Source organism: Jaculus jaculus, chromosome 11, assembly GCF_020740685.1.
Source record: "Jaculus jaculus isolate mJacJac1 chromosome 11, mJacJac1.mat.Y.cur, whole genome shotgun sequence".
In the NCBI taxonomy this organism is placed as follows: Eukaryota; Metazoa; Chordata; class Mammalia; order Rodentia; family Dipodidae; genus Jaculus; species Jaculus jaculus.
This window is the reverse complement of record NC_059112.1, coordinates 25,640,157-25,759,010: the sequence shown is the minus strand read 5'-3', so window position 1 is coordinate 25,759,010 and position 118,854 is coordinate 25,640,157. Positions and strand designations below refer to the sequence as shown.

At 44.2% G+C, this 118,854-nt stretch overlaps 1 protein-coding gene across 3 annotated transcripts; it reads left to right on the top strand.

Moving 5' to 3' along the window:
• Nucleotides 1-25,205: 25,205 nt before the first annotated feature.
• Wdr19 (WD repeat domain 19) lies at nt 25,206-117,403 on the top strand. Of its 3 annotated transcripts, none has more exons than XM_045161675.1 (38): nt 25,206-25,257; nt 27,852-27,943; nt 29,132-29,197; nt 32,894-33,019; nt 34,132-34,247; nt 35,917-36,032; nt 39,289-39,309; nt 40,446-40,529; nt 42,124-42,236; nt 43,002-43,175; nt 48,986-49,056; nt 49,494-49,666; nt 49,765-49,879; nt 52,497-52,603; nt 53,436-53,558; nt 56,123-56,272; nt 58,821-58,968; nt 59,101-59,305; nt 63,858-64,017; nt 64,665-64,775; nt 65,995-66,104; nt 71,034-71,091; nt 76,192-76,332; nt 76,580-76,662; nt 77,284-77,367; nt 78,868-79,014; nt 80,932-81,056; nt 85,591-85,703; nt 87,599-87,667; nt 89,032-89,109; nt 91,186-91,282; nt 94,145-94,269; nt 96,818-96,899; nt 102,444-102,594; nt 104,019-104,142; nt 105,590-105,666; nt 109,365-109,489; nt 117,093-117,403. In XM_045161675.1, the coding sequence occupies exons 1-37, from the start codon at nt 25,252-25,254 to the stop codon at nt 109,474-109,476; spliced, it is 4,053 nt and encodes a 1,350-aa protein (XP_045017610.1). In that variant the 5' UTR covers nt 25,206-25,251; the 3' UTR covers nt 109,477-109,489; nt 117,093-117,403. The 3 variants fall into 3 exon arrangements, with proteins under 3 accessions (XP_045017610.1, XP_045017611.1, XP_045017612.1); XM_045161676.1 differs by lacking the exon at nt 117,093-117,403 and adding an exon at nt 110,557-110,835; XM_045161677.1 differs by lacking the exon at nt 39,289-39,309.
• The last annotated feature ends 1,451 nt before the right edge of the window (nt 117,404-118,854 follow it).

The following is a 118,854-nucleotide window of genomic DNA, read 5'->3' as shown; positions in this document are numbered from 1 at the left end:
CTCCTTGGAAAATACTTAGTAGCAGAGGCCAGTAAGTTAAAAAGGAGATGTAAAGGGAAGAGAAAGGAAGGGATTAGGGTACTTAATAGGTTGATATTGTATATATGTAAGTACAATGATTGAGATGGGAAGGTAATATGATAGAGAATGGAATTTCAAGGGGGAAAGCTGGGGGGGGAGAGGGAAGGAATTACCATGGGATTTTTTTTTATAATCATGGCAAATGTTAATAAAAATTAAAAAAATATGACCTTCTTCAATGGTCAGTGCACCCTAAATAATGTGTTAAAATTTCTGGACTGCACATTACACTGGTTATAACAGTAAGCATTTTCAGATATTAGTTCAGTTAGGTTTCTAAACATTTATTGAATATGTTGGTGGTGTGTGGTGGTTTGAATAGATGGCCCCCAATATATTCAGTTCTTATTGTTTGTAGTTTGCATCTGCTGGCTACCTGGCTGGAGGCAATGTCACTGGGTAGATCTTAAGGTGTAGTGGTGGGTTTCAGATTTCAATCTAAAGATATGCAAAGTGTGCCTAGCTGGAGTTCCTGAAGTGTGCCGTGGCTTTTGACCTTTCGGCTTGTGCTTCTCTCTGTCTGCTTGGGCCTGTGAAGGCAGGCCAGCTTCTTCTGCCATTATGGAACTTCCCCTCGGTCTGTAAACTTCAATAAATCCCTTCCTCCATAACTGTGCCTGGTCTGGAAGTTTATCTCAGCAAACCTGAATCTGTCTGCTACATGGTGCCAATTTAAAAATGCAGTAAGGCTGGGCATGGTAGCAGTCAGGTTTGCATTGCTGGTAGAAATTACCCAACCAAGAGCAGCTCCTGGGAAAAAGAGGCTTATTTTGGCTTAAAGGCTCAAGGGGAAGCTCCATGATGGCAGGGGAAAATGATGGCACGAGCAGAGGGTGGACACACTGCCCATGGCCATTTCCAAAACACAAGACCGTGTTGCAAACTCAATGACCCTCTCTTTCTTGCATTTCTTATACTCCACGATACCAGGTAGGATGCCAATTTGTTAATCCAGAGAGAAATAGAGCAGACTTTGAAGAACAGGACACTCCTTGAGCACTCAGGTCTCTCCAAAAGAGTCTACATTCTTCATGTTGCTTTAGTGCAGGTCAGCTGGCCCAGTCTCAAGGGTTGTAATCTCTCAGTTGCAGCTGAACAGACAGCAGTTCACCCAAAGATTTTTCTTTCTGTGCCATATCCCTCTGCTCACACCAGTTCATTTTTACACAAAGCAACCCTGCACAACTTCTCAGGACATGAGCATAAGAGCAAGCTTCCCACACAAACTGTTAGCCCAGCCCAGGCAAAGCTGTTTCTCACCCTCATAAGCCAAACCTCACAGTCCATAGTTCTTACTGCATTCAGGCCTTTCAACTCTGACCAGAATAGTCCATCAAGCTATACTTACTGAACTGCAAGGCATCCCTTAGGCCAAAGTTTCAAATCTACATTCCTCTTGAAAATCAGCTCCAAAAGGTCAAAGCCACATAGTCAAGGGTCTAGCAGCAACCCCACTCCTGGTACCCCTTTACTATTGCAGTCAGGTTTGCATTACTGGTATAAATCACCCAACCAAGAGCAGCTCCTGGGAAAAAGAGGTTTATTTTGGCTTAAAGGCTCAAGGGGAAACTCCATGATGGCAGGGGAAAATGATGGCATGAGCAAAGGGTGGACATCATCCCCTGGCCAACATCAGGTGAACAACAGGAACAGGAGAGTGCACCAAACACTGGCAAGAGGAAACTAGCCATAACACCCATAAGACACTCTCTCATGGAGGCATAATTCCCAAATCTCCATCAGCTGGGAACCTAGCATTCAGAACACCTAAGTTTATGGAGGACACCTGAATCAAACCACCACAGTGCCCACCAACAGAAAATAACAAACTATGTCACGTTGGTACAATGATCTACCAATCATCCTTAAAAAAGAAACAACTGGGGCTAGAAAGATGGCTTAGCAGTTAAGGTATTTGCCTATGAAGCCTAAGGACCCAGCTTCAATTCCCCAGAACCCATGTAAGCCAGATGCACAAGGTGGTCCATGCCTCTGGAGATGGTTTGCAGTGGCTGGAGGCCTTGGCATGCTCATTCATCCTTTCTTTCTCTCTCAAATAAATAAGTAATCATAATTTTAAAAAATTTTTTTATTTATTTTGGGCTGGAGAGATGGCTTAGTGGTTAAGCGCTTGCCTGTGAAGCCTAAGGACCCCAGTTCGAGGCTCGGTTCCCCAGGTCCCACGTTAGCCAGATGCACAAGGGGGCGCACGTGTCTGGAGTTCATTTGCAGAGGCTGGAAGCCCTGGCGCGCCCGTTCTCTCTCTCTCCCTCTATCTGTCTTTCTCTCTGTGTCTGTCGCTCTCAAATAAATAAATAATGACCAAAAAAAATTTTTTTAATTTTTTTTTATTTATTTGTTAATTTATTTGAGAGTGACAGAGAGAGAAAGAGGCAGAGAGAGAGAGAATAGACATGCCAGGGCTTCCAGCCACTGCAAATAAACTCCAGATGCATGCGCCCCCTTGTGCATCTGGCTAACGTGGGTCCTGGGGAATCAAACCTTGAACTGGGGTCCTTAGGCTCCTCAGGAAAGTGCTTAACTGCTAAGCCATCTCTCCAGCCCAATAATCATAAATTTTATTAAAAATAAGAAGATCCCAGCACTTGGGAGGCAGAGGTAGGTGGATAGCCATGAGTTCAAGGCCACCCTGAGATTATAGTGAATTCCAGGTCAGCCTGGGCTAGAGTGAAACCCTACCTCAGAAAAAGAAGAAGGAGGAGGAGAAGGAGAAACAACTGGGCTCGAAACATGGCTCAACAGTTAAAGGCTCTTTCTTGAAAAACCTGCTGCCCAGGTTTGAGTCCCAAGTACCCATGTAAAGCCAGATGCCACGAAGAAAGACATGGGTCTAAAATTCGTCTGCAGTGGCAAGATGCCCTGGCCCACTGACTCTCTCTCTTTCAAATAAACATTAAAAACAAGAAGAAACAACTACTGATTTGCACAATAGAAATAATGAGTGGATGAAATAAAACCCAAATGAGAACATGCTCTGTATGTATATTTCTGAGTGTGTCTATTGTTCTGAAATTCAAGACCCATCAAGAGCTGGGTGTGGTGGTGCCTGAGTAGTCTGCACAACTTGGGAGGCACGGGAGGGAAGATCACCTGAGCCCACAAGCTTGAGGCTAGCCTGGGCAACATACTGAGACCCCCCCCATACTGAAACAGAACAAAAGAAAAGATCAAGCCGAGCGTGGTGGCGCACGCCTTGAATCCCAGCATTTGGGAGGCAGAGGTAGGAGGAGTGCCATAAATTTGAGGCCACCCTGAGACTACATAGTTAATTCCAGGTCAGCCTGAGCCAGAGTGAGACCCTACCTTGAAAAAACAAAAAACTCATTAATTTTAAAAAGAGACCAAGGGCTGGAGAGATGGCTTAGCGGTTAAGCTCTTGCCTGTGAAGTCTAAGGACCACGGTTCAAGGCTTGATTCTCCATGACCCATGTTAACCAGGGGGCGCATGCATCTGGAGTTCGTTTGCAGTGGCTGGAGGCCCTGGTGCGCCCATTCTCTCTATTTCTCGTTATCTGCCTCTTTCTCTGTCACTGTCAAATAAATAAATAAAAATAAAAACAAAATATTATTTTTAAAAAAGAGAGATAAAGCCAGGTGTGGTGGTGCATGCCTTTAATCCCAGCACTCGGGAGGCAGAAGTAGGAGGATCACTGTGAGTTCAAGGCCACCCTGAGACTAAATAATGAATTCCAGGTTAGCCTGGGCTAGAGCAAGACCCTACCTCAAAGAACCAAAAACAAACAAACAAAAAAAAGATAGAGACAGAGAGATCAAATGAATCTATGGTGCCAGATGTCAAAATGATCATTAGCTTTGAAAGCCAGGCGTGGTGTCGCACGCCTTAAATCCCAGTACTCAGGAGGCAGAGGTAGGAGGATCGCCGTAAGTTCGAGGCCACCCTGAGACTCCATAGTGAATTCCAGATCAGCCTGGGCTAGAGTGAGACCCTACTTCATTAAAAAAAAAAAAAAAAAAAAAAAAAATCATTAGCTTTGAAAGGATAAGAACCATAGCAGGCAAGGAAGTACTTTTTGTTGTTGTTGTTGTTTCCAGGTAGGGTCTTGCTGTAGCCCAGACTGATCTGGAATTCGCTATGTAGTCTCAGGGTAGCCTCAAACTCACAGCGATCCTCCTACTTCTGCCTCCCCAGAGCTGGGATTAAAGGCGTGCGTCACCACGCCCGGCAGTGGAAGTACTTTTTGAGTTGATGGAATAATGTCTGTATCTTCACTGGTCATGTTTAGATGCATGTGTAAGTATGTAAAAACTAATCTTTGGAGCTGGTTGTGGTGGTACATGCCTTTAATCCCAGAACTCGGGAGGCAGGAATAGAAGGATTACTGTGAGTTGGAGGCCAGCCTGAGACTACATAGTGAATTTCAGGTTAGCCTGGACTAAAGAGCAAAACCTTACCTCAGAAAACAAACAGAAATAAATAATAAGGGCTGGAGAGCTGGCTTAGGAGTTAAAGGACGTCCCTGGGAAACCTGAGGACCCATGTTCCATCTCTCCAGGTCCCACTAAGCCAAACACACAAAGGTAAGGCAAACACAAGGTCGCACATGCCCACTAGGTGGCACAAGAGTCTGGATTTCGATTGCAGTGGCTGAGCAACCGCCCCCCCTTCTCATTTTCTCTAAAATAATAATAATAATAATTACCCTTAGGGTAGAACACAGGACTTCATTCAAGCTAGGCAAGTGGACTACCTCTGGGCTACATGCACAGCCATACAGGTAATTTCTTGCCTTTTTTCAGGTGCATAGAAAAACATGAGTGGAATTGATTGTTGAAAATGGCCTATACAATCTTAGAAGTACCCATGATAGCCTCTCCCCACATCTCCCCATCAAATCCTTTAGCCTATAAATGCAAGCTAAGCATTTATGGAAACAATCATATTTGCTACCACACAAATGAAGCAGACAAAAAAAATTTCTTTCCATTTCTTCCCTTGGGGAAATTCTCAGCCACAAACTTACAACATCCCCTGTGGGAAAGATAAGCCAAGGTGAGTAGAGGGAGTTTTTCAAGTGGCATTTACGATGGACTCCCTTGCTAGTGGTGACAGAAATGATGGAGGAGATCATTTCTCAAATAACTGTGGTTTCCAGGGCAGAGAAACCCGTTAAAAGGAGACGGGGGGTCAAAGGAGGTGAGACACATTAATATTTTATTTTTTATTTTTTATTTTTTGGTTTTTCAAGGTAGAGTCTCACTCTGGCTCAGGCTGACCTGGAATTCACTATGTATTCTCAGGGTGGCCTCGAACTCACGGTGATCCTCCTACCTCTGCCTCCCAAGTGCTGGGATTAAAGGCGTGCGCCACCACGGCTGGCGAGTCCACATTAATATTTTAAGTAACACGTGAAGACAAATGGAGGGGCCAGGAAGAGATTAGCCCACAGAACACCATGGCAGGAACATCTGAATCATCATAAACTTTACAGTATATTCAAGCTCCACACCTTACGCAGTCTCTTTCCCTTAAAAATTCTACTTGTGGGCTGGAGAGATGGCGTAGCGGTTAAGCGCTGGTCTGTGAAGCCTAAGGATCCCGGTTCGAGGCTCAATTCCCCAGGACCCACGTTAGCCAGATGCACAAGGGGGTGCACGTGTCTGGAGTTTGTTTGCAGAGGCTGGAAGCCCTGGCGTGCCCATTCTCTCTCTCTCCCTCTATCTGCCTCTTTCTCTCTCTGTCACTCTCAAATAAATAAATAAAAGTCTTTAAAAGAAAAAATTCTATGTGTTTGGGGAACTATGCAGGTTCTGGAAAGTGGCTGGATAGTTCCTTCCAAAGCTAAAAATAAATAAATAAATAAAAATAAAAAATTTAAAAACAAAACGGAGCTGCTAGGTAATATAGTAATGACATTCTTTGTGTCATTCATGGTGCACCAGAAAGTAAAGGGATTTTCACCCAGGAATGTGCTTGTGGTGGTCATGGCAGCCTGATGCGTAATTATTCAACATTGGAAACTACCCAGGTATTTTCAATTGATGAATGGTTAAACTATGATGTATCCATACCATGGAATACTTCCCAACAATAAGGAAGATGAACTCTTTGACGTATCAACTTGGCTGGACATCAACCGAATTATGCTGGGTAAAATAACTAAATAAATAAATCAGCAAACAAACAAACCATTCCAGAACCCTAGGATCCACTGCCCTGGAGCGTACTCATCAAGAGCGAGTAGGCCAGAGCTCCCAGTTCCTTCCCCACCTCCCAGTTCCCCCTGGTCCTTGTACCCCCGCTTCTGGCTTGCGGCTGCCTGGACCCTGTGGGCTTGCTGTCGAAACAGGCCTGTTGTTCCAGCTTCCTGACTGAGCTGCCGCTGGGTCCCCACCTCTTGGATCCCGGGCTCCAGAAGGTGTGTGCAAGAAGTGAGCTGCCCGTTTCTTTCCCACCTCCCTGTTCCCTGGTCCCAGTAACTCTGCTGCTGCCTTGGGGTGGCCTGGTCCCTGCCTGTGCTGTGGCAGCAGACACGATGCAAAATAACACAACAGAAAACAAAACTCAAATAGCGCTTTTCAAAAACCTCTACAGAACCCCTCACTAGCAGGGTCATTCATGTGGAAGACGGAACCTCTGAGCTAGAGGACAAGACAGAAGCAATTCATAGGGAGTCCAGAAGCTTTGCTGAGTTAAAAAAGAAAAAAAGCATGCAGAGTATGAGGAAACTGTGGGATACCCTAAAATGATCAAATATCTGGATCATGGGTATACCAGAAGGGGAAGAGATCCAGACCAGAGGCATAGAGAACATATTCAACAAAATTATTGGAGAAAATTTTCTTAGTCTCACAAAACAGAGGCCCATCCAGATACAAGAAGGCCACAGAACACCATGGCAGGATCAAAGAAGAAACTCTCTGAGGCACATCATAGTTAAAACTCTTAACAATGAAAACACAACTAAACCCAAAATGAACTGGTACCATAGGAACCTTTCTTCTTGAAGGTAGACTAAAAGCTTTAACTCTCAACAGGAATATAGGGAGAGTGCTAGAAAAGAAAAGCCCTGGATAGGGTGGGATAAAGCCTAACCCTAAAAAACTTTGGCTCTTTGGGCTGGAGAGGTGGCTTGGAGGTTAAGCGCTTGCCTGTGAAGCTGAAGGACCCCGGTTCAAGGCTCAATTTCCCAGGACCCACATTAGCCAGATGCACAAGGGGGTGCACATGTCTGGAGTTCGTTTGCAGTGGCTGGAAGCCCTGGCATGCCCATTGTCTCTCTCTCGCTCGCTCGCTCTCGCTCTCGCTGTCTGTCTCTTTCTCTCTCTGTCTGACACTCTCAAATAAATAAATAAATAAAAATGAGCAAAATCTTAAAAAAAAGACATGCTAAAAAAAAAAAATGTTGGCTCTGATCTGTAACATGCAGTACCAGAAATAGGTGCTAAAACACACTGTGCTGTCTCTCAGAGAGACCTTCGAGGTCCCCAAAACAAGACAGGCTTCTGTCAAAGCACTTGATCACCTACCTGAGGTGAAAGGAAAGACCCTATTTCTGAAGACACAATATCCTGCTGGTATATAACATGGAGAGACCTTCCTGGAATCCAGAAGAGACCCAGTCCCCAGACAGCCCATCTAGTTCTGGAAAGTACTGCATGAGCTACTGGTAGAAAGTGGCCAACAAACACTGTGAGCAATCAGGGGTCTGAGCTACTCAGAAGCAGTCTGACAAGAAGCACACACCAGTGCAATGGTGGCTCACAGCCTCTGTGGGTAACCAATGGCTTTCTGATTGGCTAAGAGATCTGCTCAGTGGAAAGGAACCTGTATCTGGAACTGGGAACCAGGTTTGAATCCTATGGAGACAAAGATCATACTCTCTGATGTCAAGGTCCCACTAGTCTTTGACTAACAGAGGGGCTGCACCCATCTATCTCTCCAAAAATTAATAATGCTTACCCAATTTAATCTATGCTGACTTTACTCTCCGTTGGAGAATCTGTTTTTCTTTTTCTGAAGGTAGAAAGACCTAAGGAGATAAACCACCCCTCATATCTCAGCCAAGGCCCAGGTGAAACCCCAGAGGAAGTGGGGAGATGAGCAAACGTGCTGCTTCCATGGTGAGCCTGACAAGCAGGAACAGGGGGAAGAAGACAGATGCTGAGGATACTCAGCACATTCCAAAGCAGAGAGCCAGAGGATTCTAAGAGCTCATCAGTGAAGTAGACTCAAAGCAACCCGTCCAGGCTTGGGGAATTTTGTGGAAGAGGGAGCAGCAAGATTGTGAGCCACAAGTTGGGACATCATGTCCAGAGGCACTGCCCCCCCCTCCCAGTAACTGACTACTGTTCCCACAATGCATCACCCACAACCCCAGAGGGGATACCAGCAACCCCACTGAGAAGGGCCCCCTGTGGAATGGGGGCAAGGGGGAGGGAAAAGATGGTACCAACACGTGATGTATCTATACAAAATATGGTTTGTTTTTTTTTTTTTTGGTTTTTCGAGGTAGGGTCTCACTCTAGCTCAGGCTGACCTGGAAATCACTCTGTAGTCTCAGGGTGACCTCAAACTCATGGCAATCCTCCTACCTCTGCCTCCCGAGTGCTGGGATTAAGGGCGTGTGCCACCACACCCAGCCAAAATATGTTCTTGATAATAAAAATGTCAATCCAAAAGCATACATATGACATGGTTCTACTAATGTAACAGCTCCAAATAATGATGTAATGATGATTAAGAACAGGATTGGAGAGACGGCTTAGCAGTTAAGGCGCTTGCCTATGAGGCCAAAGGACCCGTGATCTACTCTCCAGATCCCACATAAGCCAGACACACAAAGGTGAGACAAATGCAAAGTCATACATGCCCACTAGGTGGTATAAGCGTCTGGAGTTCAATTGTAGTGGCTGAGGCCTTGGTGCACCAATTCTCTGCTGTGGGCAGAATAAACCCTTAGGATGTCAGGCTGGACTTTAGGATTAACAGAACAAGGCTGGAAAGTAAGCGATTGGAAACTGTTAACAAAATTGGGCAAGATGGGCTGGAAAGATGGCTTAGCAGTTAAGGTATTGCCTGTGAAGCCTAAGGACCCATGTTCAACTCCCCATCCCATGTAAGCCAGATGTACAAGGTGATGCACAAGGTCACACATGCATCTGGGGTTCAGTTACAGTGGCTGGAGGCCTTGGCATGCCAATCCTCCCTCCCTCTCTCGAGCTCTCTCATAAAAAAAAAAAAAAAAAAGGCCAGTATGTTGGGCTTGCCTCAAAAAAAAAAAAAAAGGGCTGGAGAGATGGCTTAGCGGTTAAGTGCTTGCCTGTGAAGCCTAAAGACCCCGGTTCGAGGCTCGGTTCCCCAGGTCCCACGTTAGCCAGATGCACAAGGGGGTGCACGCGTCTGGAGTTCATTTGCAAAGGCTGGAAGCCCTGGCGCGCCCAATCTCTCTCTCCCTCTATCTGTCTTTGTTTCTGTGTCTGTCGCTCTCAAATAAATAAATAAAAAATTAAAAAAAAAAAAGATGGGGCAGGGCTGGGTATGGTGGCACACACCTTTAATGCCAGCCCTTGGGAGGCAGAGGTAGGTGGATAGCTGTGAGTTTGATGCCACCCTGAGAATATATAGTGAATTCCAGGTCAGTGTGAGCTAGAGAAAAACTCTACCATGAAAAAAAACATTTTATATATATATATATATATATATATATGTATATATATATATATATGTATATATATATATATAGTATATAAATATATAGTATATATAGTATATGAATATTATAATATATATATATATTTGTAAATATATATATACGGCAGGAAGTAGATACTGACCATCACTGTCCACTTACCATCAGAAAAGTGCTTGGTAATGTCTGCTGCTGTCTGGCTAAATGTACATACTATGTTCACCAAACTGCCCAGTAAGCACTTCTCTTAATGTTCATACCCATATATTAATGCTACTCTCACTTTTGGTTTGAGAGCCTTCTCTTTTCAGATGGCAGTGACTTTGGGATGACCATGGTGCTGAGAAGAAGTGACAGAGGAGTGCTCAGCACTGAAATATCTATCACACCTTCCAAGGCTCAGGGTCCATTGCTGAAGAGGTGGCGGAAAGAACGTAAGAGCCAAAGGAAGGGTAGGACTCCTTACAATGTGCCCCTCCAGACACAAAATGGCCTGGATATCCATGGCCTCACAGTGCCTGACACTACCTACCCAAGACCCTCATAATAGGAGGAACAGATCATGACATCAAAATAAAAGACATTGACTGAGAGAGGGAGGAAATATGATGGAGAGTGGAGTTTCAAAGGGGAAAGTGGGGAAAGGGAAGGAATTATCATGGGATATTGTTTACAATTATGGAAGTTGTCAATAAAAAAATTTTTTAAAAAACAGAAAGAAAAGTACTTGGAATGCACTGTGTCCTGCAGTCAGAGTGTTAGCCAGCCAGGGCTTCGGGCATGTGGGTCCGAGAGGCCCAGTTGTACATCTTGGATCGGGAAAGGAAGCAATATGGATAAGTTCTGCATCAGAAATGCAAAGGAAGGGCTGGAGGGATGGCTTGGCCGGTAAGGCATTTGCCTACAAAGCCAAAGGACCCAGGTTTGATTCCCCAGGACCCACATTATCCAGATGCGCAAGGGGGCGCACCCATCTGGAGTTCGTTTGCAGTGGCTGGAGGCCCTGGTGAGCTCATTCTCTCTCTCTCTCTGTCTCCCTCTTCCTCTGTCAAATAAATAAATAAAAATAAAATATTAAATAAGAAATGCAAAAGAAGCAACTGCCTATGCTGTAGCTTTAGCACGAATGGGTAGAGAAGGAAGGGCACTGGCTCCCTCTGGTCAGTCTAACTGGAAGACAGCAAGCTCCAGGTTTCTCGAGAGTCCCTGTCTTGAGGAAATAAGGTAGAAGAGCCATAGAGGAGAACACATGCCATCCTGCTCCAGCCTCCACAAGGCGCAGACATGTGCATATACCACACACATGTCACATACTACACCCACTCATAATAATGAAATCATCATAATAACAATAACTCTGCTTCGTCAATGAACTTTTCATAAAATTTTATTCATTTATTTATTTGAGAGAACGAGAGAGGTAAAGATGAAGACAGAGAGAGAGAATGGGCATGCCAGGGCCTCCAGTCACTGCAAATGAACTCCAGATGTATGTGCCACCTTGTGCATCTGGCTAACGTGAGTCCTGGGGAATCAAACCTGGGTCCTTTGGCTTTGTAGGCAAACACCTTAACCACTAAGCCACCTCTCCAGCCCATTTGTTTTGTTTTGTTTTTCGAGGTAGCATTTCACTCTAGCTCAGGCTGACCTGGAATTCACTATATAGTCTCAGGGTGACCTCAAACTCATGGTGATCCTCCTACCTCTGTCTCCCAAGTGCTTGGATTAAAGACATACCCAAGTCAATGAACTTAAAAAAAGAAAAAAAGAAAGAAAAGAGCTGAAACTCTTAGTCAACACCCTCTGTATGAGTCCTAACTTTTTTAGAAAATGATGCCTTAAACAAAATGCTGATTTATTTTTATAAAGTAAGCCCATACAAATAAGCGGTTTTGGAAACTGCTGTAACAAGAATGCAATTACCAAAAGCAGTGCTGGGAAGACTCAAACTCCCAGTGCTGCAACAAGCAAGGGGAACCATGCAGTCAGCGACACACCAGGACTAAGTTCTCAGCCCTGAAATGTTCTTTCTTGTCACCCTAATGAGTCTTGCTGTGAACATCAGGTTCCAGTTGGGGTCTGGGGGAAGCCATGCCTCCCACCCCCGTCTCCAGCCTGTTAGATGAGATCTGCCTGGAAGAACAAGTTCAATCTTCAAGTCATAGATATTTAGGTCAAAAATCAACATTCACAATTTTTCCCTTTAGATTCAGAATCAAAGATAAAACTCGTTTCCAAAAAGAGAGCGCTAATAAGAGAGGTGACTTTGATTGCTGGAGAGAGTAAAGAAGCAGGGTGCAGCGGAAGAGGGGAGCCTCTGGTTGACAGTCTAGGCTTTGAAATTACAAATTGAACATAGGCGATCAAAGATATGTCCCGAGAGGCCTCTTCCTCCTTGTCTAATGTGTGGGTGGAATTGATTCTGTCTTTGCTAGTCTAGAGCTGACGTGCAGTCAGCCTCACTGGGAATACATCCTGCCATGTCAGCATACACTCTCTGTCCCACCAAAACTATAGATGGGAAATTGCTCTAAGATCCAGGAACTGTTTATAAAATCATAGTCACAGGACTGGAGACATGTCTTAAAGATTAAGGCACTTGCCTGCAAAGCCTAAAGACCCAGGTTCTATTCCCCAGGACCTGCGTAAAGCCGGATGCACAAGACGGCGTGTGCATCTGGAGTTCGTTTGCAGTGGCTGGAGACCCTGGCGTGCCTATTCTCAACTAGCTTTCTCTCTCTCAAATAAGTAAAATTGTTTTAAAATCATTATTAAGTAGACTTAGCTGGTCACACAAAACAGATGGATCCCAGGACATTAAATATGAATCGTGGATTTGCTAGACATGATATCTATATTAGATCTTTCTACAATACTCCTTGAATACTATGCCATGATTAATCTTACTGACAATTTTTTTTCAATGCCACAAAATTTCAGCGATGATAGTCAAGACAGAGCCTGCAATTGACTTTCATTGTCTTGCTGTGATGACATCTTAACTTAAAAAAAAAAAAACAAAACCCTTTTTTTGAGGCAGGCCCAACAGACCAGGTTTTTGTTTGTTTGTTTGTTTGTGTTTTATGCAGGAGGCAGAGGTAGGATGATCACCTTGAGTTCAAGGCCATCCTGAGACTACATAGTTAATTCCAGGTCAGCCTGGACCAGAGTGAGAGCCTGCCTCAGGAAAAAACAAACAAACAAACAAAAAACATGAGTCCTTAGGCTTCTCAGGCAAGAGCCTTAACTGCTAAGCCATCTCTCCAGCCTACGTGACATCTTAAGTCTTAAATGTGGGCCCAAATATGATAGGCAGACCTTAAGTAAGTTGAAGTCATATGTTTCATTGATGACAAGCTTGAGGATGATTCAGAAACCATCATACTAGGGACTGGAGAGATGGCTTAGCTGTTAAGGCCTTTTCCTGAAAACCTAAGGACCTCGGTTCAATTCCCCAGGACCCACATACCCAGTCTACATAGTAAGTTCCAGGCCAGCCCAAACTGCACAAAAAGATCCTATCTTAAAACAAATAAACAAACATAAATACTCATTGTAAAGCTGGGTGTGGTGGCACACACCTTTAATCCCAGCACTTGGGAGGCAGAGGTAGGAGGATGCCATGAGTTCAAGGCCACCCTGAGACTACATAGTGAATTCCAGGTCAGCCTGGGCTAGAGCGAGACCCTACCTCGAAAGACAAAACAAAAAAACTTACTGTAACATTAATTGTAGCTAACAAAGAATATATGAGTAAATTGTAATATAATCACACTATTTAACCAGTTATGTCACAACATAAATAAGTCCCCAAAATATAATATGGATGGCAAAAAGCAAATTTTATTTATTTGTTTATTTCACAGAGAGTGCTAGACAAAGAAAAAAGGGCAAAGAGAGAGAGAAAGAGAGAGTACAGATATACCAAGGCCTCCTGCCCCTGCAAATGAACTGCAGATGCATGAGCCACTTTGTGCATCTGGATTTACATGGGTTCTGGGGAATCAAACCCAGGCCGTCAGGCTTTGCAATCAAGTACCTTTAACTGCTGAGCTATCTTTCCAGGCCAAAAGAGTAAAAATAAATAAACAAAAAGCAAGCTTTAGGGCTGGAGAGATGGCTTAGTAGTTAAGGTGTTTGCCTGCAAAGCCTAAGGACCCAGGTTCGATTCCCCAGTACCCACATAAGCCAGATGCTCAAGGTGGCACATGTGTATGGAGTTCCTTTGCAGTGGCAGGAGACCCTGGCTCACCCATTCTGTCCCTCTCCTCCCACAACTCTATCTCTCTCAAATAAATAAATAAGATTAAAAAATTTAAAAAAATATTTTTTAGGGCTGGAGAGATGGCTTAGCAGTTAAGCACTTGCCTGTGAAGCCTAAGGACCTGGTTCCAGGCTCAATTCCCCAGGACCCACGTTAGCCAGATGTACAAGGGGGCGCATGCATCTGGAGTTTATTTGCAGGGCTGAAAGCCCTGGCACACCCATTCTCTCTCTCTCTGCCTTTCTCACTCTGTCTGTCACTCTCAAATAAATAAATAAAAGTAATAAAAAAAACTTTTTAAATATTTTTTAGAAAAGCAAGTTTTAAAACCATAATTCAGGGCTGGAGAGATGAATTAGCAGTTAAGCACTTGCCTGTGAAGCCTAAGGACCCCAGTTCGAGGTTCATTTCTCCAGCACCCATGTAAGCCAGATGCATAAGGTAGCATGTGTGTCTGGAGCTCATTTACAGTGGCTAAGGCCCTGGTGTGCCCACTCTCTATCTATATGCCTCTTTCTCTGTCTGTCACGCTGAAATTAAAAAAAAAAAACAAAAAAACATAATTCTAGAGCTGGGAATGGTGGTGCACGCCTTTAATCCCAGGACTTGGGAGGCAGAGGTAGGAGGATCGCCATGAGTTTGAGGCCACCCTGAGACTACATAGTGAATTCCAGGTCAGCCTGAGTCAGAGTGAGACCCTACCTTGAAAAACTAAAACCAAAACCAAAATCAAAACCAAATCCAAAAAGAAGCCGGGCATGGTGGCGCACACCTTTAATCCCAGCACTCGGGAGGCAGAGGTAGGAGAATCACCATGAGTTTGAGGCCACCCTGAAACTACATAGCGAATTCCAGGTCAGCATGGACTAGAGTAAAGCCCTACCTCAAAAAAATGAGAAAAAAAAAAAAAGTCTGGGCTGGGAAGAGGCTTAGTGGTTAAGGCACTTGCCTGCGAAGCTTAAGGACCCCGGATCGATTCCCCAGGACCCATGTAACCCAGATGCACAACGGGGTGCACGCATCTGGAATTCCTTTGCAGTAGCTGGAGGCCCTGGCATGCCCATTCTTTCTCTCTTTCTTTCCTTCTCTAGCTCTCTCAAATAAATAGACAAATAAATTTTAAAATTAGAACTTCTTATACTATGTTCTGCTCCTGAGTTCTCTTGGCACATGGGCTAGATAAAAGATGAACATAAGGGGGCTGGGAAGATGACTCAGCAGTCGTTAAAGTCACTTGCTTGGGAAGCTCGTCAGCCAGGGCTCAATTCTCCAGCACCCACATCAAAGCCAGATGGACCAGATGGTGTGAGTGTCTGGAGTTCATTACCAAGGGCAAGTAGACTTGTCATCCCAAGCATACACCCCCCCCCTTCAAATAAATAAATAAAAATACATTTTAAAAGATGAATAAAAGGGATTGAGAAGAAAGGGTTTTGTAGAGGGGGATGAGACAAGGGGCCAAGAGAAGGTAATGGAAGGGAATTATGATCAGAATATATTATATACAGGTAGAAAAATGCCAATTAAAAACAGATGGCTTCGCAGTTAAGGCGCCTGCCTACAAAGCCTAAGGACTCTTGTTCAACTCTCCAGTTCCCGTGAAAGCCAGATGCACAGTGATGGAAGCAGACAATGTCATCCATGCACACAAGGGGGCGTGCGTCTGGAGTTTGATTGCACTGGATGGAGGTCCTGGTGCACCAGTTACCTTTCTCTCTCTCTTTTTCTCCTCTCTCTCATAAAAAAAAAAAAAAAAACAGGCCAGTCTGTTGGGCACACCTCCCCAAATTTTTTTTTTTTAAATGGGGGGAAAAATGAACATAAATTATGTGGCACTCTCCCCATTAAGAGCTGAAGGGTATTTACCCTCCTCTTCGGTCTGCAGGACCTGTGGATTGTTTGATCAGCAGAGCATGGTGGACGTGGCCTCATACTATTGACAGCTTCTGCGCCCATCTCTCGGGACTCACTCAAGGGATAGGCTGTCTTAGAATCCAGCCGCTATGCTCTGAGACATCCAAGCCACATGAAGAGGCCATTCAAACCGGCCATGTGTGAGGAAGTGATGGCCAATGGCTCCAGGTGGCCTGCGGTCTAACAGCCGTGTGGGAGAGCCCTGCTGAACCCAAACACTGAGCCCAGAGTCGTGCATGCTGACAACAGAGGGGGAAATAACACAGAGAGCCCAGTCAACCACAGCACTGTGAAAGATCAAGATGCTTCCTGAAGGCCAACAACAGACTTTGAGACCACTATAATCTGTTTGCATGCTAATAGACCCGATTGGACACTACTGTTAAGGTCCGAAAATTGTTGTTCCAAGGTTGTGCAAATAAAATTTTTTTTTTAATTTTTTTAATTTATTTATTTGAGAGCGACAGACACAGAGAGAAAGACAGATAGAAGGAGAGAGAGAGAATGGGCGCGCCAGGGCTTCCAGCCTCTGCAAACGAACTCCAGACGCGTGCGCCCCCTTGTGCATCTGGCTAACGTGGGACCTAGGAACCAAGCCTCGAACCGGGGTACTTAGGCTTTACAGGCAAGTGCTTAACTGCTAAGCCATCTCTCCAGCCCTACTTTATTTCTTAAATGTACTATTTTAATTTCCATAATGGTACGTATATCATCCGAGACAATCCTGCTACACTTCTTTAATGATCGATATGATCATCACACACACACAGATTGGATTGTTCTTTTGTTTTTTTGAGGTAGGGTCTCACTCTAGCCCAGTATAACTCACTTTCTAGTCCCAGGCTGACCTCAAACTCACAGTGATCCTCTTACCTCAGCCTTCTTAATGCTGGGATTAAAGGCATGCATCACCATACCTAGAATGATCATATTTGTTTTGTCTTGTTTCTAATATTTTTATTTATTTATTTGAGAGAGGCAGAAAGAGGGAGATGGAGGGACATAGAGAGAGAGAATGGATGCACCAGGGCCTCCAGCTACTGCAAAGGAACTCCAGATGCATGTACCACCTTGTGCAGCTGGCTTACGTGAGCCCTGGGGAATTGAACCTGGGTCCTTTGGCTTGGCAGGTAAGTGCCTTAACTGCTAAGACATCTCTTCAGACCTGCATTTGTGTGGCCTTATGCAACATGACTACATTCTTTCATACAAAATAAAGAAAACTGAAGTCAGGCAGATTGACAAATCACCTATCGTCCCAGTGATCATTTCAGCCCAAGAATTTAAGGCCAGCCTGGGTAACAGAAACCACTCTCAAAAAAAAGCTTGTCACATGGGCACTCAGTTTCCCACTACGGAGCTTTGTGTTTTCTGCCCTCTCCTAATTATGTGTGCTTTCCTGTAGTACATTGCTGATACACTTATTAGCCAATTAGTAAGATTTGACACATGAGAGGGACAAATTGTCAATAAACATTCGTTTTTCAAGCTGGGCGTGGTGGCGCATGCCTTTAATCCCAGCACTCGGGAGGCAGAGGTAGGAGGATCGCCGAGAGCTCAAGGCCACCCTGAGACTCCATAGTGAATTCCAGGTCAGCCTGGGCTAGAGTGAGACCCTACATCGAAGAAAAAAAATGTTTTTCAGGGCTGAGGAAATGGTTCAGTGTGTGTGGTAGTTTGAATCTATGTCCCCCAATAGACTTATTAAAATTGAGTTTGCAGCATCTGCCGCTAGCAGGCAGGCTGCTGATGCAGCGGGGGGGGGGGGGGGGGGGGGGGAACACAGGGGATGTGTCTGAATTCCAGCCCTTAGGTAGGCAGAGTGAGCTCTGCTGGGGTCCCTGTGGTTTGGTGCCTGCTAGTGGCTCTGGTGGTGGTTTTTCTCTCTGCAGGGACCTGTGAAAGGGGGGCCAGCTTCTTCAGCCATTAGGGAATTTCCCCTGGATCTATAAGCCTGAAATAAATCATTCCTCCCGTGCTCTGTTCTGGTTTGGAAGTTCATCCCAGTATGGTGGAGCTAACTATGACACAGGGTAAGAGTGCTTTGGGCTGGAGAGGTGGCTTAGTGGTTAAGGCACTTGCCGGCAAAGCCGAAGGACCCAGGTTTGATTCCCCAGGATCCACGTAAGCCAGATGCACACGGGGGTGCACGCATCTGGAGTTCGTTTGCAGCATCTGGAGGCCCTGGTGCACCCATTCTCTTTCTCTCTCTCTCAAATATATAAATAAAAATAACCAGAAAAGAGTGCTTCTCATGCAAACACGAGGACCTGATTTTGACCCCGAGCACGCTCATAAAAAGCGAGGCTTGGCGTTACTCACTTGTAACCCTGGTCCTGAGCAGGGCAGAAACAAGAGAAGCACTGGGGCTTTCTGGTCAGCCAGACTGACAGGAAAACAGCAGCATTAGGTTCAGTAAGAGACTCCATCTCAACATGGAAGAGTGATCATGCAGGACACCCTATGTTCCCCTCTGGTCTCTACATGTGTGTGTGTCAGGCATACACAGGTGCACACACACATGCATACACTAGACATATGCATCACACACACACAACATTGTAAAAACCATGAAACTTTTTTTTTTAAGTTTAAATTTTATTTATTTATTTATTCGAGAGCGACAAACACAGAGAGAAAGACAGATAGAGGGAGAGAGAGAATGGGCGCGCCAGGGCTTCCAGCCTCTGCAAACGAACTCCAGATGCGTGCGCCCCCTTGTGCATCTGGCTAACGTGGGACCTGGGGAACCGAGCCTCGAACCGGGGTCCTTAGGCTTCACAGGCAAGCGCTTAACCGCTAAGCCATCTCTCCAGCCCCCATGAAAGTTTTGAAACTGCTTGTCATTGATATTTTTATGTAATGGAAGCCAGGAACCATATCTAGCATGATATCACAACTTTGATAATTATAGTTTATTTATTTATTTCTTTGAGAGAGAGAAAGAGGGGGATATTGAGTGTGCCAGGGCCTCCAGCCACTGCAAATGAACTCCAGATGCATGCATCACCTTGTGCATCTGGCTTATGTGGGTCACGGAGAATCGAACTGGGATCCTTTGGCTTTGCAGGCAAATGCCTTAACCTCTAAGCCATCCCTCCAGCCCCTGGTGATTATGGTTTTGCTATGCAAGGGTGCTATGAAATTTAGCCAGTTTATTTTTGAACATAAAAAAATGCAAGCTTAAGCTGGGTGTGGTGGTGCACGTCTTTAATCCCAGCACTTGGGGAGGCAGAGGTAGGAAGATTGCCATGAGTTCGAGGCCACCCTGAGACTCCATAGTGAATTCCAGGTCAGCCTGAGCTACAGGGAGACCCTACCTTGAAAAACCAAAAATTAAAAAAAAAAAAGCAAGTTTGGGCTGGAGAGATGGCTTAGCTGTTAAGGCGCATACCTGGGCAGCCTAAGGACCCAGGTTCAGTTCTCCAGGTCCCATATTTGCCAGATGCATGTGGTGACACATGCATCTAGAGTTCGTTTACAGTGGCTAGAAGCCCTGGCACATCCATTCTTACTCTCTCTGTCTCTCTCTCTCTCCTTCTCTCTCTGTCTCTAATAAATAAATAAAAATAAAATATTTTAAAAATGCAAGCTTGCTTAGAAAATACTGTCTCCCTTACTGGCCACAATACTAAGTTTTATGAATTTCACCTGTCAGCTTTTTACAGCTTACTTAAAATAAAGGCCACAAAATTCACCACTTTGAAAAGTCTAATTCAATATACAATATTCAGAGAATTGCACAATTATGACCATGTAATTTTAGAAGATTTTCATCAATGCCAAAAATTAAAAAAAAAAAAAAACTCCCACGTAACACTTTTTTTCTCTCTCTCTGGAGAAATATATACAATATGTAATGTAAATGCATCTCTTCTCCTCACAGACTTCTTTCTGGTTGAATAATTTCAAGGTTCAACTTTGTCATAACATGTCTAATTCCTGATTACTGAGAGATACAGGACCCAAGCTCAATTCCCCTGGACCCACGTAACATTACCCACGTAATACACAAAGCGGCAGATGCATCTGGAGTTCGTTTGCAGGTACTGGAGGCCCTGACGTGCCCATTCTCTCCCCCACCCTTCTTTATCTGTCTATATCTATAAACATTACAGTTTGTCTATCGTTCATTAGTTGGTGAACATTTGAGCTTCATCTTCTGAGCGTTTATGAATAATGTTGCCATGAACACTGGTGTTCACGCTCTAATGTGGGCTACTTCCATTTAATTATTACATATTTTGTGCAGTTAGGAGTCCAACTTATTTTTTAGATACATCCCCAAGATCCCGACATCATTTGTCGAAAACACAATTCTGTTAACCACTGAGTTGTCTTGACATTCATTGAAAATCATTTGGCCATGGACTGTTAATTCTAGTCCATTGAGCTGTATATCTTATGCCAATACCAAGCTGTTTTAGTTGTTGAAGTTGAAAGCTGTTCTTTTCGAGATTGTTGCTGGATACTCTGGCCCTTTGAAATTGCATTTGAACCACAGCCATACACCGAGCAGCATTAGCGAATCTACACTGAAACATTTTACCTCCCATGGCTGAGGGCCTACGTTGGGCTTCATTCTCTTTTTGTTGTTGTTTGTTTGTTTTGTTTTGTTTTTCTGAGGCAGGGTCTCATTCTAGCCCAGGTTGACCTGAAATTCACTAGGTAGTCTCAGGGTGGCCTTGAACTCACGGTGATCCTCCTACCTCTGCCTCCCATGCAGGAATTACAGGTGTGCGCCACCACGCCCGGCATTTTTTAATTTTATTTTTTTTTGTAGGGGGGGCTTCATTCTTGATGTACCTTCAATGGGTTCTGACAGCTCAAGAAGGGATTGATGGGCTGGAGAGATGGCTTAGCGGTTAAGCACTTGCCTGTGAAGCCTGGGACCCCGGTTCGAGGCTCGACTCCCCAGGACCCACGTTAGCCAGATGCACAATGGGGTGCAAGCATCTGGAGTTCATTTGCAGTGGCTGGAAGCCCTGGCGCGCCCATTCTCTCCCTCTCTCTCTCTCTCTCTGTCGGTCTCAAACAAATCTATTGGGGAATACACAGTCAAAACTACCACAGAGATCGTCAATAAAAAGTTTAAAAGGGGCCGGGCATGGAGGCAGAGGTAGGAGGATTGCATGAGTTCCAGTTAATTCCAGGTCAGCCTGAGCTGGAGCAAGACCCTACCTCGGAAAACCCAGGAAAAAAAGAAAGAAAGAAAGAAAAGTTTAAAAGAGGGCTGGGGGCTTGGAGAGATGGCTTAGTGGTTAAGACATTTGCCTGCAAAGCCAAAGGACCTTGGTTTGATTCCCCAATGACCCACGTAAACCAGATGCAAGGTGGAGCAGATGAGTCTGGAGTTCCTTTGCAGTGGCTGGAGGCCCTGGCATGCCCATTTTCTCTTTTTCTCTCTCTAATACATAAACAAAAGTAAAAAATTTTAAAAGGGGCTGGGGAGATGGCTCAGAGGTTAAAGGTGCTTGTTTGCAAAGCTTGTCGGTCCAGGTTCAATTCTTCATTATTCAGGTAAAGCCAGATGCACCAAGTAGTGCAAGTGTCCGGAGTTCATTTGCAGTGGCAAGATCTTCTCTTCTCTCTCTAATAAATAAACACAAAATTAACTTTGAAAAAGGTTTTAAAGCCAGGCGTAGTGGCGCTGCCTTTAATTCCAGCGCTTGAGAGGCAGAGGTAAAAGGATCGCCATGAGTTTGAGACTACATAGTGAATTCCAGGTCAGCCTGGTCTAGTGTGAAACCCTACCTTGGGGGAAAAAAATTGTGTGGGGGCTGGAGAGATAGCTTAGCGGTTAAGTGCTTGCCTGTGAAGCATAAGGACCCCGGTTCGAGGCTCGGTTCCCCAGGTCCCACGTTAGCCAGATGCACAAGGGGGCGCACGTGTCTGGAGTTCGTTTGCAGAGGCTGGAAGCCCTGGTGCGCCCATTCTCTCTCTCTCCCTCTATCTGTCTTTCTCTCTGTGTCTGTCACTCTCAAATAAATAAATAAATAAATTTGAAAAAAAAAAGTGTGTGGTCTTCTTATAATGCTTTTTAAGGTTTGACACTAATGTAATTCTGGCCTCATGAAATAAGTTGACACATATTGCCTTGGTTCCTAATTTCTGAAAGGGACTAGAAAATTGGCAAAATTGCTTCCTTAAATGTTTGATAGAATTCACCAGAGTTCTCTTTGGAAGGTTATAGTCCATTGACTCAATTTCTTTTTTTTTTTTTAATTACATATATACAATATCAACCTATTAAGTATCCTCCTCCCTTCCTTTCCTTTCCCTTCAATTTCCTTAATACATGGTTTCTTTCTTTTCTTTTCTTCTTTTGCTTTCCTTTCTTTCTCTTTCTTTTCTTCTTTGAGGCAGTATCTCACTGTTGTCCAGGTAACTTGGAACACACTCTGCAGCCCAAGCTGGCCTCAAAACTCAGCCTCCCCAGTGCTTAAGGCATGAGCTACCACACCCGACCTGATTCAAATTTTTGTTGTTGTTTTGTTTTTCGAGGTAGGGTCTTACCCTACTAGCCCAGGCTGACCTGGAATTCACTATGTAGTCTCAGGGTGGCCTCAAACTCATGGCCATCCTCCTACTTCTGCCTCCTGAGCGCTGGGATTAAAGGCGTGCACCACCACACCTGGCTCTAGATTGCTATTTGTAATGTGTGCCTTTTCTCTCTTTTTTTCCTTAGTCACTGTTAGAGGCTTACTGATTTTCTTCATCTTTGGGGCTGGTGAGATGACTCTGCAGTTAAAGGTGCTTGCTTGCAGCATCTTCTAGTCTGGGTACAATTCCCCAGTGTCCATGTAAAGTCAGATGCACAAAGTGCTGCATGTGTCTGGAGTTTGTTTGCAGGGGCAGGGGATCTTGGCATGCCCACACTTTCCCTTTCTCTCTCTCTCTCTTTCTCTCTGTCCTTATAAATAAAATTATATCTGCTAACTTTAAAAAAAAATTATTTAGTGTGTATGTATTTGAAAGAAAAGAATGGAGTGGCCAGAGACATCTCCTGCCACTGCAAATGAAATCCAGATGCACGTGCCTCTTTGTGCATCTGGCTTTATGTGGGAACTGAGGAATTGAACTCAGGTCATCAGGCTTTACAAGCAAGCAGCTTTCACTGCTGAGCCATCTCTTTCCATCCCAATTTTATGTATCTTTGAAAATATTTTATTTATTTATTTATTTTCAAGCAGAGAGAGCGAGGTGGAGAAAGTGGGCACATCAGAGCCTCTAGCCACTGTAAATGAACTCCAGATGCGTGCACCACTTTGCGTATCTTGTCTTACATGGATACTGGGAAATCAAACCTGGGTCCTTAGGCCTTGCAGGCAATCAATGAGCCATCTCTCTAGCTCTACCCATCTTTTTTTTTTTTTTTTTTTGGTTTTTCGAGGTAGGGTCTCACTCTAGCCCAGGCTGACCTGGAATTCACTATGGAGTCTCAGGGTGGCCTCGAACTCACGGCGATCCTCCTACCTCTGCCTCCCGAGTGCTGGGATTAAAGGCGTGCGCCACCATGCCCGGCTTCCATCTTTTTTTTTTTTTTTAATCAGTGTTTGGTTTTGTTAATCCTTTTCTAATTTCCTGCTTTCAGTTTCAGGAATTTCTGTTGAAATACCACATTTTTCTTCTGGCCACTTTGGATTTAATTGCTTTCTTTGTCTAGTTTCCTAAAGTAGGTACTTATTTTCTACCTTCATATTAAAAAAATATACATTCAGCAATATAAATTTCCCTCTAAGGAAGGCTTTTACTGCATGCTATAAAATTGAATATATTGCACTTTGTTTAACTTAGTCTTTAAATTCTCTTGAGATTTCTTCTTTGATCTATGTATTACTTAGAAATACGTTAATTGCCAAGATCTGAGAATTCTCTAGCTTTCTTTCTGTTATTAATTTCAAGAGATATTGGGATTTGAATCATTTTTGAAACCAAGGATTAATCCAACTAAAAACCCCAGCAAAGCCCAACAACCTGGGTTTGACCCCCAGTACCAACATAAAGCCAGATACACAAGGTGGCTCATGCATATGGAGTTCTTTTGCAGTGGCTGGAGGCTCTAGCACACCCATTCTCTCTTTCTGCTTGCAAACAAATATATAAAATAAAATTTAAAACCCAGCACAAAAAGTAGTATCCTACTTAAAAATTCACAAACACTTGCCATTACCTATTTTTAATCACTATTTTTCTGAAGGCTAAATTCCCGATGTTGGAAAAAAGCAAAATGGCGTGGATCTTTTCAAATTTTTCATTCAAGCAAATGATTCACTTTCGCAGGTAAATAATGAAGTCAAAATACCACGAGGCATAATAAGGAAAAGCCGCAGGCTCTAATTCTGCAGGGGAGCTCATCTTTTCCTGCCTCTCACAGCACATCTTCTTTAAGCCAGAAAACTTCAGAGAAAAATGAGAGATGATGAATACGTGAGCTCTTCTTAATCCTTTCCATACTGACTGTTAGCCTTGTGAGCCATTTTCCCGTCTACTAGACAACATGACCGTGCCTGTCACTTTTAGAATTTTTTTTTAATAACAAATTGGGTGTGGTGGGGGGGAGCCGGCTGTGGTGGCCCACGCATTTAATCCCAGTACTCGGGAGGCAGAGGTAGGATGATCATTGTGAGTTCGAGGCCAACCTGAGACTACATAGTGAATTCCAGGTCAGCTTGAGCTACAGTGAAACCCGACCTGTAACTGGAACTCACTAGTCTCAGGGTGGCCTCGAACTCCAGGCAATCCTGTAACCTCTGCCTCCCAAGTGCTGGGATTAAAGGCTTGCGCCACCACGACCAGCTTTTTAAAATATTGTATTTATGGGTGCACAGGGGCCTGTATCCGCTGCAAACGAAGCCCAGATGTATGCGCCCCTTTGTGCATCTGGCTTTACCTGGGTCCTGGGGAATCGAACCTGGATTATCAAGCTTCGCTGGCAAGCGCCTTAAGCAGTGAGAAATCCCCTACCACTCTCCATATACCACCAGGTTAAAGTCAACATTTGCGCAGGCGCCTTTCCAGGCTCCCAGAGCCCGCCTTCCCGGAACAGTCTCACCCAATCACAGCTCAGGCAGGAAGTCGATACGCAGCATGACGTCGCGACGCTCAACTTCCCCGGGCTCTAGCTCCGCCTCTGTCACGTGATCACGCATATCCACCCGCCTTCCTTGATTGAAGGGCTTCGGCGAGGCCCCGCCCCCGCGTCCGTTGATTGGTCGCCGCTCGCTCGGTCTCCTGGGTGACGGGAACGCGGTCGCCTTCTCCGAGGAGCCGCGGTGCGCCTGCGCACTTCCGAGGTCGCGGTGCTGCGGGAGTCTTGAGATGAAGGTAAATTAAGTTAGGCATCTTGGCGCGACGTCTCGCGGGTCCCTGGGCGACCTCAGAGGAGGGCGTCGGGGCCTCTTCCCGCCGCCCGCCGGAGTGCGCAGGAGCCGGGGGAGAGGCATGGGCTGCTCGGGGATCGGGAGGACGGGCGAAGAGGAAAGGATGCGCGGAGGGCCGAGCCGAGGGGGAGGCCTCACTTGTGGGAGCCCCTTCCACGGGCCCCGGTGGATCCGATGACACCCCAGCTTCCCAGAGGAAAGATCGCGTCCCATCACGCCTGCCCAGCGGTGCAAGGGACCCAGCGCCCTCAAGAGAATGACAAGTTTCCGAAACAGTAATCTAGAATTACGCCGCCTAGGAGTGGTCCAACTCATGACCGAAGCCCCGTGTCCCCGGGGAAGTCCGCACCCGCGGGCCCAGGGTCGTGCAGTGCCCCCTGCACTCGGGTTTTGGAGGCGTGGGACACCCCCCCACACACACACACACACTGCCCGGTCACTGGTGATATAGCTCAGCAATTATCCTCCTCCTGCCCTGCTCTGGCAAACACGTGGAAAGCTCAGTTTAAAAATTGTTTTAGGTTTCCTCATGCTTTGTGGCTCTTGGTGTGGAAAATGCAATTGACAGGTCACATAATTCACAAGGACGGATGTCCTGAAAGTGAGGGACCACTGTTCTCATTTCAGTTGAGAATTCTATGCTTGAAACAGTTCCAACGACTTGCTTTAAGTCCTGCAGCTGATGAGAAGCAAAATTTCAACTTTGGTTTTCTGGTTTAAGTACATTCTAGTTGTACGATATACTTCTGCATTGTGCCACTAGAGCCTCTATGTAGACCTCCACGAAGGAAAGATACTCTGCATCCAGCCCAAGACAGGTCTGCCACGGAGGTAATAAGATCAGTGTTGTCACGAAATTGCGTAGGATGCTCTTAACAGACAACTCGTTCTCCTCCCTCCCCCAGTGATACAGTCTAGAAAACCTGAGTACTTCTGAGATCATATCACACCTCTGCTTTGTGACTCTGCAATACTGTTTACAAGAGCTGCTTTTCATCTGTAGCATATGAAATGCCCATTGTTTCTTTTTCTTTTTTTAAATTGTTTTCCAAGGTAGAGTCTCACTCTGGCCCAGGCTGACCTGGAATTTACTGTCATCTCAGGGTGGCCTGGAACTCACAGTGATCCTCCTACCTCTGCCTCCAGAGTACTTGGATTAAAGGCATGCACATTAGCACTCCCAGCTATGGTTTTTGTTGCTTTTTGAGATAGGGTCTCACTGTAGCCCAGGCTGACCTGGAATTCACAATGTAGTTTCAGGCTGGTCTTGAACTCACAGAGCTCCTCCTACCTCAGCCTCCCAGATGCGGGAATTTAAAGGTGTGTGCCACCACGGCTGATGGTGCGCCCAGTGGTATTTATTGAACGCATTGGAAGCATTTTGTATTGTCACTCATGTATCTAAACTTCATATACCTAGATATGGGCATCCTTGTTTAATCTACAATTTAATATTTAAATCTCATTTCCCCCCTCATTTTACTAGATGCGAGCTAATGTGTATAATATGAGCCAGTGTAATCTCAAAGGTTTAACAAACAGCCACATTAAAATTGTTAAACAGGTAAAATTAATTTTGATCCTCTATTTGGTATGTACAAAATTTATTTCAACATGTAGTCAGTATAACAGTTATCCATGATATTTTGCATTTTTGAAATCTGATGGTATTTTATATTACAGTACATATAAATTTGGGTTGTTCATATTTCATGACCCTGTAGGCTACATGTAGATTGGATAAATGTTAATATTTCTTAAATGATATATCATTCACCCAATATCCAAGTTATATATTTAATGCTGAAATAAATAAACTGATAGGTAAAGAAAGAAAAACTTAAACTATAGGCATTATATTTCTCTCTTTGAAATCATTTAAGATTTTAAAATAAGCCAGGCATGATAGTGTACACCTTTAATCCTAGCCCTCAGGAGGCTGAGGTAGGAGGAGTGCATGAGTTTGAGACCAGCCTGGGCCTACAAAGTGAAATCCAGGTCATCCTAGAGCTAGAATGAGACCCTACCAGAAAAAAAAAAAAAAAAATTTTGACATAGCAATTTTGTGAAATGTAGTGCCTCCAAATATATACTACAGTACTAAGCTTATTTTCATTTTTAAAATTATGTACTTTTTTTTGTTTGTTTTTTTGAGGTAGGGTCTCACTCTAGCCCAGGCTGACCTGGAACTCACTATGTAGTCTCAGGGTGGCCTCGAACTCAAAGCAATCCTCCTACCTCTGCCTCCTGAGTGCTGAGATTAAAGGTGTGCCCCACCATGCCTGGTGAAAATTATGTACTTTTTTTAAGTTAAAAAATTGAAAACAGTCAGAAGCAACAAGGTTTTATGATAAAACTCTCCTCCCTTCAGGTCCATCCTGCCCCAGCTACTGTGTTTGGCTGATTGATTTTGTTTCTTCATTTTATTGTTAATTTTTAAATAGGTACTGGCTAACATCATTCTTCATCATCCTGAATACTTGCTATTTTCAAGATTGTTGTGTTTGAGAATGTTAAACTTACGTATTTTTTTTTTAGCGTGTTTTCTCACTGTTAGAAAAGACCTGTACTGGCGCCCCAATACAATTTGCCTGGCAAAAAACATCAGGAAACTACCTTGCAGTAACAGGGTAAGAAACCATTGAGCGTTTTACATAACAGTTGTATGTGTATATAACCATCCATCTCTTCAGTAGTTCTCATTTAATGGTTGTATGATGAAAAATATATTTACCTTCAGTAACATCAAAGTTCTGGGAGCTGGGGTGATGGCTCAGTTAACACGCATGAGGACGTAAGGTCCATCCTCTGAACCCAGGCATGCCAGGCATAATAGGGGTATGGTGCTTGCAATGCCAGCGCTGAGGAGGCAGAGACAGGTGGTTCCCCAGACTCCACATGGCCAGCTAGTGTAGCCTTCTTGGCTCGTTCTAGACCAGTGAGAGACTATCTTGTGAAAGGTAGATGGTACCTCTAAGGAATGATGCTCAGGGTATCCTCTAGCCTCCACATGCACACGCATACATGCGCACGTGCACATACACATGTTCCACATAAAACAGCGACAACAAAATCACAGTTCAGTTGGACACAGTGGCACATGCCTTCAATTCCAGCCCTCAGGAGGCAGAGGTAGGAGGATCACTGTGAGCTCTGGGACTACGGAGTGAATTCCGGGTCAGCCTGTATTAGACTGAGACCCAATCTCAACAAAACACCACCACCAACAAAAAAAATCACAGTCCATAGACCTTTACCTAGACCTAACTTTAAAAAAATTTTATTTATTTATTTGAGAGAGAGACAGAGGAAGAGGTAGAGAGAAAGAGAGAATGGGCGTGCCAGGACCTGTAGCCATTATAAAGAAACTCGAGCTGCATGGGCCCCCTTGTGTATCTGGCTTACATGGGTTCTGGGGAATCCAACTGGGGCCCTTAGGCTTCACAGGCAAACACTTTAACCACTAAGCCATTTCCCTAGCCCTAGACTTAACTTTTTAGATATAAATTATGAAGCTACCATGAGAGAATGATGAAATAATTTGGATGACAGCTTAATTTTTTTTTAAATTTCACTTATTTATTTGAGGAAAAAAGAGTATGGACACACCAGGGTCTCTTGTCACTACAGACAAACTCCAGACACATTTGCCACTTGGTGTGCCTGGCTTTATGTAGGTTCTGAGATATCAAACTCTGGCTGTCAGCTTTAGAAAAAAAAAATGACTTTAACTTCTGAGCCATCTCCCCAGCCACTTAATTTTTATATATAGATAAAGAAACATTTAAATTGTGTGTTTCTGTGTCATTTGCTTCCAGAGCTGATTATATTGTAAAAATCTTTGATCGCCATGGCCACAAAAGAAGTGAAATCAGCTTACCTGGGTAAGTGGAGGAAAACCAAAACCTTTTCCAGCTTTGTTGCCGAAAAGATTTTCATGGAAGTACTCTCTTAACATCAGTTAACTTTTATTATTATTCTTTTTTTAAAGATTTTTTAAAAAAATTACTCTTTCTTTATTTGAGAGAAAGAGACAGATAGAGAATGGGCACACCAGGGCAAACGAACTGGAGACACAGATGCCACCTTGTGCATCTGGCTTATGTGGGTCCTGGGGAATTGAGCCTGGGTTCTTTGGCTCTGCAGCCTTAACTGCTAAGCCATCTCTCCAGCCCTTATTATTCCTTATTTATTTATTTAAGAGAGGATATTGAGAAAGAGAGGCCTGTAGAATGGATGCTCCAGGGTCCCCTGCCATGGCAAACAAACTCCAGACACACGCACCACTTTGTACATCTGGCTTTACATGAGCACTGGGGTATCAAACCTGGGCCATCAGGCTTTACAAGCAAGTACCTTTAACCTCTGAGCCATCTCTTAAGCCCAAAATCAATGAAATTTTATGACAGAAGTAACTCTGTGTTCTCTTTGGCTTTCTCCATTTACAAAGGAGTAGTTATTCTTAATGCCATGAGTAATTAACAGAATGTGTGTGTGTATGTATAGCATATAAGTTAAAGTTTATATCTATACACATACATATTCATAGGGAAGCCTATAACAGTATCATAAATGAGTCCAAAATGAGGAACTTCTAATTAGAAATGTATCTACCTTAACATTTCTTCTCCAATAAATTCTTGGAAAATAGTTACTTGCACATACTTTGTAAAGAATGAAGACAGGCCGGGCGTGGTGTCACACGCCTTTAATCCCAGCACTCGGGAGGCAGAGGTAGGAGGGTCTCCGTGAGTTCGAGGCCACCCTGAGACTCCATAGTGAATTCCAGGTCAGCCTGGGCTAGAGTGAGACCCTATCTCAGAAAACCAATAAGAAAGAATGAAGACAATTCACTTTGAGGATGTCATTCTAAAATACACTGAGCGTAAGTTGGGCATGTATAATGACTCATTGTAATCATAACCTCGTATTGGTTATTCTGCTAACCAGCCCAGTTGTTACTGCTGTGTAGACTCTCTCACCTACATGGACCTATACTGCTGTGCCTTTTACTTCGCATCTGCTTTCTGTGCCTTATTGATCACTTGAAAATCGGGTTTTTTGCTTCTAGTCCAGCCTTTCCTCCTCTCCTCTGCCTACCCACCTAAGGCTATTATTTTGGCCTTTTCCTGTCCTCCTAATTATTACTTCTGATTTCTGTGTTCTGGGAAACAAGACCAAAGTAGTTATTCAGTCATGATGTCAAAAATGAGGAACTCAAAACAAAATAAGGCACTCAGTTTAAAAAAAAAAAAATGAGGGCTGGAGAGATGGCTTAGCGGTTAAGCGCTTGCCTGTGAAGCCTAAGGACCCCAGTTCGAGGCTCGGTTCCCCAGGTCCCACGTTAGCCAGATGCACAAGGGGGCACATGCGTCTGGAGTTCGTTTGCAGAGGCTAGAAGCCCTGGCACGCCCATTCTCTCTCTCTCCCTCTATCTGTCTTTCTCTCTGTGTCTGTCGCTCTCAAATAAATAAATAAAAATTAAAAAAAAAAAAAAGACAAGACCCATTTGAATTTGTTCAAGATAAGATACTTGCATTCTCACTGAGGGTCTAAGACCAAATAATTGGTCTTTAAAAGAAGAAAAAAAAAATGATAGTCAGTTGTGGTGCCTTTAATCCCAGCACTCGGGAGGCAGAGGTAGGAGGATTGCCGTGAGTTCGAGGCCACTCTGAGACTATATAATGAAGACCAGGTCAGGCTGGGCTAAAGTGAGAGACAACCTTGAACAACCAAAAAAAAAAAAAAACCCGAGAAACTTCTTTGAGTACATTGTGCTTGATTACCTAATCTCTGTGATACCTATTTTGGGTATATAATGACCTCATCTCAGTTGTTTTCCTCTATTAATAACGTTTGAATCTGACCTAAAAGGATCTCCACATAAAGTGCTTTGTCTTTAATTGATTGGTGATTTTATCAACAATTCCAAAGCTTCCTATACCCATACTCACAAAATTTCTGAAATTATTACAGGAAACTAAGATGTCAAAACATATCTAACAGAGCTGTAGAGATGGTTTAGTAACTAAGGCACTTGCCTACAAAGCCAAAGAACCCAGGTTTGATTCCTCAGGACCCACATAAGCCAGATGCACGAGATGGCGCATTTGTCTGGAGTTCGTTTGCAGTGGCTGGAGTCCCTGGCGTGACCATTCTCTCTTCTCTCTCTCTCTCTCTCTCTCTCTCTCAAATAAATAAAAATAAAATATTGAAAATAAAACATACCTAACAATTTTAAAAAATAAAATAGTCAAGGATTATTAATTAGGAGCTGGGAAGACGGCTCAACTGTTGAAGGCTCTTACTTGCAAAGCTTCCAGCCTGGGTGTAGTTCCCCAGTACCCACATCAAATGCAAGATGGGGCACAAGCTCCTGTGCAGCAGCCAGAGGCTATGGCATGCCAATAAACACACACGTACAAATAAGTCAATACATTTTTAAAAATATTAAAGAATTAGCAACTAAATTAACTTGATAATTTTAAAGGAATCAAATAATTGTTGGCCAGGGGTGGTGGCGCACACCTTTAATTCCAGCACTCAGGAAGGGATCACAGTGAGTTTGAGGCCAGCCTGGAGCTACAGAGTGAGTTCCAAGTCAGCCTGAGTAAGAGTGAGACCCTGCCTTGAAAAAGACCAAAACAAACAAACACAAAAAAGGAATAAAATAACTCAACTCAAATGTAAATAAAGTACGGCTTAGCCAAACCCAAAGGCAAAGACTATCAAAAGGAAAAATAGCATTCTACACAGGTCTGTTTTTTAAGGATTTGTGACATTCTGAAGTTTTAAAATTATATATGTACATATACACACACATCTCTCATACACATACACATATATATAAATATACATATGTATTTTTTTGAACTTGTTATGTAGGTGAGGATAACTTCAGGTCCTCCTGCCTTAGTTTCCCAAATGCTAGTTTTATAGGCTGCGTGCACTACATACTGGCTTTAAATTATGTTTGAGAATAATTTTTAAATATTTCATTTATTTATTTGAGAGAAAGAGAGAGGAAGAGGCAGATGAAAGAGAGGATGGATGTGCCAGGGCCTCTAGCCACTGCAAGTGAACTCCAGATACATGTGCCCTCTTGTGCATTTGGCTTACATAGGTCCTGGGGAATTGAACCGGGGTCCTTAGGCTTCCCAGGCAAATGCCTTAACTGCTAAACCATTTCCACAGCCCTGAGAATAATTTTAAACAGTAAGAAACATGTTAGTCTTTCCTAGCATATAACTGTGACCTTGGGCAAATCACTGTTCTTATTCCATCAATGTTTATGTTGAGGGCTGGAGAGATGGCTTAGTGGTTGAGGTGCTTGCCTGAGAAGCCAGAGGCATAAAGGTGAGGCAAGTGCAAGGTTACACATGCCCACTAGGTGGTGCAAGCATCTGGAGTTTAAGTGGCTGAGGCCCAATTCTCTCTCTCTCTTTCTCTCGAAAATTAAAAAATAAAATAAAAATATGTTAAATGATCTTGTTACAGAGAAAAGTTATATAACCAGATGGGTATTTATTCTTTTACTTTTGGAAACTGTAAGAATAATGTTTTGCTCTCTCTTATAAAAGAAACTGTGTCTCCATGGATTGGGATAAAGATGGTGACATTTTAGCAGTAATTGCTGAGAAGTCTAGTTGCATTTATCTGTGGGATGCCAACACAAATAAGACCAGCCAGTTAGACAATGGCATAAGGTAAGGATAAACTTGTTTTTGTTATTCTAGTGGTAGTCACAGACTTCCTCTTGGTCCTTAGATAATTTCTGTGAGCATAATTCTTTGGATATGGTACTAGGGTGTAATATGGTGTGTTTACACATGAGTAAAGTGTGTGCTGATCAGGGCAATTAGAAAATTACCATTTTCCAATTTTTTAAATTCTTTTAAGTTTTCACTTAGCAACATGATTGGTTATTTGTAGGCTTGATGCTAACAGTGTCTTAGTACTATGACTTTAAAGATGCAGTGGTGAGGACTGGAGAGATGGCTTAGCAACTAAGGTGCTTGCCTGCAAAGCCAGACCCAGGTTCAATTCCCCAGGATCCACATAAGCCAGAAGCACAAGATGGCTAGAGTTTGTTTGCAGTAGCTAGAGGCCCTGGCATGCCCAGTCTCTCTCTCTCTACCTATTTCTCTCAATCCATAAAAATAAAATTGTTCGAAAAGGTGCAGTGATCTCTTCAGCCCTGCAGAAGATAATTTTTTGCCCAATGTAGTCTTACTAGGGCTCAGAACTTTCATTGTTTGCTGTCTTTTTCAATTTTAGTACACAAATTAATATCATGAGTTATCCCATACAATAGATTATATTGTAACTGTTGAAATCAGCATGCATTATGTATTTTTTTTTTGTTTTGTTTTATGAGGTAGGGTCTCACTCTAGTCCAGGCTGACATGGAATTCACTATGTAGTCTCAGGGTGGTCTTGAACTCATGGTGATCCTCCTGTCTCTGCCTCCCGAGTGCTGAAATTAAAGGTGTGCGCTACCACACCTGGCTTTTTTTTTTAACTTTATTTTTATTTATTTATTTATTTATTTGAGAGAGAAAGAGGCACAAAGAGGGGGAGAGAGAATGGGCACGCCAGGGTCTTCAGACACTGCAAACGAACTCCAGACTCATGCACCCCCCCCTTGTGCATCTGGCTTACGTGGGTCCTGGGGAATCAAACCAGGGTCCTTTGGTTTTGCAGGTAAATGCCTTAACTGCTAAGCCATCTCTCCAGCCCCTCATTTGGTACTTTTTAAAATGCTTACTGAAAGGTCATGAATGTGAATTGTATAGTAACCCATATTTTAATGTTATAGGGATCAAATGTCTTTCCTTCTTTGGTCAAAAATCGGAAGTTTCCTGGCTATTGGAACAGTTAAAGGAAATTTGCTAATTTATAATCATCAGACATCTCGAAAGATTCCTGTCCTTGGTAGGTTGTAGCTGGGAAAACTACTAAATATTTGAGATGCTTTATCTAAATGTAAATTCCACTGCCTCAGATTTCCCTAGCATTGGGAGGGAGGTTTTTCAGTATGAAGGCCCTCTCTGGCTTATGTGTGTAATCAGAGCAATCCCTTTACTTCCTTTTAAGAATCTCCCTTGAGCTAAGGTCAGAGTATGCAGGGAAGCACCTTAACCACTGAGCCATCTCTCCAGCCTTTACATGTGATCTTCGATTTTCATATTGATTCTTGTCACATTCTTGTGGTAACCTTTATAAAATGGGCCTGAAAATATATGAGTTAATTATCTGTCTTAGCCTCTCTCACAGTTGGTTGAAATCATAGAGATCCTCTACCTCAGCTTCTCCCATGCTGGAATCATAAGCATGAGCTATCACATCCTTATTAATTTTATGACTCTTAAGGATTTACCTATCCCTGGACCCTCACAATGCCCACAGTACAAATTGCATGTGGTTTCCTCCAACAAATGCAGTCTTTGCATTGCCTGGAATCCTTAGTGAAAAAGTATACTGATTGCTCAGTGGTTATGTCATGTTTTTCACTAGATAAGAGACTCACTTCTCAGCACACAGCTCACTTAGTGTGTCTAAATTTTTATCTCTTTATTATTGGAAATTAAATGTGTTGATTCCCCCCCCCCTTCTATCAACCATTTTATTAAGAAACTTGAAGGTGAGGAGGGGCTGAAGAGATCAGTAGGATCATGGGTCCTTTGCAAGGCTGGTATCTCACTTCCACAGCCACCTTATCGCTGAAAGCTCATGTGTCTTTCAGTTATCCATGAGCAGTTCAGTCTGTTAAAGCATGTTAAATCTGCTTGGACCACAGGTTTGTCAGACCGTGGAGCTGAATATCAGTGAAGATACTTGTACATTTTGGAAATGTATTTGTCTTCAGATATTACCATTACAGTTTGGTTATGTGGTAGACAAAATTTGTGCAAAAACAAAATATTTTGTGCTAGAGTCTGTGCTCATGTCCACATTAAAAAAATTGGAAAACTGGCCAGGCTTGGTGGCACATGCCTTTAATCTCAGCACTCGGGAGGGAGAGGTAGAGGATCACTGTGAGTTTGAGGCCACTCTGAGGCTACCTAGGGAATTCCAGGTCAGCCTGAGCTAGAGTGAACCCCTACCTCCAAAAACAAAAACAAAACAAACAAAAAAACTGGGCATGGTGGTCAGCCTGGACTAGCGTGAGGCCCTACTTTGAAAAACAAAAACAAACATCTCTTGGGCTGGAGAGATGGATCAGTGGTTAAGGCACTTGCCTGTAAAGCCTAACAACCCAGGTTTATTATTTTTGTTTGTTTTTTTCAAGGTAGAGTCTTGCTTTAGCTGAGGCTGACCTGGAACTCACTGTGTAGTCTCAGGGTGGCCTCAAACTCATGGCGATTCTCCTCTCCCTCCCTCCCAAGTGCTGGGAGTAAAGGCGTGAGCCACTACACCTAGCTTAACAACTGGGGTTCGATTCCCTTGTACCCTAGTAGAGCCGGATGCACAAGGAGGCACATACATTTGGAGTTAATTTGCATAGCTGGAGGCCCTGGTGCACCCATTCTCTCAGCCTGTGACTCTTTATCTCGGCGTGCAAATAAATAAATAATTTTCTAAAAAATCATCTCTTTTTCAGGAAAACATACTAAGAAAATCACATGTGGATGTTGGAATGCAGAAAATCTTCTTGCCTTAGGTGGAGAAGATAAAATGATTACAGTTAGTAATCAGGAAGGCGACACGATAAGACAGGTAATGCACTATTGTTTCTATGGTCTGATGTGTTAAGAAATTTACCACAATTAGCAGCTGTTTATCAGACAGTTACCTAAAATTTGACTGATATAAAAATAATCATGCTCTGGGAGGCTGGAGAGATGGCTTAGCAGTTAAGGCATTTGCCTGCAAAGCCAAAGGATCCCGTTTTGACTCTCTTGACCCATGTAAGCTGGATGCACAAGGGGGCGCATGTGTCTGGAGTTTGTTTGCAGTAGCTGGAGGCCCTGGAGCACCCATTCTCTCTCTCTCTCTCTCTCTGCCTCTTTCTCTCTCTCAAGTAAGTAAATAAAAATGAAATTTTAAAACTTTATTTAAAAAAAAAATCATGCTTTGGGCTGAAGAGATGGCTTAGCGGTTAAGGCACTTGTCTATAAAGCTCAAGGGCCCACGGTCAACTCTCCAGGTCTCATGTAAGCCAGATGCACGAGGTGACACATCGGTACAAGGGAGCACACACATCTGGAATTCGATTGCAGTGGCTGAGGCCCTGGCATGCCAGTCCTCTCCTCTCTTTCTCTCTCCCTGTCATAAAAAAAGGAGGCAGAAGCCGTGCGTGGTGGCACATGCCTTTAATACCAGCACTCGGGAGGCAGAGGTAGGAGGATCACTGAGTTCAAGGCCACCCTGAGACTCCATAGTGAATTCCAGGTCAGCCTGGGCTAGAGTGAGACCCTACCTCGAAAAACCAAAAAAAAAGGAGGCAGTATGTTAGGCTTGCCTCAAAAAAATAAAAATCATTCTCTGATCAATTATTTTTTCATACTTCCAAGTGTCAAAATGTGTGGGGCTAATAAATTATCTGGTAGGTATACCAGCAGATAAATTGGCAAACTAAAGTCAGGTAGAAAAAGTTGATTTTAGTAACTTAAACATTTTAATTGAATCTTTCAAATAAATCAGTGATGTCACTATTTGATTGTAACATAAACAATAAAATTAAGGGCTGGAGAGATGGCCCCGACCACAAAATGTAAAAGTCTTTTAATGGATATGTATATATTTCATATTTTTTTCTTTCTTTTTTTTTAAATTTTTTTTTTATTATTTATTTATTTATTTATTTGAGAGCGACAGACACAGAGAGAAAGACAGATAGAGGGAGAGAGAGAGAATGGGCGCGCCAGGGCTTCCAGCCTCTGCAAACGAGCTCCAGACGCGTGCGCCCCCTTGTGCATCTGGCTAACGTGGGTCCTGGGGAACCAAGCCTCGAACCGGGGTCCTTAGGCTTCACAGGCAAGCTCTTAACCACTAAGCCATCTCTCCAGCCCTCTTTCTTTTGTCTTTGTGAGCCTTTAACTGCTGAGTCATTTTCCCAGCACCTATCTTTAGTCATTTTAAAAGTATTTATGGGGCTGGAGAGATGGCTTAGCGGTTAAGCGCTTGCCTGTGAAGCCTGAGGACCCTGGTTCGAGGCTCGATTCCCCAGGTCCCACATTAGCCAGATGCACAAGGGGGTGCACGCGTCTGGAGTTTGTTTGCAGTGGCTAGATGCCCTGGCGTGCCCATTCTCAATCTCTCTCTAGCTGTCTCTTTCTCTCTCTGTCACTCTCATATAAATAAATAAAAATGAACAAAAAAAATTAAAAAAAAAAAGTATTTATGAAGCTGGGTGTGGTGGCGCACGCCTTTAATCCCAGCACTTGGGAGGCAGAGGTAGGAGGATTGCCATGAGTTTGAGGGCACCATGAGACTCTATAGTGAATTCCAGGTCAGCCTGGGCTAGAGTGAGACCCTACCTCGAAAAACCAAAAAAAGTATTTATGATTTATCTCTTTCATTTGTACTTGATGCCCTGTTCCTCTGTGAATTTTGTAATTTTTAACTTTTTTTTTAAATTTTTTTTTAAATTTATTTATTTGAGAGCGACAGACACAGAGAGAAAGACAGATAGAGGGAGAGAGAGAGAATGGGCGCGCCAGGGCTTCCAGCCTCTGCAAACGAACTCCAGACGCGTGCGCCCCCTTGTGCATCTGGCTAATGTGGGACCTGGGGAACCGAGCCTCGAACCGGGGTCCTTAGGCTTCACAGGCAAGCGCTTAACCGCTACGCCATCTCTCCAGCCCTTTTTTGGTTTATTTTTATTTATTTATTTGAGAGCGACAGACAGAGAAAGAGGCAGAGGAGAAAGTGGGTGCGCCAGGGCCTCCAGCCACTGCAAACAAACTCCAGATGCGTGCACCCTCTTTTGTGCATCTGGCTAACGTGGGTCCTGGGGAGTCAAGCCTTGAACCAGGGTCCTTAGGCTTCACAGGCAAGTGCTTAACTACTAAGTCATCTCTCCAGCCCAATTTTTAACCTTTTTAAAAAAATATTTTACTTATTTATTTGAGAGTGAGAAAGAGGCAGATTGAGAGAGGGAGAATGGGCATGCCAGGGCCTCCTGCCGCTGCTGCTGAACTCCAGACACACGTGCCACCTTGTGCACCTTAACTGCCAAGCCATCTCTCCAGCCCTGTAATTTTGAACTCCAAGCTCATCTTTAGTGTGGTTTGTCTGTGGAAAAGCTTTCATTTTATTTATTAATTTTGTTTATTTATTTATATGAGAGAGATCGAGAGTGAAAGAGGCAGAGAGAGAGACTGAGAGAGTGAGAGAGAGAGAGAATGGGCACGCCAGGGCTTCCAGCCACTGCAAACGAACTCCAGATGCGTTCGCCCCTTGTGCATCTGGCTAACGTGGGTCCTGGGGAATCGAGCCTTGAACCGGGGTCCTTAGGCTTCACAGGCAAGCGCTTAACCGCTAAGCCATCTCTCCAGCCCTTATTTATTTATTTTTGAGGCCGGGTCTCATTCTAACCCCACCTGACATGGAACTCACTCCGGTAGCCAGGCTGGCCTCAAACTCACAGCAATCCGCCTCCCTCAGTCTTCTGCGTGCTGGGGCTATAGGTATGAGCCACCACGAAGACTTGTGGGAAAGCTTCTGCTGTCCTGGAAGCAGCTCTGGATTTGTTCTCCTGGAATCCGACGAGCCTGGAGCCTTCCTTCTACTTTCTCTATCGTGCTTTCCCTCAGGCGCTCCCAGACCACTCAGTGTATAAATTTGAATCGCAGACCATAATGAGGAGAGGAAAACATGTTTTATATTACAAATTCTTAAATGAATTTTGTTTTTCTGACCCAGGCTTCAAGCCAAGACAAATAGAAGCAGTGTGAATTTCTGTACATATGACTTTGATTTTAGTTTGATCTTGGCTGATGATCCCTGTAAACCTTTGCTTTCTTTCAAGCTAATCTGTGCATTTGATAAGGTACGGTTCTGTTCCTTTTTTTTTTTCTTCATTATTTATTTATTTATTTTTCTTTTATTTTTTATTCTCAATTTTTATTAACATTTTCCATGATTATAAAAAGTATCCCATGGTAATACACTCCCCCCACACTTTCCCCTTTGAAATTCCATTCTCCATCATATCCCCTTCCCATCTCAATCAGTCTCTCTTTTATTTTGATGTCATGGTCTTTTCCGCCTATTATGATGGTCTTGTGTAGGTAGTGTCAGGCACTGTGAGGTCATGGATATCCAGGCCATTTTGTGTCTGGAGGGAGCACGTTGTAAGGAGTCCTACCCTTCCTTTGGCTCTTACATTCTTTCCGCCACCTCTTCTGCATTAGACCCTGAGCCTTGGAAGGTGTGATCAAGATGTTACTCAGTACTCCAGTCACTTCTTTCCAGCACTGTGATACCTTCTGAGTTACCCCAAAGTCACTGCCATCTGAAAAGAGAAGATTCTCTACCCAAAGTGAGAGTAGCATTAATATAAGGGTATAAAAATTAAAAGAACTGCTTACTGGGCAGTTTGATAAGCATAGTATATACATTTTTCCAGACATCAGCCGATGTTACACCCCTAGGGCTTATGACTACCTCTGTTTTAAGTTTTCAGTATCAGGGATGTATTTCCCCCCATGGAGTGGGCCTCAAGTCCAATTGGAGGACAGTTGGTTTCCACCATGACAGACGTGCCACTATTGCAGCTGTTGGCTCATTTGGCCTGGCTGGCCAATTATAGGGCTTGCGGTATCCACTGTTGAGTATCTTCACTGGTGGTGTATCTTGCTGTCATTGAACTGCATGTAGAATGGCTTCTTCAAGCTTTCTGTCAGCCTGTTCTGTTTCATCTAGAATTCCAGATATTTGTTGCAGTAGAAATTTCAGGTTCTCAGTCTAAAATTAGCCATAGATAAAAGCAAGTTACATGTTTTATCAATATCAAGAATAAATTTGTATATGTGTCTTTGGGGTTTTTGGAGGAGGAAGGAATTAAGAATTGAACCCAGGGCCTCATATATACATAGCATGTGCTCTACCACTGAGCTACACCCTGGGCCCCCCTGAATGAATTTGAATCTTTGTTGTTAGTGATGATATTTCTTACCCCCATAGACACCAGTGAAATCAGAGCCAAGTGCCATCAAATGGTATTCCTCAAATAAGACTGATGACCGAAGTTCTACGGCTGAAAACACAGTAAGAATTCTAATCCAATCCATGTTCAAATCATTTCAGTAGTCTTATAGAATATTTAATTTCCTTTTCTCAGATGGCTCAGATTTCTATCAGTAAATTACAACTATTATTTATTAAACCAAGGTAAGGCTTAATTATTGAGACCTAACAATATGTTTTGCTTTGGCTGACTACCTTGTGGCCTAGCAGATGAGATCAGTTTGCTATTGCAGTTGGTGTTGCTGTATTTATTCCTGGCAGCAGAAACCATACAGGCCCTCCTAAGAACATTTCTTTTAAGAAATATGAGCTTCTATGTAATTTTAAATTTTTTGTATCAGCTATGAAGAGATCTCTGAAAATTACAGGTTTTGTTCCTTGCATAGGTACTTTTTCCTCATACTTTATAACATTCCAAAAACCTGATAATTTTTAAAACCAACATGAATATATTTAAGAAAGCAGTATTTCTTTATTATATATTGCTTTTTAGGAAATCAGTACACACACACACACACATATATATTTGGTTTTTTTGAGATAGGTTTTCACTCTAGCCCAGGTTGACCTGGAATTCACTCTGTAGTCTCACAGTGACCTCACACTCATGGTGATCCTCCTATCTATGACTCTCAAGTACTTGGATTAAAGGCATGAGCCACCATACCCAGCCCTAAAAAGCTCTTTTTAAATTCATAGCCTTGTACAGTTGATAGCTTCTTGTCAAGAAAATACACAAAGTATTACTCTCAATTTAAGTAATATACGTTTTCTCTCTCAATACAAATACAGCCTCCAGTGAAAATTAAAGTTAACTCTTAACTCATATGAATAACAGATATACTAGCTACTGCACCCAGACCTATAGGTAATGGAAACAGGGATATTAGCTCCACCATACTGACCTGAAGGTGATGAAAAGTCATGGCGTAACATAGCAGCTAATAAATCCATAGTGGCGTAGACCTGTAATCCCAGGTAGCTCAAAAGTTAAGTAACCTCTTAGAGTGGAAAAAAATTTTTTTTTATATTCTAAATACGAATTGAATTACACCAGACTCGCTTTCCTAAATAGCACAGTGGTATTCTAATGAGAACTACAGAGTGTTTAAAAGTCTGTTTCACAAAGCTACTTAAAAAAATTTTTTTGTTGTTCATTTTTAGTTATTTGAGAGTGACAGAGAGAAAAAGAGGCAGATAGATAGAGAATGGGTGTGCCAGGGCCTCCAGCCACTGCAAATGAGCTCTAGATGTATGCACCCCCTTGTGCATCTGGCTTATGTGGGTCCTGGGGAATTGAGCCTTGAACCAGGGTCCTTAGGCTTCACAGGCAAGCGCTCAATCACTAAACCATCTCTCCAGCCCACAAAGCTACTTTAATATGTTTAAAAAGATACACTGAAGATATGTAAAGCCAACTATCCTTACCAAAACATGTACATGTATCAGTAAGTGGGGTTTTTTGTTAATCACACTTCATACTAATTATAGCATCTAGCACATCTAACTTCGGCTTATTGTTTTCACAAATTGGGCTGAGCTGTCTGGATTTGCTTGTTGGTCTTTATGAAACTCTGAGTAACTCATTTCATAATCTCTTAATCTCTTCGGGCAGATAAGTGCTATAGTTGGCAAGAAAACATTGTTTCTTTTTAATCTGAATGAACCGGACAGCCCAATAGACCTGGAGTTTCAGCAGGCCTACGGCAACATTGTCTGCTACAGCTGGTATGTACAAGAAGCTGCTTTTTTTTTTTTTTTTTTTGAGGTAGGGTCTCACTGTAGTCCAGGCTGACCTGTAATTCACTATGTAGTCTCAGGGTGGCCTCGAACTCATGGTGATCCTCCTACCTCTGCCTCCTGAGTGCTGGGATTAAAGGCGTATGCCACCATGCCTGGCTTATTTTTGGATTTGTTTTTGGTCTTGGTTTTTCAAGGTATGGTCTCACTTTGACTCAGGCTGAGCTGGAATTCACTATGTAGTCTCAGGGTGGCCTCAAACTCTCAGCGATCCTCCTACCTCTGCCTCCCGAGTGCTGGGATTAAAGGTATATGCCACCATGCCCGGCTTCTTTTTGGATTTGTTTGGTTTTGCTTTTGGTTTTTCAAGGTAGGGTCTCACTCTGACTCAGGCTGACCTGGAATTCACTATGTAGTCTCAGGGTGGCCTCGAACTCACAGTGATCCACCTACCTCCGCCTCCCCGGGGCTGGGATTAAAGATGTGCACCACCACACCCAGCTCACAAAAAGCTTCTTAATGAAAAACAACCATGTGATTTATATTGACATTTTCTGGAACATTAAATTCTATATATAGCATTTTCTATGTTCCATTCTGTGACTTTATATGTAACACTATCTAGCATATTGTCTGATAGGGCCTTGATAAATTGCATTCTGTAATTCCTGATTTTAAGCTTTTTAGTGCCTTACCATAGTGCCCATGGTAGTGATTGCTCACTGTCTCTCTCCCCGGCCTGTGCCGCTGTAGGTATGGTGACAGCTACATCATGGTTGGCTTTTCACGTGGAACCTTTCTGGTCATTTCCACTTACATTCCAGAAATTGGGCAAGAGATATTTAAGGCTCGTGACCATAAGGACAATTTAACCAGTGTGGCAATTTCACAGGCTCTGAACAAAGCTGCTACATGTGGGGACAGCTGGTAAGTGACAATCACATGGGAGCATGTACACGGGGGAGGACTTAAGAGAATCAGCAGAACTTTGGTGGTCAAGGTGAATCTGACATTCATACATGCTTGTACTTTTTTAAAATTTTTTTTTGTTCATTTTAATTTATTTATTTGAGAGTGACAGAGAGAGAAAGAGGCAGAGAGAGAGAGAGAGAGAGAGAGATAGAGAATGGGCACACCAGGGCCTCCAGCCACTGCAAACGAACTCTAGATGTGTGTGCCCCCTTGTACATCTGGCTAACATGGGTCCTGGGGAATCGAGCCTTGAACCGGGGTCCTTAGGCTTCACAGGCAAGCGCTTAACCACTAAGCCATCTCTCCAGCCCTTTGCTTGTACTTTAAAAAAAAAAATTATTTATTTTCAAGCAGAGTGAGATAGAGACAGACAGAGAGAGAATGGGCACGCCAGGGCCTGTAGCCACTGCAAATGAACTCCAGATGCATGTGCCCCTTGTGCATCTGACTTATATGGGATCTGGGGAGTCAAACGTGGGTCCTTTGGCTGTACAGGCAAATGCCTTAACCACTAAGCCATCTCTCCAGCCCCCATGCTTGTACTTTTTAAAAAAATATTTTATTTATATATTTGAGAGAAGGAGAGAGCAGGGGCGTGCTAGGGGCCTCTGGCCACTACATACAGACTCCAGATGCACGCACCACTTTGTGCATCCAGCTTCACGTGCATACTGGAGAGTTGAATCCAGGTCGTTAGGCTTTGCAGGCTAGTGCTGTGACTGCTGAGCCATCTCTCCAGCCCCATGCTTGTACTTTTAGAACATATTTGTAGTGAAAAATTCTCTCTTCCTCCCTGTTTGACACTCACATATAATAAAGTTTGCTTACGAAGTCGATCTTAGGACTGGAGAGCTGGCTTAGCAGTTAAGGCACTTATCTATAATGCCTAATGACCCAGGTTCGGTTCCCCAGTGCCCACATAAAGCCAATGCACGAAGTGGTGCATGCATCTGGAGTTCATCTGCAGTTCCTGGAGGCCCTGGTGTACCCATTCTCCTCTCTCTCTCTTCACTTTCTCTCTCTTTCTCTCTATTTTCTCTCTCTCTCCTCTCTCTCATTGCAGATAAATAAAATTTTAAATTAAAAAGAAAGTCAATCTTTTTCTTCTTTGGTTTATTTTTATTGATGTATTTGAGAGTGACAGGGAGAGAAAGAGGCAGATAGAAAGAGAGAGGGAGAGAATGGGCACGCCAGGACTTCCAGCCACTGCAGACGAACTCCAGATGCGTGCGCCTCTTTGTGCATCTGGCTAGCATGGATCCTGGGGAATTGAGCCTTGAATGGGGGTCCTTAGACTTCACAGGCAAGGGCTTACCCACTAAAGCCACCTCTCCAGCCCAGAAAGTCAATCTTAAATACAATAGGCAGCCTGGTGTGGTGACACACACCTTTAATTTCAGTACTCTAGAGGCAGAAGATTGCTATGAGTTCCTGGTCATCCTGGATCCTCCTTCAACAAAACAAAATAATAGTAATAATAAATGATAATATAATGGGCAGTCTGGGCTGCATGAAATAAGTACCCCCCATCTCTCCCACTGAATCCAGCTGGATAGATGTGTAGATTGAAGATCTTTGAAAATGAAGGAACAGCAGATAAACTAAAGACCAGAATTCGCTGTGCCATCAAACCAGCAGGGAGTCTCTATGTGTTTGCCAGTTTCTCGTGACTCTTGCAGCAGCCCAGGTAGAGAGCGTCAAAACAAGCACTCAGAGAAAACCCTCCACCCTCCTTTATGTCGTTCTTTGTCCTCTCTTGCCACCCAGCCACTAAGCTGCCTCACCAGTGGAACTAGAATGACATTGAGGGCCCACCAGCACCTAAATCTGTGGTGGAGGGTGAGCTTTCTTTGCAGCTAGAGGAGCTGGGGTCCCAAGAAACTAGAAAATAAGCCCCTTTTGTTTACTGATATCTCTGCTCTTCCACAGGCAGTTGTGGAAGCCACCAGGTGGATCTGGGTAATTAGACACCCAATCCAAATGAGATCCCTAAGGAACCAGAAAGGGGAGCGTGAGACATGGTTCAGCAGTTGAAGGTGCTTGCAAACCCTGACAATCTGGGTTGGATTCCCCATTACACATGTAAATCCCGATGCACTAAGTGGCACATGTAACTGGAGTTCATAGGCAGTGACAGGAAGCCCTGGCATGCCCATACTCACTTTCTCTGTCTGCCTCTTTTTCCCTGTCTCTCTCTCTTTCACAAATAAATCAATAAATAAGTAGAACCAGAAAGGACTAGGTTAATCATAGAGAAAAGGAATTCAGGAAAGTGACCTTGTAAAGATATCTTTGAACTTACTCCTGTGTTTCCCCTTGAGCTTGCAAGAACAGATCTTATTTTGTACTTGTGCAAAGACTTTGAGCATCGAACTAAGGGGTAGATCATAGCCCAAGGCCTCAAGTGGCCACTGAGCCATGAAGGGACACATGAATACAACTAAAAGGCTTTGAACATGGAGCTGACATTGAAGCCTGCAGAGGACTGGCTGAAGCCCACGGTCTCACTCCAGTCGTACTGACGGTCCTCCAAAGCCAGGACCCTTTCTCCATGGGAAGTAGACTAGGAAAAAATGTTCAAAATGTTCAGAATGTAGCCCAAAACTACCTGACTGACACAAGAATCAGGAAAATCCCACTCTTTTTGGAAATAGCGATTTATACAGCAGTGTCAGAATGATGCAGAGAACCGCTGTCCTTCATGTACACCTAAAAGATAAGGGCTACTGCTAACTCTGTGTGTATTGAAAAGCAGAGTCTCAAAAGATAGGAAGAAAAGAGTGGCAGGATTGGAAGTACTAATAGACAGTTTAGCAATAATAGTTGGAGACTTAAGAACCCGCTTTCAGTAATATACGGAACCATCTAGGCACAAGAGCAACAAGGAAATAAAAGACTCAACACTTTAAACCAGCTGGACCTAACAGACATCTATAAACACACTAGCCAATGACAACACAATAGTTCCCACCCACCCCCCCAAGGTAGGGTCTCTCTAGCCTAGGCTGACCTGGAATCCACTATGTAGTCTCAGGGTGGCCTTGAACTCACCGCAATCCTCCTACCTCTGCCTCCCAAGTGCTAAAATTAAAGGCATGCGTTAGCACACTGGATAGGATACTTAGTTTTTTCAAATGCCCAAGAAATATTTATCAAGGTAGGCCATATCCTGGGCCATGAGACAACCCTTAACAGTCTTGAATTGAATCATACAAGATATGTTCTCTGACCATAGTCTAATGATACTCAAAAAACTAGTTTGTCAGGCTGGAGAGATGGCTTAGCAGTTAAGGTGCTTGCCTGCAAAGCTAAAGGACACAGGTTCAATTCCCCAGGACCCACATAAGCCAGATGTACAAGGTGGCACATGCGTCTGAGGTTTGTTTGCAGTGGCTGAAGGCCCTGGTGCACCCATTCTCTCCTTCCCTCCTTCTTTCAAATAAGTAAATAAAAGTTTTTAAAACAAACTAGTTTCTCACATTGGAAACCAGTAGCAGAAGGAACAGGAACATCTCCAAACATTTGGAAATTAAACAACATATTTAAATGGGCCATGGCTCACAGAATCCCAAGGCAACTTTTAAATATTTTTTATTTATTTATTTATTTAATAGAGAGAGAGAGAATGGGCGCGCCAGGGCCTCCAGCCACTGCGAACGAACCCCAGACGTATGCACGCCCTTGTGCATTTGGCTAATATGGGTCCTAGGGAATCAAACCTGGGTCCTTTGGCTTTTCATGCAAACACCTTAACCGCTAAGCCATCCCTCCAGCCCCTCAAAGCAACTTTTTAAGTAAGTAGAACAGTGGAGACAGGGGAATGAATTAGCCAGGGTCTCTAACCACTGCAAACGAACTCCAGACACATATTTTGATACATTGTATTTTCATTTTCATTGTTCTATTTAATTTTATGTTTGTGCCTGTGTACATGCATGTTCAAATGTATGTGGGAATATGTATGTGTGGTATGCATACATGTTGTACACATGAATATGGAGGTTGGAAGTTGGTATTGGAGAGTTGGAGAGATGGCTCGGTGGTTAACGTATTTGCTTGCAAAGCCTGAAGTGCAGGTTTGATTCCCTGGTATCCATGTAAAGCCAGATGCACAAAGTGACACATGCATCTGTAGTTTGTTTGCAGTGGCAAGGAGGCCTTGCCATGCCCAGTCTTCTCTCTCTGTGCTTGAAAATAAATCATAAGAGGCCTTGCCGTACCTATCTTCTCTCTGTCTCTTTCTGCTTGAAAATAAGTAAATAAATATTTTTTTAAGAAGTTGATGTTGGGAGCTGGATGTGGTAGCTCACACTTTTAGTCACAGCACTCAGGAGGCAGACATAGGAGTATCGCAGTGAGTTTGAGGCCACCCTGAGAATACAGAGTGAATTCCAGGTCAGCCTGGGCTAGAGTGAGACCCTACTTCGAAAAACCAAAAAGAGAAAAGAAAGGCGATGTTGGGTGTCTTTCTGGTCTTATTTTATTTTGTGTGTGTGTGTGGTGTGTGTGTTGTTGGGTGTCTTTCTGATCTTATATTATTTTGTGTGTGTGTGGTGTGTGGGTTGCCATGTTGCACCCTGCAGGTGTTAGAGCAGAGTTAGAAGCCACCCTGTTTGTTTGTTGTTTTTTTAGTCTTAGTGTGGATTCAATTTCACAGCAATCCTTCTACCTCTGCCTCCCGAGTGCTGAGATTAAAGGCATGTGCCACCATGCCTGGCTAAAATTGGTATTCTGTTTTGTATTCTGGAAGAGATTTTGTAAGACAAAAAAAAAATGTATTGGCACTAATTCTTTTAAAATGTTTTTTTAAAAATATTTTCTTTTTACTTATTTTTTTGAGAGAGAGATATAGAAATGGGGAGAGAGAGAGAGAATGTGCATGCCAGGGCCTTCAGCCACTGCAAACGAACTCCAGATGCATGTACCCCCTTGTGCATCTAGCTTACATGGGTCCTGGAGAATCGAACCTGGGTCCTTTGGCTTTGCAGACAAGCTCTTTAACTGCTAAGCTATCTCTCCAGCCCTTAAAAATGTTTGATAGAAGCTAGGTATGCTAGCTCACACCTATAAACAGGGCTGGAGAAATGGCTTAGCAGTTAAGGTGCTTGCCTACAAAGCCTAAGGACCCAGGTTTGGTTCTCCAAGTCCCATATAAGCCAGATGCATATGGTGGCACATGCATCCGGAGTTGTGTGCAGTGGCCTAAGGCCCTGGTACACCCATTCTCTCTCTGTCTCTCTTTCTCTAATAAATGAAAGTAAAAAGAAAAAGAAAAAAGAGTGGGACTCTGCCACATTAAAAAAAAATTAAAAATCTTCAACAAATTTTAGCAAAGCTAAACCAACAACGTTTAAAAGGAATTACACATTAAGACCAAGTGTGATTTATTACAGGTATGTAATGTTAATTCAGAATTTGAAAATTAAGGTAGTCACTTTATCAAAAGCTATGAAATGTTGGATGTGGTGGCATATGCCTATAATACTAGAGCTCAGAGGGTTCTCTCTCTCTCTCTTAAATAAATATAAAATATAACTTAAAGAGAGAGAGACCTTAAAGAGGGATTGAGGAAAAAGGTAATAGAATACATGTGACATGAATGTCACTGGGCATAGGTAGGGGACCAGCAGAAGGGAGGCAGGGAAGAGGAGCGGGAGAGGAATATCAGCAAAAACAAAGGATGTGTGAAAATGTCATAATGGAACACGTTACTTTGTGTGCTAATCAAAAAAACTAACAGTATGTACACTTTTTAAATCTTTCAGCATAAAAATCCATGATTTGGCAGAATTAAGAGACATGTATGCTATAATCAATCTGGATGACGAAAATAAAGGTATTGATCTTGCTGAAGCCATTGCTGTTTTGTCATTTCAGTTACAGAGAGCCATATTGTGTGATGTGCATTCTTACTGAGGAGTAAAATTTACATCTTCCCTGACCTCCCAGAATAGTCTCCTTATTTTAGTGGTATGTTAAGCCATACAACTTGACTAAAAGGTTGTAAGTACACTTTGAGAGGTTTAAAAGTGAGTTTTATACTGATCCCATTTATAAGGTGAATATATATATGCTTTCCTGCTGGGCCATATCTCATAAGTCAGCACTCACTCTTCTGACAATCTATGGTGAATTTCCTAATCTTTCGCACAGACTATTCAAGCCAGCAAAGAAAACATCTGAAAATGTCTAATCCTATAGTAACTTACATCAAAATATTTGCTTTGTAAAGATTTGTTTTTAAACGATCGTTTATTCTGTGAATTATTTCAGGGTTGGGTACCTTGTCCTGGACAGATGATGGTCAGTTGCTGGCACTGTCCACCCAAAGGGGCTCACTCCATGTTTTCCTGACCAAGCTGCCCATACTCGGGGATGCCTGCAACACAAAGATTGCGTACCTCACCTCCCTCCTTGAGGTCACCGTGGCCAACCTCATTGAAGGAGTATGAAAACTGCATTGCTTTTCTTTTTGGGTTGTTAGTTTTGCTAATCTAAACAGTTTTAGCAGCTGATTCATGACTGTTGCATTTCTGTGCTATAGGAGCCGCCCATCACAGTTGCTGTTGACGTGGAGCCCAACTTCATTGCAGTGGGGTTCTATCATCTGGCTGTAGGAATGAATAATCGAGCTTGGTTTTACATCCTCGGAGAGAATGGCAAGTCTTGGTCCATTTGTTTTGTTATCTACCATGTAATTTCTGTGTTCGTTGGGAAGCACTGAAGGTTGCTTTCAAGATCAGGCCTTCTACTTACTTTTGTTCCACCATCTTTGTTTTTTGTGTTGTTTTTTTTAAATGGCTCTGTGACTCTTCTAAAACTTTTTAGTAATTTTAAAAAATATTTTATCTTGGCTGGAGAGATGGCTTAGCAGTCAAGGCGCTTGCAGGCAAAGCCAAAGGACCCAACTTTGATTCCCCAGTACCTGCATAAGCCAGGTGCACAAAGTGGTACACACATCTGGAGTTCATTTGCAGTGGCTAGAGGCCCTGGCATGCCCATTCTCCCTGCTTCTATCTGCCTCTCTCACTCTCAAATAAATAAGTTTTTGGTTTTTTTTAAGAAAAGTTTTATTCTTGTTGGTCATGGTGGCACATGCCTTTAATATCAGCACTGAGGAGCCAGAGTTAGGAGGATCAGTATGAATTCAAGGCCAGCCTGAATAGTAAATTCCAGGTCAGCCTGGGTTAGAGCAAGCAAGACCCTACCTCAAAAAAAAAAAAAAAAAAAGAGTTATTCTTTTAAAAAAGATATTACTTATTTATTTATTTATTTGAGAGTGAGAAAGAGACAGAGGGAGGGGGGAGAGAGAGAGAGAGAGAATGGGTACGCCAGGCCCTCTAGCCACTGCAAACAAACTCCAGATGGTTGCATCCCCTGTGCATCTGGCTTATGTGGGTCCTGGAGAATTGAACGAGATCCTTTGGCTTTGCAGGCAGACGCCTTAACCTCTAAGCCATCTCTCTAGCCCCAATTTTATTCTTGATGGTGAAGAAAATACAATATAGGAAGTAGAGAATGAGAATGAGCAACAGAAAGGCCCTGGGTTCAGTTTGTGTTTCTGTCTCTGTGCCAAGCAACTGTAGCTTACCCCATGAGCTCGACTTACTCATCTGGAAACTAAGGATAGTTTTAAGGGATCATGGAACAGACAAGTGAACTTCAGAGTGACACCTTGGGGTTAGGGAGATGGCTCAGCAGTTAAAAGTACTTGCTTGCAAAGCCTGCTGGCCTGGGTTCAATTCTCCAGTACCCACATAAAGCCAGTTGCACAAAGTGGTGTTTGTATCTGGAGTTTGTTAGCAGTGGCTGAGGTCCTTAGCTCACCCATTCTGTCCACCCCTTGCAAATAAATAAATAGAATATTAATTTTTTTATTTGAGATTGACAGACAGAGAAAGAAAGAGGCAGAGAGAGAGAGAGAATAGCCATGCCAGGGCCTCTAGCCACTGGAAACGAACTCCAGATGCATGCGCCCCCTTGCACATCTGGACAACATAGGTCCAGGGGAATCAAGCCTCGAACTGGGGTCCTTAGGCTTCACAGGCAAGCTCTCAACCACTAAGCCATCTCTCCAGCCCTTAAATTTTTTTTTAAGTGTGATCTCATTTGGCACAATGGCTTTGCCCAGGCCACCTAAGCCTGGAAAGTATTTACAGTGTGTTTCCCTTTGGATTCATTGAATCCATTTGCATGTAAATAAAACTTTGCATTTCTTCCTCTCCTTTCTCTTCACTCCTTTCCCTAACTCTGTGTCAGATAGACCTTCAGGAAAAGAATCCCCCCTCGCCCAAGAAATAACCAGCTCAGTAGAAGAGACTTTTCAAGGGCTGGAGAGATGGCTTAGTGGTTAAGGTGTTTGCCTACAAAACCAAAAAACCCAGGTTCTATTCCCTAGGACCCACGTAAGCCAGATACACAAGGTGGTGAATACATCTGGAGTTGCTATTTGTGGCAGCTGGAGTCCCTAGAGTGCCCTTTGTCTCTCTCTCCCTCTCGCTGTCTCTAAAATTAAAAAAAATATATACACACACATGTATTTGGGTGTGTATATACACTCACACATACATACATAAAGAAAAGTACGTTAAGGGCTGGAGAAATGGCTTACTGGTTAAGTGGTTGCCTGTGAAGCTTAAGGATCCCAGTTTGAGGCTCAATTCCCCAGTATCCATGTAAGCCAGATACACAAGGTGGCACATGCATCTGGAGTTCATTTGCAGTGGTTGGAGGCCCTGGTGTGCCCATTCTCTTTCTTGCTTGCTTTCTTTCTCTTTCTCTCTCTCTCTCTCTTTGCCTCTTTCTCTGTTTGTTGCTCTCAAGTAAATAAACAAAAAATTTGAAAAAGTAAAAAGCACATTGTCTCTTCACTTCAGGTGTAATTTATTTTAGATGAAATTTTATTTCTTATTACTTGGTTTCATGTGAACTTTTTTTTTTTCCCTGCCAATGAAAACAAGTTCCAGATGCATGTGCCACTTTGTGCATCTGTTTTTTTTTTGTTTTTAAATTTTTATTAGCATTTTCCATGATTATAAAAAAATATCCCGTGGTAATTCCCTCCCTCACCCCCGACACTTTCCCCTTCATGTGAACTTGTGGAGTCCCTCAAGATACACTTAAATGGCAACTGAGAGTTTCTTTAAAATAGCTAAAATAAAAATTTAAATTCAAAAGGTCCTTGCAAGGTGCACATCTAACAATTACTTGCAGATATTTATGTGAGATAATTTTACCTGTAATCTGATGTGTTTAAATTTTCTAAAATTGTTGCAGCTGTAAGAAAACTAAAAGATGTGGAGTATCTGGGAACGGTGGTGAGCATTTGCCTCTACTCTGAATACGCCGCTGCGCTCTTTGAAGGCAAAGTCCAGTTACATTTGGTGGGTAAAATCCTGCTACATTTAGAGATGATCAAGAAAAGGCAGATGTCTCATTGTTACCAACCTGGCCAGGAAGCCAGTATGCACAGACCAGCTAGAAAGCCAGGACCCCTCCTGCTTGAGACGTTCACTTGACTTTTTAGCCTCATTCTTCAGAAACCCAATAAATAGCAACAGTGCCACTGTCAACATTAATTACAATGAACCCTCCCACCACCCCCCAGTGGATGATAAGCATTCTAGAAGGAGCTACAGATGAACCATGAGGGCCTGGGGCCACGGCATGTCTCTGGGAGCCCTGGATGCGCCAAGTCTTGTATCTGGGCACCCTGCATATGGGGATTCTAGATGATGCCTGATAAGTTGTTCAAGAGGTATTGGCTGAGCCAGGCTTGGGGGCACACGCCTTTTAATACCAGCACTTGAGAGGCAGAGGTAGGGTTGCCATGAGTTCCAGGCCACCCTGAGATGACATAGTGAATCCAGGTCAGCCTGGGCTAGAGTGAGACCCTACCTCAAAAAGAGAAAGGGAGACTGGCTTCTCAGCTAGGGATCTCCCACATCTATTTCTGGATTCTTCACATGTGGGCAGCCACAGAGCCTGCTGGAAAGACTGCCCACCAAGGATGCCCAGTGCTGCCTCACTGGCCAGCGGTCACTCCTGTCATAGTCTCCTGACTAAGCTAGCCTAAGGTAGTCTTGAGAGTCTGAATATGTAGTTGAACTTGGGGGTGGGGGAAGACACTTCCCCCAGGTATACATGATGTGAGTGATACATCTCTGAGCCCCATTTTTTTTTTTTTTTTTTTTTTTTTTTTTTTTTACGTTTTAGATAGAAAATGAACTCTTGGATGCTCAGGAAGAACGGGAGACTCGGCTTTTCCCAGGCGTGGATGATAAGTTTCGTATTTTATGTCATGCCCTGACCAGTGATTTCCTCATCTACGGAACTGATGTACGTATTAACTTAGAGTGCAGAGAAAGTCGAACTTTTTCTTTGTGATCTTGGTCAACTTCTTTTTCCTACTGATTTTTTACCCTTACATTGACTCAATATAAGTAAGGAAGTTTTCTGATTAGATATATACTTACATAGTACAGAAGTGGCATGGATTGTTAGTGTCAGTGTTTTGTGGTTTCTTTTTCAATTTAAAACATTTTTTTTCGAGGTATGGTCTCACTCTAGCCCAGGCTGACTTGGAACTTACTGTAGATCCAGACTGGCCTTGAATTCACAGCACTCTTCCTACCTCTGCCTTCCAAGTGCTGGGATTAAAGACATATGCCACCACGCCTGGCTTTAAAAAAATTTCTTTTAGAGCTGGAGAGATGGCTTAGTGGTTAAGGCACTTGCCTGCAAAGCCAAAGGACCCATGTTAGTCATTTGACTTTTTAGCCTTGTTCTCTAGAAACCCACATAAGCCAGATGCACAAGATGGTGCATGTGTCTGGAGTACATTTGCAGTGGCTAGATGTCCTAGCATGTCCATTCTTTCCTTCTCTCTCTCTCTACCTCTACTCCTCCCTGCCTGTTTGTCTCTCAAATAAATAAATAAATAAATAATATTTTTAAAACATTTATTTATTTGCAAGAGTGGTAGAGAGAAAGCCCAGATGTGCCAGGAGCTCTTGCCACTGCAAGCAAACTTCAGACGTACTATTTTGTGCATCTGGCTTTACATGGGTACTGGAGAATTAAAGCTGAGGTAGCAGGCTTTGCAAGCGATTGTCTTTAACCACTGAGGCATCTTCCCAGCCCCAGTTTTGTAATTTGAAGCACTTTTTTCTTTTTAAAATTTATTTTAACAATTGTATATATGCATGCAATGTATTTTCATCATAATTACAGCCTTTATCTTCTCTTATTCCCCTGTACCTCCCACTGAGTCCTACTTCCTAGCTAGTCCCTCTTGTACCTTGACGGCATGTGTGTAGCAGAGGTGGGACTTTAACTTGTTTCTCGGTGACAGCCCCTTCTTTCCATGGAGCCACAAGCACTCTTGGAAGAAAAAAATAAACAGAGTAGTCTACAAAAGAATCTGTTTATTGGCCAGGCATGGTGGCGCACACCTTTAATCACAGCACTCAGGAGGCAGAGGTAGGATGATTGCCGTGAGTTCGAGGCCACCCTGAGACTATGTAGTGAATTCCAGATTCCAGGTCAGCCTGGGCTAGAGTGAGACCCTACTTCAAAAAAACAAAACAACAAAAAATTTTCTTCTTTTAGTGGTTCTGTGATACACTTTCACATCTCATTGAAGTATAAATGACACACAATAATCGCACTGTTTAACATGTATGATTTAATAAGTTTTGAAGATGTATACACCCGTGAATATACTCGTCACCCCAGGTTTCTTATGACCCCTCCCTCCCCCGTCTCTTCCCACTCAGCACTTTCTGCCACCATGAACGTAATAAATGTTTGGATTTTTCTTGAGCTTTACATAAGTGGAATTATACAGTACATAGTCCTGTTGCTGGCCTCCTTTTTAAAAATGTTATTTTTTTTATTTGAGAGAAAGAAGCACATAGAATGGCTGTGCCATAGCCTCTAGCCACTGCAAATGAATTCCAGATGCATGCACCCCTTTGTGCATCTGGCTTATGTGGGTCCTGGGGAATTCTTTTATTCAACATAACCCCCCCCTTTTTTTTTAACAAGAAGGGTTTCTTTCTTTTATTTATTTGAGAGAGAAAAAGAGGCAGAGACAGAGAGAGAATGGGTGCACCAGGGCCTTCAGCTGCTACAAGCCAACTCCAGAGGCATGTGCCCCTGTCGCACATATGTAACATTGTGCGTCCCTGTGTGTCTGGCTTTGTGGGACCTGGAAATTCGAACATGAGTTCTTAGGTTTCACAGGCAAGTGCCTAACCATAAGCCATCTCTGCAGCTCTCAACGTAACTTAATACATGACCTAGTCAGTCTTTTTTTTTGTTTGTTATTTTTGTTTATTTATTTGAGAGAGACAGAGAGGGACAGAAAGAGGCAGATAGAGAGAGGGAGAGAGAATGGGCGCGCCAGGGCCTCCAGCCACTGCAAATGAACTCCAGACACATGCGCCCCCTCGTGCATCTGGCTAACGTGGGTCCTGGGGAGCCAAGCCTCGAACCGGGGTCCTTAGGCTTCACAGGCAAGCGCTTAACTGCTAAGCCATCTCTCCAGCCCCCCCCTTTTTTTTAAGACAGGGTCTCACTATGTCTTTACATTTTACATATACTAAATACCACACTCTTCCTTTATTTCTCTTAAAATTAGTTTAACTTGTACAGTACCTTTTTTGTTTTGTTGAGGTAGGATTTTGCTGTAGCTCATGCTGACCTGGAATTTACTACATAGTCTCAAGCTGGCCTTGAACTCACAGCAGTCCTCTCACTTCTGCTTCCTGGGTGCTGGGATTAAAGGTGTGTGCCACCATACCCGGATAAAATTAGTTTAACTTCAGTGCTGAAAGTTAATATTTTCTTGACCATCTATTACATTTCCATGATCTAACTTGATTTTTTTTTTCTTTTAGACTGGTGTCATTCAGTATTTCTACATCGAAGACTGGCAGTTTGTTAATGATTATCGGCATCCTGTCGGTGTGAAAAAGATTTTTCCTGATCCAAATGGGACCAGATTAGTTTTCATTGATGAAAAAAGTGATGGATTTGTCTACTGTCCAGTAAGTCTAGAAAATTCAAAATGTGGGGTAGGTTAGAGTTCAATGGTAAAATACATGTTTAGCAAGTTTGATGCCCAGTATTCTGCAATAAAGTTTTCTCTTACAGTGCCAAGGATTATAATTTTGCTGTTGTCTTTGAAATACCATGTTCATGAGAAATGTCAAGAAAATGTTTTTCAGGGTTGGGAAGATGGCTCAGCAGTTAAAGGCACTTGCTTGCAAAACCTGCTGGCCTCAGTATAATCCCCCAATACTCATGTAAAGCCGGATGTACAAAGTAGTGCGTGCATCTGGAGTTCATTTGCAGTGGCAAGAGGTCCTAAGCACCCATTCTCACTTATAAATAAATAAGTAAATAAATAAGATAGTGCTTTTATGTTTGCTGGAATTTATTATAGATAAGTTTCTTGAGCCAGGAGTAGTAACATATGACTATAATTTCAGCACTCAGAAAGTAGGGATAGATGGATAATGAGTTTAAGGGCAGCCTGGGCTACATAGCAAAACCTGTCTCAAAAAGAAAGGGGGCACTAGAGAGATGGCTCAGTAGTTAAGGCGCTTGCCTGTAAAGGCTAACAACCCGTTTGATTCCCCAGTGCCTGCATAAAGCCAGATGCAAAGTGACACATGTGTCTGGAGTTTGTTTGCAGTGGCTAGAGGCCCTGATACACCCATATTCATTCATATTCTCTCTCTCTCTCTCTGCCTGGTAGCACATGCCTTTAATCCCAGAACTCGGGAGGCTGAGATAGGAGGATTGCTGTGAGTTCAAGGACAGACTAGATTGCTTGATGAATTCCAGGCCAGCTGAAACTATGCAGTGAATTCCAGGTCAGCCTGGGCTAGAGTAAGACCCTACCTCAAAAACAAAAAAAAACAAAAAATTTTTTAAAAGAAGAAAGAAAGAAAGGAAGGAAGGAAGGAAGGAAGGAAGGAAGGAAGGAAGGAAGGAAAGATAAGCAAAGAAAAGAAAGGTAGGGCTAGGGAGATAGCAGTTAAGGTGCTTGCTTGCAAAGCCTGACAGCCCGGGTTCAAATCCCTGGCACACCCATAGTCTGTCTTTCTTGTCTCTTTCTCTCTCTAATAAATTTTAAAAAATAATTTTTTAAGAATAGCTAGATTCAGGTGGCAGTGACCTTAGGATGACTCAGAAGGCATCATGATACAGGAAAGAAGTGACAGGAGTGCTCAGCACTGCAATATCGATCATAGCTTCCAAGGCTCAGGGTCTATTGAGGAAGAGGTGACGGAAAGAATGTAAGAGCCAAAGGAAGGGTAGGACTCCTTACAACGTGCTCCCCCAGACATTAAATGGCCTGGATATCCATGACCTCACAGTACCTGACACTACCTACGTAATACCATCATTAGAGGAGGAAAATATCATGACATCAAAATAAAAGAGAGACTGATTGAGAGGGGGAGGGGATGTGATGTAGAATGGAGTTTCAAAGGGGAAAGTGGGGTTGGGAGGGCATTACCATGGTATATTATTGTTTATAATCATGGAACTTGTTAATAAAAATAACTGAAAAGAAAACAAAAGAATAGCTAGAGAGATTACTTGGTGGTGAAGGCACTTGCCTGCAAAGCTAAAAGGACCCACATTCAATTCCCATGTAAAGTCAGATGCACAAAGTGCCTTATGCATCTGGAGTTCATTTGCAGTGGCTGGGTGCCCTCATGTGCCCATTGTTTCTCTCTATCCTCTTTCTTTTTGTTTTTCTCTCAAATAAATATAATTTTTTTTTAATGAAAGAAAAGGAGGGCTGGAGAGATTGCTTAGTGGTTAAGGCACTTGCCTGAAAAGCCTAACAACCAAGATTCGATTCCCTAGTACCTATGTAAGGCGAGATGCAGAGTAGCGCATGCATGTGGAGTTCATTCACAGTGGCTGGAGGCCCTGATGTGCACGCCAGGGCCTCCAGCCACTGCAAATGAACTCCAGACACATGCACCCCTTGTGCGTCTGGCTACATGGGTCCTGGGGAATCACACCTGGGTCCTTTGGCTTTGCAGGCAAACATTTTAACCACTAAGCCATCCCACCAGCCCTAAAATATATTTTAGAAACAAAACATAGAAGAGGGGATGGGCATGCCAGGGCCTCTAGCCTCTGCAAACGAACTATAGATACATGTGCCACTGTGTATCTGGTTTTACATTGGTAATGGGAAATTGAACCTGGGTCATTAGGCTTTGCAGGCAAAGGCCTTAGTGGTTGAGCCATCTCTCCAGCCCAGTCTCTGCCATCTTTGGCAGCTTTCTCTGTTCAGTAATGTAAAGCCACTGTGTATAGACTTAGTTTTTCCTATGTTAACCAAATTTTATACCAAAGCCTTGATTTGCTAAATAGCTGCCATTTTTCCCAAGCCAGATACATACAGCACAGAAGCAAGAAGAGAGCCTCTCCTGTGGAGGAGGGCTCCTGGGCTTGGGTGATGCTGGGTTAGGAAACTGTGACGCCTAAGCTACAGAGGGCTGCTGACAAGGGGAATGAATGGTAGTGGCAGACATGTGAGGCAAATCTGTATACCTTATTTTGTAGGCTAATGATGCTACCTATGAGATTCCAGATTTCTCACCAACCATTAAAGGTGTTCTTTGGGAAAATTGGCCGTTGGATAGCAGTGTATTTATTGCTTATGATGATGATAAGGTATACACTTACGCCTTTCACAAGGATACGATTCAAGGTACTGAATCACATTTTTTTGTGTGCAGATTTTCATCAGTGAATTTCCATTGCAGTAAAATGTAAACCTTCCTTTCTGATGTTTTGGCTAAGTATTAACTTTCAGTATCAAGAGGTTTGTCTTATAATTCAGGATCCAAGGTTATTTTGGCTGGTGGCACCAAACTTCCCTTCTCCCACAAACCCTTGCTGTTGTACAATGGAGAATTGACCTGCCAGACCCAGAGTGGAAAAATAAATGCCATCTACCTGAGTACCCACAGCTTCCTCGACAGCATCAAAGACGCCACAATCGCTGACCTGAGACACATGCTGACAAAGGCTCTGCTGCTCAAGAGGTAGGGAGGAGACCCCAGCTGCTTCCCTTTGTCCGTGTGACTGTCGAAGTCACGTCCCAGTCAACTGGGATGATGGATGGCGTCACAGGGCTGTCAGGAAGCTCAGATGTGATTGTAGATGGGAAGCATGTGATCGTGTAGAGGAAGTGTGATTGTGACGAGCTGTAATAATAGAAAATCACTCAGATCTAAAAGGCTTCTAAGCACACAGCCCAGTTAACTGAGAAAGTCTAATAAGTTTAATTATCCAATAGTATGATTTCCTTATAATGAAAGTTGATTTGGGCCTTTCTTTTGTTTTTTTTTAATTTTTATTTATTTATTTATTTGAGAGTGACAGACACAGAGAGAAAGACAGATGGAGAGAGAGAGAATGGGTGTGCCAGGGCTTCCAGCCTCTGCAAACAAACTCTAGACATGTGCACCCCCTTGTGCATCTGGCTAATGTGGGTCCTGGGGAACCGAGCCTCGAACCGGGGTCCTTAGGCTTCACAGGCAAGCGCTTAACCGCTAAGCCATCTCTCCAGCCCTGATTTGGGCCTTTCTTGAGAGTTCCTTTTCCTATTTGTTTGTTTGTTTTCCTCTTTGCCCATAGGAGCACTGCAGAATTCCTGTGGCTCTTAAGCCAGTCTCTTCACATACATGGTGTAAAATGCAATGCATTCATCTAACTTTAAATGTCCCATAGTTTTTATCAATTCCAATGATGTTCATACATCCCTATAGTCCAAGATCTTTTAATTGAGCCATAATACCTAAAAATAACCTCAAAAAACCTATAGTGATACAGAATAAATATTTACACTGCAAAAGATGGCATTGGGCATAGCAAAGAATAGTCAGTAAATACAAGATTTTAAACAACCAGAGTAAACATCAAACTCTGTAGCTTCAAGTCCAACAACTCCAGCCAGTGACAAATATCCAGGTCCGATAACTATAACCAGAAGCAAGTTTCTGGACTTCCAATTCTGCCCCTCCAGCTACGCTATTCACAGTCCTGGAAAACTTAATCAGGGCCAGCAGCCATCTCATGGTCCCGGCATCTCCACTGGTCTCCACTGCAATCCACAGTTCATCCTCATGGCCCATGGGGTCTCTGTGCAGGCAACCAGCAAACCTACTTCACACTACTACCTATGGCCATTTCCAAAACACAAGAATGTGTTGCAAGCTCAATGACCCTCTCTTTCCTGCATTTCTTATACCTCACAATACCAGGTAGGGTGCCAATTTGTTAATCCAGGGGGGAATAAAGTAGACTTTGAAGAACAGGACACTCCTTGAACACTCAGGCCCCTTCAAAAGAGTCTACATTCTTCCTGGTGCCCCAGAGTAGGTCAGCCAGCCCAGTCTCAAAGGTTGTAATCTCTCACTTGCAGCTGAACGGGCAATAATTCACCCAAAGATTTTTCTTTCTGTGCCATATCCCTCTGCTCACACCAGTTCACTTCTACGCAAAGCAACCCTGCACAACTTCTCAGGACATGGGCATAAGAGCAAGCTTCTCACACAAACTGCTAGCCCAGTCCAAGCAAAGCTCTTTCTTACTCTCATAAACTAAACCTCACAGTCCATAGTTCTTACTGCATTCAGGTCTTGCAACTCAGACCAGAATAGTCCATCAAGCTGTACTTACAGCACTGCAAGGCATCTCTTAGGCCAAGGTTTCAAATCCTCCCACATTCCTCTTGAAAATTAGCTCCAAAAGGCCAAAGCCACACAGTCAGGTGTCCAGCAGCAAACCCCACTCCTGGTACCACTTTACTGTCGCAGTTAGGTTCAGCATTGCTGGTAGAAATCACCCAACCAAGAGCAGCTTCTGGGAAAAAGATTTATTTTGGCTTACAGGCTCGAAGGGAAGCTCCACGATGGCAGGGGAAAACGATGGCATGAGCAGAGGGTGGACATCACCCCCTAGCCAACATAAGGTGGACAATAGCAACAGGAGAGTGTACCAAACACTGGCAAGGGTAAACAGGCTATTACACCCATAAGCCCGCTCCCAACAATACACTCCCTCTAGGAGGCACTAATTCCCAAATATCCATCAGCTGAGCACTTAAGTTTGTGGGGGACACCTGAATTAAACCACCACACATAGCTTCAGTGCCACCCATATTGGCTAACTCCAAAACCTGTTTTCAGGAGTAGGGTTTTCACTCAGTGGTCGAGTATTGGCCAGTCATCCACACAGCTCTGGGATCTACCTCTGGCACCATAAAACAAACAAAAATATGAAAGTAAAATAAATAAATGGTCTTCAGTAGCTAAGTGTGGTGGTGCACAGCTGTAGTCCCAGCACTGGGGAGGCTAGTGCAAGATGATTGTGAGTTTGAGGCAAGCCTGGGCTACCTAGCAAGACCCTGGGGTTCAGCAAAAGTAGGAGATAAGAGAATGTAATGGGGTGGGGAGTAGGATCAAAATATATCATATGGATGTATGAAATTGTCAAAACACAAATTAAAATTTTTTTTAAAAAAATCTGTTTTTAAGTTGAGCATGGTGGCGCACGCCTTTAATCCCAGCACTTGGGAGGCAGAGGTTGGAGGATCGCCGTGAGTTCAAGGCCATCCTGAGACTTCATAGTGAATTCCAGGGCAGCCTGGGCTAGAGCAAGCCCCTACCTTGAAAATCAAAACAATAAATAAAAATAAAACTGTCTTCAACTTAAACTTGGATTTTACAGCTTGCCAGTCATCTATACTTGGAAATGCATAAGCTCGTCAAACTTTCCCTGCTCAGGTGTCTTCGGAGACCAGTGTCGTTCCTCTTTCCCCGTCCAGTACATGTTTACCTGCCCTAACACATGTGCACGCAAACACACATGCACCCCCCCCCACACACACCTCTAAGATCCTTGTCTCCTGCTTTCCTTCGTGTTAAGACATTCCCTCACTCGGACATTGTTGAATTAACCACTCCTGACTGCACTCTGTTAAAAGCCTCCTGATAGTCTACCCAGGGCTTTATAGTTAACCCGTTTTTGAAATGTGGCTCTGACCTTGTCATTCCTCTGCTCAAGACCTTCTGGTGACTTCCCATTCCCTTTAGGAAACTGCAAACTCCTCAGGACCGTATACTCAGCACTCAGTGGCTCAGTCCTAGCACCCCATTGTTCACCCAGCCTCCCTTCCCTACCCACCACTGGCAATCCCTGACGTGATGAGTACGTCACTACTAAACCTTGGTGTGGCTTGGGCCGGTATTTCAAGGTGTCTAAGCCTTGCTTCCTCATCTGTAAGCGAAATAGCGGTAATACTTAGCGGACAGATTGTTAGGGTTAGAGAATGTATACTGAATGCTTACCGTAGAGGTCACCCGGCATGAGCCCTCCCTCCCTCACTGTGCCAAGTGCAGTTGCCATCCCACCTCCCTGTCTCTCCCACTTGTCTAGTTAGAACTGCCCCAAGGACAGTGACCGGGTGTGATCTGCAGCCACAAAGCACATAGGTGCTCAGTAAGTGTTGGAGGGAAAGGTGGGTGGGTGAGTAGATGATGGGTGGTGATGAGTGGATGCGCTGGGGTCCCCACTGCAAAAGGTCTGTGAAGAGTGGGGCTGGAGAGATGGCTTAGCGGTTAAGCGCTTGCCTGTGAAGCCTAAGGACCCTGGTTCGAGGCTCGGTTCCCCAGGTCCCACGTTAGCCAGATGCACAAGGGGGCGCACGCGTCTGGAGTTCGTTTGCAGAGGCTGGAAGCCCTGGCGCGCCCATTCTCTCTCTCTCTCCCTCTCTCTGTCTTTCTCTGTGTGTCTGTCGCTCTCAAATAAATAAATAAAAAATGAACAAAAAATATTTAAAAAAAAAGTGTCATTGACATTTAGACTCATGTTTGGAAACCAGAGTTCGACTTGCTTGAACCAAATGGTGAATGCTTTCTGGCTTTATGAGCCATGGAGTCTCTTTCACAACTCCACAGCCTGTTGTGGGACAGAAGTATCCAGAAACAGTCTGTATATAAGCAGGCTGCAGGTTAGCTGTGGTCCTCACTCAGACCATCCCAGAAAGCCAGCAGTAAGCCAGGCCTGGGGCACAGGCCTGGAATCCCAGCTAATTGGGAGGCTGAACAGGGGAATCATAGGTTCAAGACCTACCTGAGCTACAGAGAGTTCAAGGGCAGCCTGGGGACTTTGGGAGACCTTGTGGATTTTATCCCATGGTTGTCCATAGTTAGCTGACCTGTTTTAAACTTCTAATCTTGTAAGACAAGAATACTGGTCTTACATGAGACTTAAGTAAGAATAAATAGAATTTTTATCTATAATGAAATTTTAAAAAATAGAATTAGTTGCCTGGATAATTAATGGTAGGAGGGTGTTGATTATAGAGAATAGATTGAGAATTTATTAGTGAGAAAAATCATCTATTACCCCCCCCCCAGAATTTATACCTTTTCTTATCACTTACAAGTGGCTATTGTAAGTTAGGAAATGTTTTGAAGGATGTCTCTGGCACACAACACTAGAAGGTATGTAGTCTCCAGAGCCTAACAGGCAAGCAGGTGCTTGAGCCTGTGTACTGAGGCCCAGCCTGTGCCCCCCGCCCAATGCCAGGTTTCCGGATGCTTGGGAAATATGCAAGATTCTCAATGACCGGGAAGCCTGGAATGAATTAGCCAAATCTTGTCTGCATCACATGGAAGTGGAGTTCGCGATCCGCACTTATCGGACAATTGGAGAGGTTGGCATAGTGATGTCCTTGGAACAAATAAAGGTATGTGGCATTTTGTGAGAGTTATCAGATCAAGATTTATTTAGTTTTCTCTCTCTCTCTATCTGTTTATAAGCAGAAATCGAAAGGGAGAGGTGTGTTCCAGGGCCTCTTGTCACTGCAAACTCTATATACATGCACCGATTTATGCATCTGGCTTTATGTGGATACTAGGGAATTGAACCTGGACTGTCAGCCTTTGAAAACAGTGCTTTTAACTGCTGAGCCATTTCTCCTGTATCAGATGAAGATTTAAAAGCTGCTTATTCAGATTTTTCAGTGTCCTCAGTTAATCTTGTCCTAACTCATAAGCAACTGAATCAATAGAATATTACTGTTTTCTATGGAGTGAGGCCTTCAAAACTGAAGTTAAGGGCTGGAGAGATGGCTTAGCGGTTAAGCGCTTGCCTGTGAAGCCTAAGGACCCCGGTTCGAGGCTCCGTTCCCCAGGTCCCACGTTAGCCAGATGCACAAGGTGGCACACACGTCTGGAGTTCATTTGCAGAGGCTGGAAGCCCTGGCGCGCCCATTCTTTCTCTCTCCCTCTGTCTGTCTTTCTCTCTGTGTCTGCTGCTCTCAAATAAATAAATAAAATTTTTTTTTAAAAATGAAGTTAAACCCTTCCATTTCTTCTCATCCTCTTACTGCAGGGGATTGAGGACTGCAGTCTTTTGGCCGGGCATCTTGCCATGTTTACCAATGACTTCAACCTGGCTCAGGACCTGTACCTGGCATCCAACTGTCCTATGGCTGCCCTGGAGGTAGGGCAGTTAAGGGGGAAGAAAAGAGCAGTCGCCACAACTTCTCAGCACCAGACGCACATGCCTTCCCCCACCTAAAATGTAAACATTGCTGCTTTCAGAGCTCCTCAGTGCTCATTAACTTCCAGATAGGTTCTTTCTGCAGTCAGTAAAGGTAAAAACACATAGATTTGTAACCTTACTAAATAATGGAGTTTAAATGTGCCCAAAGAGAGCAGCTTGTGGAACTTGTAAAACTGTGTACAAAGACAAGGAGCTTCTGTTTATTAGTGTTCACATTGCCAGCTCCCCTCGAAGCCCTTGACGTGTATTAACTCAGTTAGTTCTCACCCTCGGAGAGGTTCGCACTGTTCCTTTCCACACGGGAATACTGAAGCACGTGCGGCTTGTACTTATTGTAGGAAATTCTTTTCTGTGGTGAGATTGAACATTGCAGAAGAGGGATTCAGACAGCGTGGGGGAGTAAGTTCAAGGGTAGAGGAAAGGCGACAAGGCAGTGCAGAATACAACATTGTCAACTAGTGGCCGTGGTGGAACTTGCCTATAATTCTAGCACCCAGAAGTAAGGCCAGGATTAATGCAAATTCAAAGGTAGCCTGGTCTATGTAGTGAGTTCCTGGCCAGCCAGGGATACATAGCAATACCCTTTCTAAAGAAGAAAACAAGCCGACTGTGGTGGTGCACGCCTTTAATCCCAGTACTTAGGAGGCAGGGGTAGGAGGATTGCTGTGAGTTCAAGGCCACCCTGAGACTACATAGTAAATTCCAGGTCAGCCTGAGCTAGAGAGAGAACCTACCTCCAAAAAACCAAAAAATAAAAAATAAAAAGAAACAGCTGGGCTTTGTGGCGCACGCCTTTAATCCCAGTGCTCGCGAGACAGAGGTGAGGATCACCGTGAGTTCAAGGCCATCCTGAGACTACATAGTGAATTCCAGGTCAGCCTGAGCTAGAGTGAGACCCTACCTCAAAAACAAAATAATTAGAAACAACAGAGCACAGACCAACCAATGTGCAGTAGGATGTCTCTGTCATCCTAGAAGCTGAGGAAAGAGGATTTGGTGAGTGTTCAAGGCCTGCCTACATTACATAGCAAGACTATCTAAGAGAGGGAGGGAGGCCGGGAGGACAGGGAGGGTCCAGAAGAGAGAAGAAAACAGAAGAGGAGAAAAGAAAAATCACGCTGCTCTTATATAATGAAGGTCTTTGTTTTCCTCATAGATGAGGAGGGATTTGCAACATTGGGACAGTGCTCTACAGCTGGCAAAACGCCTGGCCCCAGATCAGATTCCATTTATATCAAAAGAATATGCTATCCAGCTTGAATTCACGTAAGCCCTTATCATTGTGCGTTGTAATCAGTAGCTAATGGATGCATATCTTCAATCCTAAACTGTTGTTCATTATAAGGCCCTTCTTTAATAATTGTTTTTAGGGAGGAAAAAAAATCTGAATTAATTATACATCCAGATAATGTGTTATCTAGCTAATGATATACATTTGTCCACTTTAATTTTTTTTTTAATTTTTATTAACATTTTCCATGACACTTTAATTTTTAGCATCAAAATCCCATTACATTTCTATAACAGCAGAAAACTCTTTTTTTTTTTTTTTTTGAGGTAGGGTCTCACTCTGGTCCAGGCTGGCCTGGAATTGGCTATGTAGTCTCAGGGTGGCCTTGAACTCTTGGTGATCCTCTTACCTCTGTCTCCTGAGTGCTGGGATTAAAGGCATGCGCCACCATGCCTGGCTTTTTTTTTTTTTTAATGGGAGAGAGAACTGGTGTGTCAGGGCCTCCAGACACGTGTCTCCTTGTGCTCATGTGTCCTTGTGCATCTGGCTTATGTGGGATCTGGGGAGTCGAACCTGTGTCCTTAACTTTGCAGGCAAGTGCCTTAACCACTAAGCCATCTCTCTAGCCCAAGTAGAGCAGAAAGCCTTTCATGTGTGGTAAAAGCACTGCAGTTCATAACTTGCAGTAGTCTCGAATCTGAGCTGAGGTGTTTCAGGAAGCGTTTTAGGTGGTACGTGGCATGAAGTCATGCACGGTAGAAACTGCTCCTGTTACATGTTCAGAACCCAAGCTTCAGTGAAGTCACGTGGTGTGACACAGAAGAGCTCTTCCAGAAGCACCTCAGATTCAGCACACATTTGATTTTGAGTTGATTTGTGATTTTCTGTTGCAACCTGTTGCAGTCAGGTTCTCATTGCTGACAGAAAATACCCAATCAAAGCCGGGTGTGGTGGTGCATGCCTTTAATCCCAGCCTGTGGGAGGCTGAGGTAGGAGGATCACCATGAGTTCTAGGCTACGCTGAGACTGCATAGCAAATTCCAGGTCAGCCTGGGCTAGAGTGAGATGTTACCTTGAAACCCCCCGCCAAAAAAAAAAACCCAACCAAAAACAGCTTATGGGGAAAAACAGGGGTCGTTTTGGTTGGGAAAAACAATGACATGAGCAGAGGGTAGACATCACCTTTTTTTTTTAAATTTTTATTTATTTATTTATTTATTTATTAGAGAGAGACAGACAGAAAGAGGCAGAGAGAAAGAGAGAGAGAATGGGTGCGACAGGGCCTCCATTCAGTGCAAACGAACTCCAGATGCATGCGCCGCCTTGTGCATCTGGCTAACGTGGGTCCTGGGGAATCGAGCCTCGAACCGGGGTCCTTAGGCTTCACAGGCCAAGCGCTTAACTGCTAAGCCACCTCTCCAGCCCTAGACGTCACCTTTTGACCAACATCAGATTGATAGCAACAGGAGAGTGTGCCAAACACTGGCAAGAGGACACTGGCTATAACACCCATAAGCCCGCCCCCAACCATCCACTGCCTCCAGGAGGTGTTAATTCCCAAATCTCCATCAGCTGGGAACCTAGCATTCAGAGCACCTAAGTTTATGGGGGTCACCTGAATCAAACCACCACACCACCTTTTCCTGTTGCCAGATTTTTTGTGACTTACACATGGAGTGAAAACCCAGTTGAAAAAGGTAGGTTCTGGGCTGGAGAGATGGCTTAGCGGTTAAGCGCTTGCCTGTGAAGCCTAAGGACCCCGGTTCGAGGCTCGGTTCCCCAGGTCCCACGTTAGCCAGATGCACAAGGGGGCGCACGCATCTGGAGTTCATTTGCAGAGGCTGGAAGCCCTGGTGCACCCATTCTTTCTCTCTCCCTCTATCTGTCTTTCTCTCTGTGTCTGTCGCTCTCAAATAAAATAAATTAAATAAAAAACTTAAAAAAAAAAAAAAAGGTAGGTTCTGGGCTGGAGGGATGGTTTAGCGACTACGGTGCTTGCCTGAAAAATCCAAAGGACCTCGGTTTGATTCCCCAGACCCCATGTAAGCCAGGTGCCCAAGGTGGTCCATGCATCTGGAGTTCGTTTGAATGCCCATTCTCTCTCTCTCCAATAAATAAAAATAAACCAGGCATGTTGTCACAAACCTTTAATCCCAGCACTCTGGAGGTGAATTCAAGGCCACTCTGAGACTACATAGTGAATTCCAGATCAGCCTGGGCTAGAGCGAAACCCTACCTCAAAAAAATAAAGAAAAATCAAATAAAGTTTAAATTTTTTTTTAAAAAAAAGCTAGATTCTAGATAATTTTCAATCATGGATAGGGTATATATTATATCTTATGATGTCCTGGATCTTTTTTGTTTTGTTTTGTTTTTTGAGGTAGGATTAAAGGCATGTGCCACCACACCCGGCTTCTATGTCCTGGATCTTAAAGGGACTCCAATACTATGCGATAGATGCATTCTGCAGCCTGGGGCATGACTGGGAGATGGTGGAACTTTTAGTAGGTGACTCCTGCCAGGAGGAAGTTGGGTCATTGATGTTATGCTCTGAGAGGGTTGTTGGGCCCCTGGACCTCTCCTCTCCTCTGCCGCTTGGCCAGCACGAAGTGAGCAGCTTTGCTCCACCATCTACACCCTGTCGTGAGGCTCTGCTTCACCACAGGCCCCAAGTGATGGGGCCGCGTGGCCCTGGACTGAGAACTACAACCCACGACCCAAAATAAAACTGTCCCTCCTTGAACTGTGTTGTCTCAGGCAGCTGAGTGCACTCACACAGCCACGGCACGGGTGATCCCCTTGGTGAGAGAAAGAGCTGGGGATCTGGGAGGGCTCAGCAGTTAAGGTGCTTGCCTACAGACTAAGAGTCAGAGCCCTCCACATTGTAATAGCCCACATGTTCTTCCACATCTGCCCTAAGTCAACGTTCATGCTTAGAAACATTGGACATTTGGGGAGAGGAATAAGTTTTTATAGTCATGTGATTATCATTTTTTTTTAAATTTTTATTTATTTATTTGAGAGCGACAGATACAGAGAGAAAGACAGATAGAGAGAGAGAGAGAATGGGCGCGCCAGGGCTTCCAGCCACTGCAAACGAACTCCAGACGCATGCGCCCCCTTGTGCATCTGGCTAACGTGGGACCTGGGGAACCAAGCCTCGAACCGGGGTCCTTAGGCTTCACAGGCAAGCACTTAACCGCTAAGCCATCTCTCCAGCCCATGTGATTATCATTTTATGCCCTACTAGAAAAACTGAACTAGAGGTAGCTGATAAAATTGACTGTAGTTCTCTGCAAATACCTGGCCTATCACACTGTAAGTAATTTAGGATGCAGCATAGTCCAGCTTAATATTTTTAAATTTTGTTTTTTTGCACATGTGTACGTTTGTTGCATGCACACAACTGTGCCAGGGCCTCGTACCACTGCAAATGAATGCCAAATACTTGTGATGACCTTTTATTTATTTTTAAAATATATTTTATTTATTTATTTATTTGAGAGAAAGAAAGAGGGAGAGAGAGAATAGGTGTGCCAGGACATCTAGCTACTGCAAACAGACTCCAGACTCATGGGCCTCCTTGTGCATCTGGCTTACGTGGGTCCTGGAGAGTCTAACCGGGATCCTTTGGCTGCAGGCAAACGCCTTTAACTGCTAAGCCACCTCTCCAGCCCCCACCCCCTTTTTATTTTTAATTGAGGTAGGGTCTCACTCTAGCCCAGGCTGACCTGGAATCCACAATGTAGTCTCAGGGTGGCTTGAACTCACATTGCTCCTCCTACCTCTGCCTCCGGAGTGCTGGGATTAAAGATGTGTTCCACCATGCCAGTAAAAACTTTTTATGTCCAGTTTAAGTGGGTGGCTGGGGAATTGAATCCCTGCCAACAGGCTTTACAAGTGAATGTCTTTAACCACTGAGTCATTCCTAGCCCCATGGTTCAACTTTTTTTTTTTTTTTTTTTTTTTTTTTGCTTTTTGCTTTTTTCCCAAGTAGGGTCTCACTCTAGCCAGGCTGACCTGGAATTCACTCTGTAGTCCCAGGCTGGCCTCAAACTCACAGTGATCCTCCTACCACTGCCCCCTGAGTGCTGAGATTAAAGGCGTGCACCACCATGCCCGGCTAATTTTACTTTTTTTTTTTTTTTTTTTTTTTGGTTTTTTTTGAGGTAGGGTTTCATTCTAGCCCAGGCTGACCTGGAATTAACTATGTAGTCTCAGGGTAGCCTCAAACTCCTGACGATCCTCCTACCTTTGCCTCCCGAGTGCTGGGATTAAAGGTGTGTGCCGGGCTGGAGAGATGACTTAGCGGTTAAGCACTTGCCTGTGAAGCCTAAGAACCCCGGTTCGAGGCTCACTTCCCCAGGTCCCACATTAGCCAGATGCACAAGGGGGTGCATGCGTCTGGAGTTCGTTTGCAGAGGCTGGAAGCCCTGGCGCACCCATTCTCTCTCTTCCTCTGTCTTTCTCTCTGTGTCTGTCGCTCTCAAATAAATAAATAAAAAAATTTTAAAAACAAATGTTAAAATTGCTGGGCGTGGTGGCACACGCCTTTAATATATATTTAAAAAAATTTTTAATTTATTTATTTGAGAGCGATAGACACAGAGAGAAAGACAGATAGAGGGAGAGAGAGAGAGAGGATGGGCGCGCCAGGGCTTCCAGCCTCTGCAAACGAACTCCAGACGCGTGTGCCTCCTTGTGCATCTGGCTAACGTGGGACCTGGGGAACCGAGCCTCGAACCGGGGTCCTTAGGTTTCACAGGCAAGCGCTTAACCGCTAAGCCATCTCTCCAGCCCAATTTTAACATTTTTAAGTAGCAGAGTTACAAGGCATGCTTGCTCTGGTGCAGCGCATTCCATTTTCATAAGCAACAGTGGCAGAGACGATCTTTCAAGTGTTGTGTATGTAACTAAAATACCTAAGTATGAAGAATCAAAATTCACTGTGATTTTTCTTTCAGGGGTGATTATGTGAATGCCCTGGCTCATTATGAGAAAGGAATAACTGGTACCAATAAGGTAACCATACATAAATATGCCTTTCCCTACTCCTCCATAGGTTTCTTTTCAGTTTCATTTTTAAAACCGTGATCTTATTTGCATTGTATTATTCAATATCTAGTAGGTGAAGCTTAGTTTTCATTTTATTAACAACTTTTTAAGAATAATCTTAGACCGCTTAAAATATTTTATTTTATTTTATTTTTGGTTTTTCGAGGTAGGGTCTCACTCTGGCCCAGGCTGACCTGGAATTCACTATGTAGTCTAAAGGGGGCCTCAAACTCATGGTGATCCTCCTACCTCTGCCTCCTGAGTGCTGGGATTAAAGGCATGCGCCACCACACCTGGCTTCGCTTAAAATATTTTAAACTTTGAAAACTGAAGATGATAATATGTTATCCACCTGAAAAAAGTTTTTGATTGCATCTTAAATATGCATCTAATTAAGATTGAAAGTAAAATTTAAGAAAATTATTTGTTTGAGAGAGAGAGAGAGAAAGAGGCTAAGATAGAGAGAATGGATGTGCCAAGGTGTCTAACCACTGCAAATGAACTCCAGATGCCTGCACCACATTGTACATCTGGTTTTATGTGGGTACTGGGGAATTGAACATGGGTCCTTTGGCTTTTCAGGCAAGCACCTTAGCCACAAGGCCTTCTTTTCAGCCCCTGAAAGTGGGAAGAAAAGAAAAAAGTTTATGAGAGAGAGAGCCAGGCATGGTAGTGCATGACTCTAATCCCAGCACTTAGGAGGCACCCTGAGACTACATGGTGAATTTCAGATCAGCCTGGGCTAGAATGAAACCCTATCTCAAAAAAACAGAAAAAACAAAAAAAAAAAGCAGGAGAGAGAATTGGCATGCCAGGGCCTCTAGCCATTGCAGTCGAACTCCAGACACATGCATCACCTTGTGTCCATGTGTTACCTTGTACGTGTGGCTTACATGGGTTCTAGGGAGTCAAACCTGGGTCCTTAGGCTTTGCAGGCAAGTGCTTTAACCAACTCTGAAAGTGAAATTGTTTAACTCTTTCAGTTTATAATCCATACACTTTAGTAGAAGTATGAATGGGAAAATTATGGTATATCCAGACAGTGTTCTGTTAAAATATTATAACAAAAAAAGTCCCATTAAAATACAACTGGGAAGGGCTAGAAGGATTGCTCAGTGGTTAAAGATGCTTGCTTAAAAGGCCTGGTGGCCCAAGTTCAAATCCCCAGTACCCACATAGAGCCAGATGGACAAAATGGCACATACATCTGGAGTTTGTTTACAGTGGCAAGAGACCCTGGCATGCCCATACTTACACTCTCTCTGTCTGCCTCTTTCTCTGTTTGTCTGTCTTGCTCAAATAAATAAATACAAACTTTTTTTTTTAATTTATTTATTTGAGAGCGACAGACACAGAGAGAAAGGCAGATAGAGAGAGAGAGAGAATGGGCGCGCCAGGGCTTCCAGCCTCTGCAAACAAACTCCAGACGCGTGCGCCCCCTTGTGCATCTGGCTAACGTGGGACCTGGGGAACCGAGCCTCGAACCGGGGTCCTTAGGCTTCACAGGCAAGCGCTTAACCGCTAAGCCATCTCTCCAGCCCAATACAAACTTTTTAAAATAGGGCTAAAGGGCTGGAGAGATGGCCTAGCAGTTAAGCACTTGCCTGTGAAGCTTAAGGACCCCAGTTCGAGGCTCCCCAGGACCCACATTAGCCAGATGCACAAAGGAGCACACGTGTCTGGAGTTCGTTTGCAGTGGCTGGAGGTCCTGTGGCGCATCCATTCTCTCTGCCTCTTTCTCTCTCTATGGCTCTCAAATAAATAAAAATAAACACAAAAGTAAAAAAAAAAATTTTTTTTTAATAATAAAAATAGGGTTAAGGAGATGGCTTAGTGGATGAGAGCACTTCCTACACAAGCATGGGGACCTAAGTTCAATCCCCAGCACTGACGTGAGCAGAAATGGGAGCATTGCTGGGGCTCCCTAGTGAGCCAGGCTCACCAGAAATAAATGAAAAGGGGAAACTCCAGGTTCAGTGAGAGACTCCCTCAGGAAACTAAGGCACAAGATTGATAAGCAGGACACCTGAAGTCTTTCTCTGGCCTCCATATCATGCGCACGGGGCATGCACATGTGCATACACAAGTGCATACACTGCATCAACACACACCACACATACTACACACATACCACACATACTACACACCCACCACACATACTACACACACACCAAAGCAGTAATAAAATTAAAAATGAAATGATTAAAATAGACTCAATATGTATTGACTTGGAAAGGCCATAAGCCTGGACTACATACTGAGTTCAAGGTTAGCCAGAGCTACATAGATAGACTCTGTCTTGAAAGGAAGGAAAGAGAGAGAGAGAAAGAAGAAAAGGACGTATTACAGTAAGCTTCACATTGTTCTCAGAAAGGACCCAACCGAAAGCATCCTGTGGGAGGAAAGGATTTATTTTGGCTTACAGACTCGAGGGTAAGCTCCATGATGGCAGGAAAAAACTATGGCATGAGCAGAGGGTAGACATCACCTCTGCCACAACAGGTGGACAACAGCATCAGGAGAGTGTGCCAGACCCTGGCAGGGGGAAACTGGCTATAATACCCATAAGCCTGCCCCCAACAGTACACTGCCTCCAGGAAGTTTAATTCCCAAATTGCCATCAGCTAGAGACCTAACATTCAGAACACCCAAGTTTATGGGGAACACCTGAATCAAACCACCACATTCTGTCCCCGACCGCACAAACTGATAACTATCCATGATGTCAAATGCAATTGTATTCATTCCCATGTTAAAAATCCCCATAGTTGGGGCTGGAGAGATGGCTTAGCAATTAAGGCACTTCCCTGCAAAGCCAAAGGACCCAGGTTTGATTCCCCAGGACCCACATAAAGCCAGATGCACAAAGTGGCTCATGTGTTTGGAGTTCATTTGTAGTTGCTGAAGGCCCAGGCATGCCCATTCTCTCTATCTGCCTTTCTCCCTCTCTCTCTCAAACAATTCAAATAAAGTTTAAAAAATTGTTTAAAAAAAAATCCCCATTTGGGGCTGGAGAGATGGCTTAGTGGTTAAGCACTTGCCTGTGAAGCCTAAGGACCCCGGTTCGAGGCTCGGTTCCCCAGGTCCCACGTTAGCCAGATGCACAAGGGGGCGCACGCGTCTGGAGTTCGTTTGCAGAGGCTGGAGGCCCTGGCGCGCCCATTCTCTCTCTCTCCCTCTATCTGTCTTTCTCTCTGTGTCTGTCGCTCTCAAATAAATAAATAAAAACTTTAAAAAAAAATCCCCATAGTTTTTATCAATCCCAATAATGTTTAAACATCCCCATAGTCCAAGGTCTTTTAACTGAGCCATAATGCCAGTAATAATAATAATCACAGAGAACAAACATTTATACTGCAAAAGATGGCATTGGGCATAACAAGGAAAAATTGAACCAATACAGTATATATTTATTGTTTTCTTTTTTGAGAGACAGAGGCAGATAGAGAGGAAATGGGCATGCCAGGACCTGTAGCCACTGCAGTCTCCAAACACATATGCCCTCATGTGCATCTGGCTTTATGTAGCCACTGAGAAACTGAACGTGGGTCCTTGGGCTTCACAGGCAAGCACCTTAACTAGTAAGCCATCTCTAGCCCCTTTTCTGTATTTCTTATACTCCATAGTACTAGGTGGGCTTCCAGTTTTTTAATCCAGTAAGCCAGTGGGGAATAAAGCAGACTTTGAAGAACAGAACATGCCTTCAGCACTCAGGCCCCTTCAAAAGTCTACATGCTTCCTGTTGCCCCAATGCAGGTTAGCTTGCCCAGTCTCAATGGTCATAATCTCTCATATAATTGCAGCTGAATGGGCAGCAGTTTCGGCTCTAAGATTTCATTTTTTTCTGTGCCATATCCCTCTATTCACACCAGTCCATTCCTACGCAAAGCAACCCTGCACAAGTTCTCAGGACATGGGCATAATAGCAAGGCTCTCACACAAACTGCTTCTAGCCCAGTCTAGGCAAAGTTCTTTCTCATACTCACAAGCCAAACCTCACAGTCCATAGTTCTTACTGCATTCAGGTCTTTCAACTCTGACCAAAATAGTACATCAAGCTGTACTTACAGCACTGCAAGGCATCTCGTAGGTCAAGGTTTCATATCCTTCTACATTCCTCCTTCAAGTCAGTCCCAAAGGCCAGAAGCCACACAGTCAGGTGTCTAGCAGCCATGACAACACTTCTCAGTCCCAATTTTACTGTTGCGGTTAGCTTTGCATTACTGGCAGAAAACACCCAACCAAGAGTAGCTTTTGGGAGGATAGGGTTTATTTTGGCTTACAGACTTGAGGGGAAGCTTCATGATGACAGGGAAAAATGGTGGAATGATCAGAGCATAGACATCACCTCCTGACCAACATCAGGTGGACAACAGCACCAGGAGAGTGTGCCAAGGGGACTGGCACATACACTGGCAAGGGGAAGCTGGCTATAACACCCATAAACCCACCCCCAATGATACACCGCCTCCAAGCAGCGTTAATTCCCAAATCTCCACCAGCTGGGAACCTAGCATTCAGAACACTAAGGTTATGGGGAACATCTAAATCAAACCAGCACGGGAAGGGAGGGAGGAAGGGAAGAAGAAAGGGAGAGGCGAGGTGGAGGGTCTTTAGTTGTCTTTCTTTAATAAATAAAGCAATTCTAAGTAAAATTGTATTTAATCATACCTAGTATAGAAATCTTCAGTTTAATAAATACATTCCCCAGGTGTGGTGACGCATGCCTTTAATCCCAGCACTCAGGAGGCAGAGGTGGGAGGATCGCCATGAGTTTGAGGCCACCATGGGCCTGGGACTACATAGTGAGCTCCAGGTCAGCCTGATCTAGAGTGATATCCTACCTTGTAAATGATCTCCCCTCAATTTGTTAAAGATCTAAACCTTTGAAGAAAAATAACAATTGGAACTTTATATTTGCTGGTTTAATATACATATGTGTGTCATTTCCAAATTGTGAGGCTTGCTTGAAAAGGTAAACAAAGGTAATCCCTAACCTGTGGCCTGGCTGAAGGCCATGTGTCTAGTTGGGGTCCCATGTGTTAGCATTGCCTTGTGTCATTGCAGGAGCATGATGAGGTGTGCCTGGCTGGAGTGGCCCAGATGTCCATCAGAATGGGAGACATACGCAGGGGAGCTAACCAAGCCCTCAAGCACCCCAGTAGGGTGCTTAAAAGAGATTGTGGAGCCATATTGGAAAATATGAAGGTACTCTTTTCTCCTCACAAATATTCATATTAGCCGAGTATGGTGGTGCACACCTTTAATCCCGGCACTTGGGAGGCAGAGGTAGGAGGATCGCCATTGAGTTCGATGCCACCCTGAGACTACATACTGAATTCCAGGTCAGTCTGGGCTAGAGAGTGAGACCCTACCTCAAAAAACGACAACAATAACAAAAATGCACGTGGTCTTACCTCAGATTTAATATTTTCATAATCCCATGTTGTTTTAGCAATTTTCAGAAGCAGCCCAACTGTATGAAAAAGGCCTGTACTACGACAAAGCCGCATCTGTGTACATCCGCTGTAAGAATTGGTAAGGGCCGCCCAGTGTTTGTTTCCAAGCAGTTTTCCAAAGCAGCACGTCTGCGCCTCCTTGCCCCTCTTCCTCTCTGTCCCGCCTGTTCCCCCACCTGGGCCTGCTGCCTCCTGTTTGCACCTCACATCCCAGTTCACATCAGCAGCCCCTGAAGAATGACACCTTATCTTGGTTTACGTGGATTTATGGGGCTGGGGAGATGGCTCAATGGTTAAAAGTGCTTGCTTACAAAGCCTGCTGGCCCAGGTTCAATTCCCCAGCCACCCACTTAAAGCCAGACAGGCGTTCCTGTGCAGCAGCAAGAGACACTGGCATGCATGCATGCATGCACACAATCACACACACACAAAAAAAAATGGAGTTAAGTTTTTGGGGGAAATCCCTAATAAGATTGAATAACTAGGAAAATTAACAAACAAAAACTCTGTTGTTCCAAAAAATGTTGATGAACTAACTTTCAACTTCCCACCCTGGGGTGTAAAAGGGGTGTCAGGAGAAAAGGCAGTCTTGGAGGCAAGATGTTTGAAAGGCTGCGATATACGTGTTTGGACTCCTGAAAGCCAGCACTTCGTTGCCGGGAACATGAAGCTAATAGTGTTCTTGAATCTACCTTTCTAGGGCAAAAGTGGGCGAGCTCCTGCCTCACGTTTCCTCTCCGAAGATCCACTTGCAATATGCCAAAGCCAAAGAGGCAGATGGAAGGTTTGTGTCATTCCTCAGATCCATACAGTGTAATGTATGTTTGGTAAATTAGCCGTGTGCGTATGTGGCTAATACCCATCTGAGAGATGCAAAACAGAGAAAGACAGAGGTCTTTATCTACTCCTCACCGGCCTGAAACCTAGACTTGAACATCTTTCTGTATCACAGACATCGGCTTCTGTTATGTGTTCACATATAGCCTCCTATTTCTTTTCATTTGAGAGTTAAATACTGAAGGTTGAAATTTTTGCATAATATAGCATGTGAATAGAGTTAAGTGTTTATCACTTTATTAAAGAAGAAGCCTTAGGTATGCAGAATGAATAAAAAGTAATAACAGGGCTAGAGAGATGGCTTGGTGGTTTAGGCATTTGCCTGCAGAGCCTAAGGATCCAGGTTCAATTCCCCAGTTCCCAGGTAAACCAGATACACAAGGTGTCACATGTAGAGTTCATTTGCAGTGGCTGGAGACACTGGCATGTTCATATTCTCTCTCTCCCTCTCTCTCCCTCCCTGTCTCCCTCTTTAACTCTCTCAAATAAAAAATAGAAGAAAATGTTTTAAATAAAAACAAATGAATTCCACATATATGACTGCATTGTTTTGGCACAAAACAGCACTAAAATAGATCAATGCATAGTTAATATCTTTTGTTTTTGTTTTTTGTTTTTGGAGGTAGGGTCTCATTCTGGCCCAGGCTGACCTGGAATTCCCTATGTAGTCTCAGAGTGGCTTCGAACTTACAGTGATCCTCCTGAGTGCTGGTATTAGAGGCATGTGCCACCATGCCCAGCTTAATATCTTTTTTTTTTAAGATTTATTTTTATTTATTTATTAGAGAGGAAGAGAGATAAAAAAAGAAAGTGAGCATGGGCGCGCCAAGGCCTCTAGCCACTGCAAATGAACTCCAGATGCATGCACTACCTTGTGCATCTGGCTTACATGGGACCTAGAGAATCAGACCTGGGTCCTTAACGCTTTGCAGGCAAATGCCTTAACCACTAAGCCATCTCTTCAGCTCTGTTTGTTTTCTTAAATAATTTATTGCTAATATTATCTTCCCACTCAATAAAAGACCATCATAAGTAAATTAAATTGCTGTACTTCTTATGAGAAAGTACAATTTATATTGGTATTTTACATAATTTTTTTTTTTTTTTTTTTGAGGTAGGGCTCACTCTATCCCAGGCTGACGTGGACTCACTCTGTAGTCCCAGACTGGTCTCGAACTTACAGTGATCCTCCTACCCTGCCTCTCAACTTCTGGGATTAAAGGAGACATGCGCCACCACGCCTGGCATATTTTATAGTTAACTTTTGAAGCCTTAGAAGAGTATATTTTAGTAGGAGACTCCTGGTATTCTTCTCTGAAGAAGGAAAGAGAAGCTCAAGGAAACTGAACAACCACTGTCAGTAGGCGAGGACAGTGTCCATGGGTTTGGTGGCTGTTGCTGTCTCCCTCCCAGCGCGGCAATGGGAGCTCATGAGTATGCCTTACAGGTACAAAGAAGCTGTTGTGGCTTATGAGGCCGCAAAGCAGTGGAACAGTGTCATCCGCATCTACTTGGACCACCTCAGTAATCCCGAGAAGGCCGTCAGCATCGTCAGAGAGACCCAGTCTCTGGATGGAGCCAAGATGGTAGCCAGGTAAAGCGTGCACTTACAGGACTTACATTTTTCCATTTCTAAACACTGAAAGAAAGGCCTTTCTTCCCTTCATCAAATACGTACATTCAATGGGAATATTTATTTGATTTAAATTTTTATTTATTTCTTTATTTGACAGAGAAAAGGAAGAGAGAGAGAATGGCTGCACCAGGGCCTCCAGCCACTGCAAATGAACTCTAGACGTGTGCGCCCCATGTACATCTGGCTAACATGGGTCCTAGGGAAGCGAACCTAGGTCCTTTGGCTTTGCAGGCAAATGCCTTAACCACTAAGCCATCCCTCCAGCTTGGGAATATTTAATTTTATTTCCCATTAGGTCAAGGTATTTGAATGTAAAGGCTGCTTGTTGTGGTCAGCATGTAAGAACATGTTTGGGGGCTGGATAGATACTCAGAGGTTAAAGGTGCTTGCTTACAAAGCATGGCATCCTTGGTTCGATCCTCTATACCCACATAAATCCATGTACACATACATCTGGAGTTCATTTACAGTGACAAGAGGCTTTAGCACACCCATTCACACTTATATTTACACACACACACACTCCCCCTCACTACAGGTTGTAAATAAAAAAATAAAAAGGGTAAGTTTGTCAAGTATAGATGCATAATGTAAACTGTAGTTATATAATAATTTTTTGTTGTTGTTGTTCTGGTTATTTTGAGGTAAGGTTTCACTCTAGTCCAGGAATTCACTATGTAGCCTCAGGGTGGCCTTGAATTCATGGTGATCCTCCTGCCTCACTCTGCCTTCTGAGTACTGGGATTAAAGGCATGCACCACCATGCCTGGCTTATATAATAATTTAAAAAATTTATTTTGAGAGAGAGAATGGGCATTCCAGAGCCTTCTGATGCTGCAAAACACACATGTCACTTTGTGCATCTGACAGTATGTGGGTACTAGAGAGTTAAACCCAGACCATCAGGTTTTATAAGCAAGCACCTTTTACCACTGAGCCATATCTTCAGCCCTAAATTTTTATTTTTTTGTAGTTAGTTTTTAAATTTGTATATATTTATTTGCAAGCAGAGAGGAGAGAGAGAATGGACACAGGGGGCCTCTAGCCATTGCAAACTCCAGACACATGTACCATCTTGTACATCTGGCTTTATGTGGGTCCTGGGGAATTGAAACCAGGTGGTTAGACTTTGCAGGCAAGTGCCTTGACCACTGAGCCATCTCTCCAGCCCCTAAATTTTAATTTTTACATGGTTCCTCCTGGTTGAAAAACAATTTTTCTCTGTAAGTCACTGTGTTCATTACTTTTCTCATTGGTATGATCAGATATTGGACAAAAGCCACTTGAGGGAGGAAGGGTTTTACTTTGTCTTACAGTTCAAGGAGATACAGTCCACCATGTGGAAAAGCCCAGCAGTAAAAGGAGGCAGTGGCTGGTCACAATTGTGTCAATAATCTGCAAGTAAAGAGAGATGAATACTGGTGCTCAGCACTTTCTGTTTTAAAATACTTTTATGTATTTATTGGAGAGAGAGAGAGATTGAGAATGGGCACACCAGGGCCTCCAGCCACTGCAAACAAACCCCAGATGCATGTACCACCTTGTACATCTGGCTTACATGGGTACTGAGGAATTGAACCTGGGTCCTTAGGCTTCGCAGGCAAATGCCTTAACCACCAAACCATCTCTCCAAACTATGTTCAGTACTTTCTCCTTTTCATTCTGTCTGGAACTCTAGCCCGTGGAATGGTGCCGCCCATATTCAGGGTGAGTCTCCCACTTCAGTTAACCCAACCGAGAAACTCCCTCACAGATGCACCCAGAGGTCTATCTCCTGTGTGATTCTAGATTCTGTCAAGCTGACAATCAGTAATAACCATTAAGGTCACAAACTTGTTTTCTGTGAGAGTCAAGCTGATTGCAGTCTTCTGTCAGGTTTTTTCTACAGCTTGGGGACTACGGGTCTGCCATCCAGTTTCTGGTCATGTCCAAATGCAACAATGAAGCTTTCACCCTGGCTCAGCAGCACAACAAAATGGAAATCTATGCAGACATCATTGGTAACTGCCGTGGCTTTTTCTCTTCTCCCTTTTTAAATCCTTATTTATTTATTTCAGAGAGAGAGAATGGGCATGTCAGGGCCTTTAGCTGGCTGCAGCAAACGAGCTCCAAATGCATGCTCCACCTTGTGCATTTGGCTTATGTGGGTACTGGGGAGTCAAACCTAGGCCCTTTGGCTTTGTAGACAACCACCTTAATCACTAAGCCATCTCACCATCCCTGTTCTCTCTCTCTCTTTTTTTTTTTTTTTTGAGGTAGGGTCTCACTCTGGTCCAGGCTAACCTGGAATTAACTCTGTAGTCTCAGGGTGGCCTTGAACTCACAGCGATCCTCCTCCCTCTGCCTCCCGAGTGCTGGGATTAAAGGCGTACGCCACCACGCCCAGTTGTTCTCTTTTTATTTATTTGCAAGCAGAGAGAGAGAAATAGAAGAGGGGCAGACAGAATGGCCGCACCAGGGCCTCCAGCCACTGCAAACGAGCTCCAGACGCATGTGCTCCTTGTGCATCTGGCTTATGTGGGTCCTGGGGAATCAAACCTGGGTCCTTTGGCTTTGCAGAAAAGTGCCTTAACTGCTAAGCCACCTCTCCAGCCCCTGTTCTCTCTTTTTTAAAAAAACTTTATACACACGTGTGTGTGTACACACTGGGGCCTCTTGTAAGTACAAATGAATACCAGACACTTGCCACTTTTTGCATCTGGCTTACATAGCAGTTCAGTAATTGAACACTGGACAACAGGCTTTGCAAGCGAGCCTGAGTCATCTTCCCAGCTCCCTCCTGTGTTGTCCTTTTTTTTTTTTTTTTTTAAATAGGAGGTGTGTGTACGTACACATGTGTATGTGGAGGCCAGAGAACCCCATCAGATGTTGTTACCTTCTCATTGCTCGCACAAAGCACCCCACCAGAAGGCGCTCATGGGAGGGAAGTTGTTTTGTTTTAGCTTACAGTCTCGAGGGGAAGCTTCACAGTGGCATGGAAAAACATGGCAAGAGCAGAGGCTGGACATCACAGCAGGTGGAACATCACAGCATGAGAGTGAGCCACAAACTGGCAAGGGGAAGCTGGCTAGATAGATCACCAATAAGCCCATCCCCAACAACACACCTCCTCCAGCAAGGTGCCAGTCCCCAAGTTGGCACCAGCTGGGAACCGAGCATTCAGAACTTGAGTTTATGGAGGACACCTGACACCACCCGCCACAGCGCTCGTCCTCAGTCGCTCTCCACCTTACTGAGACAGGATCGCTCACTGAATCCTGAGCTCACTGACTCAGCTAGTCTAGACAGCCAGCTGGCTCCGGGGATTTGCCTGTCTCTACCGTCTGAGCTCTGGGATTGATTAGTCCCACCTTCAAGCCTGATGTTTACATGGGCTATAGGGATCTGGAGTCAGGTCCTCATGCTTGCCACGATATGCACTTTACCTGAGCCCTCTGCCCAGCACTGTCTTAAAGATTTTTTTTTAAGTTTTTTTTTTAGATTTATTTTTATTTATTTATTTATCAGAGAGAAAGAGAGAATGGGCACACCAGGGCCTCTAGCCTCTACAAATGAACTCCAGATGCATGCACCACCATGTGCATCTGGCTTACATGAGACCTGGGGAATCGAACCTGGGTCCTTAGGCTTCACAGGCATGCACTTTAACCCCTAAGCCATCTCTCTCGCCCAAGATTCTTATTATAAAAATACCTGGGCGGGTGTGTGTGGGGGGAGATTGCTCAGCCATTAAGGTGCTAGCTTTCAATACCTCACAGCTTGGGTTCAATTCTCCAGTACCAATGTAAAGCCAGATGCACAAAGTGGGGCATGCATCTGGAGCTCATTTGCAGTGGCCAGAGGCCCTAGCGTGTCCATTCTTTCTCCCTTTCTCTCTGTGTTTGCAAATAAATACATAATGCTTTGACTCTTAGGACCTAATAATCAGATTGGTGTACACAGAGCATCCTGTTGCAAATGTGTACCACATATACATATAAACATACGTATGTTCCTGGGCTTGGTTTCAAAGTCCCTCCTGTCTACTGGTGAAAAGGCCTAATAAAAAAGACTATAGCCGGGCGTGGTGGCACACGCCTTTAATCCCAGCACTTGGGAGGCAGAGGTAGGAGGATCACTGTGAGTTCAAGGCCACCCTGAGACTACAGAGTGAATGCCAAGTCAGCCTGGGCTAGAGTGAGACCCTACCTCGAAAAACAAAACAAACAAACAAAAAATATTGACAGACATTTGGGATAAATTTCAAAAGAGGCCAGGTTTCCCAAATACTGCCTTTTATCAACCAGTAGTGGTAAACAAGATTTCTGTCAAGGTAATAGGAAATACAGGATGATTTTAGAAAATGTACGTGTTTTCAAAAACTTTAAAATTGGGCTGGAGAGGGCAGGAGAGCTGGCTTGGCAGTTAAGCACTTGCCTGTGAAGCCTAAGGACCCCGGTTCGAGGCTCGGTTCCCCAGGTCCCACGTTAGCCAGATGCACAAGGGGGCGCACGTGTCTGGAGTTCGTTTGCAGAGGCTGGAAGCCCTGGCGTGCCCATTCTCTCTCTCCCTCTATCTGTCTTTCTCTCTGTGTCTGTTGCTCTCAAATAAATAAATAATTAATTTAAAAAAAACTGTTTAAAAAAAAATTGGGCTGGAGAGATGGCTTAGCGGTTAAGGTGCATGGCTGTGCAGCCCAAGTACTCAAGTTCAATTCCCCAGGCCCCACGTTAGCCAAATGCACTAGGGGGCACACGCATCTGAAGTTTATTTGCAGTAGCTGGAGGCCCTGGCACACCCATCTCACTCCCTCTCTCTGTCTCAAGTACATAAAAAATAAATCTTTAAAAAAAAAAAACTATAAAAATTGAGTTACCAGTTAAGAATATATGGTTGCTATGGTGAAAAGTAACATACATAAGATACAATTTTTTTAAGGTTTTGCAGATCCAAAGAGAATTTTATATTCTGAAAATACCTATGTTTGCAGTTATTCTTAGGTGCTATTGCAACAATTTTCACATTGTGATTTTATGATCCATTACTATGGTGAAATACATAACAAATAAAAATTTCCACTTAAAACTGTTCTGTCTGAGTGCTGAGGGTATAACTCAGCAGTAGAGCATATGTCTAGCATGGGTAATGCTCTCGGCTCAATACTCAGTACCTCAGACCAAAACAGATGTTGCTTGCCATGGTGATGCACGCCTTTAGTCTCAGTACTTGGGAGGCAAAGCTAGGAGGATCGCTGTGAGTTTGAGGCTATCCTGAGACTTCATAGCGAATTCCAGGTCAGCCTAGGCCAGAGTGAGACCCTACCTCAGGGGAAAAACAACAACAACAAATAAAAGATGTTTGCTATAGTGTCAACATTATCCATGTTTAGAACTTTTTCATCTTCCCACATTAAAACACTGTGCCCACTGAACAGTAACTTCCCTGGGAACCACTGTTCTACTCTCTGTCTTATGAATTTAGCTTTTCCTGGTACCCCATATATGTGGAATCATAAAATATTTGTCTTCGTAGCTTTGCTTTTTAAAATTAACAAAATACCCATACAAGCTGATAATGATTCCTGAGAAAAATTATTTTCAATCTTCAAGGGAACTTTTGTTGGGAAGTCATTAAAATACTTGGAGAAAATAAAGTGCTAAAGGAAAAAGGGGGGCTGGGGAATGGCTTAATGGTTAGGGTTAGCCTAAGGACCATGGTTTGATTCCCCAGGACCCACATAAGCCAGATGCACAAGGGGGTACATGCATCTGGAGTTCGTTTGCAGTGGCTGGAAGCCCTGATGCGCCCATTCTCTCCCTCTCTCTCTCTCTCTCTCTCTCTCTCTCTCTCTCTCTCTCTCTCTCTCTCTCTCTGTCACTTGTAAATAAATAAATAAAAATAAACCAAAAATAAAATTTTTAAAAAAGGAAGTAGAGATAAAAGCAAGTTTAGGTCTGGCAGTGGTAGCCCAACTAAGCCTCCTGGAACTCGGGAGGCTGAGGCAGGAGGATGGAGAGTTTTAGATCAACTTGAGCAAGGGCCTGGATGGATGGACGGATAGGTGGGTGGATGGATGGATAAACGGATGTGTGGATGAGTGGATAGATAAGTGGATGGATGGGTGGGTGGATGCATGGATGAATAACGAATCGTTGCTGGGAAGTGTCAGGTTATCTTGGCTTCTGGTTGCTTTGAAACTCTAGGCAGGTCATGGTCAAGGTCATAGTCATCGTGGTTTCTGCAGTTTTAGAAACTGAGATTCAGACTCAGAGAATGACAAGAGTCGGGAAGGATAATTGCAGACCATGACCTGGATTCTCCCAAGAGCCTCCTTGTCTCCTATCCTCATTCCTGTTTAGAGTAAACGAAGATGAGCAGAGTTACTGTTTGGGGTGGTCACTGTCAGTATGTTTTGTGATGAAACACACAAGTGATAACATTGGGACTCATGGTGAATGAGCCCTTAGTCTTCTGCTTTTAGTTCACCCTGTAAGATATTCTTTTTAGGTAAACAAGGTCTGCTCAGATGTTTGACTCCATGAACTTCTGTTGTAGGTTCCGAAGACACAACTAATGAGGACTACCAAAGCATTGCCTTGTACTTTGAAGGAGAAAAAAGACATTTTCAGGCTGGAAAATTCTTCTTGCTATGTGGCCAATACTCACGAGTTAGTATTTGCTAAGAAAACATCCCCTGGACTCTTCAGAAATGATATTTTTAAATGCCAGTATGCTTCTAGACACCCAGACTTGAAATCTCAGAGTGAACTTTTGTTGTTGTTAGCACTGGATTTGGAACCCAGAACATGAGCATTCTGAGCATGTGCTCTACCATTGAGCTTCCCCACCCCCGCTGTCGCTCTCCTGTCCCATGCCCCATCATGATCTTCCTTCCCAAAACTTCTCATTTATCCCTTTCATTCGAACTGTCAGAGACTCAGCCCAAGTCCAGGTCACCTTATTTCCAGTTATATAGTTTACTATGTCTCTGCCTGTAACTCATTCTTCATTTTGTTCCCCAGATAGTACTTGCTTTGCCTCAGGCATGGGGTACAGTGTCCAAACAAGCGACCTAGCAAGTTCATATGACTATACGTCAGGAGGAACTGCTAGATCACGTGTGTCCTGATGGGAGCAACTTGTTGCCACTCAGGAGTCTGGGCCCAACAGTGCCAGATCAAGAGAAACAGAAGTCTGGGTTTCCCAGTTTTGAAATATGACTCCAGATATTTTCATAATACCTCACAGGCTAAAGAAAACAAGTCTCTCAGTGAATTCATCTCACAGGCTGCCAATCTGCTGTTTCCTGCCTCTAGGGAAAAGTCCCAACTCTTTAGCTGGCATGCAAGAGCATCCCACTTCTGGCCATCCATACTGGCCTCCCAGTATGCTGTCCAGCTGTTAATGTGGAGGCATCCCACACTAGACTCTTACACTGGTGCCAGCCTTGTCCTCCTCCCGCTGCTTCTCTGCTCTGTTCATTCCCTACCACAGACCTGTTCTTCCCGCGGGTCCTTGTCCCTGTGTCACTTTGTACCACAGATCTCTTCTTCCCATGGGTCTTTGTTCCTGTGCCACCTTCCGGTCATTCCTGTATGACAGGCCCTTGCTTCCTCAGAGGACCTATGAAGCCACACCCCTGTGCGGCTCATTTGTCCTCTGAGCTGACGGAGTTCTTCACAGGTGTGTTCAGGAATTCGGACTTAAAATAATACTGATTCCTGGGCTGGAGAGATGGCTTAGCAGTTAAGGCGCTTGCCTGCAAAGCCGAAGGACCCATGTTCTACTCTCCAGATTCCACGTAGGCCAGATGCACAAGGTGATGCAAACGCGCAAGATTGCACATGCCCAGTGGGTGGTGCACACATCAGGAGTTTGATTGCAGTAGATGGAGGCCCTGGCATGCCAATTCTCTCTCATTAAAAAAAAACACAAAACAAAATTGATTCCTGTTATTACCACCATATTGCACTGATATTCCTACTTAGATTGTACCGTAAAAAGTCACGGTGTTTGCACAGTCTGGCTCAGTCCCACTTACGTTGGCAAGTTAACAATAGATATTTGTTGGAAGAATAAGTGGATTAAAACAAATCTTTTATTGGAAGAGGACACACTTTTCTGCCTCATCAGAAATAAGAACTAGGCTTTTCAGAGAGACTGGATCCTTCTGTTTTTTTTTTTTTTAAGTCTTTTAAATTTTCGTCTCATTATCTGAAACAAATAGGAACAGAGAGAGAAAGAGTGAGTGTGGACGTGCCAGAGCTTCCTGCCACTATAAACAAACTCGAGACACATGTACCACTTTGTGTGTCTGGCTTTGCGTGGGTACTAAGGAATCAAGCCCAGTTCATCAAGTTTTGCAGACAAGCACCTTAACCACTGAGCCGTCTCGCCAACCCTGCTTTTAAACATTAAACCCAGCCCTTGGAGTGTTTAAGACCACCACTCCGGTTGTGATGTAGTCACTTTCACCACCTACCATTCGTTTGTGTGCAAACTTTGTTTTTCCCAATATGAACACAGCTTGAAAATTTTCTAATGCTTACATTTCTCATTTCAGGCACTTAAACACTTCCTGAAATGCCCAAGTTCAGAAGATAGTATGGCAATAGAAATGGCCATTGAAACTGTAAGTAAACTCTAGTAAAACTGTATACCAATTTTTTTTTAAAATTTTGAGGAAATTTCCAGTGGCTGGCGCTGTAGCTCAGAGTGCTTGCCTACCATGTATGAGGTCTTGATCCCAGCACCTCATAAGCCAGGCATGGTGCCACATGCCTTTAATCCCAGGAAGTAGAGGTAGGGGTGCAAGCCAGGGCTGAAGAGGTGACTCAGCAGCTAAGATGTTTACCTGCAAAACCTAAGGACCCAGCTCTAATTCCCCAGGATCCACATAAGCCAAATGCACATTGTTGCACATGCATCTGGAGTTCATTTGCAGTGGTTGGAGTCTCTGGTGTACCCATTCTCTCTCTCTCTCCTCTCTCATAAATAAAAAATTTAAAAATATTTTTTTAAAAAAGGAAGAAAAGTAAGGATGAAGGGAGGGAGGGAGGGAAGAAAAAAGGAAAGGTGGGCTAAAGAGATGGCTTAGCAGTTAAGGTATTTCATTACAAAGCCTAAGGACCCAGGTTCAATTCCCCAGTAGCCACATAAGCCAAATGCACATGGAGGCGCATGCATATGGAGTTTGTTTGCAGTGGCTGGAGGCCCTGGCGCATCAATTCTCAGACTCTCATTAAAAAAAAAAGGAAAAAGGGCTGGAGGGGTGGCTTAGCAGTTAAGGGATTTGCCTGCAAAGCCACAAAAGACCCAGGTTCGATTCCTAAAGACCCACATTAGCCAGATATACAAGGGGGCACATGTATCTGGAATTCATTTGCAATGACTAGAGGCCCTGGCGTGCCCATTCTCTCCCTCTCTCTCTCTCTCTCTTCCTCTCTCTGTCCTCTCTCTGTCAAATAAATAAATAAATAAAAAGAAAATAATAAAAAGAAAAAGAAAAAAACTTATTCCCCAGTGTTTCTCTACCTGTGTCCTAAGACCTGTTTCCTTCAGAAAGTGAAAATTGAGACTTGGCAGCAGCTCCCGGGAAGACTTCTGCCTAACTGGCCAATTTGAGACTTGGACTCTGGTCCCAAACATATACACCTAGAAAGGCTATAACGGGCAGCTTGGGGGTCCTCTGCAGGATCCATTGTGGCCACGGGGATGGAATGTTGGGCCTGGCAAAGCGTGTCCAACTCCTGCCTCTAGACAAAGCTGAGTAGCCACAGAGGTGGCTAACGTGGGTCCTGGGGAATTGAGCCTTGAACCGGGGTCCTTAGGCTTTGCAGGCAAGTACTTAACCACTAAGTCACTCTCTAGCCATTAACCTGATTTTCATTGCCATGTTCTTAGCAGAAGGCTGTCTCTTCCTCTGCCCTGCCCTCACTGTCCGTCCCGCTGAGCAGAATAAGCGGAAGGCACTGAGGTTTTTCTCCTGTAACACAGGTTGGCCAGGCCAAAGACGAACTGCTGACCAGCCAGCTGATAGACTACCTGATGGGGGAGAGCGACGGCATGCCAAAGGTACGGGACATTCTGCTTTGCTTGGGTGACCGTGTCGTAGTCAAGGTTTTACTTTATCCGGCCCTCTGTTTACCTGTGATGACTTTGCAGCATAGACTTCCAAGATGCTCCCTCTGACAGTAGCCGTAGATCCTGGAGATGACCCACCACATTAGAGGATGCTGTGCGTGTCCACTCCAGAATTGGCACAGTGCCTATAAAACAACCATGGCCCTCTGGATAGCAGTACCCCCCCCAAAAAAAATTGGTCTCAAGTGCCATCACTTTGTTTATTGTAACAGAATTATGAAAAGCAATCATTGAATTTGTGACCTAGCACTAAAAATGGTGTGCTTTGTTCATGCTTCAAAAGTTGTTGAAGGGCTGGAGAGATGGCTTAGTGGTTAAGCGCTTGCCTGTGAAGCCTAAGGACCCCAGTTCGAGGCTCGGTTCCCCAGGTCCCACGTTAGCCAGATGCACAAGGGGGCGCACACATCTGGAGTTCGTTTGCAGAGGCTGGAAGCCCTGGCGCGCCCATTTTCTCTCTCTCCCTCTGTCTTTCTCTCTGTATCTGTCACTCTCAAATAAAAAAATTTTTAAAAAATTTTTAAAAAAAGTTGTTGAAATTACCAGAAGTTGTAGTGCGGTGAAGTTAACTGCTAAGAACATATGTTCAGACATGTGGCTCTATGAGGCTCCAGCAGACATCAGTCTTTCTTCTCTCCATCCTGGTGAAGACAGACATGACACCTTAGAAAATGTCCCAAGAGCCCCCTTTGTTCTGTGCTCAAAGCTATACACTTGTGACCAACTCTGGGCCCCGATATGAAGAGAGAGCAGGGCCCAGCATGGTGGAAAGAGAGCTCTAGTTCTCTGTGCACGTCTCCTTTATCTTACGGCGACAGCCCCTGACACCCAGCATGTCCAGTGACTTGGAAAGGCCGCGGGCCCTTGTGCTGTCCCAAACCACCTCCGCTATGTCCACTTGTTCTGATAACCTGGAAACCCGCCCCACATGCATGATGAAATACTCAAGGTGGAGTAGCAGTGAAGTGAAAAAATAGTGAAAGGCCAAGGAAAAAATTTTTTTCTTTTCAAATTTTTTTTTTACTAGCAACTTCCATGATTATAAAAAATATTCCATCATAATGCCCTCCCTCCCCCCACTTTCCCCTTTGAAATGCCATTCTCCATCATATCCCTTCCCCCTCTCAATCAGCCTCTCTTTTAGGAAAATTTTATAGATGAAAAAACTTCCATCAGTGTTAACATTTCAAAATGTTACGAAGTCACCCATTGTGTTAATGCATTTTGGCTAGGTGTGGTGGTGCACGCCTTTAATCCCAGCACTTAGGAGGGAGAGGTAGGAGGATCACCTTGAGTTTGAGGCCACCCTGAGACTCCATAGTGAATTCCAGGTCAATCTGGACTACAGTGAGATACTACCTTGAAAAACCAAAAAAAGAGAGAGAATAGAAAGAAAAGAAAAAAGAATGCATTTTGTGGACTGGAGAGATAGTTTAGCATTATGGCATTTGTCTACAAAGCCAAAGGATCCTGGTTTGATTCTCCAGGACCTATGTAATCCAGATGCACAAGGGGGTGCAGGCATCTGGAGTTCATTTGCAGTGGCTGGAGGCCCTGGCGCATTCTCTCTCTCTCTCTCTCTCTCCCTCTTCCTGTCTCTCAAAAAAAATATATATATTTTAAAAAGAAAAGAATGCATTTTGTCTCCAAGCCCAGGAGAGACTGTTGCGGTGGGTCAGGATGGCAGACTGAGTTACGATCACTCTGCTCTAAACCTGGCTCGGCTCTGCTGCTTCTGGGTGTCAGCTTGTCACCCGTGACATTAGGACAGGCTCACCAGAGGACGTGGCTGAGCCAGCATGCCTGAAGCACTGAGGATAGTGCCTGGCACTTGCTAACCTCTGAGTACACGTTCAATAAGCCGATCCTTCCATTGTTGGTTTTTTTTTTTTTAAACTATCAACTCTGTCAGTGGAAGGTTAATGTGATCCTGACTGAAGTGCGCACTGATCAATGTTTTTCCCCTTGGGGAATGACACAAGTGATGTTTCTCTAATGGTTTGATGTCAGGATGCCAAGTACCTGTTCCGCCTCTACATGGCTCTGAAACAATACCGAGAGGCCGCCCGGACCGCCATTATAATCGCCAGGGAAGAGCAGTGCTCAGGTACGTGCTGTGATCCGTTGATTTTTTTTTAATATTTTTTTAAATTTTTTATTTATTTATTTGAGAGCGACAGACACAGAGAGAAAGACAGATAGAGGGGGAGAGAGAGAATGGGCGCGCCAGGGCTTCCAGCCTCTGCAAACGAACTCCAGACGCATGCGTCCCCTTGTGCATCTGGCTAACATGGGACCTGAGGAACCGAGCCTCGAACCGGGGTCCTTAGGCTTCACAGGCAAGCACTTAACCGCTAAGCCATCTCTCCAGCCCCCATTGATTTGTGTAGTGCTGGGAGCAAGGCAGGCTCGCACACGCTGGGCCAGTGCTTTACCACTGAGCTACTTCTCCAGCCCAGGTCCCTGGTTGCTTGTTTTTTGGGTTTTTTGTTTTGTTGTGTTTTCCTATCCAATCAGGTCATAGAATAAAGCCCCCAACCCTTTCTATGCCCAGGAAAGAACAGCCAGTTTCCAATCTAGACTTTCTTGGAACCCAAAGGCCTCATGAGGTGAGCTTTTCTAGAATTTAGGAAAGGAAACAAATTGACCATCACACGGGGTATGGAGTAACAGGTAAAGGTCTTTTCCTGGGCACTGTTTCCTCCCCTCTTTGCAACCTCACGGCCTGTCTCCGGGACCGCCTCGCTGGCCTCTCCTGCACACGGGCCCTCTGGCAGCATTTCCTGTCTATGCCATGCCTTTGCCCTAGGAGAGGGACGAGAAGGTGGACGGTAGCCATGCTGTGCCATTGAGAGCCTGGTTCCTTCTACTCTGCAGAACTAATTATACACTCTCTGGAATGCTTGTCTGGGCACATGTTCTGGAACTGCTGAATAAGAGACAATCAGTCCGGTATCTTCACTAGAGTTTTGAGATTGGTTCTCAGTACTTAGCTCAGACTGAGCATTCTCATGGTCTTCACAAGCTGGCTCTCTTTGATGTTCATAAACATGGGACACAGTTTTGGAAAACATTCAGTCGCTAACCCATGCCTTTATCCCATTTAAGTTGATCCAACCCCCCTGACTGCCGGTGCTTGCTGGGAGCTTAGGACCTAAAGAGAACTAGACCACAGTTCTGCCCTCAAGAGAAATGGTTATAGAGAAGAGCAGGAAGTGAGTTCAGATTGTAATCCAGGGTGGCTAGAGCTAGATGACAAAGAGAAATGCTAGTTTTTTGTTTGTTTGTTTGTTTATTTGTTTTTCAAGGTAGGGTCTCTCCATAGCCCAGGCTGACCTGGAATTCACTATGTAGCTTTAAGCTTGCCTCAAACTCAACAGCTGTCCTTCAACCACTGCCTCCTAGGTGCTGGGACTAAAGGTGTGCACCACCATGCCCAGCTTGAGAATCCCAGCACTCGGGAGGCAGAGGTAGGAGGATCGCTGTGAGTTCAAGACCACCCTGAGACTACATAATGAATTCCAGGTCAGCCTGGGCTAGAGTGAGACCCTACCTCGCAAAACCAAAAAAAGAAAAAACAGCAACTACAAAAAGTTTTTAAAGGCACCAGAAATGGGATCGAGGGCATCCTAAAGGCAGGACGTGAGAGGAGAGTCAGAGGAAGGAGGCGGTGGCTGGCCACGAAAGCGTGAGCTGAGTTTGGAGGGACCAGAGAGCAGGAGTGAGCTGCGATAGGAGAGGGAGGTTGCTGCGTCTCCCTGCCAGGCAAGGGCCGAGTGGACTGTGTGGTGAGTGGGGCCAGGTCCTGAAGGGTGCCCTCTGCTCAGGAATTTCCCCTTGGGCTTATGCCTTTGGGGGCTTTCATTTTTGTGGTGCTAGGGATGGAACCCAGAGTCTCACACATACCAGGGAAGCTCTCGACCTCTGCTCTGTACCACTGGTCCCATTTGGAGGGGTATTGCTTGGGTTGACCCGAGGTTGGGCTTAGGTTTGCAGTTAAGGTTTTAGAAATGCTGACATCCTGATGTAGGTCCAGAGGAGCGGGAAGCACAGGTCTGTAGAAGAACGCCAGGGAGCTCTAACCATAGCCTTGAGCAGGATATAGATGCTGCACTGGAGAGTTTCAGAACTCAGTCACCCACTGGGCTGTGGGGTTGGGTGTGTGCCCCAAGGAAGAGTGAGGCATCTAGGAAATCATTTTTTCTTGCCCCAGAGGCACTGGCTGGATATTAGTACCTCAATTAAAATAGGATAAAACTTGGGGCTGGAGAGATGGCTCAGCAATTTAGATATTTGCTGGCAAAGCCTGATGGCCTAGACTTTATTCCCCAGTATCCACATAAAGCAAGATGCACAGAGTGGTGTATGCATCTGGAGTTCATCTGCAGTGGCAGGAGGCCCTGGAATGCGCTCTCACTCGCTCTCTCTCTCTCTCTCTCTCTCTCTGTCTGTCTTTTTCTCTATCTTTCTCTTGTTCCTTGCAAATAAATAAAATGAAAATAGGAAAAAAGCCGGGTGTGGTGACACACCTTTAATCCCAGCACTTGGGAGGCAGAGGTAGGAGGATGAGTTCAAGACCACCCTGAAACTTCATAGTGAATTCTAGGTCAGCCTGAGCTAGAGTGAGACCCTACCTCGAAAAATGAAAACAAAAGGGGGGGATTACTAAATTACTATTAAACAGAAATGTTTAAAATATGGCTAATAGGGGCTGGAGAGATGGCTTTGCAGTTAAGGCACATGGTTGTGAAGCCTAACGACCCAGGTGCATGTGTCTAGAGTTCATTTGCAGTGGCTAGAAACCCTGGTGCATCCATGTTCACTCTCTCACTCCCTCTTTGTCTATATTAAACGAATAAATAAAAATGAATCTAAAAAAGCTATGCCTAATAACATAACTAACCACTTTAATGTAAAAGCCCTCCGCTCGCATCTTTGCAGTGACGTTATTCTACCACCTCTTTTCAAGGCAACTACCGGAATGCACGTGACGTCCTCTTCAGTATGTATGCAGAGCTGAAGTCCCAGAAGATCAAGACCCCCTCAGAGATGACCACCAACCTCATGATCCTGCACAGTTACATGCTGGTAAAGGTGAGGCCTCAGAGTGACTTTCACCCGGGAGGACGTCCTGTGGGCACTTCTGCACAGATTAGGAGCCATTTCTTAGATCTCGCTCTTGCTGCACGGGCAAAGCGGCCTGCAGGACTATATGCTGTCTGCCATGTACAAAAAGGCGGGAAGCAGGAAGGCAGGGTTGTTGATTGCAAGTAAAACGAGAGCCCTATGAAGAAAGAGCAGCAGTGACTTCCTGTGGGGAGGAGGTGTCAGGACAGGTGGAGCAGGTGCCCAGGCCCCGCAGAGGGCGGAAGACAGGAGCGGGCTTCACAGTGTGTGTCTTTTCATATTGCTTTGATCTTTGAAGCCTGTAGGTGTATTACCTATACTCCCAAAGTACGTCTGCTTCAAGCAGAGCTTATATTACTTTACTCACAGTGGGGTGTGAGGAGTGGAGAGAGGTCGGAGACAAGTTGGTGGCACATGAGGAGGAGAGACCAGGAAGAGATTTCTGGAAGCTGTCCCAAGCAGAGCTGTTTCCTGAGGCCTTTCCTTTTCCTCCGTGCTGACCCAGTGTCCTGCTGCCTCCCTGCTATGAGTCCCCTCGTGACTCCTCCCTCTGCTCCAGCCAGGCCTTGCCTGGCTTTCTCAGGTCCATGACTGTGTGTGATTTCACAAGGAAAATTGTGGGACCCCTTCAAAGCTAAATAAATTTATGCAAAATTGTCAGTCTCTGACACCACAGGCAAAAGAAGGATTCACACACATTTCAGGGACATCTGGAGGAGGTTTTGGCAGTTGCTGTCGTGGAGCAGGGACAGGAGCTTTGGCTAAAAGACAGCAGAGGACCTCAGAAGCTAAGCTGGGCCCTGTGTTGAGGCCCACCAAGAAGCTGAGGAGGATACACAGTTAGGACTTACCTGCCTTGCTTCAGATAAGAGATAACCACTAGCTAATAGTAAATAAAGCAAGGGGCTGGAGAGAGAGCACAGCAATTAAAAGGCTCTTGCTTGCAAAGCCTAATGGCCCAGGTTTAGTCCTCTAGTACCCATGTAAAGCCAAATACACAAAGTGGTGCATGCATGTGTAGTTCATTTGCAGTGACAGGAGACCCTGGAGTACCCATTCTCTCCCCCTCTCTATCTCTCTCTCTGTCTCTCAAATAAATAAATAGGGCTGGAGAGATGGCGCAGGGTTAAGGCCTAACAACTGGATTTGATTCTCCAGTACCACATAAAGTCGGATGCACAAAGTGGTGCATGTTTCTTGAACTCATTCAGCTAGAGGCCCTGGCATGCCCACCATCTTTCTGTCTGCCTCTCTCTGCTTATAAACAAATAAATATTTAATAAATAATATAATATAAATAAATAATATAATAATAATAAATATTAAAGATAAATTAAAAGTGGGCTGGAGAGATGACTTAGTGGTTAAGGTGCTTGCCTGCGAAGCCTAAGGACCCATGTTTGACTCCAGATCCCACGTTAGCCAAACACACAAAGATGAGGCAAGCGCAAGGTCGCACATGCCCACTAGGTGGCTAGAACATCTGGAGTTCGATTGCAGTGGCTGAGGCCCTGGCACACCAATTCTCTGTCTCTCTCTCTCTCTCTCTCTCTCTCTCTCTCTAATAAAAGAAACAAGTAAGTAAAATGTATCAACACACTGTAATAAATTACATGTATGGGGCCTTTCTCTTAATAATGAGCAATATCAGGCTGGAGAGATGGCTTAGCGGTTAAGCACTTGCCTATGAAGCCTAAGGACCCCAAAAGGACCCACATAAACCAGATGCACAAGGGGGCGCGTGCCTCTGGAGTTTGTTTACAGTGGCCGGAGGCCTTGGCATGCCCGTTCTCTCTCTGTATCTGCCTCTTTCTCTCTTTCACTGTCAAATAAATAAATAAATAATGAGCCATATTTCTAATTTTGGGCTTTGGTGGATGGCAGGAAACTAAAACACTAGAAAGCAGAGTCACGGCAGGAGGGGGCACTCTGCTCCCCATCTCCCAGCCCCACTCCCGTGAACCCTTCATCTCCCCATGGATGACTGGCAGTGGCTTCGTGGCTGAGCTCCTGCCAACCACAGCCTCATGCACGTCACCCACAGCTCTCCTTGCCTGTAGGAGCCTGTGTAGCTGGCCTGACCTCAGACCCTGCCTCCTGGCTTTGTCCTTCTGCCGTCCCGCACGCTGTGTCCCCTCCTTTCAGAAGCCATCCTCTCTTTCTGCCCTCTCTGCTATCCCCTGACCCACTCAGCGTTAAGTTCTCACTGCACCCTGATAAGAGTTCTTAATCACCAGTAAATGCCAGTGAGAGATGGACCAGGAATTTGAATTGACCTCCAGCGGTGTAGGACAAAGTACAGAGTGGAGTACAGAACAGGTACCAGGGGCCGTGGTACCAGGGAACCCCTGGTGAAGGAGAAATAAGGAAGAAAGCCTCATGATGTGCTCCAGGGAAGGTTTAAGGGTCTCAGGTTGGTCCTGCTCTGAGCCAGTCAAGGAGTCATTTGGAGGAAGAAAACATGAATTACAGCTAATCGAGGCCGTATGAAGAATAAACGTATCGCTCATTTCAGATTCACGTTAAGAATGGAGACCATATGAAGGGGGCACGCATGCTCATTCGAGTGGCCAACAACATAAGCAAATTCCCATCGCGTAAGTACCATCCGAACAGAGCTCTGTCCACACTGGAGTCTCAGGGCAGCCCGAGTGAGGTCTGTACTCGCGGCCCCCACCAGCCACTGTTCAAGCTTCCTGTGTGGGTAACTCATTTAGCCCCCACAATAACCCCATCAAGTAATAGGGTGAGGTTTCCAACGACCACCCCAGATTTTAGGATTCTTCACTGGCAGGGTCCATAAAATTTAACACATGGGCTAGAGAGTTGGCTTAGCGATTAAGCGTTTGCCTGTGAAGCCTAAGGACCCCGGTTCGAGGCTCAATTCCCCAGGACCCACGTTGGCCAGATGCACAGGGGGGTGCACGCGTCTGGAGTTCGTTTGCAGTGGCTGGAAGCCCTGGTGCGCCCATTCTCTTTCTTGCTCTCTGCCTCTTTCTCTCTCTCTCTCTGTCGTTCTCAAATAAATAATAAAATAAATAAATAAACAAAAATTTAACATGTAGTTGTACCAATGGAATGAAAGTAAACAAAGTCAGCAAATGGACAACAGTGAGGGCTGGGGAGATGACTCAGCAGACAAAGATGTCTGCTTGCAAAGCCTGCCAGCCTGGGTTGAATTCCCCAGCACCCAAGTAAAGCCTGGTGCAAAGTGACACATGTGGACTGGAGAGATGGCTCAGCAGTTAAGGCACTTGCCTGCAAAGCCAAAGGACCTCGGTTCGATTCCCCAGTACCCATGTAAAGCCACATGCACAAAGTGGTGCATGTGTCTGGAGTTCGGTTGCAGTGGTTAGAAAGAAGCCCTGGTGCACCCATATGTCTTTCTTTTTGTCTCATAAACAAATAAATAAATACACAAACAAACATAAAGTGGCGCATGCGTCTGCAATCCCAGTGTGCCTGCAGCAATAGGAAGCAGAGTCTGGAGGATGAGAAGCTCCTGGGCCAGCTAGCCTGGTGCTCCACTGCAGGCCAGCAGTTCACTTGCAGTGACAAAAGACCCCGTCTCAAGGAAAGTGCAACGCAGACACCTTGAAGTTGTCCTCTGACTTCTGCATGCATGCCATGGCATGCACACATACACATGCGAAAAAAAATAATAAAAATAAAAATAAAGCTTCTGCCAGGCATGGTGGTGCATGCCTTTAATCCCAGTGCTTAGGAGGCAGAGGTAGGAGGATTGCCGTGAGTTCGAGGCCACCCTGAGACTCCATGGTGAATTCCAGGTCAGCCTGGGCTAGAGTGAGACCCTACCTCAAAAAACCAAAAAATAAATAAATAAAGCTTCTGATAGTCCCCTTCCATTGCAATCACGCAGAACATCAGCTTTGTCACCCCCTCCTCCCCACACACAAACCGAGTGAGTTGTGACAACATATACAAAGTGTGTGTCAGCTGGTCACATAGGTACACTCCGTCTGGCATATTCCCAATTGCCAGACTCCCAGAAAGGAAGTACCCAGCACAAACCACATTGTAAAGACTTTAGGCACGTTGAGTCACTCAGCAGTTCTGGAAATGATGGGAACCTTACCCAAATCCACACGTACAATGCTGGGGACCAAGCATTCAAGCAGGTCTTTTTTGCTTGTTTGTTTTGAGGCAAGCCTTTTTGTTTTGTTTTACTTTTTGTTTTTTGAGGTAGGGTTTCACTCTAGCTCAAGCTGACCTAGAATTCACTATGTAGTTTCAGGGTGGCCTTGAACTCTTGGTGACCCTCCTGCCTCTGCCTCCCAAGTGCTGGGATTAAAGGCGTGTGCCACCACACCTGGCACCTTCTTTTTTTAAAATGCGAGTAAGGAAGAGAGAATTGGCACACCATGGCTTCCAGCACTACAAACTCCAGACGTGTGTGTACCCGCTTGTGCGCATGAGCGACCTTGCACTCTGACATCACTCGCAAGCAAGCGCCTTAACCACTAAGCCATCCCTCCAGTCCTGCTTTTTGTTTTTCAAGGTAGGGTTGGATCTAGCCCTGACTTGGAATTCATTATGTAATCTCAGGTGGGACTTGAACTCACAGCGATTCCCACTACCTCTGCCTTCCTTGTGCTGGGATTAAAGGTGTGTGCCTCCATGCCCAGCTCAAACAGGTCTTTTAAAATAGTCTCAGGCCTTCACCTGTTGGGACTTTTTTCCCAACATGGCTCCTGTTTTTATTGTTTTATTGCTTAAAGGGTGAGGAAACACTTGCCCAAGATGGCACTATCAGCTAATAAAAGTCTGATTCTATTTTCTTTATTTTAATTTAAAATTTTTTTAACTAAAATAATACAAAAAAGGGAGACAGGTATATTTATAAAAATCCATGGCTGGTACAGTACATAATTTTTTTTAATTTTTTTTGTTCATTTTTTATTTATTTATTTGAGAGCGACAGACATAGAGAGAAAGACAGATGGAGGGAGAGAGAGAATGGGCGCGCCAGGGCTTCCAGCCTCTGAAAACGAACTCCAGACGCGTGCGCCCCCTTGTGCATCTGGCTAACATGGGACCTGGGGAACCGAGCCTCGAACCGGGGTCCTTAGGCTACACAGGCAAGCACTTAACTGCTAAGCCATCTCTCCAGCCTGCTATGTAAACTTTTATTCACTATTTTTTTTTTATTTAAGGCTTTTTTTTTTTTAATTTATTTGAGAGCGACAGACACAGAGAGAAAGACAGATAGAGGGAGAGAGAGAGAATGGGCGCGCCAGGGCTTCCAGCCTCTGCAAACGAACTCCAGACGCGTGCGCCCCCTTGTGCATCTGGCTAACGTGGGACCTGGGGAACCGAGCCTCAAACCGGGGTCCTTAGGCTTCACAGGCAAGTGCTTAACCGCTAAGCCATCACTCCAGCCCTATTCACTATTTTTTAAAGTGCTGCAAATGTGTCTCAATACATGAATGAACATAATTCTTAATATATGGAAGTTTAAGAAGGTCACCTGACTTATAAAAAGGGGGGGGTCACTCTATTGCTTAACTTCACATACTACTCACCATAATTTTTCCAAAAAGAAACAAGAGGGCAACTTACAACACCATGCTTTAATCTCTACACAAGACAGAAGTTGTTAAGTTAGCATGGCCACTTAGGGGAATATATAGGTAATGTTCATTAATTTCTGATTCTGATTTTACTGGGACTTGAACTTAATGGAATATTCAAATGGTATGATGGTGTTGGTTCTTAACAGGGTCAAGTTGACCAGCAGCCAAGCATCAAAGGTTACACTTGACTATGCCCATTTCTAGTTCATGGAAAGCACTGAAGAATCAGCCATGAACCACTAGCAAAAGTAACATCCTGATGTCTTCACATGGCTAATGGCTGTCAGATCACATGATTCTCAGGGATACTGATTTTTGTAGATCATTCTTAAGTGAGCAGATTTTGTCACATAATGTGACAGGTGTTAAATGTCTCAGGCCATTTGTTCTGTCACAACTATTCAGTGTTTGTCATGTATATGTAAATAAATGAGTGGGGCTGGGTTCTAGTAGAACTTTACCTTTTAGAAACAAACTTTTTTTTTGAGGTAGGGTCTTGCCTAGCCCAGGCTGACCTGAAATTCACTTTGTAGTATCATGGTGGCCTCAAACTGGGCAATCTCTAAGATTAAATGTGTGCATCACCACACCTGGCCAGATAGTGACACTTCTGTCAACCATTTGAAAATGTAGAAATAGGGGCTGGAAAGATGGCTTAGTGGCTGAGGCATTTGTCTGCAAAGCCTATGGATCCAGGTTCAATTCCCTAGTACCCACATAAGCTAGATGCACAAGGGGCCACATGCATCTGGGGTTCATTTGCAGTGGCTAGGGGCCCTGGCATGACATTCTCTCTACATCTGCCTCTCTCTCTCTCTCATTGCCTCAAAATGGATAAATAAAAAATTTTGGGCTGAAGAATTGGCTTAGCAGTTAAGGTGTTTGCCTGCAAAGCCCAAGAATCCCAGTTCAATTCTCCAGGACCCACATAAGCCAGATGCAGAAGGGGGCACATGTGTCTGGAGTTTGTTTTCAGTGGCTGGAAGCCCTGGTGCACCCATTTTCTCTCTCTCTCCCTCCCTCCCTCCCTCCCTCCCTCCCTCCCTCCCTCCCTCCCTCCCTCCCTCCCTCCCTCCCTCTTTCTCTTTCTCTCAAATAAATAAAAATATATTTTAAAAAACATTTTAGATGCCAGATGTGGTGGTGCATGCCTTTAATCCCAGTACTCGGGAGGCAGAGGTAGGATCACCGTGAGTTTGAGGATACCCTGAGACTACATATTGAAATCTAGGTCAGCCTGGACTAGATTAAATGTAAATTAGAAATTGGCCGGAGAGATGATTTAGCAGTTAAGGTGCTTGCTTGCAAAGCCTAAGGACCCAGGTTCAACACCCTAGGACCCATGTAAAGAACCCACATAAGTCAAATGCACGAGGTGGCATGTGTGTCTCAAGTTCATTTGCAGTGGCTTGAGACTTTGGTGTACCCATTCTCACACCCCCAAAAGTAAATTAGAAAAAAAAAATATTTTTTTTAATGTAGAAATCTGGAGCCAGGCATGGTAGTACATGCCTTTAATCCCAGCACTTGAGAGGTAGGATGATTGCCAAGAGTTTTTGAGGCCATGCTAAAAGTACATAGTGAATTCCAGGTCAGCCTGAGTTAGAGCAAGACCCTGCCTCGAAAAACCAAACCAAACAAACAAACAAAATAAATGTAGAAATCATTCCTGTTTTATGGGCCATATACAGAGGGCCTGATTTGGCCCCTGAGCCATAAATCACCAGTCCTGTTCTCTAAATGTGCTCTTTTTTGCTTCTTTGTTATATAAAAAGGATTTCAGGGGCTGGAGAGATGCCTTAGCGGTTAAGCGCTTGCCTGTGAAGCCTAAGGACCCCGGTTTGAGGCTCGGTTCCCCAGGTCCCACATTAGCCAGATGCACAAGGGGGCGCACGCGTCTGGAGTTCGTTTTCAGAGGCTGGAAGCCCTGGCGCGCCCATTCTCTCTCTCTCCCTCTATCTGTCTTTCTCTCTGTGTCTGTCACTCTCAAATAAATAAATAAATAAAAACTAAAATAAAAGAACTCAGAATTTGGCATTAGCAATGTTTTAAAAAGAAAAAAGGATTTCAGGTTATCACACATCATGCCAATGATGGGGCAGGGCAAACCTCTCATGAGGGCTGGTGGGGTGGAAAGCAGTTTGGCAATTTATAGTGAGAATAATTTTCTCAAAGGTCATGTTCTTTGAGCCAGTAATTCTCAGGATGTGTCCTGCATAATTAGGTGCCCACAGAGAGAAGAGTGTATAAAATTGTCAATTTCCCTGACCCATTTGTCAGCAGTCTCAATGTGACCGTGTACTAGGAGGTGGACAAAGACTGCCACCCTAGTGCCAAAGCTCCGGGGTATAGGCTCAAGGGGGCACAGGGCAACAGATCAGGCAAAGGAGGAACTTTAAGGAGCCGGGAGCCTGGCTCCACCAATGCCCCTTCCTCACTAACCAGATCCTGTCTAGTTCCTGGCGGCGAAGTGTGACCCGACCTCCTGCCGAAGCAGGAGGGCCCGCCAGCGCCACTGAGGACTTGTCATTCCCGTTTCTCTTGCAGACATTGTGCCCATCCTGACGTCCACTGTCATCGAGTGTCACCGGGCAGGCCTGAAGAACTCTGCTTTCAGCTTCGCAGCCATGTTGATGAGGCCCGAATACCGCAACAAAATCGACATCAAGTACAAGAAGAAGATTGAGGCCATGGTCAGGTGAGCAGAACCTGGCTTTCCTACAGGCTGGTCCGCCCCAGTGGCCTCAGACCAAGCCAGTCTGACCCAGGAAAGCTACCAGGGTGGACATTGTGGCAGGGAGAAAGTGACTGCAAAATACACAGACAGCTTTGTCCCACATTGACTGAGGCCCTAATGGGCAAAGGGTTTGTCATTCTCTCCCCAGCATGAGTGAGTGGTCTGTAGATGTGTTCCAGAATAGCCGCTGGCCACTTACTGCTCTGGAAATTTAAGTTAATTAAAGTGGAATAAGGAGGGCTGGAGAGATGGCTTAGTGGTTAAGGCACGTGCCTGTGAAGCCTGAGGACTCAGGTTCAATTCCCCAGTACCCACATAAGCCAGATGCACAAGATAGCACACCTGTCTGGAGTTCATTTGCAGTGGCTGGAGTCCCTGGTGTGCCCATTCGCTTTCTTTTTCTCTCTCTTACTCTCAAATAAATAAAATCATTTAAAAAATTTATTTATTTATTTATTTGACAGAGAGAGGGAGTGAGAATGGGCGCACCAGGGCCTTTAGCCACTGCATACAAACTCCAGACACATGCACCACCTTGTGCATCTGGCTAATGTGGGTCCTGAGGAATCGAACCAGGGTTCTTTGGCTTTGCAGGCAAACGCCTTAACCACTAAGCCATCCCTCCAGCCCCAAAATATTTTTTTAAAATAAATAAATGAAATGAAATAAGCTTAAAAGTTTAGTTGCCTACACTGCCCATAAACCGTGTGCTCAGGAGCTACGTGTGACTATACTGGACATGGCTGGTGCTGGGCAGCACAGAACGAGAACATGGCTGCTGTCACAGGGCGTTCTGATCGACCCGCGCTGGGCAGCCTTTACCGCTTCACTCACATACGAGGGTGATGCAGAGGAAACTGCGGAGCTCACCACATCGGTAGCACAGCGAGAGAGGAGACAGCAAGGCCTGCCTTTGGTTTGGTTTGGTTTCTTTAATTATTTGAGTTTTTATTTATTGTCATTATGAAAGAGAAAGAAAGAGCAAATGGGCACTCCAGAGCCTTCAGCCACTGCAAACAAACACCAGACACATGCACCTCCTTGTGCATCTGGCTTACGTGGGTCCTGGGGAATTGAACCTGGGTCCTTAGACTTTGCAGGCAAACGCCTTAACTGCTAAGCCATCTCTCCAGCCCTCTGACTGTGTCTTTGCCATTAAATGTACCTATGAGCTTCCAAGCTTATGAACATGGTTGATGTTACGTCTAGACCAGGCCTGAGTTCTCTCTGGAACTGGGCCTAGGGCTGATGGTGAGCTGTGGAGAAGCCAAGTGTGCCCGGGAAGAAGGCAGGGTGTCGCACGTCCTGTGCAAACACGCTTTCTCTCTGCCTGCCCCCTTGCACGAGATCAAGTGGTGTTTCTCAATGATCCGATGTTCCTCCAGGAGACCCGATACATCTGAGACAGAAGAGGCCACGACCCCCTGCCCGTTCTGCCAGTTTCTTCTCCCAGAATGTGAACTCCTCTGTCCTGGCTGTAAAAACAACATCCCATACTGCATTGCCACGGTAAGTTTGTAATCATTTCCCTTTCCATTTGGATCCTGGGTATGCTCTAACATTTTCTTTACTTCTGACACGATCTTCTCCCTCACATTTCCTGCAACATTTGGGACAAAACTCCAAGGTCACCCATGTTGACGGTAATCTAGGGGAAGGCGCTGTACAAAAGGCAGTGCAAGGCAGCAGTGAAGACTGTAGACACATACCTTCACGCGATCAAATCCTTCTGCTGCCACCTACTGTCTGCACGGCATAGTGCAGTCGGCATGGCCTTGTTATGAATGATACCTTCTGAGAGCAGCTCCATAGGTGAGATAGCGTGCCTGGAGAACAATGGCGTTGCCTAGGTGGTGGGTTTTTTTGTTGTTGTTTTTTTTTTGGTTTTTCGAGGTAGGGTCTCACTCTGGTCCAGGCTGACCTGGAATTAACTCTGTCATCTCAGGGTGGCCTTGAACTCATGGCAATCCTCCTACCTCTGCCTCCCGAGTGCTGGGATTAAAGGCGTGCGCCACCACACCCGGCTTAGGTGGTGGTTATTTTATTTTATTTTACTAATTGTAAGGCCTACTGTCAGTAAACTTTAAAATATCAGATTTGGGCTTAGAGATGGTTTAGCAGTTAAGACGCTTGCCTGCAAAGCCAAAGGACTCGGGTTCAGTGCCCCAGGACCCACATAAGCCAGATGCATAGGGTGGCACATGTATCTGGAGTTCATTTACAGCAGCTAGAGACCCTAGTATGCCCATATATTCTCTCTCTCTTCCTCTCCCTTCCTCTCAAATAAATAAATAATAAATTTTTTTAAATTTTAATATCAGATTTATTCATCCCTGGGCTAATATAAACTCTGTTTTTTTGGTTTTTCGAGGTTGAGTTTCACTCTAGCTCAGGCTGACCTGGAATTCACTCTGTGGTCTCAGGGTGCCCTTGAACTCATGGCGATCCTCCTACCTCTGCCTCCTGGGTACTGGGATTAAAGGCATGCACTCCCACGCCAGGCATTATAAACTCTATTTTAATATATTTTATTTTATTATTTAATTATTGAGAGAGAGAGAGAATAGGCATTCCAGGGCCTCCAGCCACAGCAAGTGTACTCCAGATCCATGTGCCCCTTGTGCATCTGGTTTATGTGGGTCCTGGAGAAGTGAATTGGGATCCTTTGGCTTCGGCAGGCAAATGCCTTAGCCACTGAACCATCTCTCCAGCCCTATAAACTCTTTTAAAGGAAAAAAAATTCAGATATGAAGTAACAACTTTTGATTTTAAATATGAGTCTGATGAGTAAAATCTACATGAATTCTTTAGTATCACTTTTTCTAGTCAATTACCTATGTGACAATAGCAACAATTTCCTAAGTTGGCGTAGCCTTTAGCTGTGGGTCAGTTCTAGTTGAATTAATAGTACCAGTTTTTAAACAAAAATGAATTTCACTCAATATTCTGTTTCCAGGGTCGACATATGTTGAAAGATGATTGGACCATGTGTCCACACTGTGAGTTTCCTGCACTTTACTCAGAATTTAAGATGTAAGTATGTATCCTTTCTCCCATTCCTTTCTGTCAAGGTCTCCTCCATTTTTCTGCTTTCTTTTTTTGTTTATTTATTTGAGAGAGAAAGAGAGAGAATGGGCATGCCAAGGCCTCTAACCACTGTAAATGAACTTCAGACACATGTGCCATTTAGTGCATCTGGTTTATGTAGGTACTGGGAAATTGAACCTTGGTCCTTAAGTTTCGCAGGCAAGCACCTTAATTAACCAGTAAGCCATCTCTCCAGCCCCTCCTCCATGTTTCTAAAGATTTCTAAAGGCATGCATCTTTAATCCTAGCACCTGGGAGGCAGAGATAGGTGGTTCACTGTGAGTACGAGGCCAGCCTGGGACTACAGAGTAAATTCTAGGTCAGCTTAGGTTAGAGGTAGACCCTACCTCGAAAAACCAAAAAACAGAGCCGGGCGTGGTGGTGCACGCCTTTAATCCCAGCACTCGGGAGGCAGAGGTAGGAGGATCACTGAGAGTTCGAGGCCACCCTGAGACTACATAGTGAATTCCAGGTCAGCCTGAGCCAGAGTGAGACCCTACCTCGAAAAACCAAAACAAAAAAAAAAAAAAAAAAAAAAAAAACAGGAAGAAAGAAAGAAAGAAAAAAAGACCCAAATGTGTCTTCTTCACAGAATTTCTGTGACCTGTGAGAACATTATCCTTAAAAGTGTCTTACATGAGGGGCAAGGGTGGCTTAGCCCACAAAGCACTTGCCTTACAAGCATGAGGGGTTGGTTCTGTCCCCAGAACCCCCATAATGCATCAGGTGTAGTGTTAAGTGTAATCCCAAATCTCCATCAGCTGGGAACCTAGCATTCAGAACACCTAAGTTTATGGGGACACCTGAATCAAACCACCACAGTAGGAAACCCTGTCTCAAAAAGAGGTGGGCAACTTGCAGAACTGGAGGACAAATAATAACAACAATAAAATAGAAGGAGGATTGCTAGAAAGATGGGCTCAGTGGAGGTGGAGGAAGGATTGAGGGACAAAGGAGGATGGTGAGAGGGAACTTTGATCAAGATACATTGTAGGGCTGGAGAGATGGCTTAGAGGGTAAGCGCTTGCCTGTGAAGCCTAAGGACCCCGGTTCGAGGCTTGACTCCCCAGGACCCATGTTAGCCGGATGCACAAGGGGGGCGCATGCGCCTGGAGTTTGTTTGCATTGGCTGGAGGCCCTGGTGCCCCCATTCTCTCTATATATGTCTATTTCTTTCTCTGTCTGTCGCTATCAAATAAATAAAAATAAACAAAAAAAATTTTTTAAGATACATTGTAAATATGTATGAAGGTTGTAAATAAAAGCTCATTAAAAAACAAAAAGCCAGGCATGGTGGCACATGCCTTTAACCCCAGCACTTGGGAGGTAGAGATAGGAAGATCTCTGAGTTTGAGGCCATCCTGAGACTACATAGTGAATTCCAGGTCAGTTAGAATGAGACCCTACCTCAAAAAAAAAAAAAGGTGGGCCAGGCATAGTGGTGCATGCCTTTATTCCCAGCACTTAGAAGGCACTGGTAGGAAGGATTGCTGTGAGTTCAAGGTCATCCTTGGGCTAATGTAAGACCCTACCTCAAAAACAAAAAAAAAAAGGTGGACAGAATACCTGAAGAATGACATTAGAAATTGTTCTCTGGCTACTACATGTGTGTACATAGGTGTGTGCCTATATATAGATGCATACAAACCAAACACAAGTAAAACTTTAAAAAGTATCTTGCATGAGACTGAATATTTTTAATTTTTTTATTCAAAACTTCCATAATTATAGAAAATAACCCATGGTAATTCCCTCCCTCCACCCACTTTCCCTTTGCAACTCCACTCTCTATCATATCCCTCCCCCTCCTCAATCTCTCTTTTGTCTTTTTTTATTTTCAATTTTTTTTTTTTTTGGTTTTTCGAGGTAGGGTCTCACTCTAGCCCAGGGTGACCTGGAATTCACTATGGAGTCTCAGGGTGGCCTCGAACTCATGGCAATCCTCCTACCTCTGCCTCCCGAGTGCTGGGATTAAAGGCATGCACCACCATGCCCGGCTATTTTCAATTTTTTTTTATTAACAACTTCCATGATTATAAAAAAATACCCCATGGTAATACCCTCCCTCCCCTCTCTTCCCCCTTTGAAACTCCATTCTCCATCATATCCCCTCCCCCTCTCATCAGTCTCTTTTATTTTGATGTCATGATCTTTTCCTCCTATTATGATGGTCTGGTGTAGGCAGTGTCAGGCACTGTGAGGTCATAGATATCCAGGCCATTTTGTGTCTGGAGGAGCACATTGTAAGGAGTCCTACCCTTCCTCTGGCTCTTAGATTCTTTCTTCTGCAATGGACTATGAGTCTTGGAAGGTGTGATAGAGATATTGCAGTGCTGAGCACTCCTGTCACTTCTTCCCAGCACCATGCTGCCTTCTGAGTCATCCCAAGGTCACTGCCATCTGCAGAGAAGAGCATCTCTAACCGAAAGTGAGAGTAGCATTAGTATCTGGGTATGGACGTTAAGAGAAGTGCTTACTGGGCAGTTTGGTGAGCATAGTATATAATTTAGCCAGACACCAGCAGATGTTACACCCTTAGGGCTCATGACTACCCCTCTTGTAAGGTTTCAGTATCAGGCATGTATTCCCACCCATGGAGCGGGCCTCCAGTCCAATTAGAGAGCAGTTGGTTTCCCCAGATGTGCTTCTATTGCACCCATTGGCTCATTTGGCCTGAGTGGCCAAATTTAAGGCTTGCAGTTTCCACTATTGAGTATCTCCACCGGTGATTTCTCTCTTTCCCATTGAACTACATGCAGCATGGCTTTTACCAGCTTTCTGTCAGCTGGTCTACTTGAAGGAGGTTTTCAGCTCAGCTCCAGCAGGATTTCTCAGTGACTTTGCAGCCCAAGTATGTGGAGTCTTCAGCAATAGGGTCTTACCATCTATTCCTAGTGGGAAACCAAAAGCCTCAGTAATACCCTGTAATGTTTTGGGGACATCAGGGACCTCCCTGGCCAACAACTCACTAGAAGGTATCCCATCCCTGATACTAAAAATCTTCTAGTAAAACTCTATGGCTTCCGGTTGATCCATTGTCCAAAAAAGTAGGTTTCCATATGACTTATTCATACTCCTTTTAGATCTTGATTAGCCCTCCCTCCACCTTTCCTTTACTTTACTTTTCTCTTCCCCTGACCTCACTTAGGCCTTTTCACCCCCATTAATCTCTTGTTCTACTTATATATATACAATACCATCCTCTTAAGTACCCCTCCATTTCTATTTCCTCTTTATCCCCTTTCTGGCTTACTGACCTCTGCTATTGAGTTGTATCCCAACTCACATAGAAGTCCAATCATTTGTAGCTAGGATCTACATATGAGAGAGAACATGTAATGTTTGGCTTTCTGGGCCTGGGTTATCTCACTTAGACTGAATATTTTTAGTTCTTAAGAAGTATAAATAACTAGATGTGATGGCACACACCTTTAATCCCAGCACTTGGGAGGCTGAGGTAAGAGGACTGCTGTGAGTTCAAGGCCAACCTGAGATGACAGAGTGAATTCCAGGTCAGCTTGGGCTACAGTAAAACCCTACCTCCAAAAAAAAAGTATAAACAAAATATGATTTTTATATTATTAAGACAAAAGTAAAGGAGTGTTACATATTTAATTCACTTTGTATTTCCCTCACCCAAACAGCTTGTTAAATACCGAAAGCACGTGTCCCATGTGTTCAGAGAGATTGAATGCTGGTCAACTGAAAAAAATCTCCGACTGCTCACAGTACCTGCGAACAGACATGGACCAGTGAGGAGCAAGCGCAGGTAGGAGCCCGCCCGTCTGCGCACCCGCCACGGCGCACGTCCTCAGCCATGTTCTTCATACTGGCATAGGTTACCATGTGCTTGTCAGATTCAAACTACCTGACAGGCTTTCGATGTTAATGCTAAAAATGCAGGTAATGCCAGGCCTGATGGCCGACACTTTCAATCCCAGCACTCAAGAGGCAGAGATAGGAGGAGGATCTCTGAGGGTTCAAAGCCCATCTGGACTACAGAATGAATTTCAGGTCAGTCTGGGCTAAAGTAAGACTCTGTTTAAATAAATAATAAAATAGGCGGGCGTGGTGGCGCTCAAAAAAACAAAACAAAATAAATAACTATGTACTTCAGTCTCCAGGACAGTGAAGGTTGTTTGGCTAAGCAGCATTTTTTATTTCAGCCAGAACATATCTTTTTAAAAAAATGCTTTTATTTATTTGCAAGGAGAGGAAGAGTATGGGTACACCAGGGCATCTTCCCATTGCAAATTAATTCCAGATGCATGCGCCATTTTGTGCAGCTGGCTTTATGTGGGTACTGGGGAATTGAACCTGGACTACCAGGTTTTGCAAGCAATTGCCTTTAACTGCTGAGGCATTTTTCTTTTTGTTTTGTTTTTCCAAGGTAGGGTCTCACTCTGGCTCAGGCTGACCTGGAATTCACTGTGTAGTCCCAGGGTGGCCTCAAAGTCACGGTGATCCTCCTCCCTCTGCCTCCCAAGTGCTGGGATTAAAGACGTGCACCACCACCACGCCCATTAAAACTTCTTTAGTATATAGATAAATATCTTCATCACCTATTGAACACCATTTCATTTTCACTGAATTGTTTTGTTTGATTTTGGTGTTGGTTTTTCAAGGTAGGGTCTCACTCTAGCCCAGGCTGACCTGGAATTCACTTCAGATTTTCACCGTTTCTCAGACTGGCCTCAAACTCACAGTGATCCTCCTACCTCTGCCTCTTGAGAGGTAGGAATAGATGTGTGCCGCTGTTGCAACCAGATTCATATTGCTGCCAGAAAAAAATGTCCAAGAGCAGTTTGTGTGAAAAATGTTTATTTTGGCTTACAGGCCTGAGGGGAAGCTCCATGATGGCAGGAAAAAATGATGACATGAACCCGAGGATACTGTTTGGAGTACAAATTACTTTATATATGTAATGTTCACTTGAGTGGAGCCGCTTTTACATTAAAGTTAAAATTAATATTGTATTTCTTAAACCTTCAAGACTATTTCATGTGTCAGATTTTTAAAACTGCCACTACACAAGTTTATTGGCATCTTTTGTGTTGATCTCTTTAATGCATGTGAAATTTGTAAGAGACAAGTGCAGTATGTATATTTGGTAAATCTCCCATTTTTGTAAGAAAATATATATTGTGTTTATACATTTTTACTCTGGATTTTTGTTTTGTTTGCCTTTAAAGAACTACAATGAAGCCTCACCTTATCACATGTACAGATCACAAATAATTTTTTTTTATATTTTTTGTTCATTTTTTATTTATTTATTTGAGAGCTACAGACACAGAGAGAAAGACAGATAGAGGGAGAGAGAGAGAATGGGCATGCCAGGGCCTCCAGCCACTGCAAATGAACTCCAGACGCGTGTGCCCCCTTGTGCATCTGGCTAACGTGGGACCTGGGGAACCAAGCCTCGAACCGGAGTCCTTAAGCTTCACAGGCAAGCACTTAACCACTAAGCCATCTCTCCAGCCCACAAATAAACTTTTTTAAATATAAAAAAAAATGATGGCATGAGCCGAGGGTAGACATCACCTCCTGGCCAACATCAGATGGACAGCAGGAACGGGAGTGTGTGCCAAACACTAACAAGGGGACAGTGGCTGTCATACCCATAAGCCCTCTCCCAACTATACATTGTCTCCAGGAGGAGTTAATTCCCAAATCTCCATCAGCTGTGAACCTAGCATTCAGAACACCTAAGTTTATGGGGGTCACCTGAATCAAACCACCACATTCCACCCCTGGCCCCTATAAACTGATAACCATCCGTGATGTAAAATGTAATGCGTTTAGTTCAATTTTTAAAGTCCCCATAGTTTTTATCAATCCCAGTGATATTTAAACATCCCTGTCGTCCAAGATCTTTTAACTGAACCATAACACAAAAAAAAAAAAAAACAACTAATGGCACAGAATAAACATTCACACTGCAAAATATGGCATTGGGTATAGCAACAAAATAATCACCCAATAAAAGATTTAGACAGAGCAAACATCAAACTCTGTAGCTCCAAGTCCAATAATTCTAACCAGCAACAATTCTCTAGAGTTTCAATTCTGCCCCTCCAGCAAGGCTACTCACAGTCCTGGAAAACTTCATCCAGAGCTGGCAGCTCTCCTTGGCAGCCATCTCGTGGTCCCAGCATCTCTCCTGGGTGCCCATTGCAACCCACAGTTCATCCTCACACCTCCATCTGTTCTCCATGCAGGCAATTCTGCTTGACACTGCCCATGGCCATTTCCAAAACACAAAACTGCATTACAAACTCAAAGACCCTCTCTTCCCTGTATTTCTCATACTCCACAATACCAGGTCGGGTGCCAATTTGTTAATCCAGCGGGGAGGGGGACAAAGCAGACTTTGAAGAACAGAACACTCCTTGAGCTCTCAGGCCCCTTCAAAAGAGTACATTCTTCCTATTGACCCAGTGCAGATCAACTGGCCTAATCTCAAAGGTTGTAACCTCTCAATTGCAGCTGAATGGGCAATATTTCACCCAAAGATTTCATTTCTGTGCCATATCCCTCTGCTTACACCAGTCCATTTCTACACAATGCAACCCTGCACAGCTTCTCAGGACATAGGCATAAAAGTAAGCTCACACAAACTGCTTCTATCCCAGTCCAGGCAAAGTTCTTTCTCACCCTCATAAGCCAAACCTCACAGTCCTTAGTTCTTACTGCATTCAGGTCTTTCAACTGTGACCAGAATAGTCCATCAAGCTGTACTTACAGCACTGCAAGACATCTCTTAGGCCAAAGTTTCAAATTCTTCCACATTCCTGTTGGAAATCAGCAACAAAAGGCCAAAGCCACACAGTCAGGTGTCTAGCAGGAAATGATACTACTCCTCGGTACCAACTTTACTGTTGAAGCCAGATTTGCATTGCTGCCAGAAAAATACCCGACCAAGAGCAGCTTGTGGGAAAAAAAGGTTTACTCAAGGGGAAAGCTCCACAATCGCAAGGGAAACAATGGCATGAGCAGAGGGTGGACATCACCCCCTGGCCAAGATCAGGTGAACAACAAAACAGGAGAGTGTGCCAAACACTAGCAAGGGAAAACTGGCTATTAACACCCATAAGCCCACCCCAACAATATACTGCCTCCAGGGGGCGTTAATTCTCAAATCTCCATTAGCTGGGAACCTAGCATTCAGAATACCTAAGTTTATGGCAGACACCTGAATCAAACCACCATAGCCCCCACGCCCAAACAGAATTTTCTTTAATTTATTTTTTTTATTTTACTTGTTTTGAGAGAGAAAGAAAGAGACAGAGAAAGAATGAGCACTCCAGGGTCTCTAGCCACTGCAAATAAACTCCAGACACATGCACTACCTAGTGTATCTGGCTCACATGGGTACTGGGGAATTGAACCTGGGTCCTTAAGCTTCGCAGGCAAGTGCCTTAACCACTAAGCCATCTCTCGTGCCCCAGAATTTTTTTTAAAAAATTTGTTTTTTATTTTATTTTTTTTTTAATTTTTTATTTATTTATTTGAGAGCGACAGACACAGAGAGAGAAAGACAGATAGAGGGAGAGAGAGAGAATGGGCGCGCCAGGGCTTCCAGCCTCTGCAAACGAACTCCAGACGCGTGCGCCCCCTTGTGCATCTGGCTAACGTGGGACCTGGGGAACCGAGCCTCGAACCGGGGTCCTTAGGCTTCACAGGCAAGCGCTTAACTGCTAAGCCATCTCTCCAGCCCTGTTTTTTATTTTATTTATTTGACACACACACACACACACACACACACACAGAGAAATTGGGCATGCCAGGGCCTCCAGCCACTGCAAACAAGCTCTAGATGCATGCACCCCCTTGTGTTTCTTGCTAATGTGAGTCCTGAGAAATCAAACCTAGGTTCTTTGACTTTTCATGGTAAATGCCTTAATCACTAAGCCATCCCTCTAGCCCTATTTTATTTGAGAGCAACAGAGAAAAAGGCAAAGAGAGAGAATGGGCACATCAGGGCCTCCAGCCATAGCAAGTAAAGTCCAGACACATGTGCCACCTTGTGTACCTGGCTTACATGGGTCCTGGGGAATCGAGCCTCAAACCAGGGTCCTTAGGTTTCACAGGCAAGCACTCAACTGCTAAGCCATCTCTCCAGCCCCAGAATTGTTTTGGAATATTCCAAGTTCTCACTTCACCGAGCATATTTAGGAATATTTCCTCCCACTATGTGGCTTGCTTTCCTCAAGTGTCTGAGTGAACAGAGTTTGATGAATTATCATTTATCATGGCTACAGTTTTGTGTGTCCTATTTTAAACAGTACCTCTGCAAGGTAAGGAATGTTTTCCCATTTTCTTCTAGAAGCTGATTGTGACTTGTCTTGAATCATTGTTTTGGTTTTGAGACAGGGTCTCCTGCAGCCCAGCCTGGTCTTGTACTCGCCACGTAGCCAAGGTCCTCCTGTTTCTACTTCCCCAGTACTAGAAATACAGACGGGCACTGCCACACTGGCTTGAAATGTTTTCTGAATATGAGATGGGCGTTGTTTTTGTTCCTTAGGTGGATATGCCATCTCCCAGCACCATTTGTTGACAATATTTTCTTACTGAACTGTTTGGGTGCTTTTATCAAAAATCAATTAGTCGGGAGGCAGAGGTAGGAGGATCGCCATGAGTTCAAGGCCACCCTGAGTCTCCATAGTGAATTCCAGGTCAGCCTGGGCTAGGGTGAGACCCTACCTCAAAAAAAAAAAAAAAAAAAATCAATTAGAAGGGCTGGAGAGATGGCTTACCGGTTAAGCACTTGCCTGTGAAGACTAAGAACCCTGGTTCGAGGCTCGACTCCCCAGGACCTATGTTAGCCAGATGCACAAGGGGGCACACACGTCTGGAGTTCGTTTGCAGTGGCTGGAGGCCCTGGCACACCCAATCTGTCTGTCTGTCTGCCTCTTTCTGTCACTCTCAAATAAATAAAAATAAACAAACAAACAAAAAATTTCTTAAATCAGAAGCCGGGCGTGGTGGCACATACCTTTAATCCCAGCACTCAGGAGGCAGTGATTGGAGGATTGCCGTGAGTTTGAGGCCACCCTGAGACTACATAGTGAATCCAGGTCAGCCTGGGCTAGAGTGAGACCCTAAAAAAAAAAAAAAATCAGAGCCAGGTGTGGTGGTGCACGCCTTTAATCCCAGCACTGGGGAGGCAGAGGTAGGAGGATTGGCAAGTGCGCAAGGCCAGCCTGAGACTACATAGTGAATTCCAGGTCAGCCTGATCCTACCAAGAAAAACAAAACAAAAATCAGTCTAGGTATGATGGCACATGCCTGTAAATCCCTGTACTCAGGATGCTGAGGGAGAAGGATCACAAATTTAAGCCTTCCTGGGAAACACAATGAGGTTCTACCTAAAGCAACAAAAACAAACAAACAACAACAAAAAAAAAACAGGTTGTATGACTACATCCGAACCCTTTTTTGCTACTGATGTATTTGTATCTTTTTATTTACTTGAGAGAGGCAGAGAAAGAGAATGGGCGCCCCAGGGCCTCCAGCTGCTCACTGCAAATGAACTCCAGATCCATGAGCCCCCTTGTGCATGTGGCTCACGTGGGTCCTGGGGAATCAAACCTGGGTCCTCTGACATTACAGGCAAGTGCCTTAACTGTTAAGCCATCTCTCTAGCCCTGTATTTGTATCTTAGGCAAGTGTTGTGGATACCCCAACTTTGTCATTCTTTTCCAAGGTAGGCTTGGCTACTTTGTTACATCTTTGCAAGGAACCCCTTTAACCACTGAGCCATCTCCCCAGCCCTCTTTTGCATCTTTATATATAACATCTTAGAATCACTTTGTCTGTAGTGTCCTATTGTATTGTGACTGATTGCATGTTATAAAACAACATACCACTCTCAACTATTTTATCTTTTTTAAATTTTTTTATTTATTTGAAAGTGACAGAGAAAGAAAGAGGCAGAGAGAGAATGGGCGCACCAGGGCTTCCAGCCACTGCTGACGAACTCCAGACGCATGCACCCCCTTGTGCATCTGGCTAACGTGGGTCCTAGGGAATCGAGCCTCGAACCGGGGTCCTTAGGCTTCACAGGCAAGCGCTTAACCGCTAAGCCATCTCTGCAGCCCATTTTTATCTTTGAGAGAGAGAAAGAGGAAGCTATAGAATGGGCATTCCAGGGTCCCAGCCACTAGAAATGAATTCCAGATGGAATTGAACCTGGGTCCTCAGGTTTAGCAGACAGTTGTCTTAACCGCTAAGCCATCTCTCTAGCCTGGGTCTAGTTTTAAAAAACATTTTATAGACAACCTCCACACTCATACATACACTGTTTTGGATTTTTTTCCTTAAATGCTTTCAGGTATTTGTCTCCAATGTCATATATCACCATACCCTTGAATACTTTCTCTAGGACTGGATTTTTCTTTTTTGTATATGTATATGTATGTTATAGTGTATGTGCGCGCGCACACACACACACACACACACACACACAGTGTGCAGATGTCCATTGTCAGAGAGTATCTAGGTGTCCTTCCACATCTGCTTTTATTTCCTTGAAATGGAATCTCTCACTAAACCCAGACCTGCCATCAAGACTGATGACCCCCACACCCAGCTTTTTACATGGGCGCTGGGGTTCAAGTCACATTCATGACTCAGGCCCCCATGTTTGCACAGCAAGTGTTCTTACCAGCTAAGACATCTCCCCAGCCTGTTTTTTTTTTTTTAAAAAAAAAAAAAAAACTCTTTTAGAACCTTGATATTTGACTTTATTGTTTAAATGGTAGCCATCCTGTCTCATGGCCTTCCACCCAGTAAAAAGCCACAGAAACTTGAATCTAACCAGCCGAGCTCTCCAGGGCTGTTGTCTTCCAGAGTTCTGCTTTGGACTGCTTTCCAGTACCTTTGAAGAGTCTGTGAGAAGATAAATTTGTATCTCTGCTTCCAGAAATAAACCCATGTTTAAACTCCCCAGAATCTCCCCAAATACTCTCCCTGCATTAAAGCCAATGGTGTGTTACAGAAAACGTCAGGTGTCTCAACTGGTCCATGGCGGCCCCGCCGTGGCCTCAGTGACTCACGGTTAGGTGAGGCATGGCTCGGCGCCCTCCTCTGGTCACTGCTGCCCGAGCTGCAGGGAAGGACCCCTTCGCCAGCTAACTTCGGTGTGTCCTGCACTTTGCTAAGCTTTTGTTTTGCATCTTCTCGTCCCCCGCCCAAGGCAAGTTATCATCCTCACGCTGTGATAAGGGCTCAGTAGCTGCACTTCATCTGGAATTTTCTCACTGGAATGTAGTATTCTGCTACATATTCCAGAAGTGAACAGAGAACTTAGTCCTATTGCCAGGTGCCAGTCGTGACTTGAAACCCTTCTAAAGCATGTGTCTTTCCAGATCAGTGTGGCGGAGGAGACAGCATTTTCACCGGAGGTCTCCATCCCTGGAGCACGTCCAAGAGGATCCCAGGATACAGGAAACTGAAACAAAGGTGACTCTCGAGATGACACTTGTAACTTCTGTACAGTGACAAGGAGTGACATGCAACCTTGCTATTTATCATACTTTGTATATTTCCTCAACAAAGTCTTGCATATTCTTGGCTCAGCCACTGTTAATAGCAACCTATAACATAACTGTAAATATTGAGCTTTTGATAACTTTTCTATTTTGAACGATCTCCTTTAAAATAAAATTGACTAGACATGTGTGATCTTTCCTGGATTTGAGCACATAAAGGCAGGCAGCTTTGAAGCACTTGTGAGGTCTGCCAACTAATACCAACACTGGAACCAAAACACGGAAAGCCAGGAAAATTCATCATGAAGTTGAAGGCTTGCTATTTTAAGTGCATGTATGTGTGCATGCGCGTGTGTCCTTGTCTTGTGTCCAAACAAGCACATATGGCGGTCAAAGGATGACTTCAAGGGGTCTGGACTCCAGCTGCTTTGATAAGGGTCTCTTGCAGCTGCAAGGAATGGCCAAACTACAGACAATGTCCAATTAGCTTCCCCCCAGGCAGGCAGGCAGGCAGTGCAAGCCAGCACCTTTCACTGCTGGGCCATCTCCCCAGCAAAAAAATGAATGGCTCTGTAGCAGTTTAGACACGAATCCCAAATGTCTGCCAGGAGTGAGCCTTCATTCATAGCCCGTCCACTGCACATCATCTGCAACACAAGCTGAGTACTTGCTCTCTGAAAGCCACTGAATCTTGGTCATTTTCATGTGTATTCAATCTAGTCCTTGGTATATATGCCTGGAGTCCTGCAGCATCAATTGGCTTTTTGAAGTTGTGAGTGGGTACACTTAGGTATACTAGGATGGATATCTTTCTAAGTAAGTTCTTGAATTTTTACTATTTATCACATCAGAAGGAAATCCAGCAGTTTCACCCATCATCATATATTAAACAGAATATATACAACTTCTAATGCTAAAAGAAATATTCTTAACAATATTTAAAACGCCAACAATTTTTTCTTAAAAAACCCTAACAAGGGCTGGAGAGATGGCTTAGTGGTTAAGCACTTGCCTATGAAGCCTAAGGACCCCAGTTCAAGGCTCAATTCCCCAGGGCCCATGTTAGCCAGATGCACAAGGGGGCACACACGTCTGGGGTTCGTCTGCAGTGGCTGGAGGCCCTGGCACGCCTGTTCTTTCTATCTGCCTCTTTCTCTCTCTGTCACTCTTAAATAAGTAAAAATAAACAAAAATTGAAAATTTTTTTTAAAACCCTAACAAACAGAAGATGTCACTTTCTGTTCTGGGTGTAAGATTACCAGCCCTCTCCTAGAATAAACAGCAGCAGGGGCGGTGTAACCTGCACATGCAAAAGGAACAGAGGAGTGTGGATGAAAACCACCCTAGTCCTCCGGGGAGAAACCTGTACTGCAGGAGCGTTTGTGGCCAAGCTTCAACGAAGTGAGGAGACAGGCAGGACTCCCAAGTTTCCATATCAAACTAATAATCTCTATAGAGCACATCTTTCACACTGGTAAGTACACTTTAAATGTCTCCAGAACTTTGTCCCATCTTCCAACCAAGACTATCCTCAAAGGCAGCCAAGCCCTGTGAGCATTTACGGACAAGATTAAAAAGAGCTAAGCACTAAAGGCCAGGCTAGAGCCACAGCCTCAGGACCCCTCAGCACACAGCTGCA

Bases quoted from the DNA above. Each gene is read 5' to 3' on its own strand.
- Wdr19 (XM_045161675.1), top strand. The intron at 49,057-49,493 runs GTATTGATCTTG...GAATTATTTCAG, and splicing joins TCTGGATGACGAAAATAAAG to GGTTGGGTACCTTGTCCTGG. The intron at 64,776-65,994 runs GTAGGGCAGTTA...TTTTCCTCATAG, and splicing joins GTCCTATGGCTGCCCTGGAG to ATGAGGAGGGATTTGCAACA.